A 144179-nucleotide genomic window follows, 5' to 3' on the forward strand; every position below is an offset into this window, starting at 1 on the left:
TCTTGAAGTAGCCATTGTCACCCCAGTCGGCTCCCCATGAGTTCTTGATGAGCCAATACGGCACGCCCTTTTCAACTCCGTAACCAACCGCGAGAACAGCGTGGTTAACATCCTGTTCGTAGAGATTAGTTAGTTTTGCTACTGGCTAATTTTGCCGCGATGCATGAAACACACCTTTGGATCGCTGCCACATGTCGCGCTGGTGTAGACTCCACTGTTGTAATTTCGGAATCCAGTAACCACCTCAAACGCGACACTCACTGGCCGAACTAATGCAACCGCGTGCTTAAGCTCATCTTCAGCACCCTACGGTTTCGCAAAAGTGTTAAAAGGCAGAAAAAGTAAAACACCACAAAGAAATAGTACAAGATCTTACCAGGGTGATATTGACAGAGTCTAGTAATTTGACAGCAACATTTTCAGAGGAAAACTTGCATACTCCGTCCTTTGCAGTGTACGGATATGCAGCCTCGGTCTCAAGACCGCCGTTGTATTTGATGTATTCGAAGGCTTGAGAGGGCAAGCCACCACTGCAGCCAAAGTTGTTGAAGGCTCCAGCACAATCAACGAGCTGTTGCTCGGACAGGGAAATACTCTTTCCTCCATATGCTTGCGCATAAGCCGCCTCCAGCGCTCCCGTTGCACTGTAACATCACATATATATAGTGTAGCCATCAGCCATGTATAGTTTCTTTCAGAAAATACTACCAAAATCCAAAATCATCTTACCTGAATGTCCAGCATGATCCACAACCACCTTGACTTTTCACTGGGCTAACGATTCCACTTTCCCTCCAGTCTTTCTGCAATCCATAGTATAGCAGCCAAGTCAATACTAGCTAAGTTGGTAGGTGAATGAAACGTATGCATCATTAGGGATATAATCAAATCCAAACTCTAAATATTGTACAAACTCCAAACCATGATCTGGACCGTTTGAAAATGTCAACAGAATAACAGCAACAAAAAATATCAACACAGTGTCAACAGTTGATCGAAATTTTATAATGTGTTGACAGTGTGTTGGGGAGTTTGGAGTTTGTACAGTATAACTGCAAATACCGAATCAGGTAGGACAGAATGAGTGAGCTTATGGTTGCCATTTTTTGTAGCAGAGCAATTTTGTGCAGCTCCCAGTGTGTGATTCTTGAACTCGTCCCATGTCAGATCAGAAAACTCTGCTCATGAAAGAGTAATAGGAGAAAGATGGATTTATTCAGAAGAAATGGAGAAACAGTAGGTACTCCTAGTAAAAGTTGGAGTTACCGTTAAGTCCCATGGAGTAGGAGAGTCCCTTTGTGTTATGCGCTCGGATCATCCTCAGATTGTCCGAGAAAACGTGGAACCTCCTCTGTATCTCCTCCGAGCTCTCGTATGTCTTCCCGTACTTATGAGCAAAGCGGGCGAAGGAGACGGCGTGAGGCGAGTTGCCGACTGCTTTAAGAATATTGGACGACTGGAGTTCGTGAAGACCGTCAACGACTTCACTGATCGGATTATCATCGGCGAAGGAAACCGATCCGGATCGTGCGCAGACGATCAGAACACCGACGGTTAGCAGCAGAAGCCGAGTCATCCCGTTTTTCTCCAGCGAGACCAAATCAGTGTGGGTGTACTTTTATAGTAGCGGGTGGGCCCCACGGGTGCCGTATGTATTTGGGGATTCACCGATGCTGATGACCCGATATTAACGGTATTCTCTTTTGCTGAAACTGAAATCATGCCATGCTCCAATTATGAGACTCTATTTATTTTAATAAAATAACTTAAAATCATAATTTATTCAAAACTAATCCAAATTCTCTAAAACTAAACATTTTTCGATGCTGTTTTCTGCATTTAAATGTTCCATAATTCAATCTAATCAAATCACGATTGAGTTAATTAATACAAAATCAGAAGTTTTGCCATATACTCCCTCCGCAGGAGTCACTCTTTGACCGGGCATGGGTTTTAAGAAATGTAAAAAAAAGTTGGTTGAAAAAGTTAGTGGAATGTGAGACCCATTTTTTATATTGGTTTTATAATAAAATGTGAGTGAATTGAGTTAGTGGAATATAAGACCTACTTACTATTTATGGTAAAAATGAAGTGTGACTCCTAATTGGGGACGGACCGAAATGAAAAAGTGTGACTCTTAATGGGGGACGGAGGGAGTATTTGAAATCTAGTTAGGTTTCTGGAAAGTTAGTGCGAAATTATGAAAGGAATATAAAAAAAAAGGATATTCACACACCTAATATCGTAAAACTTTCAAAAAGTTGGATTTTCCCACGAACTTTGAAATTGACAAATAATATCATGAACTATACCCCGAGTTTGTTACTACATTTCTCAACAATGAAAAAATCCTGGCTATATTAATAGACTGGAGAACAAATTTGGAGGGTATGCTTTAAGAAAAACTATTCTCAAATGTTGAAAATCTTGAAACTCTCGAAGTTATCAAGAAATTACGAAAAAAATCCGTATCATGATATTATTTGCTGGAATATTTTCATTGGTGGGAAATAATAAACTCGGGATAAAGTTCGTGATATTATTTGCTGATAGAAATCCATGGGAGAAGGGCCCATGAGACTTATATACTGATTTCAGTTCTTTTTGTACACCGAGGTGGGATAGTTCTAATATTATTTTATAGTTTCAATTGCCAACACCCTCCCCCAAACCCTTAAGGTGAACCTTGGAGGGGTTGGACTTTTTATTCTAATCGGTTGGACGATTGGCCCAATTTTTTTTTCGATCGGTTGGACCACTTGCCCAAATTTTAAGCCCAGATATACTGCTGGGTCAGTTAAATTTGACCCACAGTCGGCGACCCGCTCTGATACCATGATAGAAATCCATGGGTTTCATCCTAAAACCAATTGGTGATAGGAGGAGGGCCCATGAGACTTATATACTGATTTCAGTTCTCTTTGTACATCGATATGAGATAGTTCTAATATTATTTTTTAGTTTCAATTGTCAACATTTGCCAATTTCAAAGTTTGTGTGAAAAACCCAACTTTTTAAAAGTTCCATGACATTAGGTGTCAGTGTAAAAAAAAAAAAAAAGTGATTTTGCATTTTCACATCTGCACGCATCAATGAACTGAATGTATACGAATTACGATTTGCATTAATATTGGAGATTGGATTCAAGTTAAAAAAGTACCTTTTGCTCAACAAACATGCATTACTCATAACTTGCATGGTAGTACTACATACTTGGGTAAAACTGATTTCGTAGACGCAAACATAAAATTATGTTGGAACAGAACTTCTATTACGAGACATACATTTATTAAACTATCTTGCACGAAATAACTGACATATATGCATATCAATGTTTACCCAAACGTACAAACTCCTAATTCTTTTATCTTTTATGCATTCACAAATTTTATTTTAAAAGATTCACAAATCGGAAACTGCACTTAACTAACATAGTGATAGTGTCACCATGAATCCATATCCATTTTTACACTTATTGGAAAAAATATCGGTCTATTCTATGTAGGGGTGATCCAAGAGGTCAACCGTCGTTCATGTTTAGATCGGAACCGTCACATGTTTTTGTTGGATGCCCGGTCTAGGGTTCATAGGTGCTAATATGGGTGTCCACGGTTCCGAAACCGGCGGTTACGGTTCGGAACCGAACCATGAGGGTGTTTCGCGGTTACGGTTCTGGTTCCAAAACTGCCGGTTTCGATTCCAAACCGGCGATTTTCCGACGGTTTTTGCGGTCCCGGCCCGGTTTTCCGACAATTTTTCGCGGTTCCAGTTTGAAACCGTCCGGAACTGGCTGTTCCGGCATGGTTTCGATTTGGAAATTTTCGAACCTGAACCGCACAACGATTCTAAAATCAACAGTTTTAGTTCGGATAAATTCTCATGGTTCTGGTTCGAACCGTAACTGTCGGTTACGGTTTCGCAGTTAACCGTCTGAACCATAAACTTTGGGCATCTCTAAGTGCTAGGCGGCCTGATGGAAGGTTGAATTTTAGAGCCGGTTCTATGCAGAAAACCAACTGCAAATTTTAGTAGTAAATTTTAAGACCCACAATCCACTATCTTTTTTCACCAACTTTCCTATACATTTCTTAAAACTCGTGTCAAACTCAAATGAAACTCATAAAATGGAACGGAGGGAATATAAATGTATAACCTCATTATTAGAACATTCAGATATGTCTTATGTGTTATAAGCATCATGGCTCCAACTCTCCTAAGTCCAACCCAGGTATTCAAATATTTGATAGATTGAACTACATAAATGGTACCTGATCTTTCACTTTCGCATATAAATGGTACCTGATCTTTATTTTGTATCGTTTTTGGTACCTATTAATCACATTCTTGGTACATGATGCAATTTTCACCCCAAAATACCTTCTAAACAAAGGATATTTTGGACATTGATAAAATTAATACCAAAAATGATATTATAATATCTTCTCTAATTCTCCTCATTCTTTATACTATTATTATAAATCTATATTAATATTATTATTTTGATGCTATAAATTAATAATTAATTTATTTTTTCATATCATTTAAATATACTTAATCATAATTATAGTTATAACTATATTTAATTATTATAATAATGTTATTGTTATAATAGTATAAATTAGTATAGTAATTAATAAATAATAATTATTATTTTATATTAAATTAATAACTAATCAATATGGTCTTATTCAAAATTTAAAATTTTGAATTGTATTTATAACGATAACGAGTTGAATATTTTTAGTTAGGTGTATGAAACCCTAAAATGAGTATAAATAATTTAATTAAAAATATTTAATTGATTTAATTATTTTAAATAATTAATTTAATTAGGTGTTTTGTTATTGATTTATATTATAAATGCAATTAGATGTATGTAGAAAACACTAAAAAGAAAGATGAAAAAGAAGAGAAAAGAAAAAGAGAAAACATAAACTAAGGAGAAAAAAGAAAGAAGAAAGGAAGATAAGTACTAAAAAGAAAGAAGAAAATGAAGAAAAAAGAAAGAAGAATAAACTAAAGAAATGAAGAAAAAAAAATCACATATTTGGTTCTATTTAATTTAAATTTACAAAAGTATCCTCCATAACAAAAAAATCACATGTTTGGTACCTAGGGTTATTTTTGTCATGGGATACCAAAAACGATATAAAATAAAGATCAAGTACCGTTTATAGGTGAAAAAGATTAGGTACCATTTATGTAGTTCACTATATTTGATAATATATACCTCACTAAGAATGTCTGATCCAAAGAGAAGGTAAGCGAAATTTAAGCTTGATTCTACTACTTCCGTATTACGTGAGATATATAAGAGATGCTGGCATATATGGTATAGTGCATATTTTGATAACACTAAGACCATGTTTATTAGCAATCACTTAATCCAACCCAATCATCCACTTTTTCAATATTTGATCAATTTCTATCTCATCCACATCATCTTATACATCATCAATATTCACCCAACCCAACCACACCATTTTTTATGATTTATCAATGACCATCCAACCAATTCATTATATATTTAGTTTATATTATTTTTAATAATAATATTATTACATAAAATATTGTGCAGTAAAATTTATAGAAAAACATAATAAATGACAAACTAAACACAATAAAGTTTGGAGAAGGGTTGAAGTTTTGGGAATGATAGAAATTTAGAGAATCGAAGAATATATTATTCTCATCGTCCTCCATAGTTAGCAACAAAGGAAACTAAAATATATGAAATTCTATCAAACAAGAAGGATTATAGAAGAAGAAAAGATGATATTTTTTTGTATGCAAAATTATAGCGAATGTGGTCTCTATTTATAGAGGAAGAAAAATTATGAATTTTGGTATAATTTTTTAATATAATATATTAAAGATATATAAATTCAAAAAAAATATATTTCATCCGTCCCAGATAATTCGTCTCACTTTGACCGGGCACGGGTTTTAAGAAATGGAATGGAAAGTGAGTAGGAATGAGTTAGTTTTATAATAAAATGTGAGTAGGAATGAGTTAGTAGAATATGGGGTCCACTACCAAAAATGGTAAAAAGTGAAATATGACAAATTATGTGGGAAGGACAAAAATGGAAAAATTGGACAAATTATCTGTGACAGAGCGAGTATCAACCAGGCTGTTGGCATTTGGCATGGAAGTGCTGGGGTTTGGTGCCCCTTGCACAGCGGAAGACTTGTACAAAACAAATAAATCAGACATGGATCTATTAGACCGATTATGCGATTAATCAATTCACATGTTAAACAGATAATTGCATGCAAGAACGCAAATAATTCATGCTCAAAGAAAGTAAATCCTAAATCATGAATTCTACGGTTTAGAGTTACCGATTTGATTCTCCAAAGAATCGATGATTGCTTGCGCCTTCTCCACGTGATGATCTTCAATACTAGACCACGGATCTTCTCTCTGGTTCCCGAACTGTATCTCGATATCAGGGTGGGCTGATCTTACCAAAATACTAGGACTCGAATAAAGAAGACAGAAGAAATCCTTTTGGGAAAAGGAGTGGAATTCGAAAATTCCTATAGCTGGGGAAGCTGAAATTTTCGAAAAATACAAATAATGAAATTGTGTTTTTTTCTGTCTCCTTTATTCTCCTATTTATATTAAGTTCCTTTTGGGCCCAGACAGGGATCTATGGAAGGTTTTGGATATGGGCTCGCCCAATTAGCTTTTTACTAATTAAATTGAACCCACAATTTAATACAAGCTTATATTGGAATATTACGAGCAGCCACTACAGAAGTAATATTGAACTCTCCCCATCCAAATCCAAAATTACAAGTAATCCGGGTTTTCATTATTTATATTATTTATTTCCCGCGCTTAAGATATAAATGTCCATTAATTAATTAATGTCTGCTATGGACTTATTAATTAACATCTTATTAATTCCAAGAGTGGACTTAGCAAGAAACACTTATTTATTATTCATAGAGTAATAAAACTCCAACTAGCCAGTTTTCCGAATAATAAAACCTTGTCCAAGCTCCTCTTGAGGACATTATCAAACGAGACTCACCTCGCGCACGATTAAACATAATAGCAATCCTAGCACCACTAGATATTAATCACCACTACCCAATATATTCAGGATTATTGGATTGCCACAAAATCCGCACCATTTGATAAGTCAAAGTAGTGCATAATCAATACCGTATGCTCAATGCTAACGTATGTAGATTAAGAAATAGTTCTTTATCAAGACCTAGTCTTTCAGTAGATAGCATAAAGACACGTCTTGCTGTTAGATTCATTCAGTGCTATACCACACCAACGTCATCTTATTTCAGTAAGGCTTAGAAATAATCGGACTGATATTGCAACCTTTCACGATAGGTAGTCTAAGTCTATCTGGGTTGTGAAATTCTTCTTTTTCTTTTGCAAAGCATTGCATAGAACCGACTGTGTTACCTTAAAGTGGACGACGCCCACAACCAGTCTACTAAGCAAAAGACTTAGACTTTGTTTGCTTCTTATACATTCAAATGTTTATAAAACATCTTCTAAATGCACAAGCAAACACAATGTAATAATATACTGATTCTATTCGTGCGAAACTGCTCGAATAATACTGAATCGGGTTAAAAGTGGATTATAGAGTTTTACGTATACAAGCAAGATTCTATTCGAGCGAAACTTGCTCGAAACATGCTTTTCAGTATACCAAACCTAACAATCTCCCACTTATACTCAAAACATGCTTTCGAGTATACCCACTGCCAAAAACTCTCCCACTTATACACAAAGCAGGTATTGGTACTAGATATATCGAACCACCATTCATTTCACATCATGTTTGAACATGCTGCCACAAAGGCATTTTATGTGAATAATCTGCTTGGTTGTTCTCTGATCATATCTTTTCCACCATAATGTTTTTGCTGCGTACTTGATCTTTAATTAATTTCATCTCTCTATGTGATTGCTTAGCTTTATTAGCTCGTGTGTCCCTTGAGTTAGCCTTCAATAGAGTAATCACAACCAAACGTAATACTCATAGGCATACTCAAACTTACGATTAAAGCTTTTAGGAAGATACTCCTAAGGTGAACACATTTTCAGAGGATGACTTACTCGATCACTGATTAGTTATAAAACTAAGTCAGTGTAACCCCAAGGACATTACATGAATGACTGGTAAATTAGAATATAGCAATTAGTCTTTCTCAAGCACTATGGTATACTCTTTACCTCAGTCAAAGTCCTTTGCCATGGTTAATATGATATATACTCGTCATGCATAAGCACAACTAATATCAAACTTAGTACACATTATAGCATACATGAGACAACTATCTCCGAAACTAGTCTCATAATTCTTGATCTCACTAAGCGTCAAACGACACTTGACTAGAGACAAGACAATTCCATCTTGAAAGGTATAAACCTTTTCATGGAATTTCTAATGCTAAAATGTTCCAAGCAATGTGTAGATATAAGATTCCTAAGAGAATCTCAACATTATTTCTAGCAATCTTAAAAGGACTTAGATGCTAAGAATGTAATTAGTTTCTCTTAAATCTTTTATCTTAAACTGGGCAGACAACCAGTTTCCTACGCCAGATGCCAATCTTAGTTGTTTGCAACTTTTGTAGATTTCATCATCGTAGAGTACCAATAATACCATATGTAATGCACTTTCAACTTCCTTGTGCTTATAGCATTGATAAGGACACAAGTCAAATTCCAAATATTTGACAATTTGACATATACTTTGATTTAGATGCTTGCCTAAGACCATGAAGGTCTATATAAGCTTCCAATCATGCGTTTCTTGCCCTTAATTACATATCCATTAGAATGTTCTAGTAGATGATTTCCTCAAGACTTCTATTTATAGAAGGCTGTCTTGACAATCATAATACATACATTCTAATTTATGTAAGTTCTAATAGACAATATGATCGAATAAATTCTGGCACAACAATAGCGAGAAGATAATTCTCCTTGGGCATAACCCATTGTCATTGTCTTGCCATTTGAGATCCACATTTACACTTGCAAAGGTACTCGCTCCCACTGACTGACATGGCCTGTAGGTAGTATTGCAAGTCTTGTAAAATATGTTGTCTATCTTAGATTGTAATATGGAATCTATCACCTTTTCAAAGATGATTATCCAAATTAACCAATACTACTTTGTAGTTAAAGGGATTATGTTCAAGTTAATCTAAGACTGAGTCTTACGACACTTTTAGACCCATGAACTTGTTGTGTTCCAACGGAACGCTCCCACTACGACATGGTTCTTACAATCTTAGGTACTGAAGTTGATTTTATTAGTGCAAAAGTTTCTAATGGTATGAATTCTTGGTAATGTGGAAAATCTGATATCTCTCTCTTTATTTTGAGAGTTATCACGCTGTTAGGCTTGTAGTTCATCTCTTGATCTTCATACAAGAATTATATCTTTGAAGATTACAGAACTTATAACCTTACATCATTTGAGACAAACCTTAAAAAATGCCTCAGTACTCAACTCCAATTTCTAGGACACTTTTCCAACACGTGTTGGAACAACATTACACCTTGAGATGTGCTGGACTAGAGACACTCTAGTCGACAACTCGTGTTTTGTAGAAGGTACTGATGTTGGTAGTTTCTTTAATGTTCATCCCATCAATGATAAGATTTTAATGAGTACAACTCATCACTTAATCAAACTTGTCTTAGAAAGACTTTGATTCCTTCTTACATAACTATCTCATTCATTAGATGAATGCTTGGATTCGTTAATGGAGATTAGACTCCCACTACTGATCATAACCCTTTGCTCGTCTCCTTATGGCGTAAACCATTGAGACTTGCTAGTCTTTCTATGTTGCACTTCTATAAGTATTCTGAATCTCTTGATAAATCAAATGATTCTAACTCATAGTGCATCAAATAGACTTTCTCAACTCTCAAGCTATTTAACGAAATGTTAAAATCTTGATAGTCTAGATCAGTTCGAACAATTTCTAAGTATTTTCTTGGCCTTAAGGCTAAGAGCCATAAATACTTTATCATTCTATGATTAAGAAGTTGATGTGTTGTTGAATACTCAACATTGTCGCACTTATATTATTTTAATACTATGATGCCTTAAGCATCAACCATAAAACAATAGTTGAACATTAATAGCTCCCACTGCAACAAAAACCTAACTGGATCAAGATCTCTTATTTAGAATTTGCATTGTCATGTAAGTCACTGTCCTTCTATAAAATAGGTCAATCCAACTCACAAAGCATCTTTTCTCGCTTTAAACAAACTTTGACGACAATCCAGGCTCTCCCATTTCCATATCTAGTCTTAGGACTTAAGAAAATGCAGCCTTTATGAATTCGTCATCTATCATGTTACTTTCCTCTAATAGTAATATAACGACTATTATTCTGAAGATTTTCTACTTTTCAGTTAAACCTTCTTGTAGTCATTTCTTATTACTTTAGGCGATGACTTGTGTCAGAAACTATTTGAGTGATCAAAAGATCCTCAAAACATTCTGTCACTCTAGGATATTCCAATCGAATCATGTTGACAGATTCTATTGATATCCATCTATCATCGTCATTAACCAAGACTTGTCGAGCTACTTAAAGGAAAATAGCTTGACCTTATTCCTCAAAGAGCTTGTCAAGTACATGCATAATGCATTCTCGAACATTCTTCGTGGAATTATGTCGAGGAAATGGAGGACATGAATCATTGAGTATAAACTCCAAGCTTTCAGCGATGAGAATCTTATCCATTTTCGTTTCCGGTCTACTTAATTTAGGCATTCGAGTTTACTTTCTTTAAGGATCGCAGACAAATATTAAATGACATAATGAAGATTTGGCAAATAAACTTATTATCACATACTCATGCTTAATACATAATCACAAATAACCACAAAACAATTATGTATCTTGCAACTGTAAAATTAAAATTTTGTACCCTCAAGCAGAGGTCAATACTCATTAAAATTTTAGCAATTTTACTGGTCACAACATCGACGAATAGTCCAGAGACCGCAGCACGGCATGGCCGCCAAATGTTGCCTAAGCTCGACCATCAGATTTAGCATTACAGAATCTTATTTCTACAACACACTCCCATAACAATGCTCATGTGCTGATAACAAAACCAAGCTATCTCATAAATTCTGTTTGAACTTCTGAAACTTGTAATTTCTTAGGATTATTGTGTTAGGTTTGGTATACTGAAAAGCATGTTTCGAGCAGTTTCGCTCAAATAGAATCTTGCTTGTATACGTAAAACTCTATAATCCACTTTTAACCCGATTCAGTATTATTCGAGCAGTTTCGCACGAATAGAATCAGTATATTATTACATTGTGTTTGCTTGTGCATTTAGAAGATGTTTTATAAACATTTGAATGTATAAGAAGCAAACAAAGTCTAAGTCTTTTGCTTAGTAGACCGGTTGTGGGCGTCGTCCACTTTAAGGTAACACGGTCAGATCTATGCAATGCTTTGCAAAAGAAAAAGAAGAATTTCACAACCTAGATAGGCTTTGGCTACCTATCGTGAAAGGTTGCAATGTCAGTCCGCATATTTCTAAGCCTTACTGAAATAATTTGACATTGGTGTGGTATAGCACTGAACGGATCTAACAGCAAGACGTGTCTTTATGCTATCTACTGAAAGACTAGGTCTTGATAAAATATTATTTCTTAATCTACATATGTTAGCATTGAGCATACGGTATTGATTATGCACTACTTTGACTTATCAAATGGTGCGGGTTTTTCGCAACCCAATAATCCTGATATATTGGGTAGTGGTGATTAATATCTAGCGGTGCTAGGATTGCTATTATGTTGAAACGTGCACGAGGTGAGTCTCGTTTGATAATGTCCTCAAGAGGAGCTCGAACAAGGTTTTATTATTCGGAAAACTGGCCAGTTGGAGTTTTATTACTCTATGAATAATAAATAAGTGTTTCTTGCTAAGTCCACTCTTGGAATTAATAAGATGTTAATTAATTAAGTCCATAGCAGACTTCAATTAATTAATGGACATTTATATCTTAAGCGCGGGAAATAAATAATAAAAGTGGAAACCCGGATTACTTGTAATTTCGGATTTGGATGGGGAGAGTTCAATATTACTTCTGTAGTGGCTGCTCGTAATATTCCAATATAAGCTTGTATTAAATTGTGGGTTCAATTTAATTAGTAAAAAGCTAATTGGGCGAGCCCATATCCAAAACCTTCCATAGATCCCTGTCTGGGCCCAAAAGGAACTTAATATAAATAGGAGAATAAAGGAGACAGAATGATCACAATTTCATTATTTGTAATTTTCGAAAATTTCAGCTTCCCAGCTGTAGGAATTTTCGAATTCTACTCCTTTTCCCAAAAGGATTTCTTTTGTCTTCTTTATTCGAGTCCTAGTATTTTGATGAGATCAGCCCACCCTGATATCGAGATACAGTTCGGGAACCAGTCAGAAGATCCGTGGTCTAGTATTGAAGATCATCACGTGGAGAAGGCGCGAGCAATCGACGATTCTTTGGAGAATCAAATCGGTAACTCTAAACCGTAGAATTCATGTTTTAGGGTCTACTTTCTATAAGCATGAATTATTTGCGTTCTAGCATGCAATTATCTGTTTAACATGTGAATTGATTAATCGCATAATCGGTCAAATAGATCCTACGTCTGATTTATTTGTTTTGTACAAGTCTTCCGCTGTGCAAGGGGCACCAAACCCCAGCAATTGGTATTAGAGCCAATTTTTGGCTCTGATTATGTGGATTAATTTCATGTTATGTGAATTGCTCGAATGCATGTTTTTCTTCGTTAGGTTTGTGTTTTTGTTTTTATCAATCATGGAAAACACGAAATACGAAGAAGACAAGGTTGCGCGTATATCTCTCGTGCGTTTATGTGATGGGTTAAATTCAGTCAATGCGTAATCATTACTTCCATGTTCTAATTTACATGGATTCAAACTTGATTCTGTTTACGTGATTTTGCACACACATAATATGTAATCATTATGCGATTTGGTTTACAATTCATAATGATTGTTCAAGAATAGAATCAAATCGATGATTCATTCTGAATCGCGACCCTATTCGGATCGGATATATCCATCCAGCAACATCCTCTAGCGTCGGAGATCACCGAGCACCAGCGCCGGCGGCTGCAGAGACGAGGTCGCACAAGCGACGACGCAGCAGCAGCGCCAGAGGCGTTGCAACAGCGAACAGCAACACCGGAGCAGCTGCGACACGGCGGCAGCGACGTCGGAGATGTCGCAGCAGCAGCAACGGTGGTTTCGCGAGGCAGCAGCAGCCGCTGAGATGAGAAACGAGGAGGCTGCAGCGACGTCGCAACAGCGACGACGCAGTGATAGCAACGTCGACATCGTCCAGCGGGCACCCCGGCGATGCGAGTGGGAGCCTCCCTACGGCGGCAGCCCGGACTCGTGCTTTGTCACCGTGCATGGTTCGGTGAAGATTGTTTCCAAATTTGATTAGGATTTCCAAATCCTTGGATTCAATTTTGGAAATAATTCAAGATTTATTTAGAATCAAGATTTGAATATATCTTTTGTGGATTTTATATATTATATAAGATTTGATTTTGTATTAAATCATGGATTAGTTATAGATTTTATCCTTATTTTATGGATTTGTAGGGATTTAATTCCTAGATGAATCCTAGCTAAATTTGGATAATGACAATCTAGTTTTTATCTATATTCTATGGATTTGTATGGATTTATTCCTAGACAAATCTTAGTTGGATTTAGATAATGATCATATTATTTTATTCTTATCCTATGAATTTATATGAATTTATTCATAGATAAATTCTAGATGGATTTGGATAGTGATAATATAATATTTTATTCTTATCTTATAGATTTGTATGGATTTGTTCCTAGATAAATCTTGGATAGATTTGAACAATGATAATATAATATTATCTAATTCTATGGATTTATATGGATTTACTCCAAGATTAAATCCTAGATGGATTAGGAATAATATTAATATTAATTTATTTTATCCTATGGATTTGAATAGGTTTAATTCTATTAAGACAAATCCTAGATGGATTAAAATAATCGTTAATCCAAGTTATCCTTATCTTTTGGATATATATCCTAGATAGATTAGGATGTTAATGATGTATAAGAAAATCCTTATTTAATTGGATTTAGATAAATTTGTTTGTCTAAGAAATCCTAAGCAATGTTTGATATATTCTAGATGTCTATTCTAAATAGTATTAAGATTTGTATAAATCTTGGTTGATAGGATTTTATTTTTATCTTATGGATTATGATGGGATTGTTTCTATCTAGTAATATCCTAGTGCGATTTAAATAATGATAATCCTAGATCAACGTTATCTTGAAATGTAGGATTTGATTTTATCGAAATAAAATCTAGAATAATCCCAAGTGGATTTAGATAGTTGACTCTATCTTGATAAATCCTAAATGAATTTGGATAATTATTATCCAAGATAAAACTTAATTATTTAATTGATTCTCCCTTGACTAGATTAAATATTTTTTGATAATTATCAAGTGTGTTTAAATGCCATGCATTAAATGGATTTATCTGTTTATTTGGTGTTTATCTATTTTAAGTGGATTATCTGCTTTATCTGCTTATGTGATAATTATGCAAAAACCATATAAAAATATCTAAGTGATGATTACAACAAGTGCGTTGTATACGGTCTCCATCGGTTGGTTTGCAAATTTATGAAGCTAGTTTCTAATATTATCGCCACCCATGCTGTGGGGACAATAATCCTAAGAAATAGCAAGTTCATAAGGGCAGACTTCTCAAATATAAATAGTATGAACTAGAAAGTAGTTTCTAATATTATCGCCACCCATGCCGTGGGGACAATAATCCTAAGAAATTACAAGTTTCAGAAGTTCAAACAGAATTTATGAGATAGCTTGGTTTTGTTATCAGCACATGAGCATTGTTATGGGAGTGTGTTGTAGAAACAAGATTCTGTAATGCTAAATCTGATGGTCGTGCTTAGGCAACATTTGGCGGCCATGCCGTGCTGCGGTCTCTGGACTATTCGTCGGTGTTGTGACCAGTAAAAATGCTAAAATTTTAATGCGTATTGACCTCTGCTTGAGGGTACAAAATTTTAATTTTACAGTTGCAAGATACATAATTGTTTTGTGGTTATTTGCAATTATGTATTGAGCATGAGTATGTGATAATAAGTTTATTTGCCAAATCTTCATTATGTCATTTAATATTTGTCTGCGATCCTTAAATAAAGTAAACTCGAATGCCTAAATTATGTAGACCGGAAACGAAAATGGATAAGATTCTCATCGCTGAAAGCTTGTAGTTTATACTCAATGATTCATGTCCTCCATTTCCTCGACATAATTCCACGAAGAATGTTCGAGAATGCATTATGCATGTACTTGACAAGCTCTTTGAGGAATAAGGTCAAGCTATTTTCCTTTTAAGTAGCTCGACAAGTCTTGGTTAATGACGATGAAAGATGGATATAAATAGAATCTGTAAAGACGATTCGATTGGAATATCCTAGAGTGACAGAATGTTTTGAGGATCTTTTGATCACTCAAATAGTTTCTGACACACAAGTCATCGCCTAAAGTAATAAGAAATGACTACAAGAAGGTTTAACTGAAAAGTAGAAAATCTTCAGAATAATAGTCGTTATATTACTGTTAGAGGAAAGTAACATGATAGATGACGAATTCATAAAGGCTGCATTTTCTTAAGTCCTAGTTCATTTGAACAAAAGACTAGATATGGAAATGGGAGAGCCTGAATAGTCGTCAAAGTTTATTTAAAGCGAGAAAAGATGCTTTGTGAGTTGGATTGACCTATTTTATAGAAGGACAGTGACTTACATGACAATGCAACTTCTAAGTAAGAGATCTTGATCCAGTTAGGTTTTTGTTGCAGTGGGAGCTATTAATGCTCAACTATTGTTTTATGGTTGATGCTTAAGGCATCATAGTATTAAAATAATATAAGTGCGACAAGGTTCAACAACACATCAACTTCTTAATCATTGAATGATAAGGTATTTATGGCTCTTAGTCATAAGGCCAAGAAAATACTTAGCAATTGTTCGAACTGATCTAAACTATCAAGATTTTAACATTTCGTTAAATAGCTTGAGAGTTGAGAAAGTCTATTTGATGCACTATGAGTTAGAATCATTTGATTTTTCAAGAGATTCAGAATACTTATAGAAGTGCAACATAGAAAGACTAGCAAGTCTCAAGGGTTTACACCATAAGGAGACGAGCAAAGGGTTATGATCAGTAGTGGGAGTCTAATCTCCATTAACGAATCCAAGCATTCATCTAATGAATGGGATAGTTATGTAAGAAGGAATCGAAGTCTTTCTAAGACAAGTTTGATTAAGTGATGAGTTGTACTCATTAAAATCTTATCATTGATGGGATAAACATTAAAGAAACTACCAACATCAGTACCTTCTACAAAACACGAGTTGTGGACTAGAGTGTCTCTAGTCTAGCACATCTCAAGGTGTAATGTTGTTCCAACACGTGTTGGAAAAGTGTCCAAGAAATTGGAGTTGTGTACTGAGACATGTTTTAAGGTTTGTCCCAAATGATGTAAGATTATAAGTTCTGTAATCTTCAAAGATATAATTCTTGTATGAAGATCAAGATATGAACTACAAGCCTAACAACGTGATAACTCTCAAAATAAAGAGAGAGATATCAGATATTCCACATTACCAAGAAGTCATACCATTAGAAACTTTTGCACTAATAAAATCAACTTCAGTACCTAAGATTGTAAGAACCATATCGTAGTGGAAGCGTTCCACTGGAACACAACAAGTTCTTGGGTCTAAGAGTGTCGTAAGACTCGGTCTTAGATTAACTTGAACATAATCCCTTTAACTACAATGTAGTATTGGTTAATTTGGATAATCATCTTTGAACAGGTGATAGATTCCATATTACAATCTAAGATAGACAACATGTTTTACAAGACTTGCAATACTACCTACAGGCTGTGTCAGTCAGTGGGAGCAAATATCTTTGCAAGTGTAAATGTGGATCTCAAATGGCTAGACAATGACAATGGGTTATGCCCAAAGAGAATTATCTTCTCACTATCGTTGTGCCAGGATTTAATCGATCATATTGTCTATTAGAACTTACATAAATTAGAATGTATGTATTATGATTGTCAAGACAGCCTTCTATAAATAGAAGTCTTGAGGAAATCATCTACTAGAACATTCTAATGGATATGTAATTAAGGGCAAGAAACGCATGATTGGAAGCTAATATAGACCTTCGTGGTCTTAGGCAAGCATCTAAATCAGAGTATATGTGTTTTATCGAAATTGTCAAATATTTAGAATTTGACTTGTGTCCTTAACAGTGTTGTAAGCACAAGGAAGTTGAAAGTGCATTACATATGGTATTATTGGTACTCTACGATGATGAAATCTACAAAAGTTGCAAACAACTAAGATTGGCATCTGGCGTAGGAAACTGGTTGTCTGCCCAGTTTAAGATAAATGATTTAAGAGAAACTAAATACATTCTTAGCATCTAAGTCCTTTTAAGATTGCTAGAAAGAATGTTGAGATTCTCTTAGGAATCCTATGTCTATACATTGCTTGGAACATTTTAGCATTAGAAATTCCATGAAAAGGTTTATACCTTTCAAGATGGAATTGTGTTGTCTCTAGTCAAGTGTCGTTTGACGCTTAGTGAGATCAAGAATTATGAGACTAGTTTCGGAGATAGTTGTCTCATGAATGCTATAATGTGTACTAAGTTTGATATTAGTTGTGCTTATGCATTGCAAGTATATATCATATTAACCATGGCAAAGGATTTTGATTGAGGTAATGAATATACCCTAGTGCTTGAGAAAGACTAGTAACTATATTCTAGTTTACCAGTCATTCATGTAATGTCCTTGGGGTTACACTGACTTAGTTTTATGACTAATCAGTGATCGAGTAAGTCATCCTCTGAAAATGTGTTTACCTTAGGAGTTTCTTCCTAATAGCTTTAATCGTAAGTTTGAGTATGCCTATGAGTATTACATTTGGAGTATGACTCTAGTAAAGGCTAACTCAAGGGACACACGATCTAATAAAGCTAAGCAATCACGTAGAGAGATGAAATTAATTAAAGATCAAGTACGCAGCAAAGACATTATGGTGGAAAAGATATGATCAGAGAACAACCAAGCAGATTTTTCACATAAAATGCCTTTGTGGCAACATGTTCAAACATGATGTGAAATGAATGGTGGTTCGATATATCTAGTACCAATACCTGCTTTGTGTATAAGTGGGAGAGTTTTTGGCAGTGGGTATACTCGAAAGCATGTTTTGAGTATAAGTGGGAGATTGTTAGGTTTGGTATACTGAAAAGCATGTTTCGAGCAGTTTCGCTCAAATAGAATCTTGCTTGTATACGTAAAACTCTATAATCCACTTTTAACCCGATTCAGTATTATTCGAGCAGTTTCGCACGAATAGAATCAGTATATTATTACATTGTGTTTGCTTGTGCATTTAGAAGATGTTTTATAAACATTTGAATGTATAAGAAGCAAACAAAGTCTAAGTCTTTTGCTTAGTAGACCGGTTGTGGGCGTCGTCCACTTTAAGGTAACACGGTCAGATCTATGCAATGCTTTGCAAAAGAAAAAGAAGAATTTCACAACCTAGATAGGCTTTGGCTACCTATCGTGAAAGGTTGCAATGTCAGTCCGCATATTTCTAAGCCTTACTGAAATAATTTGACATTGGTGTGGTATAGCACTGAACGGATCTAACAGCAAGACGTGTCTTTATGCTATCTACTGAAAGACTAGGTCTTGATAAAATATTATTTCTTAATCTACATATGTTAGCATTGAGCATACGGTATTGATTATGCACTACTTTGACTTATCAAATGGTGCGGGTTTTTCGCAACCCAATAATCCTGATATATTGGGTAGTGGTGATTAATATCTAGCGGTGCTAGGATTGCTATTATGTTGAAACGTGCACGAGGTGAGTCTCGTTTGATAATGTCCTCAAGAGGAGCTCGAACAAGGTTTTATTATTCGGAAAACTGGCCAGTTGGAGTTTTATTACTCTATGAATAATAAATAAGTGTTTCTTGCTAAGTCCACTCTTGGAATTAATAAGATGTTAATTAATTAAGTCCATAGCAGACTTCAATTAATTAATGGACATTTATATCTTAAGCGCGGGAAATAAATAATAAAAGTGGAAACCCGGATTACTTGTAATTTCGGATTTGGATGGGGAGAGTTCAATATTACTTCTGTAGTGGCTGCTCGTAATATTCCAATATAAGCTTGTATTAAATTGTGGGTTCAATTTAATTAGTAAAAAGCTAATTGGGCGAGCCCATATCCAAAACCTTCCATAGATCCCTGTCTGGGCCCAAAAGGAACTTAATATAAATAGGAGAATAAAGGAGACAGAATGATCACAATTTCATTATTTGTAATTTTCGAAAATTTCAGCTTCCCAGCTGTAGGAATTTTCGAATTCTACTCCTTTTCCCAAAAGGATTTCTTTTGTCTTCTTTATTCGAGTCCTAGTATTTTGATGAGATCAGCCCACCCTGATATCGAGATACAGTTCGGGAACCAGTCAGAAGATCCGTGGTCTAGTATTGAAGATCATCACGTGGAGAAGGCGCGAGCAATCGACGATTCTTTGGAGAATCAAATCGGTAACTCTAAACCGTAGAATTCATGTTTTAGGGTCTACTTTCTATAAGCATGAATTATTTGCGTTCTAGCATGCAATTATCTGTTTAACATGTGAATTGATTAATCGCATAATCGGTCAAATAGATCCTACGTCTGATTTATTTGTTTTGTACAAGTCTTCCGCTGTGCAAGGGGCACCAAACCCCAGCATATTGTCCCCACAGCATGGGTGGCGATAATATTAGAATCTACTTTCTAGTTCATACTATTTATATTTGAGAAGTCTGCCCTTATGAACTTGCTATTTCTTAGGATTATTGTCCCCACAGCATGGGTGGCGATAATATTAGAAACTAGCTTCATAAATTTGCAAACCAACCGATGGAGACCGTATACAACGCACTTGTTGTGATCATCACTTAGATATTTTTATATGGTTTTTGCATAATTATCACATAAGCAGATAAAACAGATAATCCACTTAAAATAGATAAACACCAAATAAACAGATAAATCCATTTAACGCATGGCATTTAAACGAACATGATAATTATCGAAAATTATTTAATCTAGTTAAGGGAGAATCAATTAAATAATTAAGTTTTATATTGGATAATAATTATCCAAATTTATTTAGGATTTATCAAGATAGAGTTAACTATCTAAATCCATTTAGGATTATTCTAGATTTTATTTTGATAAAATCAAATCCTACAATTCAAGATAACGTTAATCTAGGATTATCATTATTTAAATCGTACTAGGATATTACTAGATAGAAACACTTCCATCATAATCCCTAAGATAAAAATAAAATCCAATCAATCAAGATTTATACAAATCTTAATTCTATTTAGAATAGACATCCAGAATATATCAAACATTACTTAGGATTTCTTAGATAAATAAATTTATCTATATCCAATTAAGTAAGGATTTCTTATATATCATTAACATCCTAGTCTATCTAGGACATAAATCCAAAAGATAAGGATAACTTGGATTAATACTTATTTTAATCCATCTAAGATTTGTCCCAATAGAATTAAATCTATTCAAATCCATAGGATAAAATAAATTAATATAAATGTTTATCCTAATTCATCTAGGATTTATCTTGGATTAAATCCATATAAATCCATAGAATACGATAATATTATATTATAATAATATTCAAATCTATCCAAGATTTATCTAGGAATAAATCCATATAAATCTATAAGATAAGAGTAAAATATTAGATTATCACTATCCAAATCCATCTAGAATTTATCTATGAATAAATTCATATAAACTCATAGGATAAGAATAAAATAATATTATTATTATCTAAATCCAACTAAGATTTGTCTAGGAATACATCCATACAAATCCATAGAATATAGATAAAAATTAGATTGTCCTTATCCAAATTTAGCTAGGATTCATCTAGGAATTAAATCCCTACAAATCCATAAAATAAGAATAAAATCTATAATTAATCCATGATTTAATATAAAAAAAATCAAATCTTATATAATATATAAAATCCACTAGATATATTCAAATCTTATTTCCAAATTAAACTTGAATTATTTCTAAAATTGAATCCAAAGATATGGAAATCCTAATCAATTTTGGAAAGCGAAGTCACGAGACGAGACAATGCGACGTCGCGCGGGTGGAACCCGCGCGAGCGTCGCGCATACGACGAAAACCCTAATTTCATCCGTTGATGGGGCTGCTCACGGAGGGACATAGCTGCTGCCCGATGTCGATGCTGCTGCGTCGTCTCCGACACTGCTGCTGCATCGTCATCGCTGCAATGTGTCGCCTCCGATACCCCGCTAGGCACCGCAGCTACGGTGTAGTCGCTGCCTCTGCACCGCCGGACTCCCACTGCTTCTGCCGTGTCACCTCCGGCACTGCTGCTGCTGCGTCGTCGCTGCTGCGACGTCACCTTTGCAGCGGCTGCTGCCCGGTGCATGCAGAGCTCCCACTGGTTTAGCGTAGTCCATCTCGAGTCCGGGAAATTGCCCACGAAGGGCTCCCACTCGAAAACCTACCGCTGCTGCTACAAGTTGCAGCCTTCGAATCGAGAGATTGCAGCGTGATTCGAATTCCATTTAATCATTCCAATCCAATTTGAAAAGAAAACAAATCCGATACAGTCCACGTGATTATTATTACTAGAAAGACTTTCTTTTAATTAATTCAAATCAAAAGAACTAGTAATGAAACAAAATTACAAACATATTTATACAAACTCACGTGAATTTGATAAAGTTGCAGCTATGTAATTTTCTGTATGCATTCAAGCAATTAACATAACATGAAATTAATACACATAATCAGAGCCAAAAATTGGCTCTGATACCAATTGCTGGGGTTTGGTGCCCCTTGCACAGCGGAAGACTTGTACAAAACAAATAAATCAGACATGGATCTATTAGACCGATTATGCGATTAATCAATTCACATGTTAAACAGATAATTGCATGCAAGAACGCAAATAATTCATGCTCAAAGAAAGTAAATCCTAAAACATGAATTCTACGGTTTAGAGTTACCGATTTGATTCTCCAAAGAATCGACGATTGCTTGCGCCTTCTCCACGTGATGATCTTCAATACTAGACCACGGATCTTCTCTCTGGTTCCCGAACTGTATCTCGATATCAGGGTGGGCTGATCTTACCAAAATACTAGGACTCGAATAAAGAAGACAGAAGAAATCCTTTTGGGAAAAGGAGTGGAATTCGAAAATTCCTACAGCTGGGGAAGCTGAAATTTTCGAAAAATACAAATAATGAAATTGTGTTTTTTTCTGTCTCCTTTATTCTCCTATTTATATTAAGTTCCTTTTGGGCCCAGACAGGGATCTATGGAAGGTTTTGGATATGGGCTCGCCCAATTAGCTTTTTACTAATTAAATTGAACCCACAATTTAATACAAGCTTATATTGGAATATTACGAGCAGCCACTACAGAAGTAATATTGAACTCTCCCCATCCAAATCCAAAATTACAAGTAATCCGGGTTTTCATTATTTATATTATTTATTTCCCGCGCTTAAGATATAAATGTCCATTAATTAATTAATATCTGCTATGGACTTATTAATTAACATCTTATTAATTCCAAGAGTGGACTTAGCAAGAAACACTTATTTATTATTCATAGAGTAATAAAACTCCAACTGGCCAGTTTTCCGAATAATAAAACCTTGTTCAAGCTCCTCTTGAGGACATTATCAAACGAGACTCACCTCGCGCACGATTCAACATAATAGCAATCCTAGCACCGCTAGATATTAATCACCACTACCCAATATATCAGGATTATTGGATTGCGAAAAACCCGCACCATTTGATAAGTCAAAGTAGTGCATAATCAATACCGTATGCTCAATGCTAACGTATGTAGATTAAGAAATAGTTCTTTATCAAGACCTAGTCTTTCAGTAGATAGCATAAAGACACGTCTTGCTGTTAGATCCATTCAGTGCTATACCACACCAACGTCATCTTATTTCAGTAAGGCTTAGAAATAATCGGACTGACATTGCAACCTTTCACGATAGGTAGTCTAAGTCTATCTGGGTTGTGAAATTCTTCTTTTTCTTTTGCAAAGCATTGCATAGAACCGACTGTGTTACCTTAAAGTGGACGACGCCCACAACCAGTCAACTAAGCAAAAGACTTAGACTTTGTTTGCTTCTTATACATTCAAATGTTTATAAAACATCTTCTAAATGCACAAGCAAACACAATGTAATAATATACTGATTCTATTCGTGCGAAACTGCTCGAATAATACTGAATCGGGTTAAAAGTGGATTATAGAGTTTTACGTATACAAGCAAGATTCTATTCGAGCGAAACTTGCTCGAAACATGCTTTTCAGTATACCCAACCTAACAGGAAGAGGCCTCGGTCCAGGAGAGAGAAGCGCCGCCTGTTTCAATTTTTATTTTAAATTGAGAATGATGTGGTGGTCGACCATGGGGTACCGATTGATACGCTCGGATTTTGTACTATTTTAAGGCCATTATTTTAAGACCATGGGGAACGACACTGTTTTGTACTATTTTAAGGCCATTATTTGGTCCGTTTTTAATGCCAAAGTCACTCTACATGTCCAATAATTGCATATTTTATACATTTTGGTATTTTTGTCGTGTTTTGTGAGAAATGTGCATATTTGAGCCGAAAAAGGGAGTCAAAACGCAAAGTCTGGAAATGTGGAGTTCAGAAGGCGACCGCCGCAAGGTGTACGGCTACCGCCGGCGCCCGGCGGCCAGTGAAGTGTAGCGGCCCGCCTCGGAAATTCGTGCTTGGAAGTCCGGCGACTGCCAGGGGTCATGCAGCGGCCCGCCGCCGAAGGTACCGAGACTCTGGACTCCAAAGCTGCGACCGCCGGAGAAGATGCGGCGGCCCGCCGGGAAAAGTGGCGAATCCGATTTGACCTAGATTTGGGCCCAAGATTTACCATATTTTGAAGATCTTTTCCTTCTACAATGAGGAATGACTTTCCCCTATAAATATGACCTCAAGCTTCATCAAATTAGAGCTTCTTTTTGCAACATAAATTCCCAGAGATAAAAAGCTAGAGTATGTCATTGTGCAAGGAGTTGAAGAAGGATTTCAAGAACATCAAGAACGACAAGGATTCAACCTACGGGTTTTATTTGCTTTAGTTTTATGTTCAAATTGTCTTCACTTCAATCTATGTGTTTAGCTTATTTCATTATGTGCAACTAAACTCATAGGATTCTAGGGATGTGTTAGTAACGACATTGGTTATACAATTCCAGTTTTCTATTTAATATCCGTTTTGTTTTTACTTTGTTTCTTCCATAAGTTAATCCCGATGATGCATGATTGAGTGACACAATCATGTATGATTTAATATAACTTGCTTCATAACTATGAGAGAGTTCTAGCGAGTTAGGTCCACTTAGCAGACGCTACAATTAGCTTCCTTTAGAACGACACTGTTAATTGAGAGTGAGGACTTTTTAAGGGTCTTAGGAGCTTTTTAGAGTTACGTGTTAGCTTTTTGGAGAACGACACAGTTAGCTCCCTCCGTCCCATTAAATATGCAACATTTGCTTTTCGGCACGAGATTTTATGTAGTGTTGTTTTGTGAGTTAATGAAAAGAGAGTAAAGTAAGAGAAAAGAAAAAGTAGAGAGAGTATTGTTTCCATTTTTAGAAACGTGTCATTTTTAATGGGACAGACTGAAAAGGAAAACGTTGCATTTTTAATGGGAAAGAGGGAGTATTTTTTAATACTCATATATGTATTTATGGGGATGTATCATTTTCAACTTGCAAATATTGTTCAAAATCGAAACACTTGTTATCCATTGGATATTGTGATCTAACGGTTAGATTAATGCCACGTGTCATCTAATAATATAGATTATTAGTCTAATAATGCAACTTAGCTAATAATGTACTATGTTAGTAAAATAATGTAGCATTTTAGTCTAATAATGTAGCTTGGCTAATAATATAGCATCTTAGTCTAATAGTGTAGCTTATCACAACCATTCAATCCAAGGATCCAAGGGTTTCATACGTTTGATGCTTAACACTATATATGTATAGACTATATATTTGTATATCTCCATATCTGCTAATACAACCTCTCAACCCTTTTTCCCCATCATTTGGCGACTCTCTCTGTCCCATATCAATAGTGATGCATAGAAGGTTGAATCTACTATATTATATATGTAGACATTTATAATTTTATTAGTAATACTCTTTTAAAATATAAATATATAATAGATAAACTGCTTTAAAATAAAGAATACTTTTCAATTGCTTCGTAATAGTGTTTAATGCAGTTGTTGCAGTACAGTCTTGCATGATAAATAGAACCATTCCCCATAGCGAGGACTGAGGAAGCACTGTCTCTACATATCCGTAATTTCCTTCCTGTGTGCATGCATCAACTTACTTAATTGCATAATTTTTTTTTTATCTAATATGCAATCAGAAGAATGTAAATGTTGTAAAGAATCTCTAAGCAGAATGTATCCTCAAGGCTTATTATTTTTAGATCCTCATATTCATCAAGAGCCTTTTTGATAATTTTTCTAACATTTTGTTTGGTAATATTAATCCTTGCATCTTGCTATTATATTGTGACACCCCGAAATTTCGTTCCTTTCTTTCGAGATAAATCGGAATTAGTAGCTTAATTAATTTCTTTAGCCGCGTGGATTGTAATTTTGGACTATCGTGTGATCTCGACCTTTGAATACTAGGTATTTTATTTTGGGAATGATCGAATTTAAATAGTTGTACTAAGCTCTAAGAAGCTCAAGAATCTAGGATTTACTAGCAACTAAAAAATGGAGATGAGAATTTATACTTTACAAAAGCTATCCTACATAGAGAGCTACAAAGAGGCAAAGAAACAAATGCCATGATCTCCATAAATCCTTGAGGATTCTCTCCACACCCATCTCGGTTCCATACCCACTCCATGCCAAGAGAAATCAACCTACAGCCTCCTAGGGACAGCAAGGAAGTTGTCCTCCATCTGCCACATCAAGATAAAAATGGGTTAGAATGCATTCTTCAAAAAAAAAAATAAAGTTAGAGTGCAATTACTAGAACAAGTTAAAAGGAATGACTAAGCTGCCAGCTTCTACTTCATCAATTTGGAATAGAAACAGAGAGAGAAAGATAAAAGGAGCTTAGCTTGATACACCAAAGTAGAAGGATCAGATTCAGTCTGGATTCCTCCCCAGGGATTACACCAAGTTGGTAAGAAAGGCATAAACACCAAGCTCGAAAGTGAGTTAGGACACAGCCCCAAAATAGAAGCTCCACTCCCCAAAATCTTCCACAAGAAGCCAAGGAATTGGCCTATAAATACAGCCATCGCCCCATCCTCTCCTCACACTCTTTCGGCCCCCAAGTTTCTCAGGCGTGGAGTGCGACGGGCGGAGGGAGAAACGGACGGCAGCAAGAGGGAAAAACGAGGATTCACCAAACTGAGGTAAAAACCTCACAACCCCATACTTTGCATCATAATAGGATATCATGTTGGACAAGAACTTAGGGTCATAGAAGTGGTATCAGTTTTTGCATGGCATGAACTTAGAAGAACCTAGAAATTGTCACCTTTGATCACCCCAAGTAATGAAAGCAATAATCGATCGAGAACTCCGAAAAGTTAAGTAATAATTAAAGGGAAAAAAAGGGGAAAGGGACTTAGCTTTTAGGCCTTCGGTGACGGAGGACTCGACGCATAGAGCTGATGTCGGGCGCTGGCAGCAGCGATGGAGGCCGACGGCGGAGGAGGCGCTGCCGGAGCAGCAGTGTGAGACGGAGACAGCGTTGACGCCGTCAAAGGAAGGTCGAGAGTGGGCCAGAGTCGCTGCTCTTCGGAGAACTCAACGGAAAGAACAAAGCGGCGTGAAAGCCACGTGCACCCCTGCACGGCGGCTCCGCCTTGAGGACCGGCTGACCGATCGACGCAGCGGGACGAGGGCGGCGAGACCGCGAGCACCGAGGCGACGCCTCAGCCCCACGGGTGAATTCGCTCCGCCATGACTCCACCGCCAAAGAGAAGAGGTCAGTGCGGTGACCGAGAGTTGAGATGGAGGAGACGAAGCCGGCGAATCTCCGGCGAGCCAATTGTACGGCGAATCGCCGAGAAAAGAAGAGGGAAGAAGCCGCTGTTGTGTTTTCTAAATTAGGGATTTAAGAATGTGAAATTAGGGAGAAAGTCACGATGGGGGAAAGTGAGGAAGTGGGTCATTGCTTTGGGCCTAAGGCAAAGAAAGTTGATGGACCAGTTTAATTATTGGGCTAAGTCCCATTTGAATTAATTAAGAGTGATTTTTATGATGGGCTACTTTAAGTTGGGCCAGTAAGTAATCCATGATTTGGGCCAAGAATTAATTATGAGAGGCTGGGATTAATTTAAGATTTGATTTGGAGCTTGATGAATTAATTCCCGAATAGTTTATTAAAATTTCGAAGACGGAAAATATTAAAGTTGGAGAAGTGAATGGGCCGACCGGCGTCGCCCCGCGACGCCATGGGCGGTCTTAAGAAAATTAAAAGAAAAGATTAAGAAAGGATTTTTCCAAGAATCCATATTAAATGCTCAAGTATTTGTTTTCAAGAAAATAGAATTTCTCCGGACTTAGCAAAGTGAATAATTAAGTTTTACAGATTAGTGAAGCCGAGGTAGGACTAAGAAAATCATGTAAGACAAGACTAAGGATGTAGGTGCTATACCATAGGGTACATGCATTCCTTCTAAGGAGAAATAGTTCAAGTACTAATTAGCGTGCTACGCTATTTATTTTCAAAGGATAAATTGTTCGAGGGCAAGTGAGGTCAAAGCGAGTAATCGAATTGAAGAATAAGCATACCAGGTGGGCTTTCTTTATCCAGCACACTAGTGTGGATATAAATCAAATACATGCGAAATTATGAAAAATCATCTTTTCTCAAAATGGAGCTATGATTCTTTTCAAATTGTTGTCATGCCATAGATGTTTTGTTTTTTTTTTATGAATGTCATGGAATGGATTGTCATTGGATTGTCATGGAATGGATTGTCATTGGATTGTCATGGAATGATGGGTGACCGTTGGAGCGACACTTGACTGGAATGAATGATGAATGATGAATGATGAATGATGAATGATGAACGATGAACGATGAATGATGAATGATGAACGATGAACGATGAATGATGAACGATGAACGATGAATGATGAATGATGAACGATGAATGATGAGTGAGGATTTATGAAAGAACCTAGTCTACAGTCAAACTTTTAGCTCACAAAAGAACTTAGTAAGCTCAGGCCTTTTAAGAAAATCCCCCGTGCGATACTGTAGATGGATGACAACTATATATAATGTATGTTTTGTTTTCGGCACGTGTCCACTAAGTACTCCTGTACTCAGCCCTGCATGTATTTATAAATGTGCAGGTTGAACGTCAAGAGGATGGAGTGATGATCGGAGTCGATGTTATCAAGTTGATCTCCCAACGATTCGTGTCTTCACACACGAAGTCGTTTAGTAAGGACTTATTCCGCTGCTCTTTTGTGAAGTGAGAATTGTAGAACCTCACCATCAACTCTGATTTAGTTGAGGAGATGTTTATTCTGTTTTCCAGACCATGTAATGAAATACTTGGCCTCTTGATATAAAATGACTTGGCCTTTGTGAAATTCTCAAGTTCTAGCCCTTTTTATTTCCCGCTTCTTTAATCCCTCTTATTAGTCGCGGTTTTCCTCGCTTTCGCTATCCTTAGCAAAGTGCGGTTGTGACATATATAGTTATTATTATAAAACATTTGTCTACTATGTGTTGGTGTACCATTTGTATAGATCATGTACTTCTTTACAGTCATAATTCAGGAGCACATTGGAGACATTAAAATATGTTCCAATCTTGTTTTCACCTGCATTTAGTCATACAAATATTAGAATACAAAATGTAAAGTATCTATAATATATAATATTAAAATATATGTTACTGAACAAATTAAATAATTACCTTTAAACATGTTGACCTTGCGGAATCTCACAATTATGATTGGAATTATTTCATTGTTAATAGTCTCCATTTGATTTAAATAATAGTCTACATGGTCTCCGCACAACATGTCTTACTTTTCCATTATCTGCAACTCTAGGAGTTTAGAGTTTCCTTGTGTCACCACATTTCCAATATCCACCACAACACCAATTATATATGTGACAATAAATAAATTAAATTTCTATAAATTTTTAACAAAAATCATTAAAGAAAAAAGAAATCCTACCAAACAGTGACTCCCTATCAATTCTTTTTTATCTCTGTCACCTCATTGAAAGTTTTGAACTGGAAGACATGTTCTACGAATTTTAAGTCTTCCACTTCAAGAACTTGAGTTTTTGGGTTCATAAATAGACGATTTTTATTTGTAGTGATTATGATTGTTACACGGTTTTATTCACAAAGAAATTATGAATACATAAAACTTTGTTTTCTTTGATTTGGTCCTTGAATTTATGCATTATATAACGTGGAAAACTTGCATAAATCTGAGTCCCCTACAATAAAAATAATTTAAAATTGTATTAAACTTTCTGCATATTGATAATTAAAACTATAAATTTAGATGCATACCTCTTGATCTTCAAGAACACAATTTGGTGAGCTAATATTTAATTTGTTGTTTGATCCAGACACTTCATATGCTCTAACACATCGAGCTTTGATTAACCACTTGGAAGTGTATGCATGGTTGAAGATCTTTTAGCAACCTGAAGAAAGCAGCCATTTATGAAACTTGGAATCTGAAATGGTGAGTGCATTTATCTCTTCCTTGTGTTCTATTTATAGAGGAATTTGAGTGTTTTGGCTCTTGCTTTAAAATTTGAATTTATTTTATAATATTTTTTTTGTGATTAATATTCACATGTACCTGATAGTAAATATATCATTTGGATAATTGAACTAATTTTTTTTAATGTATTCATGTCGAATAGCCATTAGTTTTTTATATGTTTTTGGTTTTGTTGCAACCTGTGACCTTGTTATTATTCATCATGCAAAAGTTAGTTAAGGTGTGGACATGCCAGCTTAAGAGTTAACACACTGCAGTCATGTTTCTTTAGATTTATTTTAAATACTGATATTAGTCAATCAAAACCAGATTTCAATATACTTAATAAGTTATTATCTGTCAATATATTCTTGTGTAATAAGCACTTGTTCTAGAAATGTTCTTGGTTTTGCTGCAACATGTGGCATTGTTATTATTTGTTATGCAGATGTTACTTAAGGTGTGTGTGCATGTCAACTTAAGAGTTAACACTTTGCACTCAAGTTTCTTTAGATTTTCTTAAATACTGATATTAGTTAATCAAAGGTAGATTTCAATAAGCTTATGAAGTTATTACATTAGCACTTTGTTATTAATCATCATCTAATGTATGCTCAAGATGTTAATATTCATGTTTTGATTTTCCAGTGAGCATTCTGATTGTATGGGAATTTGTTTGGTCCATGTTATTCAATAGCCCTTCATATTGTTTTCTTGTAGGGTTTGTAATGACCAGTGAATTTTTCATGAACGGTTAAAGACAAAAAGTGCAGAAGATGTCTTATCTTAGACAGATAAAGGAATGTGAAATATAACCCTTGTAACACCCTTTACTCGGTTAGAACTAACCGAGTAAAGGGTGTTACAAGTTTGGTATCAGAGCCCAGGTTAGGTGATTCTCGGGCTTTAGTTGAGTCTTTAATATGTATAGAAGCATGCCATATAGGTTTGAAATCTCTGTGACTTGACACAGCTGCCATGTTAATCAGGATTGAGATGTCAGGTGAAGAAGCCTCTAGTCCTTTACAGGTTTCTTCTGAGTCAGAGTCTGAGGAGGTTCCTTTAGCCGACGCTGCTGCTCCTATGGCGGGGCAAGATGATATATTACGCACTATGGCGACTGCAATGCAACAGATTGCTAGGAATGTGCCACCAAGTCAATCTTCAATCGTTAAACAAATGCATGAATATCACGCTGAGGACTTCAGAGGTAGACTAGATGATAATCCAACTAAGGCTGAGTACTGGTTGGAACAGTTAGAGCGAATATTTGGCTGCATAACTTGTACACCAGATGAAAAGTTATAGGGTGCAACGACACTTTTGAAAGAAGAGGCTCACAGGTGGTGGGCCAGTGTGGCTCGTGCTACTCTTCCCGAAATGTTAACATGGGATTTCTTTTTGAATAAATTTCGTGAGTGCTATGTTGGGGAACAATACTTAGAAGACCGACGACAAGAATTTCTACAGTTAGTTCAAGGTAGAAGGTCCGTTCAACAGTACGAGATTGAGTTCCGACGTCTTTCACGATATGCACCAGAGATAAATTATTCAGATGCTGATATGTGTCGGAAGTTTAGAAGGGGCCTGAGGAGTATTATCCAAGCTGGACTAGTAGGATTGGAGACATCAGATTTGACAAAGTTATCACATGCTGCCCGGACTCTTGAACAACTTAAAGTTACTGAGAAAGTTGAAGAGGGCTCTTTGAATCAAGAGAAACGACCTGCAGAATCATCTCACTCAGCTTCTCGATTCTCGGGGAAAAGATTCAGAGACTTCAGAGGTAACAGGAGTTCAGCGCCTAGTCGATTCCAAGGCCAAAGACCCAGCCAAATGTCAGAGTTTAGGCCTAGGCAACAGGCAACTTCAATGGCTAGTACTGGAGGATCAGGATCAGACAGAGTACCGATGTGCCAACATTGTGGAAGACCTCACCCCGGTGAATGTCGAAAACTTCTGGGGACGTGTTTCTTATGTGGATCTAAGGATCATTACTATAGAAATTGTCCGAGAGGGCAGAATATTCCAGAAGCTTCTGAGACTAGATCAGCGCCAGGGGTGCAACAAGGCCGGGGAATAGGTAGGGGTTTTGGAGCAGCACGAGGACAGAGGGCAACATCTTAGCCCATTCAGAGACCAGCACCGAGAGCTCCTTCACGTGCCTATGCTATGCGGACTCGCGACGACTCCGACGCTCCTGATGTCATATTGGGTACTTTTACATTATTTGATGTGCCTGTTACTGCTTTCAGGACTCGTTATGGCCATTATGAATTCAAAGTTATGCCTTTTGGGTTGACGAATGCCCCAGCTGCTTTTATGGATTTGATGAATCGGGTTTTTCAACCATACCTTGATCAGTTTGTAATTGTGTTTATTGATGATATACTTGTGTATTCTAAAACCAGGGATGATCATGAAAGGCATTTGAGAACAGTCTTGCAAATATTGAGAGATAAGCAATTGTATGCAAAGCTTAGTAAGTGTGAATTTTGGCTGACAGAAGTTGCTTTTCTGGGTCATACTATATCAGCAGAGGGAATTCGAGTGGACCCGAAGAAGATTGAAGCTGTTGTGGGATGGAAGTCTCCGAAAAATGTTTCAGAGGTTCGTAGTTTTCTTGGGTTAGCAGGCTATTATCGCAGATTTGTGAAGGGTTTTTCTATTATAGCAAAGCCAATAACTACTTTACTTCAGAAGAATGTGCCCTTTAACTGGAGCGATGAATGTCAGGTAAGTTTTGATAAACTAAAGGTAATTTTGACAGAGGCACCTGTACTAATTCAACCTGAATCGGGAAAGGAGTACACTGTATTTAGTGATGCATCGCATAATGGTTTAGGTTATGTATTGATGCAAGAAGGTAAGGTAGTAGCTTATGCTTCCCGGCAATTGAAAACACATGAGAGAAATTATCCCACACATGATCTAGAATTGGCAGCCGTTGTATTTGCCTTGAAGATTTGGAGACACTACTTATACGGTGAAAGATGTTATATCTACACAGATCACAAGAGTCTTAAGTATCTACTTACACAAAAAGAACTCAATTTGAGGCAGAGAAGATGGGTAGAGTTACTTAAAGATTATGATTGTGTGATTGATTATCATCCAGGGAAGGCCAATGTTGTGGCAGATGCACTTAGCAGGAAATCAATTGCAGCTTTGAGAGCGATGAATGCACGGCTAGAGGTATCAGATGATGGAAATCTTGTGGCAGAACTTAGAGTGAGATCGACACTGATTCAGCGGGTTAAAGATTCTCAAAAGAATGATGATAAAGTGAAGATTAAGTTTGATCAGATCTCTCAAGGGAAGACACATGGATTCGATCAAAGTCCCGAGGGATACTTATATTTCAAAAGAAGATTGTATGTGCCAGATGATAAAGAGTTGAAGAACGATATACTCCAGGAAGCGCACAACAGTTTATACTCTATGCATCCCGGAGGAAATAAAATGTATCGTGACTTGAGGGAATTCTATTGGTGGCATGGTATGAAGAGAGATATTACAGAATATGTGGCAAGGTGCTTAACATGTCAACAAGTCAAAGCTGAACATCAAGTTCCGTCAGGTTTATTACAGCCAATCACTGTACCAGAATGGAAGTGGGATCGAATCACGATGGATTTTGTTGTAGGATTGCCCTTATCACCTCGGAAGAAAGATTCAGTTTGGGTGATTGTTGATCGATTGACCAAATCAGCTCATTTTCTTGCGGTAAGAACTGATTATTCATTAGAGAAGTTAGCTGAACTTTATATTAGTGAAATTGTGAGATTACATGGAGTACCTAGCTCGATTATATCTGACAGAGATCCACGATTCACTTCGAGATTCTGGAATAAATTTCAAGAAGCTTTGGGTTCTCGACTACACCTTAGTACAGCTTTTCACCCACAGACAGATGGTCAATCGGAACGAGTAATACAGATTTTAGAAGACATGTTGAGAAGTTGCGTCATCATCTTTGAAGGTAGTTGGGAAAAATACTTGCCGTTGGTGGAATTTGCATATAACTAACAGTTACCATTCTAGTATTCAGATGGCTCCGTACGAAGCATTGTATGGCCGTAAATGTCGGACAACGTTATGTTGGACAGAGCTGAGCGAGAATAAGATAGTGGGTCCTGAAATTATACAAGAGACAGAAGAAAAAGTCAGATTGATACGAAATCGACTGAAAGAAGCATCAGACAGACATAAATCTTATGCGGATTTGAAGAGGAAAGACATTGAATTTTGTGTCGGTGACAAAGTGTTTTTGAAAGTATCTCCGTGGAAGAAAGTACTGCGATTTGGCAAGAAAGGAAAGCTGAGTCCGAGATTTATTGGCCCTTATGAGATTTTAGAACGTGTTGGTCCAGTGGCATACCGACTTGCGTTACCACCTGATCTAGAAAAGATACATAATGTGTTCCATGTTTCAATGTTGAGGAGGTACAGATCAGATCCTTCTCATGTTATCCGGGTTGAATCGATTGAAATACAACCAGACTTGACATACGAGGAAGAACCAGTACAGATTTTAGCGAGAGAAGTCAAAGAGCTCAGAAATAAAAGAATAGCACTTGTTAAAGTACTGTGGCGAAGTCATAAAATAGAAGAAGCTACATGGGAGCCTGAAGATACGATGAGACAGCAGTACCCTTACCTATTTGATTCAGGTATCAATTTCGGGGACGAAATTTCCTAAGTGGGGGAGAGTTGTAATATCCCAGCATTAGAAGAAATAGAAAATTAGAAATTTTATAGTTAATAGTTTTATATGTATGTGTTGGGGTTAGAATAGAAGAGATAAATATAGGATTTTTATAATTTTAGAAAAAAAGATGGAGATAAAGAAAAAGAAGAAATAAAAAGAATGGAAGGATTGATGAGTAATAGGGTTATACGTGCCTTGTTTAGGAAATTAGAAAAAAAAAATATAAGAAAAAGGAAAAGAATTAAGAATTAAGAATTAGAAAATAGATGAAACTCATCCTTCTCAGCTATCTCTCTCAACGTAAACTTCTCCCCTCTCTGTAAAAATTCGACAGCCTCTCTACTTCTCCGATCAGCCACCGTGATAGTTCCAATCACTCCTCCGTGAAGCATGTAGTACCCTCCACCAATCCAAGCTTTCAATTCCTCCTATTTCCTCTTAATTTTGGAGCTCAAGTTGAAAACCACCTCCACTTAGCTTTGCAAATTAGTTAAAATTAGAGGTTAGACTTCTCCATAACCTCCTTAATCTTGTTTCTAAGCATAGTAGTGATGTTAATTTGATGTGATTCTTGTTGAGGGAGTCAAAATTAGGGTTCTTGAATTTGGGGGGTTTTGTTATTTTGATGCTTGATATTGATTTTGTGTTGATGCATTTGAAACTATACTTTTATTTTAGAATCAGGAAATGAACTTTTAGAGTAATGTTTTTGATAGCCAATAAGTACACTGATTAAACAGTAGGTTTCTAGGCTTATTTGACAGATCAAAAGAATTTATTTTCGGCTCATATTTTACCAGAAGTTGCTCTTAGATGTCTTCTACGTTGTCACCAAAATTCAGCCTAAACCGAGTTCATATGGATTTATTATGAATTTTCTAAAAGGACTGCCCTGTTTCTGGCGGGTTCTTAAAAAGTATTCATATATCCTAAACGAAAAGGAATTTCAAGCTAAAAATTAATCCTCATAAACCTGACTGTTATATGTTTCTTTTGCAATTGGTTTCATTGATTTTGGACTTATGAGTCGAGCGGAATGATTTTTCAAAGTTAGTGCTCTCTGCCGTAAACAGTAACTGATAGTAGGGAAAGTGATTTTTGTTAATTTTATTTGAGTAATCTATTGGTGCGAGATGATTATGAATTTGGGATGTACTTAAAATGATGTGAGTTGAATGAAATAGTATAGAAAGTGAAATAGGTAAAGGTGATTATTTGATTTTACTTGTGTTATTTATAAATTGTATATATGATTGTTTGAAAATTAGGTGAACCGAGTGCGAGCTCAAGTGATAGGGGAAAGGGGCCGATGCAGGGTTAAGTAAACAAGTAGAAGAGTTTTGTTGGCGTGTACAGGTAGTGTACGCGTGTTCTAGAGTTTAATCTCTTTAACTTCGAGACATATTGCTACGTTTTCATATGTTTTATCTGCTTGTGCAATAGAGATTATATATGATTGTGTGGACGGTATAACTCAATGACATAAACGAGACATGGAAAGGTAAGATGTGAGAATTATGTTTTGAAATTGTGAATTGGTGTGATATATGATATGCAAAGTGATTTAAATAGCTATACGTGTTGAATAATGTGAAAGCTATCTGGACTAGTTGTTATGCCCCATTGCTTGAGTGAATCACAGGGTATAGTTGGCATGCCATAGGACAGCAGTACTGCACACATGTTTGATGCCTTATGATAGGCTATACGAAAGATATATAGCATCTGATAGTATCTCACCCAGATGCCTTATAATAGGCTATACGAAAGATGTACAACATCTGATAGTATCTCACCCAGATGTGGATATGACAGAGGCCCTCATCGGGTTGCTTATAGTGTCCGTGTACCCGTGTCCATCGCTAAGCATAATTTGGGAGCTGAATGTGATATGAATGTGATATTTGATTGAGAAATGATGTTTTATGCATTGGATATCTAAATAGTTTTCTTAAAGCATATGTTGTGGATTGATGAAAGAATTTGACAGCTGAAATGATGATATGCTATGTTTGTGCCATATGGTTTTGAATTACAGGTGGTAATTGGTTGTTATTGAAAGTATCATGTGACTAATATATGGTGTTTGTGGCATAGTTGATCTAAATAGTTCGGGAGATATTATATAAATTGTTGGTAAACTATAGGGGTTTATGAACATGAAAAATGAATAAGTATTGAGTAGCATTCCAAGTGATAATTTGATTTTTGTGTAAGTGATATCGATTGAAGTCTTTCGAGATTGATTTCTGGAATGCGTTTACACTACGAGCTTGTTGAAGCTCACCCCCCCCCCTTTTCTTCTCCCTCTTGCAGAGTATAGTAGCGAGTGGACTCGCTTGTTGGCAGCTGCACGTGTCGAGTCACTACCCCCTTTTTGCTGGTACAGTTGGAGTTTTCACGTGGCATGCTTAGGCTAACTTTTGATTGTATATAGTTGGTTTGGAGGTGTAAGGTTACGTAGCCTTCTTTTGCTAAAAGGGTTGTAAATAAGTATCAAACCGGCTAATGTTACTTTTGTCATGTAGAGTAGAAAATGATTGTTTTGACATGTTTAGTTACTTATATAATAATGTTGTATGTTGGGTGTGTGTAGGAAAAAAAAAAAAAAAAAAAAGTTTTGCAGGTTAAATAGGCTTCATCGATCGTACCAGAATGTGACACCACTTACTTGGTTAAAACTAACCGAGTAAAGGGTGTTACAACCCTGGTTTGTTTCATGTTATTCTTACCAGGCAAGATAATTAGTGGATATTTATTCGTTAGTGTTAGAGAACTGTTGAATATTCATTTTGTGCCTTGAAATGATCAAATTGAAAGTTCCCATGTGATCTGACACAACCTATCTTGCCATAAAATGAGAAATGTTTGGAATCAGATTTGTTATTACATGTCTCATGAATTAGTATGTTGTATGGTTAGCAAGAATTTTATGAAGATTGGCGGCAAAAAGTGAATAGCCATAACTGTTGCTTTACTTATTTATAGATAAATACTAATATTAGTCAATTAAAGGTAGATTTCAATTAGCTTATGAAGTTATTATATTTGCACTTTGTTATTACTCATTACCCAATGTATCCTTAAGATGTTAATATTCAAGTTTTAATTTGCCATTGGGGACTCTGATTGTGTTGGGATTTGTTTGGTCCTTGTTATTCAGTAATCTTGTAGGGATTGTAATGACCAGTGAATTTTTCATGAACGGTTAGAGGCAAAAAGTACAGAAGATGTCTTATCTTAGACAAATAAAGGAATGTGAAATATAACCTCAGTTTGTTTCATGTTATTCTAACCAAGCAAAATAATCGGTGGATATTTATTTGTTAGTGTTAGAGAACCGTTGAATATTCATTTTTTGCCTTGAAATGATCAAATTGAAAGTTCCCATGTGATCTGACACAGCCTATCTTGCCATAAAATGAGAAATGTTTGGAATCAGATTTGTTATTACATGTCTCATGAATTAGTATGTTGTATGGATAACAAGAATTTATGAAGTTTGACAGAAAAAATTGAATAGCCAAAACTGTGGCTTTATATATTTATCGATTATAGATTTATAAAATAATTTCACACTTATGTTATATATGTATGCATTTAGCAGCTTAGTGATAGCTAGCAACTGAATTGGTACGTACTCTCGTTGACTACAAAAAACTGAGATTTAATCCATCACTAAAACTCAAAAATCTATCGGTGGTCTTGATTACTGACGGATGAACGTTGTTAGTAAAAATTATGTTGGTAAAATATTTACTAACTAATAACGCTTGTCCGTAAATTTTACGGATGGATTACTGACGACAATTCTTACGGTGAAATGTTGTCCGAAAACTTACGACAGTAAAAATAAATAAACCTCTACCAATTATGCATAAATCAATGTCATTCCTAAATGCGTTATATAGTTTGAAATTCAAGTAGAAGCAATGCGTTATATAGTTTGAAATTCAAGTAGAAGCATAGGTTGTCGATGCTCTTAATCTTAATATTCAGGAATCACCTATACTATAATATAGAGCAAACCGCCAATTATGGTCTTAAACATATGATGAAAATACGAATTTGGCCCAAAACATTCTTTTTGAATAACATGTCCATAAAAACATAAAAAAATAAAATGTCGCCAAAGTAGTCCTTTTTTGAGGATTCCGTAAAAAAACTAACGGTCAACGGTAATTGCACAATGACATGATCGTTAGTTTTTTGACAGAACCATTAAAAAAGGACCACTCCGACAAGCTTTTTATTTGTTATGGACCTGTTTTTCAAAGAGTGAATGTTTTGGACCAAATTCGTATTTTGGTCATATGTTTAGGACCAAAAATGATATTTACTCTACAATGTAGTAGTATGTATTTCTTATTTTGTTCGTTCACAATTAGATGTCATATTTCATCATTTTAGAATGTCTATTTAACAACTTATTTCACTTTTGGAAATGAATTCATACTCAACTAACTCATTTCACTCTTATTTTATATAAAATTAAATAAAATAGGATTCATATTCTACTATTTAATTTTCTTTAATCTTTAAAATTAATGTAAAAGTGAGATATTTATTACTTCATCCGTCCCACAAAAATAAGAACACTATCCTTTTTCGTTCGTGTCATAAAAATATCACATTTCCATTTATGGAAAGTTCTTCCAAACTCGTTACCCATATACATCAAGTATAACTTATACCACTAGGGTCCACCAACAAACACTAATAATAATGTACACTTATAATACATAACTCATACATATTGTTTCACCTTTAATTCTTATTAGTACAAAGAGTTTGAAGTTTATATAAATCGTACAAAAAGTTTCATTAGTGTTTCAATTTAGTACATTCCGTTATACATGTTTAAACGGTGTTAACTTTTGGTTATGTGAAGTACAAAATGTTTCATCATTGTTTCACGTTGGTACAAAAAGTTTGATGATTGTTTCATATTGGTACAAAAAATTTCATCATTGCAGCAAAAAAGGCGATTTCGTCGCCTTGGTGGCCCCCACACTCCGGCCCGACATCATGTGAGGGGGTTAAATCAAGGTACTAAGTAGCCCGTTAAGGGGGAGGCCTTAACCCCACTGGCTGCCAGAAGCCCATCTTCCAAGGCCCCACACTTGTGCCTAAAAAATTTCATCATTGCTTTATGGTTTGTGCATCCCATAAGTAAAAAGTTAGCGTCGTTAAACACATATTACGGAATGTACTAAGTTGAAACACGAATGAAACTTTTTGTATAATTTATATAAACTTCAGATTTTTTATGTTAATATGAAATAAAGGTGAAATATTTTGTAAGAGTTATGTATTTAACCATTAGGGACATGATCATTTGCTAACTAATTGTTAATCCCAAATTAAGACTTCATCATAACCGTCCATTCTTCTAACCCATGGGCTTGATTTAGCCTAGATTTGGGATATTTTTTTCCTTTTATTAGTATAAATAATACTCCTTCCGTCTCACGTTACTTGAGTCACTTCTTTTTCGCACTCGTTTTGAAAAAATAATAATAAATAGTTAAAGTGGATAAAGTAAAGTAAGAAAGAGAATAATATAGTTAAGAGAAAAAGAAGCGACTCAAATAACGTGGGACGGAGGGAGTATGAAAAGGGTATTTTAGTCCATCCAAATTGTTTTGCATACCAATACTCTAATTTACGCTCAGATTTCTTTTCCTAAAATCTCTCATCTCTAAAATATATCTTCTCTTCTCTTCTTCATATCATCAAATCAGTTTTCAAATCAAGGAGATTTCTTTCCAAATTCATATTTTCTGAATAACGCGATTATAAATTGGAGGAATTGATTCTCGTTGTTCAATATCTGCCGATCTCATCAAATTCAGTCTTCACGTATCGCAATTTTCTTCTTTTTGAAGCTATTTTGCTTGTCAATTTCCGCCGAGCTCATCAACCTATCACGATTGTCTCCTTTTCGAAGATATTTTACTTGTCTTTGTTCAATAATGGCAGGTATGTGTTAATAATTGTGCTTTTATGTTTTTATTTTGAATCATTCGATATGCATCTTCTCAATTTTTGTATTTGAAGTTTGTGTTTTTATTCGAGCTGTTGTTTCATATATTCGTTAGTATTTTATGTAATTTTTTGATTATGATGTTCATGTTCCGATACATGTTTATGTTATTAGTAGTTTTTTCATTGATTAGTACTCCCTCCGTTCCACAGTAATAGAGACGTTTCGTTTTGAGCTCTTGTTTTGAAAAAATGATACTCCCTCCGTCCCATAAAAGATGGCACACTTTCCTTTTTAGTTTGTCCCACTAAAGATGTCACATTTCCCTTTTTGGAAAAAGTTCTCTCTCACATGAATATAAAAATTATATTTTCTCTCTCCATTTAACACACAAAACAAAACCTCCTAAAATCTCGTGCCATTTTCAAAGTATGCCAACTTCTCTGGGACGGAGGGAGTAATAAATAGTTAAAGTGGAGAAAGAGTAAAGTAAGAGAGAGAATAATGTAGTGAAGAGTCTTATCTACAATATTCTCTCTCTTACTTTACTTTTTCACCACTTTAACTATTTATTATTATTTTTTCAAAATGAGTGCTCAAAACGAAACGCATCTGTTACTGTGGAACGGAGGGAGTAAGTACTAGTTTTAGTGTTTTTTGTCACAGTTTGTTTGAAGATTATTCTATCAATTTTATTCGTATGTTGTTTCCTATGTTTTTTGTTCTTATTCTCTGTTTCTTAGTTTTAATTTGTATGTTTTATGTTGTGTGTTGATATTTTCAAATGTAATTTATTAATGTTCTGTTCTTTATTATTGATTTTTGTAACCTGGTATGGAGACGTACAAGGGACAAAAGATCAAAGATTGGCAAATAGAGGATCGAAGACTCTGAGAATCAATTAGAGGATCGAAGACTCTGAGAATCTTACGTGCCAAATATTGCACAACTCTAGTGACGTCTGACAGAATGCAACAAATTTGCCAAGGTTGATGTGGAAGAACTTATTGCAAATTGGAAAAAACAGTAGGAGTTTTGGAGGATTATAAATAAACTTCTTTTGTGACTATTGCCATTGAATATTTTTGTATGTAGAATTACTATTGGCATTACCTATATCATTTTGGACATGTTATGTGAGTATTCCTTTTGTCAGTATTGAGAAGTATCGTAACTCATCTACAAAATATTAAGAAGTACTCCTTCTGTCCCATAAAAGTTGAGACAAAACTTTTGGGCATGGAGGTTAAGAATTTATATTCAATAAATAGGAGAGATGAAAAAAGTAGGAAAGATAAGAGAGAGTAAAGTAAATGATGGAATAGAAAAAGAGTGATTAGATGTTTTGTCTTTTGTTAATAAAGGAAATGACTCAACTTTGTTGGGACGGACTAAAAAGGGATACGACTCAACTTTTTTGGGACGGAGGGAGACATGATTTGGTATTGTTTCAATGTTGTGTTGATATTATTTTGTTATTCACAGCTATATGAGGATGTGTATAGGCCAATTATGAATTCCAAATAGTAATGTTGAGAAATTATACACGAATTATTGAGAATTTTAAATAGTAATGTTGAGAAATTATACACGAATTTTTGAGAATTCCAAATAGTAATATTGAGAAATTATACATGAATTATTGAGAATTCCAAATAGTAATGCTGGGAAATTATACACAAATTATTAAGAATTCCAAATAGTAATGTTGAGAAATTATATACGAACTATTGAGAATTCCAAATAGTAATATTGAGAATGGTTGTCTTCTTTATGTTCAATGTTTGTCTCCTCCTCGTCTTTTTCTTTCTCCGCCTTTATAGTTTGTTTCTTCATCTTCTGTTTTCCTGCCTTCTCTTTCTGTTTTCCCACATTTTCCTTCCGTTTTTCTGACTTCTTTCCACGTTCTGCTTTTTCCGTTTTTTCTGAAGAATCGCCATCAACTCCCTTTGTTATCTTCCTGTTTCTGTTATGCTGCTTTTGCCTTTTTAACCTTTTTATCAAAAGACCTTAAGTTCTCATAAGTGGCGGCGGATCCAGGATTTTTCATTTGGGGTTACAGTAAATAATTGTACCCCTTTGACGATAAACATAAACCATGATAATTAATTTAGAAACAAACTTATGTCAAGTACTACAATCATTCTAACATGTTGTTGAATTCACAAATATCAACATATAGCATATATTTAGCTAAGACATCATCAACACATATCTAACCCAATACCACTATATAGCTTACCTAATACCAATATATAGCTTACCCAATATTCATTATCCATATTTGTATTAGATATAGTAAACAAAAACTTTCTAATATTAACATAACTTCTAAATAATTCATCAGAAAATGAAGATTTATATTCTCATATGTTGTCAAATCAGAAATCAAACTAACAACAAATAACTATAGAAGCTTATAAACATATTTCACCAAAATCTGAACCCTAATTCTTTGTTGAAATCAGAATCTCAAACTGCAATGCAAAAAAATCAGAAATCGGTAAATCAAATTGAAAATACCTTTCGATTCTGCAGGAGCATTTTCGATTGAAACCATTGCAATTTTTTTGAAGTTGTTCACTGCAAAATAAATGTATTAGTTTCGCTTCTGTTGAAATTTTAGCAAGTTTAAATTTCATATTTACCGTCGTTTTTCTTCAAATTTGTAAATCTGCCCTAGGTCGAGCTTTTCTTCAGAGAAAAAGGGGAGTTTTCGAGCTGTTCTTCTGTGTTTGAGTGAGAGATATGTGTTTTGGAGTAGTGAATCTGGTTTTGAACGGCTACGAGATTGAGAGAGAAAATGGAGTGAGTAGTGTGGTTGTTGAAGGTGGAGTGAGGGGTTTGAGAAATGAAATTGAAACCTGCGCGCTTAATTTTATGTAAATTGTTTATTTTACCCTTTCGTTGAGATTGTTAATTCAGTGTATTGATATTTTTTTTATTCAATCTCAGCCTTTGATCTTCATATCAAAGGTCCACATTCAGTCTCAATTTGGGATTAAGATGATAAATTCAACAGAAGAAGACCTCTTTTCCATATATTGAAGAACCATTATATGTATGGAAATACTTCAATTTATGGAAAGTATGTAATTAGTTGGGTAAGCCTATGTAATTAGTTGGGTAGCGGAGTGATCAATTGTTAACTCATCCCTTAGTTGCTAACTACAACTAATTTAAGACCATAAGATTTTAGAAATCTTGTGGTCTACAATTTGCCATGTGTAATTTCGTTTTTCATTTTTTAATATTAAAAAGATAATAGAAACTATCAAATTTAGGGTTTAGAAATACAATGTCAATATAGTGTATGAAATACATCAACACGAAGACATAATAATGTCAACACAATTTCATATTTACATTTTACAAGCATAATATTGACATATTAGGTAAGGTGTATTGACATAAATCTGTTCGTAAAAAATACGAAAATTCAAAAAAAAAAATCAATTTTTTTTTTCAAATTTTGACGTCGGAACATATGCATGTAGTATATCGTTGGAATCCTTATAAAATTATCTTTAATTTGATATGTGTTATAAGAATTTAAAGTTTTGGGATTTCTTTTAAAAGTTAGTTATAACTAACTTGACATTAATACCCCTATTGATTTTTATTTGAATTAATCCTATAGCTTTATTGACGTTTTTTTTACCATATTGACATTTTGTGGTTGATGATCTAAACCTTTAATTTGAATATCTAAGGCCTATAATTATTATTGAGTTGTAGTTAGCAATTAAGCATTGAGTTAACAATATACTACCTAGTTGGATAGCCTAAATAAATACAAGTAGTTCCGCTGCCATTCACCCAACTACAGATGGCGACACTCGACACCGACGTCAACATGGTTCCGGCTGGAGAGGGCTCATCCGGCGCCGGCCCTTCCAATACCACGCCACAATCCTCCAAGAAATCCAAGAAATTTGAGATCAAAAAATGGAACGCCGTCTCGCTCTGGGCCTGGGGTATTATTCTCTTTCCACGCGGCTACAAATTCGTTCCGTATTTTTTGTATAAACCCTAATTCGTTGTTTTGCAGATATCGTGGTCGATAATTGTGCTATTTGCAGGAACCATATCATGGATCTATGTATGTCTCTTTTCTTCCTATTTATACTCTCTAATTCGTTTGCTCCGTTTTGTTTAATTTTGGTGATTTTTCTTATCAGGCATTGAGTGCCAGGCTAATCAGGCGAGTGCGACGAGCGAGGAATGCACTGTTGCTTGGGGTATGTTGTAATGCTTCCATTATTACAATCTTTATACTTTAGTAGACTATATGAATAGTATGATGGCTTCGCGGATTAAAGTATATAGTTTTGTGAGGCATTAGGAAGAAAGGAATGAATAAATCATATCCCACCTCTTTAGATCATCTACCCACGTGAAAGAAAAGTAAAGATTGAATTTTTTTTCATTAAACTACTCTATCCACCAAAGTATAAGCAATACTCGTATGTTGTTAGAATGGATTGTATATTTTTCTGGGTTTCAAGTCATTATTCTGTTCTGTGACAGTGAATGGAAGAGGCTAGCTATTGGATGCTATATTTATCCTGAGTTGTAGATGAGTCATCGAGAAAGGAGACTATGTGTGAGAGTAAATTAAGAGTTTGGATGATTGTTTGCTGTTAAGAACATAAGATCAAATTTCCATAGTACTACTACATATGCTAGTGTCTGATTTTCCTAGTCTTCATAAACTCTACAGTAGGCTAATCATCACAACGTAGTGAGAATTGCCTGAAGTTATATTTGGCCTTAGAGATTGTTAAATCTAAAAACGAATGAATGCGATACTGCTGCTGTTTAGATATTGCCATGATGCCATCAGATTTTCCTCTTGGTGTATAATCCGAACTAGTTTTCTACTTGCTATAGATAGCTTTACTATCTTACCTTGTTTGTTCTAGCAACAGTTGGATAAGTGACCTTGATAGCGTCATCTGAGGTTTCTGAAAAAGTAATTTAGTATGAGGAAAATTTGTACATGCTCGTTTGTCTGGCTTATTTTGTGTGATGACATCTGCTGTCCCTCATCATTACTTGAAATTTTTAAAAGTCTCAGAGATGTTGTTTGTTTTTGTATTGCCGTAAACAGCTCTTAATATTTCTCAAGTTTATTCTAACTTCTCTTAGTGGCCATTCATGTCATGACTAACGAAGTTGTACTGGTAGAGAGCACAAATTTTTCTGAATGAAATTTGATGTGTTAATTTCTCAAAAGGTTTCCATACTATTATAGTTATTTATAAAAAGAATACTAAACAAAATTTTGTATTGAAAGGTACTAAACTTTCATTCTTTCAAATAAAGTACTTATATCTTTTTTTACCTGTATAAATGTCTTTAATAAATTATTTTACTTTTACATTAATCATCTAATTGGTCTCAATTAAATGAAAATTGTTATATTTATTCACTATATACACTCAAGAAAATAAATTTAGATATTTCTAAAAAATACATAAACTATTTAAAATAAAATATTCTATTTATTTATAAAATTAATTGAAATTTACTATATCTAAAATACACGCAGACCATCATTATCGAAGATGATATGGTTTATAATCACCATAAGCTTAAAACTAACTATGTTTTAAGTTTTAAAATTAATTACAGATGAATTTTGTTGATTTCAGATACAGAAGAATTTTGAAATTGTGAGTTGATGTGTAAAAACAAATGGTAGTTGCACACTTGCACTATTTCCAATGTTATATCTTAATTATCTGTCTAATTTGCCGTTTGCCTTTTATTTTAAATATCTATCTTATTTTAGGAAAATCAAAATCTTCTCTTGGATGTATATGGTGAATGAAATAACTTTTATTGTCTGAGATCAATAATATAATTAAATTGTAGAAGAAAAACAATTTTGAAGACATGTATGAGTGTTAAAAAAGATAAGTATCTTATTCAAAAGAAAATGAAAGTTTAGAATCCATTTTGATACAAAATTTTGTTTAGTACCCTTTTTGGTACAAACACTGTAGTTTGGTAACCTTTTCCGGAATTAACCTGAAATTGCATATATTTTTTATTCTATTTTTAGCCGGAAACTTATAGTCAACTTGAGATGAGAGTTAAGTTTTGGTCTTTAAAATGAGATTAACAGTTCCCTCACTATATTCCAACCTGTGTAACTCTTCATCCTGGATCATATTATTTACTACTATATCTATCTCTCTTTGTATTATTGCTTCTTACAATTATATATATCTTTGATATTTTTCCTCCTATAATTCCCCTAGGGGTTTGCAACCATGCCTTCCACTTCCATTGCATCAGCAGGTGGCTTAAGACTCGCCAAGTTTGCCCTCTTGGTAAGTCGTTTTCCATGTTGGATACTATACTTAATCGTGCCATTGCTGTGCCATGTGTGATGTATTCAACAATAATTTACAGATAACAGTGAGTGGGAGTTTCAGAAGTATGGCCACTAGAATTTGTTACTGGAGCCGACATTGGCTTCTTCCTTCGCGTTTGATCTTCTTCCTGGGTCGATCAGAAGCCTTGAATTATCGTATTTATATTCACGTACAGAATCCTTCTGCATAATTCCTTTTTTTTAGATGGAATATTATTAGGCATCTTTTGCTCCAGCTAATTAGCTTTTTGTTAAGAATTTGCTCTGGCTAGTAATTATCAGCATCATTATACTATGCTAATGATTTGTGGATGTCTCTTTTGTTGCTGATATGGAAAAGCGATTCTCTGCTAATGATTTTTTTTTTTCTTTCCAGTTTCTTGCAATTTTTTACACATTTTGTGTCTTATGATCTCCTAGAAAGTTTGATATATAAGTTGAGAAAATGCCAGTTCTATTATCTCAAGATTTATAAGAATCATGATGCTAATTTTGTTACTAGGAAAAAGTTTGCTACCACTATTCTATATATGTATGTGTCCAGTGATTTGATTTTTCTAAAGTACTAACATTTTAGTTAATTAAAAAAAAGGATGCAAATAAAATGCACAGAAGAATGTATTTTGCTGCGATTGAAAGGAATTGATCGGAAAATTTATTAAATGAGTTGATTCATTTTTGTTTGTAATAGTAAAAACTAATTAAAAGTTTGACGTCGCCTGAGAGATTCGAACTCTCGCGGGGAAACCCCATGTACTTAGCAGGCACACGCCTTAACCACTCGGCCAAAGCGACGTTCCTGTCAACCTTTTAACGATAGGTTTAATTTCATGAGTCTTGAATAATTATTCAGAATAATATGAATTCCAGCTAAAGTAGAATAATATGTATCCATTTTTCATCGTATTCATATAACTAACTACAAACATGAGATAAAATTTTAACTACGTGGAAACTTAGAAAAGCTACAGAAAGAATTTGACAACTACTCCCTCCATCCACGGATAAGAGTCTCGTTTTTCCATTTTGGTCCGTTCACGAACAAGAGTCCCGGTTCATAATTACCATAAAAGGTAAAGAGACCCCACATTCCACCAACTCATTTCACTCACATATCATTTAAAACTAATAAATACAAGTGGGACCTCTATTCCTCTAACTTTCTTCCACCCACTTTTCTTAAGATTTCTTAAAACCCGTACCATTTAGAAATGGGACTCTTAATCGTGGACGAGGGAGTACAAGTTAAATGACTAGGCAATATGAAATGTTGCGTGCAAATATTGTACGAAAGTACTTGGATAGTAGTACAAAACGACAACTACTGCTACTGGTGAGGTGATTACATGATACTCTATCCGTCCTGCTATAAACGATGAGTTTTTTTCTCACAAAACTTAAGAAAATGATACTCCTTCTCTATTGAGTTAAGTGAAGGGAAAAAAATACGAGAGAAGAAAAAATAATAATATAAGAAAGAGAGAATAAAGTAAGAAGATAAATGAATTGTTTTTTTTTTTTCCAAAAAAAGAAATCAATCACTTATAATGGGACAACCCAATATAAATTGTTGATCACTTATAATGGGACGGATGAAGTATAATTCTCCTGTAAAATTAGTACTCCCTTCATCCTTGAAAAAATGTTGCATAAATTTCATTTATTTTGTCCATTCTAAGTAAGTGAACCCTACTATTAATCTAAATCATTACACTCATATTTTATTAGTATAAAACATGTACTCTATTTATTTCGGCAAAATTAAATATTTCTAGAGTATAGGCCAAAATTGGTCCTGAATATATGACAATATTACGATTTTGGTCGTAAACTTTATCTTTTTTGATTTTTTATCGGAATTGTTAACAGATGACCAATTGTGATCCGATTTGAAATGCGTAGGACCAAAAGATTAAAAAGATAAAGTTTAAGACCAAAATCGTAAAATGGTCACATGTGGAGGATCAATTTTGACTTTACTCTATATTTCTATTAACATGGTTAATTAGAAAGATAAAGCGGAAGAGAGATAAAGTTAATGGAGTTGTACTTTATTTAATTTGAGAGGAAAAAAAAAATGGTTGTCATTAGAGATAGTACCGGCCTAACTAAATCATCCTAATTAACTCGATGTATCGATCGGCGGCGAGGCGGCTGTTGCCGGCGGCGATCTGCCAGCGCACTCTTCGATTAAGCTCTCCGACTCCTTTCTCAGCCCCAATCGCACACCGGGCGTCATTTTCAGCAGGCGCCGCCGAGAACGCTCAAAATCACAAGCCTGAATATGCCGCCGCTTATAATTCGTCGACGTCGTCAGATGAAGGGCGGAACCCTAGAGCCACCGCCAGCCCCAAAGCTCACTGGCAGGAAGAGCAAGCGCGAGTTCTTCATGCCTCGCTCGGCCACGTTGTACGCTCTCCCCTCCAAATTTCTAATCTCTCTTCAAATATCGCGTAATTGCATATGTAATTTTGCTTTTGGCTGCGTTTATGAAGTCTTGAGTGTCTAATCGTATCAATGTGTACGTTTTCCTGGACCAGGTGTTAGATTACTATTGCTGCATGTTGATTTAATTTGGTGAAAACTAATTTTCAATTTAATTGTCAACCTATTCCTACATGTTCCACTGCGATTTTGCTTGTACTGCTTTTTCCCCTTCAATTTCTATGATTAATTGCTCCCAAGCGTTACTAGTTAAGTGAGTTTGACGCATATATGCGCTGTGCGCATATTCTAGTGAAGGTAACTTACTCTTGGTTGGATTGCTGTGCAATTTTATGATCAGATTAGATTAGGATGGACTGATGCTGCAATGGTTGCTGGAGCGAAGGAGGTTGGTCTCTCTCCTTCTATTGTAGGATCATTTCCTAGAAAGGAAGCTGCTCTTGTCGAGGTATAACTTTTGATCTTTACGCACGTTTGCTCTGCCTGTATTATAACTGAACTGCAATCTGCATCCAGAATGGTTGATTATAATTTTCCTTCGCTTTTAAAATTCCAGCAAGTACGGTTTGCTGCCTCCAGGAGTCAAATTAACTTAGAGGTGGTTGTGAAAAAAGTGGCATGTTGAACTTGGAGAATTGAATTGTTTCTCCTTTTTTGATGACTTTCTACTGAACCTTACTTCTGGAAAGCAAAGAGTGTGTATGTGCTTTTTCTAGTTTATAACTCTTCAAACTATGCGTTCTAAACAGTCATGTTGTTTGTCAGTAATGGTAAAGTTCTACCAACATTATGTGGAACATATTTTTAGGTGCTACTAAATATAGTCATGGTCAAAGATTCTTATTCTTAACATGTTTTGTTGATAAGATGCCAATTTCAGTTCGAGTTATATAATATTTACATTATACGCCACTTTTAAGCAGCCTCATATAATGCATATTACCACATGTCCTTCTTTGTTTGGTTCAGTTTTTCATGGATGATTCTCTGCAAAAGTTAATTGATATTATCGACACAAAAGAGGATTTGAAGAACTTGATCCCGAGCCACCGTGTATCCAAGCTTGTCAGAATTCGCTTAGAGATGCAGGCACCTTATATCTCAAAGTGGCCTCAAGCACTTAGCATACAGGTATATTATTTTTTGAGTCACTTATTCATTGGTTTTCACTATATACTTTCTCTAAATTTTACCCGATTGCAGGCGCAACCTTCAAATATTTCAACAAGTTTTAAGCAAAGAGCAATGCTTGTTGATGAAATTTGGCATGCTGCTGGTGATGAGGCCGCTGATACTGATTGGTATGTGAAGCGCACAGTCCTTGGTGGAATATATTCGACAACTGAACTATACATGCTGACAGATACTTCCCCAGGTTAGAGTCTATATTGTGTATGTTTCTAGTTCCATCTCAGAATGACCTTGGTAATTATGGGCACATCAGCCTCAAACCCGCAAACTAGAGTCAGGGCACGAGGAATTTATAGTCTTAGCTCTTGATAGAATTCCTGTTTTAGCATTATAAATAAACAGTATCAGTTATAGGCTGCTGCTGCTGCCCCATCAAATACCCCTTGACCTCCTTCTCTCCCAAATAAATATTCTCTTGTAGTTTATGAGTGTTTGTATATACTCCCTCCGTCTCACTCTAAGTGACACAGATCCTTTTTTGGATGTCCTACTCTAATTGACACATTTCTTAAAATGAAAACATCATTATCTCTACTTTATTCTCACTCTTACTTTATTTTCTCTCCACTCAACTCACAAAACAAAACTGCATAAAATCTCATGCCGAATAGGAAATGCTTCACTTAAAGAGGGACGGATGGAGTATATAGGGTATTGTTAAAGTGAATCCAATTTTTATATCAAAACTAAGACCAAATTTGGTCCATTAGATAAAATAAATGGATGGTATAGATCTAGGTTTTTCTGTGTTCACTATATACACACGAATAGGGCATTGGGGGTAAAATGGTCTGACTAGCAATTGTACAACATATATGTAATTATGTATACAATTCAAAAATACATACATTTATTGACATTATATACACTGCACTTAGGACATTATATGCATTCCACTTGGTTTATTACACCATTGCAACATATTTCATTAAAACACAATTGATTGTAAATTCGAAAAAAATACTTAAAACATTACATTTTTTTTTGGCATTATACACATTTCAGTATTTCACTTAGGTCATTCATTATGTACATTGACTTAGGGTATCATAGCAAGGAGTATTGTGTGTTGAATAAGTATTGGTTATTGGCTTTTTGGCCCAAAAAAAGTAAAAGTTATTGGTATTTTTTTTGGTAATATTGTGCCATTTTGTGTAAAATGATGTAAAAAAATATAAGGGGCTGTGTTCTAAAATAGAAACACCACACTCTTGGTGGACAGACTAAATATAGTAATAAGACCACACTTTTTGTGGATGTAGGGAGTACTGTTCACATTAATCTCTAGCGAAGGGCTTATATACTTGCCATGCTTTCTGTTGACAGATTTTCAGGACACATGGGCTTTCTTGGATGAACGAGTTAGAGATGCATTTGATCTGAAAAAGACACTTCAAGAGGTAATCATACTGCCCTTAAAACAGTCATTTGATCATTTGAAGATGTCTTTTGCATATTTCTTTGGGCGCCTTGTATTTTCCCTCGTTTTTGTGCTTTTATGGACATGATCTGAATATATATTTGGGAAATATGGTTGTAGAGAACCTGAATTCATCAATCAAATGCCGGAGTACAAGTCATCTTCTGTCTTTTGTATTGCTTTTCACAACAGTGTTCCTATCTTGCATCCTCCACAGAATTCTGAGAAAAACAGGGCGTTAAATGCCAACCATTGAATATATGTTTCCTAATAATAAACCAATTGACAGTCTCTATCTCTATAGACTAAATGCCCTTATTACCCATTACTCAATACTCAGTATGTTGTACGAGCATTCCTATTTAGTGTAGTATATCCCTCCGTTGCTGCTTCTTTTTTGACAGAGGAAGAGATGTATATGAATGTATAGAAAACTCCTTGGAAGAGGTGTTTCCTAACCTTTTATATATCAACTTTCCATTGCTCTGTGTGTGTGTGTGTGATACACATCGTGGCCTCTTTTCTGTAACAGTGTAAAAACTACTTATTAGAGCTTTAAATCTTCCTAGAAGATTCCCGTGGTTTTGCATGCGTTTGCATATATACCTAAGTAGAAGTGTGAGGAATATTATTTCCCAAGAGCTCAAGCAAGTTAAGAACATGTTATTCTACATGAAATTCATACTTAATTTCCGTTTCTGAACATTTACAAACTTTACCTTAGAAATGCATAATCTTGTTACTGATACTAGATAAAGGAATTGCTATGAACAGCTTACATGCATAAACACCCTTAAACTAAGGCTGGGAGGACAGAAATTGCTCTTTAGGCAAAGAAAATAGTCTAATTTATTTCTTAGTTAATACTCCATTTGATTTAGCTAAGCATGTACATTAAATTATTGATTTGATTCAACTTTCTTCATAAGTAGACCAAATTCTGAAGCGACTTGCCTTTTCGTTTAGGGATATTTGATAGCTCACTCTTCTCGATATCTCTTAGTTTCCAGCAAGAATTATAAATTGAATTAGAGTATTTTCCGGATATACACGGCTGAATAACGTATGTATTGGGTCTAGGCCAAACTCAAACAGAATCTCAATCTCAACTTAGAAGTAGCGTTATGTTTTCCACTTCTGTAAATGTTGGAAGCAGAAACTGTTGACAGAAAATAAAAAAAGATAAGAAAGAAGAAATCTCTTCACCTGTCAATGTAGTGAAATTACAAGAATTATGGGGTCATAATATTAAGTGTATACTTGTATGTACTAAAATTTCAAATTTGGCTGTCTTCTGCTGGAATTAAATAATTTAGTTCGAACCACGAGTGTGTTTGGATATGTTTCTTCAATTGGATGACCCAACCTATACACCCTGTCTATACTAGGCATAAACCTAGTCCCATAGTGTTTTTCCATTTTTCGCTTGAAACCATGTCACAGTATTCAGTATCTTCATTATTTATTTACATACATTGACGATGGAAGTACTGATTCCATGATTTTGGCTTAAGAAATATGACAAATAGAAATGAGCCAGCTCACTGAGTTAGAGCATCCAACGTTCTTCTAGATTAACTCGAATAACTACATGCATTGATTGAGGACAGGTTCCTTGTTAGAATTAAGCTGTTGCTGTCACTTCTAATTATTTTTCTGTGTGACTTGACAGCCTAAGCACCTACTTTGGTTTCTAGCAAATCCTTTGAAAGTTATTATTGGAGCAGATTCAAATAATTGAAAAGTAGAAGCTATGTTTATTGGTTCTGGGATCCATCTATTAATCGTTATAGATAAGATTTTTTTCTATTTGTGTTTGGACTCTTTGCAAGACATTAGACACATAGCTATTAGCTAGACAAGATAAGAATCCGCAATAGAATGCAACAATTATAAAGAAACTAGTTTGGAAACCTGGCTAATTCCAAAGTTTGGCTAGACATTCTTGAAATTAATTTATCTAATTGCCAACTTTCCAATAATCCAGTAGCCCCATGAGTGCTGCTCGCAGTACTTGAATTAAATTTAAATGTGCTCTAGCATGAGAACTTTCCTGTTATAGAAGTCACATTTTGTGAAATGAGTCAGCTAAGAGTAAAACCAAGTTTGTGCTCTAATTTATGGTGTTTCAATATTCCAATAAACTGGTGATTATATTTGGCGCTATATAATCAATATTTTTGTCAATAAAAAATAAAACGGAAGATTTTATAGAAATCATAGGAGCTGTTGTTGGCTTGTTATTTCTCATCTTCTTTGTTTATATTGTGCAAGTACGTGTAGAAAGCAATCCAAATATCATCATCCAAGCTTTCTAACTTTGAATCTGCAGGTAAAATATTTGGCTGAAGCAGTGGGGGCTGGGATGGGAGGTCCTGCGCAAGGTTTTCTGAAGAAAATCCTTCAGGGTTGACTGTTTAGAAGGGTGGTAGGAAAATTTTTACTGCTTTTAATTTTGCTTCCTCTTTTATTTTATATATATACTACCAACTTTTATTCAATTGAAGGAGATATATGGTAGTATGTATCTTCAATAAGAATGCTAGCTTTTTAGGTGCTTAGAAGGTTTGATCTCTGATATATTCATAATCTTCTTATGTGGGATGAGTATTTGTGATTTATCTAGTTTAATTACCAGAGTTAATTATTTCAAGTATTGTGGATTGGCTGTATATAATTTATAAGTGTGTTGTATTGTTGTGGGTTAATCTCTTGAGATGACTGGATTTGCATCTTGATTTGGGTCACATTTATGTAGCTCGTGGATGTGAACATAGCAGAAAGACAATGGGTGAAAGTAAAACTCATATATATGTGGTCTTCGATCTACAAACAATCTGATAAAAACATGGTCTAACTCCACTCCTGTTTGGAATTATTGTGATCGTAGACATCCTTCAATCCCTGGATGAGTTAGCATCCGTAAATCTGTAGCACAATATCTGGAAAAAATATCAAACATACATCACTGAGTAAAATGGGAAAAGTAGAGGGGAAATTGGTTTTAATGTAGTGTACATTCAGATTCAGTTTGATCTCATGACTGCTCTCTGACTCCTCACCCATATCCAAGCATTTCTAGGGTGTTGGCCTTTTGAGGTAGGGTTCTTGTATATCTTCTTGGGCACGTTCCCTCAATCGATGTGTGTTATAATGCTAACATTTCTTAAATTGTCAACTTTCTAACTCATCAACGCAGTGTATTAAAAATGTCAATACGATTACATTCAAATGTCAACATAAATTTGTGTTGACATTTTAATATACTATGTTGATATTTTAAATATCAATGTCAACACAATGTATTAAAATATCAATTAAGTTTATGTTGACATTTCAATGTCATCGTGTTGACATTTTTAATACACTACATTAATAAGTTAATAGAGTTAGCAATTTAAGAAAGTTAATAAAGGATCGCACCTCCCCCTCAATATCTGTAAATGTGAATAGGGTCTTCTTTTATTTTTTTTCCCCACACTATTGCCGTGTAGTTGCAATACCTTAGTCGCAAGTGAGAGGCTTGGGAGATGGACTTCTGGCCGTCCTTCCTCTTAGTGGGCCCCACTGTGTACTCTAATTGAATACCCATCACAATACGATCGAGCCGAGATGTGAGAGGCACTTGGGGTTAGGGTTTCAACTTTTTTACAAGAGTGACTAGGATATTCTTCACATTCATGCATCAAATAATTTTATTTTAAATTCCTAAGTGCTTAATTACCTTCTGCATTGTTGAGTGATTCTCCATTTCAAGATCTTGAAGAGGATCTTTAGGCGGCAGAGGAGCGCCTTGGTCTCGGGAGAGATGTGAATAGTTGGAAAACAACTTATTAATCTTATTCATCATCGCTACTTTCTCAACTACATGTTCCATTTTGTTGGGGCATGGACAGTTGGGTGGTGCACAACATGTGATGTTGTGTTAAAACGATGGTGTTAATTCCAAAATTGAATTAGTTTTTTATTTCTTACTTTTATTGAAACTTGCGTGTGAGGAAAATTTTACTAAAAAGTGACTAAATTCCCAAAGTAAAGCAATAGAATAACAAACATCTACTTTTTCATTTGTCACTGTTCCAACACTTTAGTTCTTAAAATATACTCCTCCTTGTCCGTTGTCACTATTCACGGTCTCATTTTAACTTGGCATGAATTTTAAAAATTATTTAATTTTATAAAGTAAAGTGAAGAAATGAGTTAATAATTTATGAATTCAATTTTTATATATTAATTTTATAATAAAATGTGGGTATGATGGTTTAATTGAATGGAGCAGATCCACTTACCTAAAATTGAAAAAGTAAATGAGACTTTAGGGTGCGGATATCCTGAAATGACAAAATGTAACACTTTCTCGAGAGAATACTAAACTTTGTCTTAATTTTTTCAACTTTTCCAACTTTCTTGGATTTTTTTTCTTTTTAATATTTCTTCAGTTTTTCCCATGTATCATTTTTTTATGCACACATATTTTCCATACTTTTTATTATTTTTGACTTTATCCTCCAACTCTTTTTCATAAAATTTCTATTTATCTCACGAGTGTAAACAAACTATTCCCATCATTTAGTTTCCAATAAAAAAACTTAAAAACTCACTAGCTAATGACATTTATTTTAGCAAGCTCATATTTTCAAATACAAAGGTAGATATAAAAGGATGGGCTAACTTCATCTTATCTCTAATTAATCTGTGTAGATTAATGCAGACTTGGAGCAAGTTCTAGAAACAAATATACTTCGTTTATTCCATCTCAAGTGATTCGTATTCTATTTTGGATTGTCCCAACTAATATGATGCATTTCCTTTTATCGAAAAATTCAGGAATTTTATTCATTAATTTAGGTTGTCTAATTAAATACTCCCTCTGTCCGCGAAATATTGTCCAGTTTTGCCATTTTAGTCCGTCCGTGAAATGTTGTCCACTTTTTTTTTTTCTTTTTCATTTCTAGTAAATGGACCCCACTTTCAACTTACTCATTACACTCACACCCTATTATAAAAACCATATATAACATTTCACTAACTTTTTCCACACATTTTTCTTCTCATTTCTTAAAAACCGTGTCAAGTCAAACTTGGATAACATTTTGTGGACGTGGACGGAGAGTGTATCTAATTACACCCTTATTACCATTAAAATTAATTAATTTTATATAACTCATGGAATGAATCGGACCCTAAACCTAGATTTTCCTTCCCACCCAACCCTTCATTCCCAGAGAGTTCTCAATGGACCGCTGGCTGGTCTAGTAGCCCTGTGCAATCTCAATCGGAACAAAACAAAATTAAATTGAAGCTATAAAAGGAAAACAAAGATAATATTGTTGGGTGTCCCGTCAACAAGCACTCGTTTTATGTCTTTAGCTTAACTTTCTTGAAGTGATCGAAGTATTAGAAAGAAAAAGTAATTGAAATATAGTTAGTGGAGAATGAGTCTTACCTCATTAGAAATGAAAACTTTCCAAACATAGAAAGTTTCTATTTTTAAGGGATGAACCTTAAATTTCATTGTTGATATGTATAATCATGTTCATAGTATTCTGAACGGTGGTGATCAATTGCTAACTAATTAACAATCTCAAATTAAGACCAAATCTTAACCATTAGATTAGGAGATCTAGTGTTTGAAATAATGAGAAGTGGATTATATTTTAAATTAAAGTTTTAATCTTTTGATATATTGTTTACGAAAAAATAATAAAAATTGAGTGAGTTACGTAAATTTAAAATTTTAAGATGATTTTAAGGAGAGAGAAAGTGATTAATTTTAACTACCATATATAAGAATTGACATTAATACCCTTTAAGTTTATTTTATAATTTGTTTATATTTAAAATATAATCTACTTGACATTATTTCAACCACTAGATACAATAATATGATATTATTGTATATTTCATATGTTAGGCCTTAGGAATGGTATAAGTTTTTCGGGGATTGTCATGTGGTGTTTAATTGTTTTATGCCTGCCTAGTTTAGTTCTTCATTCTATTCTCACACTTTGAATTTGTAGGAACATCACTTCCCTAAGAAAAGAAGAAAAGGCTAGCAACTATGGAATCCCCCTAACAATGGATGAGGACAAAGCAACATGGAAGTGGCTACCTAGACATCAAACCATGCCATCCATGGCTATTTTGTGATCACTGAGGATTTTTAGGCACTTTGTAGCGTAGATGGAGATGAAGGCCTTTTGAACATGTTTAGGGTGAAGTGGCAATCTTACTCCAAATATACATTGGAGTTCCTTAACACCTTAAAGTTCATCAAGGATAGGCACACCCCCTCTTCGAGAGTATCCACTTCTGGCTCGACAATGGTAATCATACACTAACCATGGATTAACTTTGTGAATTACTTAACTGTTTTGAGTCAGATTATGAAGTGGAGATATGGAGATTGCTCGCTATCAAAAGTGAGACCTACCCATTTGAACCAGGAACGGGGAAATTCACATTCATCCACAATCCCGTCCTTCGATCATGGTAACCATACGCTTACCATTGTAATCATACAAAATCTCGTCCCTACCATGGATTATTTTTTTACTTTACCGATTATGGATTACAATCGGTGTTGTTTCAAAAAAAATTATTTTTAAAGGACAAAAGTAGTAATTCACAAACAATTCAAAATAATATTGCTAATATATATTAGTGAAACTCATGTTTAACTAACTTTTTTACATTAATTTTTCTTAACATTTATTAGAATCTGCCAAGAACTGAGACTACTAATGGCGAATGGAGAAAGTATAGCAGGCAGTGGATTAGGTCATTCCCTTTAGCGGGTTACTGTGTACCCTAATTTAACACCCGTCACAATACTGTCGGACTGGGATGTGTGGGGCCTTTAGGACTGGGGTTTCAAACTTTTTTGTATGATGAGAAAGTATAGCTCAAATAAAACTGGTTGAGCTCCAGTTAAGAATATTATCGAATGAATTTATGTACTTTTAGCTATAAAAAAATGATAGTAGTAGTAGAAAAATGCGGAAAATTGTCTTGAAATAGGGGAAAGCCGGCATGCCTTGAATTCTCCAATATTTGAGCGTTGGTCCGTATGTATTGGATATGCAAAGGCGGGTATGACCAATGGTTTGGCTTGGCAACGGATTTCTTGTACAAGACAGGTTGTACAGTGCGGACGAAAATGACCCCAAACTTCCAAGTGTAACAAACAAGTTAAGCAGATGCATGAGATCGCGGCGTGGGGTCCACGCCTCCAACGGCCTTTGGTAGAGGAGTATAATAAAAACGAGAAGACCTAGATAGCCGGCTACAGTCTTCCAAGGAAAGGATAATTCAGCTCAACGGTCGAATCGCAACTTTCAATCGTCGGAATTTCCCCCAGAGAAAACTCCCGCTTTTATGGCGGCGGATTTCGAGGCCGCGGTGGAGGATGGGCTGCGCCTCTCCAAGAGGATCTACTTCGGCAAGGACAGGGCGGTCGCGCCGCCCAAGCCCCACACGGCCATGGAGAGAGCTGCCGGCTGCTCCTACCTCCCTAATTCCCCAATGCTCTACGCCGTCATCTGCGACCCTGCCGTCGTCGACAACCCCGACATGCCCAGCTACCAGCCGCACGTCCACGGCCGGTGCGATCCCCCCGCCCTCATACCGCTCCAGCTCAACGGGGTTTTGCTCGAGGCCGATTGCTACCTGAACACGGCCTTCGTCACGCTCTCCGCCACCTGGCGCGTCCACTGCGTCATGGGCAGCCGCAGCTGCGATTGCCGCATCGCGGTTCCAATGGGCGAACAGGTCATTCATTACAACTCTCCATTTTTCAATTTCAATTTTCAATTTCACATTGCCTGTAAATGTTTTCATGTTTTTGCCTATGATTTGACATCACCATTCATGATTTTATGCTTAACTTGTGGAAATGGAATTGAATTGTATTTATGCATCTTCATTCTTACGTCTGGATGAGTTTCATCTTTTGTTGGTTCTTAAGAGGGATATTATTTTTGGCTAACAGGGTTCAATTCTAGGTGTGGAAGTTGAGGTACCAAGGAAATCGTATGGCACCGAATTTATTTCCATGGACAGCGATAAAGCTTCGGAAAATGTTGTAAAAACTGAAGGCGGAGGCTTCTTGAAAGCCCATATATTCACTCTCACAGTCCCCCAGGCAAGTGTTCACTTCCTTTCTTTGATTCTTATGCCATTTCTGTGTGAATATATGTTATTTATCTGAGATTTATGTCATTTATCTATTCAGGTTGATGGTGGAACCAATATATCAGTTAAAATGAGATGGTCTCAGAAATTATTGTATCATGATGGACAATTCACCTTGAGGATTCCTTTTAGTTTCCCTGAGTATGTAACTCCTGCTGCAAAGAAGATATCGAAACGGGAGAAGATAGAATTGAATGTTAATGCTGGTCCTGAAACAGAGATCGTGTGCAAAACAACTAGTCATCCTTTAAAGGTACCATGGCTTTTCAGGTTCTCTTGGTAATCGTGGAAAAATCGTTCATTAAGATTTGATTTTACCAAGCTTTTACTTTTATCGTTTCGATTTGTAACATTTTAGGAGCGGCGAAGACAGGAAGGAAAGTTTAGTTTCCTCTATGACTCCGAAGTTCTTTCATGGTCAAGCAATGATTTTATATTTTCATACACAGTAAGAATTCTAGCTCATGATTTTTCTATAAGCTATAAACTCTACTATTCGGTGTATTATATTGTCCTTGAAGGAAAATATGAAAGAAAAAGCTCAAATTCTTGTCACAAACTGTTTTTGTAAGATAAGACACTTTGATATGCGCCCGAATAGATTCATTTAATGTTCTAACTAATGTTTTTCAGGTATCTAAAAGTCATACTTTTGGTTCTGTACTCTTGAATCCACCATTGGTTGGTGATGTGGATCGTAGAGATATGTTCTATTGCTACCTTTACCCAGGAAAGAAGGAGAGTGGAAAGGTGATTTATTATCCAGTCCTGATATCCTACAAAAAATACCTTTTTATTGATATTGCTGGTATAAATTTTATTGAGAATGAAAGCATTTTAGATTTTTTAGACTGAATGCTTTTTATTTTTCAGATTCTCATATTTTATCCACATTCTCTTGTTTATTGCTACTGTATAACATTCAAAGTTCGTCTTCTGCTTTGGGATTAACACTAGCCAACATCCAGTTTTCAGCTATTTTTTTTTAATTTGCTATAATGCTAGCGTAACTTGTAATCACCTTTTTTAATGCTATTGCATAAACATTCAGAGTTCATCTTCTGCTTTGCGACTAACTCTAGACAACCTCCATTTGAGTTTTATAGGTTTTCAGGAAGGAAGTAGTGTTTATTGTTGACATCAGTTGGAGCATGAGAGGTCAACCCCTCGAAGATACAAAAAGTGCCCTATTTTCTGGACTTGCGAGACTTGGTCCCAAAGATTTGTTTAATGTGATAGCATTCAATGATGAAACTTGCATGTTCTCCTCGACTTTGGAGCCAGCAACTGTGGAAAATATTGAAAATGCCAATAAATGGGTTAATTCGAATTTTGTGGCAAGTGGTGGCACAAACATTCTGCTTCCGCTAAATCAGGTATTTTTTTAATCTTCTAAGACCTTGATGTGAAATGTGAATATTTGTATGATATCTATGTGCCTTGCTAATCAGATATGGAGCCACTACTAGGGGTTGGGCTATGGGGTCAAATTTTACAATAATGGAAGTTAATCTTCAGTAAGAATAAGTGCTAAATTGTGGTATAATTTATATGTGGATAATGAATAGCAAAGCATTGCTGTTTTACAGAACTTGATGCTGTTAAATTGAAGTATTCTTCATTACTAAACATCTTTATGTTACTTTACCTTCTTTCATTCTATAATGCTCTTTATGTTGTTATGTGACACCTCTAATGTGGTAACTCCTTTTACTTTCAGGCCATCAAGATATTATTAGATAATTCCGACTCAATTCCTGTAATTTTTCTTATTACTGATGGGGCTGTTGAAGATGAGATAAATATTTGCGGCACTGTGAGAAATCAGCTAACAAACTACAAAAATATTTCTCCAAGAATATACACGCTGGGCATAGGTATGCATTTTATGTACTAACATTTCAAATTAGATATATCTTGGATATCTTATGGGACTGGTGATCGAGGAAAATCAACCTAAATTATTAAAAGTAAAACTTATTAAAATTTTGTATTGATACAAGGGGTCGATCTGTAGGGAGGTAGAATGTGAGTTCATGGTTGGACAATCTAAATTTCTGTTCGGACCAATTTATTGATGTATGTGGTCTTCGAAAGGAAGCAGTATGTTACTTTCCAGTTGCTTGCTGCTAAGAATTTACAGATCTTTTACATGCCAGTAGTTCCACACATTAGTTTTACATAAGAGCTTTCCACACCTTGACTTGTTTCGTTAGCTATATGACCAGCTTCTCTGGAGGACATTAGATGCTGTAGTTGCATCATTATTTTTTTCCCACAATGCAAGAAACCTGTCAGTTTGCCTATGATTGAAAAGGTGTTAGTTCATTAAAATTAATAAATTTCAATAAGTGAAATTTAACACGACAATTGAAAGTACTTTGGCGAAACCTTAGCTCTTGGGAATGTATAAACTACTCCCTCTATCCCTTAAAATTATGAATTATTTCCTTTTTAGTCCGTCCATTAAAATTATGAACTTTCTAACACTTTTTCCTCTTTATTGAGGTGGGACCAATTCTCCACTAAAAACCATTTTTTTTCCTTCACCAAATTTGCATTAAAACCGGTGCCCCTTCAAAAGTTCATTATTTCTTCTGTACTTGTCCTTAATATGATTTCGTTCTAGCCTTTTTAGCATTCAGATACTAAATCGAATAGTTTTAGAAATTGTTTGCTTCTAGTGGTGTCATATAACCTTTCATTTTTGCTCAAACTTCTTTAGCTGATACCTAGACAACTGTTTTGGAATTTTAGGGAAATTTTGCAATCATTATTTTCTTCGGCAGCTTGCAATGACTAGTCATGGGCATCATGATGCTGCTAGTGATGTGGGTAAGTTTTTCTACCTTTATTCATTTCCCTCGTATAATAATCAGGTATAAGGAAATATTATGCTTGAAACACCCAAGTCGTCTTTTCTCTTCAAGTAGTTATTTTAGTTGATTTTCCATTTATTATGAAAATTTTCTTGTAATGTTGTTTAGTTAAAGTTTCACTAAGCCTCTGTCATTCTTAGTTGATAATGCATGAGCGTGTCCTTTTGATATTTTAACCTTTTGATAATGCATGAGCATCCTTTTTCAACCGATCTTACTTCTTTTATTGTTTCTATTAACTTGCAACACATGTAATTACTTTCCATATTACTTCTATGATTTGGCAGAATCTATTGAGTCTCGACTGGAAGGTCTTTTTGCTAGAGCATCATCCATTTTTCTGGCAGATATTACTTTCCAGAATTTAGATGGACTTGATGATCTTGAGGTATCGTTTTGACCTCCAGATGCATTATTATATATTTTGTACAACATTATAATTTTGACTACTACGTCCTATTTGTATTGCTTATGCAGTTTCAAGTAAAGACATTTTTAACAAAGCACTACTTTTATGTTAGGTGTTTCCTTGCCAAATTCCGGACCTTTCCTCTGAAAGCCCCTTTGTTGTGTCAGGCAGATACCGGGGAACATTCCCTAAGACCCTTAAACTCAATGGTCGCCTTGGAGATATGTCCGGTTTTACTCTAGACCTGAATGTGGAAGAGGCAAAGGAGATACCGATATCAAAGGTGATAATTACTACTGCATTTATGATTTACGATGCGTATAATTTTCTAAAATGTGCATCAGTTCCATATTATAAAGCATTTTAATCTAAGATTCTGTATCCTTGTTAATCCCAATTTATTTGTGCTAGTTTAATGATTACTATTTCCCTACAAACTTAAATGTCTTGAAGGCTGATCAACTTTAACGTGTAGATTGGACAAGCATATGTTCTCAACTGTATATATACCATTCTATATTTACTGGTTTTTTGTTAGAGATTGTTAGCATATAAGGTCGCATCTCTGTTTCTGTAATGATGTGGTTTCTTGCCCTTTTCAGTCATCATAATAATGACCCATCTCTTAAACAAGACTCCCTCCGTCCCACTTTAGCAGTCCCGGTTTTCCATTTAGTTTGTCCCACATTAGGAGTGGCAGTTAGAATCTTCCATAAATAGTACTAACTTTCACTAAAAATGGGACCCGCATTCCACTATTTTTTTCAACCAACTTTCCTTTACATTTCTTAAAACCCGCGCACAACTTAACTGGGACTGCTAGCGTGGGATGAAGGGAGTAATGTTATTTCTTCCAGTGCATTCTAGAGATAATTAAATGTGATTCTATATACCTTCAGACTAATACTTAGAACGGAATTAGTTTCCACTCATGACATTGACAACATCTTATCAATTGGTTAATTTTCTTATATAGTGTTTTGAGCTCTTAGTTTCTTCCATTGACAGATCCAAATTTTCTAATTACATATTTACCTGCAATTTTCTGGCAGATGGTAGCCAAGCATCAGATCGAAATACTCACAGCTCAGGCATGGTTTTCAAAAAATCAGGAGCTTGAGAAGAAGGTTGTCTAAATTAATCTTCCATTCACCCCAGTTCACTAAATATTGATGGCTGTTTTTCATCTTTGACAGATAGCACAAATGAGTGAGCTGAATACCGTCGTCTCTGAGTACACGAACATGGTTTTGGTTGAGACACAAAGAGGGAAAGCAAATGCAGATACCAAAAAGGTAAATATATTCAGTCTTCAATTCGAAAGTAAGTAGTCCATGTTAAAAAAAAAACTTTCAGTGAATCTTGTTCACCTTTGCCCTTTGTCGAATTCATCGTAAATTATCTAGTCATACGCATTTCTAAGATAATTACTTTCTCGCAATACAAATATGGGTTGCAGTCATCCAGAAAAGGGGACGCACATCACAAGGAAGAGCCAAAGCCAAAAGTGATCTCCACAATGCACAACATCGGGCTTGGGTATGGCAGCCTGAGCGCGACAGGGGAGAACATCCCGTCAGGGTATGGGGACCCTGATGAGCTCGAAGCTGCAGAAGTATTTGCAAAGTCAGGTTGTGGGTGTTGCGGTAGGTGCTGGAGGCACTGCTGCTGCATGTGCTGCATCCAAGTATGCTCGCGGATGAATGATCAGTGCGGCATCGTCTTCACTCAGCTCATCAGTGCCTTGGCATGTTTAGGCTGCTACAGCTGCTGCAGTGCGTGCTGCGGTGGAGAAGAATGATGAGAGTTCGGAAACAAAAGTACATAACCCACAAACTTGTATATCTCTTCTCTATAGATGTTTCAGCTGCTGTTACAAAACATTATATTATAATTTTATAAGTTAAATATTGGGTGATGAGTATTCCGGGCTCTACGTATGATTTACACTTGATGTAACTGTTACCAAAAAAAAGCAAAGTGAAGCCATTCTTTATTCAAATTTAAATGGAGGCAACTTTTTTAGCTCAAATATTAAAAAAAAAACATAAAGTTTGGTTAAATTTTGGTCAACTTAAAAAATATCAAACTGAAGTGGCAAAGCTATTGGTTCACAGTTTAACTGGCCTGACTGAAATGAGTTAGTAGACGTTGTTCGGTGTGAGTTAGTAGAATGTGTGGTCCTTTCTTAATTTTATTAACATAATTTTGCTTATATAGGAGCAAACATATTTATAACAAAGTATTGGTACAATAGCACAAAAGTACTGTTTCAGTTCACGGTTCAACTAGTGTGACCGCAAAGTGAACCAACAAAGCTATTAGTTTATAGTTCAACTGGTTTGATCGGAACGAGTTAGTAGAGTGTGTGATCCTTTCTCACTTCTATTAACATAATTTTGCTCATATACGAGATATTGATACAATAGCCCAAAAGTACTGTTTCATTTCATGATTACGTTTGAAAGTTGAACTATTTTTTTAAACATCCATTGACATTACTAACATTCTATCGACATTGTAAAATAATTGCGATATAATAATTCCAAACAACATTCTATGTTGAATTTATTTATTGATATCTGAACAACATAAATGACCATATAAATATAATACATCCTCAATATATTATATATATAATCTCAAACAACATCCCATTTTTTTTATTTATGAACAATGTAAAAATAAGAGTGTAAACGTAGCAAATTTTCAATAGAGAATCGAACTAGTCATCGAGGGATAATTTTCCTACAAAGTCATTATAAAGACTGCCAAAGTACAAATGCCCCTCAAACTCCACCGCAGAAGTTACAAACCTCATCACCTTTCCTGTTGGATCATCCAAACCTCTCACCATCTTCCCATCACTTCCTACATTCACCACCATTGCTTGCTCAACTACATTCGTCACGTATTTGCTATAAAATTCCGGAAATGCCCCTGTTAAATATTTCAATCCGGGCAAGTTGTACACCATTTTTGGCCACATAGGATCACTCTACAATACAAAAATAGGATATTTGGAAAAGTTAATGTAATACGAAGATGGATCTTGTTAGGTCGACAACTATCTTAAATTGATAACTGACAATTATATCAATAACCTACATTTGTATGTCAACTAAATGTAGTTGACATAATCTTCTGTTGACATGTATACATTTGTATGTCAACTAAATGTAGTTGACATAACTAAATGTAGTTGACATAACTAAATGTAGTTGATATATAAATATCTTCGTGTTGACATCTATAATGTAGGTTGTTGACATAATTATTCAGTTATCAATATAAGATAGTTATCAACTGATTATATCTCATACTAATATACTACTCCCTCCTTGTTCCTTGTTAATTGAAGTATTTCTTTTACGCAGGGAGTTTAAGAATAGTGTGTTAAATGGATGGTGAAAAAAGTAAGAGAGAGTAAAGTAAGAGAGATGAAGAGAGAATAAAGTAAAAGAGGAAAGTACTTTTTGACAAAAAATAGAAATGACTCAATTAATTTGGAATTTCACAAAATAGAAAAATGACTATATTAATATGGAACGGAGAGAGTAGTAAATAATAAGGTCAAAAGAAGAAAAACTAAGTTATAAGTAGTTAGATATAAACCTCTAGCAAAGCGATCCAAAACGATCCATCTGGAGCAAGATTTATGTTATCTGGCCTTCCTGGAAGTTTATCAATGAAAATCTCTGTTTGCCCCTTTTTGTCTCCTTCAAGCCAATGTTTCAGACATCTATATCTGCTCGAATTACATGGAAATCACATCATTGAAACATTTTGTAAAACATTTGTAAGACCAAATGCCATATTCTGAGGTGGTGAACTTGCACCCCTCTAAATAATATTCCCTCTGTTTCTATAGTAGTAGAGGCATTTTGTCATTTTGTACATTCCAGAATAGTGGACTCATTTTCCTTTCTTGTAAAAGTCAACATATTCCTTCTCACTTATTTTACTTTTTCTTACTTTATTCTCTCTTCGTCTTTCTACTTTTTTCATTTCCTACTTTATTCTTCCTTTACTTAACTCACTTATCACAGTTTTTCTTAAATCGCATGCCGAAAAGAAACACCTCCACTACAGTTTACTTACTTCCATGTTTCGCACACGACCAAGTAATCTTGGTCTGTAGATAGCGCGACGCCATTAGCAAACGCAAGGCCGTCAAGAACAAGCGACGTCGTGTTTGTTGAAGAGTTGTATTTGAGTACACGGCCATGAGGCTCCGTCTCCAATAGATCGAGTTGCCAACTGCTAAAGTCAAATTTTGTGCTCGCGTCGCTGAAGTAGAACGTATCGTCCAACGATCCGATCACATCATCTACAAATCTTGTGGAAAGCCAAGGATTTCATTAGTTTGTTTTTTTCCAGACTTCTAAAACGCGAATTTTCTTCGAGTTTTGAATCATATAGTATATCTAATATTGCTTACCAATTACCACGATATATAGTCTCACCTTATTTTGGCACCATCAATGTGGGATGTAAGAAGCTCAACACCTTCTTCACCAACCTTAAGCAATCCCTATATATCATCAATTAACCAAAACATTTATTACTATGTCGACGTACCAGTCACAAATTTTACACCTTATTCCCAAAAACATGCATCAAAGTCAGCTGGATATTGGGCCCAACCCAAATATCTATAACCTCTTATTTCGGATATGAGCAACATCCCAAAGAAATTAAACTATCATTTGTCCCAAATTTGTAGCTTATTACTATATAAATTGTTTTGATAAAACTCACCTCAACATATCACATATGAAAGGTCACAATATCATTTAAGTAAAAATAAAAAGAATAATATAGGAGTAGTATTTTTTTTATCCCCAACTTTCATTCTTTTTCAAGAATATAAATATTAAAACACTTAAAAAATATACTGAAACTTAGTAGTATTATTTTTTATAGGTGTTTAACTTTGGGTACATAAAATAGTATTAATTTTTTCTTATTTTGTATTCGCTGGATCTACGGAAAATAGTCTGATTTTGACATTTTGGGCTATTTACAAAAAAAAATGGTCTCATTTTTAAAAATAAAAAATTTCTTTCAATTTTGCTCTTCTCCATTATATTTTACCTATTTTTTCTCCCTAATTCTTTTATTTTATCTAATTTTTTGCTTTTATGTTACATTACTAATTTCTCTAACTATTTTTTGTGGACTAATTCTTTTATTTTATCTAATTTTTTGCTTTTCTCTTACATTACCAATTTCTCTAACTATTTTTTGTGGACCAGAAAAACGATTAGATTACCTGAAAAGCATCGCAAACTATAAGATGGCCAGTTTGTGTAGTAGTAATCCCTAACAAACCAGTGCTATCGATATGCCACCAATTCTCCCACGTTCCGTTTCTGTGCATCTTCATCACGCTCCCATCCCTCGTCACCGTATACAAAACTCCGTTTTCGTCGACGGCCACGTCTTCCGGCTGCTTCACAACCCCTTCTCCTAGCTTCTCAACACCCTGTTTAGCAGTTTTAACGTGTAATTAATCAAGCCAAACAATTTTGCTATACATTATAAAAATCATTATTAGTATTTAGGAACCTGTAATTTGGCGTTTGATGGAGCTGGTAAACGAGATGAAGAAGGCTGGTTTTCAAGAAAACCAGGATAAGATGAGGATGAAGAAAATATTAGTACTAATTGGATAGCAATTGCCACCGCACAAACTACAAGAATTCTTGATAATGCCATATCTAACAATCTATTCATTTTACTTGTATTTATACGACTTTCTTCACTGTTGCTTTCGAGTAACTCATTAATTTCCCAGTAGCTACCTCAATTTACTACACTTTATTGGTTCAGTCCCTTTCTAGGTGAAATTAGATAAAGTTTGAATAAGATAATGTTTGTTGGTTTCTAGGCCAAAAAGGAAAGAGTAATAAATGTTAAATATTAAAATTTATATTACTCTATACTCCATCCGTCCACCATTAGGAGTCTCATTCATGGGCAGCACGGGTTTTAAGAAATGTTAAGAAAAGTGGATGGAAAAAAATTAATGGAATAGAGGTCCCACTTGTATATATTAGTTTTAAATGAAATGTGAGTGGAATGAGTTAGTGGAAGGTGAGACCCTATTACCATTTATGGTAAAAGTGAACCGGGACTCTTATTCACGGACGGACTAAAATGGAAAAACGGGACTCTTATTCGTGGACGGAGGGAGTATTATTTAGGTAGATTGCAGATTAGTATCTTATTATATTCATCGCATTCCTTGCCACCGTTGGATCGTTGACATTAGAATTTCTCTTTGTTTTTGTTTGAGATAATGGTTTTAGTTTTTGTTTTAGAGCATCTCCAACCATGCATTTATACTAAATTTAAACCCATTTTATTATAAATGTCACTTCAAATATGATTTTACTCTAACCATTTACACTAAACTCAAACTTAAAAGAATATTCTTTACATTATGCCTTTATTACTCATAAAATTTGAAAAACTTTTAGGTTTTGGTGCAATGTAAATCCAAAGATAGGTATTTTTCTCAAAAAAAAAATGAAATTGGTTTTTGAGTACTATTGAAGCTAATTACCTATCGCATTTAGGTTTTAGTATATCCTTGGAGATGGTCTTAGGAGTTGTTATGGAGATAAGTTTTGCATGGAGAAACTTATTCCTGGATAGATTTAAATCTTACAAAAGGCTCTTCATCTCTACTAATAAAGATGGAATATACAACTAAGAAATGAAAACACATGCTAGAAAATTAATGACTAGTGTCATAATTAGCCAACCTACTAATGACACTCTAAAATTGCACATTAACTATAACAAGGATGGACCTAGCATAGGTCAAGCCGCCGTTTCAGCAGGGCTTGGCCAGCACCAAACCAGTATTCCACCATGGTTGTCCATGAAGTGTGTGTGTGTGTCTGTGAGATAATTGAAATGGAAATACACAATGAAGAAGAAGAGAAATGGAGAGGTTTTAGTGGGAGATGTGAAAACCTACTTAAAAAAAAAATACTAGTAAAGCTATAGCCTAGAAGATGTCAAATCGTATATAGACAGCTAGCTACAACATTATCAATCCTACAAATTTTCCTACTATTTTATTCTATTCACCGGTCACCATTTTCTATTATACTCTCCATTTTATTTAACAATCCAAATTTTATTAAATATAACTACATAAATGTTGCTTTCCCCTTTAATTAAACAATCAATTATTTAGGTAAAGTAAATTAAGGCTGAATATTTATTTATTTATTCAATTTAGGATTGAATTTTTATAATCACGATACTGATTTGTGATTTTTTAATTAATTCTACTTTTGGGAATAGAAAGAAATGTAGTGATTTATAATTTGTACTGGAGTAGTATTTCATTTTCAAAATTGAGATTTATTGAAATTTTTGTTTATTACTATCTAGCATCTCATAAAAATTGTAAGCACATTATCTATAAAAATGAATTATTATTATTATTTTAAATTTCAGCATCGGCTTCTTAATGTTTCTGGTTCCGTCCCTGAACTACAACCACATATTACACCGGCACTGTGCAGAACAAGGGTGGAGTCAGGTCAAGAGGGATCGGCCCGACCCTACCACCGTTCTGAAATGCTGCCGGAAATTCCCTTTCATGGCATTTGACCCCACAATGCCCGCGCTTCCGCCCCCACCCCACACAGAGAGAGGAAGTGGATGCTAAACAATATGATGAGAAGGCATGAGTTGAGTGTGTGAGAATTGGCTAAGCGGTAAAGAGGTTAATGTCTGAGGCTAAAGGTCGTGGAGTCACCTTTAAATTTAAATTCATTTACCTATAAAAAAGAGAGAGAAGGTGTGCTTTGAAAGAGGAGAAATATGATATTGTACTGTCACATTAAACGTTCCATTTTAGTCGGTGTAAATTTTAAAAAATTGTTAGACTTTGTTAAGAAAAGTAGGAAGAAAAAGTTAATGGAATGCATGTCTTACTTTTATATTTCCTCTCGTCCCATAAAAAAAGGACTTTGGAGATGGCACGGATTTTAATGCCCATAGTCGTTCTTACCACTGAACTTCTCCGTTTCATATCTGGATGTCATGTTAATTTGTGAGTTTAATTTGGCTTCAACAATCGAGATAAATGTAGCAAGAAACTGTATTGAAAGGATGCTCGAATATTTGAGTAAAGAAGCTACATCTATTTATATAGACCAAGAAGATCTATATTAATATTAATATGAATCATCACAGAGCCGATTTCTAACTGATCTTGAAAGAGCTGGCCTACGCTTGAATTCCAATGGTAACTTTTGTTATACCAATTCATCTGCTGATTTAAAAGGATACGAACCAACAGACATGTAGTAGTACTATTTCTCTTTTATGTAACAAACTTACAATTAACTTTGAAACATGCCAATTGATCCTAACAATTGGAGATGAGATTCTTTTTCAATATTGCCTAGATGATTCCACTTGTACATTTAATCATCCGAATCCAAAATCACAATCTTCCCTTTTCATGAGTGTGTGGTGAAAGCCTGTCAAAAACACATAAAAAAAATCACTGAAAAGTTCATGTAGTAAGATATACTCCCTCTATCCCTATAAATATGAAACATTTAATTTTAAACATGAGATTTTATGCCGTGTTATTTTGTGAGTTAATGAATAGAGAGTAAAGTCAAACAAAGAAACTAAAAAGTAAAGTTGGTGTTGTTTCTATTGTAGGAAACGTTTCATTTTTTATGAGACAGATGGAGAAGATGTTACCGAGAAAATGTTGCAGTGGCCGGGATCGGCGAGGTGGGCCATCAAATTGTCAATGGGGCCTTGACCGGTGTAAATCGCTTGGAAGCAGAAGCCAACAAAAGCAAGCATAGCAAGCCTCCCATTCTTGATCTCCTTAGTCCTGAGCACCATCACCGGCTCGGGCGAGCCCCGGCCCCACATCAAGGGGTCAAACCACAGCCCGCCTGGGTATCCGACGTCAGGCTTGGGCTTAGTCTTGTGGAGGAAGGTGGGCTCAATATCGACGCAGCCCGGGTTGAGCATGTCGGCCCAGCGGCGGCCCTCGGCCCAGCCCATGAGCGCCAGCTGCATCACCAGCAACGTGGTCGGGTCGGCGAAGTATTCCCTCTCGCCGGCGTCGTACCACGAGAAGTTTTCGATGAATCCCAGCCCTTCCAGCCACTCCGGGATCAGGATCCCGGCCACGGCCAGCATCGCCCACCGCGCGTGCATCAGCTCCGCCTGCGCGAACCACTTCAGCAGCTCCGGGTCGGATCCTAACCCGAGCGGGTCGAACCCGAAATCTCCAGGAAGACTGTAAAAGTGAAAAATTCGATCAGATTTAACCATAACAACTAGCAAAACACAAAACACTGATCAGTCCGTTGGATCTTGTGATCTAACAGTTAGATTAATGTCACACGTGTACATAAATATACACCTTCCGTCGAGCCATTCGGGGGGAGAACTGCCGGGGAACCAGATTGGCCTGTCGGGGGGAAGCGGCTGGCAGACGCTGGACGGGCCTTTAGTCGCATTGAGCCGGGTAGGCGGCAATGTAGCTGTCTTTCCGGGGAGAGATGGGGAGGTTTTCGGTCTGTCATATCATAAGATTATTTCATGTTAGGGTGAAGTTCAATAATAAGAAGAATGTAATGTAACGGTGACCTGGTGGAGAAGCCGGAAAATACAGCGGCGGAGGTGGCAAGAGCCATGGTTGGTGATGATGAAGATGGGTTAGGCTTGTTATCCACACAAAGGTGTGGCCGATAGGCGATAGGATGCCATCATATTCGTAATATATTTCTACGTTTGGATTAGTTGGGCCTAACTGGGCTGGGCTTGGTTGTCCATTGGACGATGGATGACTTAGTTTGATACTCCATTTCAATAAAATAATCCAATTAGATACCAGAGTAGGGATGCATAACTAAAACAGATTATCCACCTGTGTTAGAGCAACTCCAAGGGAAGAGGTAAATGAAAAGGTAAATAATGATAACCGCCAAATTTACCTTTTTTTTTTATAGAAAAACACTCTCCAAGGGAGGAGGTAAAATACCTTTTCCCATATTGAGGAGGTATCTTTACCTCTCCATAGAAGAGAAGGTAAAATAGAAAAAATTGATTTTGAGATTGGCGGGAGAGAGAAGCGGCAAAATCTCAACAATATACCTATTTACCTTTTCAATATACCTTTTATTCTTGGAGTTGATTGCTTTTTGAGAAGGTATATTACACTTTTTGAGAAGGTATAAACATGATATACCCTTTTCATTTACCTTCTCCCCTTGGAGTTGCTCTTACTGAGCTGGCTTAATGAGTGCCATATAACTTATACTATCATTTTTCTTTTTAGTTTGTCTCATGTCACATTATCTTTTTTTAAAAGAAATTTCTCTCACATTAATATAAATATTATATTTTCTTTTTCCACTTAACATACAAAATAAAATCTTATAAAATTTCGTGCCGTCCCACGAGTGTGACATCTTTTGTGAGACGGATGGAGTACTATATAAAACTAGGGTAATGATAAAATGTCAATTTATATACTCCCTCCGTTTCTTCATAGTTGAGTCATTTTTTCATTTTGGGATGTTCCTTCATAGTTGAGTCATTTCCATATATGATAACTTTTTTATCTTTCTTACTTTACTCTCTCTTACATTATTCTCTCTACTTTATTCACCTTATGCTTTATTGACTAAAGTCCATTTTTTACGACATGTGTAGTCAGACATCATTCCACTCCTAGACATCTTCTGCACTCCATTCGATAACTCACATATTTTAACTTTTCTTGTGTTCGCCTTTTTGTTGTTTATCTCCCTTCGTTCTTCAAATGTTTTTTGCCTTGCTCCTTTTGGACGACCTGGAAGTTTGATGATTTCAGGTGGGACGACATCAGGCTTTGTCGTCTTAGGCCATAAGTCAGGACCTACAAAGGCATAAAACACAACATATTTACTTGATTAAAGAGTGGTTTTTGGTCGAGGACAACTGAGATTTTGTACCTTCAACCAGATAAATAATAGGTTGGTAAACCTTTCGAAAGCTTTCTTTTGAGTAACAAGTATCCACAAATTGATCCACCGTCTCACATGCCGTCTCTATGGCTGCAATTGCGTGATTACACGGGATCCCTGTGAGCATCCATCTCCTGCAACTACATGTTCTATCCCTCAAGTCAACCACAAATTGTTCATTCCACTTCGTATTCACTTGGTAAATCCAATCTCCAGCCTCCCGCACCATGCATTCGCCGGTCTTCTCTTTTAGTTTCTCAATTTTCTTCCTTATCTTCGGACCAAAACAGTCTTGTATCCTTGAAGCAAACTTCCTTCTTGTTGTGAATCTATCCATCATGTACATTCTTATGCACTCCAACATCCCATACAATGGCTTCTCTCGAGCAAATAGCAACACCCTATTTAAGCATTCAGAAATATTGTTCACGAGGATGTCACATTTCGCGTGATACTCAAAGAAAGCTCGACTCCAATTCTTCTTGTTGGTGTGTTCAATCAACCACTTGTATGCTCCCTCATTCATGTTCTTAATTTGTTCCATTTTTTTCTCGAAGCCGTGAATGTTACTTGATCTTGCTGCCTCCCAAACCTTATCTTTTAATTCGCTGCCAGGAAATTGTTTTTTAAGGTTGTTGTGCATATGCCACACACACATTCGGTGTTCCGCATGCTCACAACAATTCTTAATTGCATTGATAAGTCCCTATGAAAAGAAAATTAGGATATTTATCAATATGATCTTAAATATACCAACTATACAACATAATATAAATAACAGTCATACCTTTTGTCTATCTGAGATAAAAGTCCACTTGCTGGAATCAATTATCTCCAAATCCTTTACCAAAAGCCTCACAAACCAACTCCATGTATATGTATTCTCAATCTGTACAACGGCAAATGCAATGGGAAATATTTGGTCATTTGGGTCCAAACCAGTGGCTGTCAAGAGAATACCCTTTGCTTGTCCCTTGAGATGACACCCATCAAGTCCAACAATGCGTCTACAATGAAGTTTGAATGATGTCTTACATGCTTCATATGCTATATAGATAGCCTTGAATTTTTGATTTCCGTCATCCAGTGGTTGGGTAGCTAACACCACAGTACTGCCCGGGTTTGACCTTAACAATTCTGCTTTGTAGTCATGCAATCTTTTGTATTGATGTATCAAATCAGCTTCAATCAAAGAACGTGCATGTTTGATAGCACGTTTCGCCTTTCCTGAAGTGATTGTGATTCTCATGTCTTGATGCACCTTCTCAATGAATTGCCCAATGCTCATCCCAGGAAAAATGCGAATGTCTTCTTTATATTTTTTGCTAAGATATTTGGAATTAGCACATCCATGGTTTGAAGAAGATCCACCACAAATGTGTTTATCCCTAAGACGTGCAACTTGCCAGTAACCATATGTATTCCTATTTCTGATTGAAACATACCATGGACATGCAACCCTATTCTTACCATGGAGCACAGATTTGCAAATTGCGATGCAACGTGCATTATCATTTTTCTTAAAACGTAATTTTTTACCCATCTTCACTCCTTGATGGCGAATCAGTTCGGTGAAATCTTGCTTTGAAGTAAATCGCAAACCAATTTCCCACTTGACATCATTGAGATCAATCGCGGGATTGTATCTTCGAGTTTTCACTCTATCGTCACCTTCTAAATCTTCCCCAGAACTTGGTGAATCGCTAGGAAGGTTCTCACTTGAACTTGAATCGCCTTTAATTTCATCACATTTCCTTGTTTCCATCTCACTTACAAGCTTCTTCCAAGATTCCACCTGACTCTTCATTATTTCATCTTCATCATCATCAGTTAGATCATAATCACTATCTACAAATGGACGTTTTTCACTAGTATTCTTCTTTGTAGTAGCAACTGACTTCTTCTCTTTCACTTGTTTTTCATGTTCTTCGTCACCACTAGCCATATCATCTTCACCATCATTCACTTCCAATTCAATTTCCTCTTCACCATCAGTCACTTCGACTTCCACTTCAGTTTCTATATCAACAGCAGCAACTTCCTCTTGTGTTAGCTGGCTCACTAGCACGGCACCTTCTGCAACTTCATCACCATCATGTGCTGGTTCAAGTTCATTCACAACATATAAATCAACCACTCCTTCTTTCAGTCCTATTTCTGACATCTCCATAGAAGATTGGTTGTCGAAAAGGCGCACCAACCCTTCATTCATATTCATCTGCGATTTTACAAAATAATACTCCAACCAAGTAGTATCAAGTCCTTTTTTTTCAAGCACGTCATCAACTTCTAGTTTGGACCATTTATCCGGATCACAATTGCTTATACATTCAACTAAACCGTTGTAATGCACCCGAGTTGTGAATTTGCCATCTACATAATACAATGAATTAGTTCCACACAGTATTAAACATATACTCCATCTGTCCCATTAGAAATGCAACGTTTTCCTTTTTGGATTGTCCCACTAAAAATGAAACGTTTCCTAAAATGGAAACATTACTATCTCTACTTTTCCCCCTCTCTCTTACTTTACTCTCTCTTCATTAACTCACAAAACAACACTTGCATAAAATCCTGTGCCGGAAACCAAATGTTTCATATTTATTGGGACGGAGGGAGTACAAAGTAGTCCTAAACATGTAAGTACAATGTACAACTTAGTCCCTTTTGACCTGTCACATAAAAATCCAATAAAATCAACCAACATTCCATGGACTATACACTACTTTCTACTCATTCAAACAAAAAAATTTACAACATCATGTGCACCACTCTTATTTTTCCTAAAAAAATCATATTGGTAAATTCCAAAGAAATAAATAAAGAATTGAAATTAAGTAGAGGTTTTGTTTCAGAAAAGCTACACAAATTTACTTGATAATACTATATTTACAGTAGTATAATAAATCAAATTCTAATATTGAACCCTAACCAATTGAACTGACCTGTGTTCAACGGCTGTAGAAGATTTGGCGAGGGAGGCCAATATCTCGGCGGAGGAGGATTTCGCAGAGCAGAAGGATATCTCGACGGAGGAGGCTTTCGCGGCGGAGAACAATTTCGCGGTGGAGGAGAAGGAATTCGCGGCGGAGGAGAAGGATTTCGCAGAGCAGAAGGATATCTCGAAGTAGGAGGCTTTCGCGGCGGAGAACGATTTTGCGGTGGAGGAGAAGGATTTCGCGGCGGAGGATGAGGTTCAACGCCACCGCTACAGTTAAACCAGCCCTCCATGTTCGACGCCCTGGAGAAGACGATGTGGGGAAGACGATGGTAGAGATTTTTTTAATAGGGTGAAATTTTACTAAGTTAAAATTGGGGAATTTGGGGAAAGTGGGTGTGAATGGATCCGTATACTCTATTTCTTGAAAAACAAATTATCTTTTAATTTATATAATAATTAAGCTAATTAAGTTAATTAGATTATAATTAAATTATTAAGTTGGTCAACCGCTTTGACCGTTAACTTTAACTGAAAAGGATTTTTTTGGACCAAAACAATATGTTTGGGACCAAAAGATCACAAACTTAATGTAAAGGACCAAAAAGAATTTTAGAGCAAATGTAGGGGACCAAAAGTGGACTTTAGTCTACTTTATTTCTCTCTACCTTTTCCTCTCTCTTACTTTTTTATCTATTTATTTAACACACCCAACATTTTTTTCTAAAACTCCGTGCCGAAAAGTTTCATCTCAACTATGAAGAAATGGAGGAAGTATTGTAAAAACTCCAAACTCATCAATACAGTGTCGACACATTGTAAAATTTTTAAGATTTTGATATCAATACATTGTTAACACAACGTCAATCGTTGACAATGTGTTGACATTTTTGGTTGTCGTTATTTTGTCAACTGATGACATTTTTTAACGGTCCAAATCATAATTTAAGTTGGTACAGTATTTAGAGTTTGCATTTGATTACATCCCTGTAAAAGTATGACTCATCTTTCACTATCTTTTTTATTCACTTTCCATTATATATTTTTGAAATTTGTGCTAAGTCAAAGTGAGTTTACTATTTGTGGATGGAGGGAGTACTACATAATTTTGTACTCATTTGATTGCTATAAAGGTTGTCAGCCACTCATCACGCGGGGCTAAACTAGTTTTTAAAACAATAAAAACTTCAAAAAATTAAAATAAATTATCTTATAATATAAAATTTTAAGAAGATCCATTTTACTTAGTGAAAACTATCCATATCCAAATAATAATAGTAGTAGTCCACTAAATAGTAACTCATTTATTTCTATAATAAAATTTCTTAGTCATAAAATGATATAGATTATAAAAATATATTAATATTGGTCGAAATTAAAAAATTCAAGTCGCTGAATCTGCCACAGACTCTAGCTGAGAATGATCTCAATAGTGTAAAAGCAAAAGGGCGAACGCCAAGTTGTAAAGCAACACGGCACATACACCGCTTTTTGAGGGAACGCAAATAACACGTGTGTCAATTCACGCCTCCCTTAACATTATTTTATGCACAAACGCCACATATTCCTCGTGCTCTTTTCCCCTTGCATAATTTAATTATATGGAGCAGTACTATAAATCACCTCACTTTGACCCCATTTCAATCTCACCACATCTCAACATTCTTTCCCCCATTCCAATCTCATCACATCTCAACATTCTTTCCCTCATTTCAGTCTCACAGAAATGGCTTCCGTCGATTCCGGCGGCAGGTCGAATTTCTCGCAGACCTGCAGCCTTTTGAGGCAGTATTTGAAGGAGAAGAATGGCAGCCTTGCCGAGCTCACGCTTGGCTTAACCCCTACCCCTTCCCCCGAAATAAAAGGTACATTCAATTTCTTTCCTTTTCTGCTTAATTAGTTGCTAGATTGATTAGATTTCTCGTTTACTGATCAGAGATGATAAATTTGATCTACAGAGACAATGAATTTTCTATCGGCGATTGAGAATAAAGCGGCGGAGGTGGAGACTGCAGCGATGACGATATTCTACGGCGGCAAGGTCATGGTCTACAATGAGTTTCCAGCGGAGAGAGCTCAGGAGATCTTAGCCCTAGCTAGCACCGCCTCCGCTCAGCCGTCTCTTGATTTACCGATTGCTAGAAAAAACTCATTGGCCAGCTTCTTGGAGAAGAGGCGAGACAGGATCACCGCAAAGGCGCCTTACCCACCAAGGAAGGCAACGCCCTGGCTCGGATTGGCGCCGCGCAACTAGCACTCTAGGACTACAATTTTCATGTTTTTGATGTAGCATATATACATTTTCACGAATTTTGGTTCATCTTTCTTTTTTGAGGCACATCTACCATGTAATTATGGATCAATTTTTTCAATTTACCAATCTGTTTGTGTTTTATTACATGTTCATCATCATTTTTTTATACTATATCTTTATTTTATTTATTGCACTTCGGAGTTATTTAGAACTGTATACTAGGTAAACTTTCTTAATATCATTATAATATAATTATCCACCCACTACATTTATTAGACTGATTGCAATTTATAAACCGACTACTGTTATTTTTTCCTTGTTAAATCCCTCTATGACCTATCTAATTAATTGAATGGAGTGGTTAGCACGCTTTATTTTGGGTGCATAAAAAGGTGCCCGAAGTTACAAGCCTTCTATGTATAGAGATAAAAATAATGAAAGGGTAAATGTAAATATCTCTGATACTACTTCCATTCTTTCCCGGACATAGTGTTTCATTTTTATTTAACACCAATTTTAAAAAGTATAAAGGGAAGTGAGTAATTCCCTGACATAGTGTTTCATTTTTATTTAACACCAATTTTAAAAAGTATAAAGGGAAGTGAGTTAAAAAAGTTGATAGTATATGAGTCTTATTTTTATTAGACTAGTAGTGCATTATTAGAGGGTTAAGCATTTTGACCTTACACGAATTTGAAAAAACATAAAGGAAAGTGAGTTAAAAAAGTTAGTCTAGGTCCTACTTTTATTAGACCAAAAAAGCTAGTACTACATTCTTAAGTCGAGCTACGTTGTTAGATTTTATATTAAACTAATTAGAATAAAAAACTAAATTATTAGCTGAGCTACATTATTAGATGACAAGTGTTTTATGTTTTGATATATTTAGGGTATTAGATGACAAGTGTTTTGTGTTTTGATATATTTAGGGTATGAATCTGAATACATTCCTATATAAGCCCATTTTCTTAAAAAAGTGAATGTCCCACTAGGTGAGATTAGCTTAGGTCTAAATTTATTTTCATATATTAAATAAATATTGATTGAACGTATTATGTTATAATATCATCTTAATATAACTTGAATATCCCATTAAGTGAGCGTAGCTTAGATATAAATTTATTTTCATATATCAAATAAATATTAGTTGAACGTGTCATAATACCATCTTGGTACTAGTGTTTTATTTTTGAAAATTACTCACTTAGCTTAAATTGTCACAATTAAGTTTTAGTTATTAAGATTGAATAATATACTATTCAATAAGACTATGCAGTCTATGCTAAATGGGATAAAAAAAAGGAAAATAATATACTCCCTTGATACATTAATACAAGGCCAATTTGACTAAACACTAATTTTAAAAAATGCAGTAAAATTGAATGAAAAATGTTAGTGAAAAATGAGTCATATTTTTATATATTAATTTTATAATAAAATTTAAGTAAAATAAATATATTGAAATGTTAGCTTCATTATAAAAAAAATAGTGAAAAACAAATAGTAACACATTTATTAATGAATGATAATAATGGAAAAAAATTGGGACACTTGTGATTGGTAAGCAAAGGCAGTTGCAGGGAGATGCATAAGGAAGAGCAGCAGGGAATCGGAGCCGTAGCAGCAGTGAAAAGAGTAGTTGCACGCACATCAGCATCTCACTCTTCCTGGGGCTCTCTACGAGGGTTCTTTTTTTTTTCTACACTTTTTTCTTCCATTTTTTAATTCTTTTTTATTTTCTTCCTCCGTTTCTGGTTACCCCGATTTTCTATTCCCTTTTACTTTCCTTTGTTTTTTTACTTCCGTCTATATAATTTTCTGCTGTTTGTACGGCGAAAAACTAGAAGGGATGCAGCAGCAAAGGTTGAAGCAGCAGCAGCAGCTAGCGCTAATGCAGCAGTCCCTTTACCATCCGGGTCTCCTCGCTCCTCCTCAGGTTTCTTTTTCTTTTCACCTTTTTTTTCCTCCATGCCTCTTAATTTTGAACACTTTTTGCTGATTCTCTGTTTCCGGTTTAGAAAAGAGTTTCTTTTCTTGCTTTGATTTATGTTTTTTTAATAATCAAGTTCAGGAATTTTTATTGTTTTTTTCTCTTAATCTATTGTGGGAGCTTTGTATAATGCTTTGATGAAATGTTTTGGGGCTGTAGTTTGACTGAACCTGTAGGGTAGCTGCTAATCAGAAAATGCAATGGATAGTAAATTTATCTTATTCGGCTGATATTGCATTCTAAATTTTGATATCTGATCAAGTAGTTTCTATTTTCTACTTTCTAATTTATGTATTTCTTTATTCTCGTTTGTTAGTTGGGGTGTCGGTGATGATATAGGTGTTCTTGCGACTGCTATGAGCTGAGTGCTTCATGATTCTCATATTTGATCACTGTGGGAGTTGGATAACTTATTGTATCCTGGTTATGCTATGTGTGCTATGTGTATTTTTCTTTGTTTTGGTTAAAATCTGAGGAAAGTGTTGTCTTTTGGCACGATACTAGTACTAAAAAGATTTAGAATTCGAAATTGGTTTTTAACAAATCATGATGAAAGATTTTCAGTGTATGGGTTGGGGTGGAATGCAAAAAAAATCCGATGACAAATCAAGTTTGTAAGTGTATAGAAGGAGGAAGTATACTCAAGTCTTTACTATGATTATAAATCACAACTTAAATAAAATGTACACGAACTTCTGCATACATAAAAAATTCATATAAAAAAATTCTCTCTCTCTCTCTCTCTCTCGTCTGTGGCGGGGGTACCACTTAAGCCTGGACCTGCATTTCTTTATGTTTGGCAAATACAGAACGCTTTGCATGTTGGGTGTAGTGGAACCATTGCATTGTTGTCTTGCTTCTGGTCCCCATGGGAGCATGGATGCAATAGTTTGTTATTGGATTGGGCAAATAATCTAATGAGGAAAGGGGCTAAGCCTCTACTAAACAGAACCTTTGGATTCAATTAACGCCCTAACAAAGGCATTCACTTATGTTTAATTTGATTTATCACTAAAGTTTCAATTAATATGCAGATAGAACCTATCCTGAGTGGGAATTTGCCTCCTGGATTCGACTCAAGCACATGCCGCAGTGTGTGAGTCTTTATGACAATTTACTTATTGCTATTAACTCAATTCGTGATTAAAATTTCCATTTAATGTTCTGGACATTGTAATTTATAGAGTGGCTTAATTTTGTGATTATTGGAGAGAAATAAAAGATCATATGTGGTACTGTGTTTGAGGCGCTTCATTTATTATTTAATTCAAGTTATAACTTTACTAGCAGCACTATCACATTCTATCATTCTATGCCATCAGTACAAAAAAGCACCATAATTTACTGAAACTAGTTTATAAAATTAAAAACGTTAAGTCTCATATATTTTGTTGACTGACAGTGACCAATGGTCCATATCTTAACTGTATTCCCATATCAACCTGATCGGATTGATTGGAGACGTCTCCAGCTTCTTATTAGAAAACCATAAATGTATGTATATTTATGAATTTTATATGTTGTGTGTCTATGCACATATACATTATGCATCTAAAAATTGCCTTACAAAATAGAGACTCAAGAGACATCTAGTTACATTTCTTATATCTTCTTTTTTGTGCATATCAATATTTCTTTTTATCATTTTTTAATGCATTAACAGCTAACAACATATTTGTATATTATGAAAATAAAAACTGTGTTAACTGGACAAACTCACAGCTCACACGAGCTTAGATAGAAGGACCTTATAATATAACTTGGTCTCGACTGATTACTGAAGAAGCACTATCTTTTCTGGAAGTGCATTGTATATTCTCTTCAACTGAAAAAGTGAAGCTAAGAAGTTATGTACCGTAAAACATGATACTAGACTGTAGTTATTACTCAGTGTCACTTAGCAGACTAGGTGCTCAATCACATATGAAAGCTCAAGTCCTTCTCTAGAGTGGTTATCTGCATTTACTTTCATGGGTAATATCAGATTATCATATCTAATGTCTATATATATATGACCTGATGTGCTGTAGGTATGTTGGAAATATCCACCCTCAAGTTACTGAACCTCTTCTTCAGGAGGTTTTCTCAGGCACAGGTCCTCTTGAAGGTTGCAAGCTCATTCGGAAAGAAAAGGTGGGCTTCAGTTATTACTTGCTAACATCTCTTTGGCTTTTCTCGTAGCATTAATTCCTTCCTAAAATCTTTAAATTATATAACTAATTTGTATGTTGTTGATATGCTTGCTTGGTAGTTTTGTTAGATATGGATTTTTAAGTAACCCTGTATTGCTAGAGAGAATACTTTTTAGCTAATATACTTAAGAAGTATATTGGAATGTCAACAAAATTATGTGTTGGCATTTTAATATCATCGTGTTGACATTTTTAATACACTGCGTTGATGAGTTAGCAAAGTTAGCAATTGATCACACCCCATTAGGAAGTAGTATTAAATGTTAACCTTCAGTTTTTATCTTTTTATATTTTCTTATGAACGTTTGCTCATCCTAGCTAAATTACCATTTTTTAATAATAATATTGTTACTAATTCACATCAATGATTAAGCCCATTTAGGCTTACTGTAATTAGATATGAATACTAATTTATGCTTTATCTATGACATACTTGCATTGTAAACCTTCCCTAGGTGCTTATGTCAGGCTAAATTGATGAACTCTTGGCTAATGCTAAAATGTACCTTTGAAATTTGAATTTGAAATTAATATGATAGATTATTTTATCTCTAGGAAAATCTATATTTTCCTGCTGCATGCTGAAGTTTTTCATCTTCCTTCCTTTTTGTTTATGCACTGTGATGCAGTCATCCTATGGTTTTGTGGATTACTTTGATCGTCGATCAGCTACACTGGCCATAGTGAGTCTTAATGGCAGGCATTTGTAAGTAGAACTCTGATTAATTGTTTATATTTGATTAGTTTCTGGTTTGTCTAATATGTTTTACACAGGTTTGGTCAGCCAATTAAAGTCAACTGGGCATATGCTAGTGCTCAGCGCGAGGACACATCAAGTATGTACAAGTTCTTCTCTATTGTTCACTTCTGGTCCCTCTCATTTTCACAGTTTGTGGATTTAGCTAAAGATGTTTTATGCTGTTTATAAACTTGCTTTGTAGATCATTTCAACATATTTGTTGGCGATCTTAGCCCAGAGGTTACTGATGCTACCTTACATGCATGCTTCTCTGTATATCCTACTTGCTCGTAAGTCCAATTCTACTGGCTTCTTAGTCGGAGCTATTTCCGTTGCTTTTTGTCTGGTTATAAAACTTACAACGTGAAGAAACTGAATGTCACTGACCTTTATGTTGATGCAGAGATGCTAGGGTAATGTGGGACCAGAAGAGTGGCCGCTCAAGGGGTTTTGGATTTGTTTCTTTTCGCAGTCAGCAGGTCCACAAATGTTTTCATCTCTCCCTCCTTTTTCTCCATTTAATACGTTAATATGTTAGTTGATCTTGCACCTTTGTGTGGTTTCCAGGATGCTCAAAGTTCAATAAATGACTTGAATGGTTAGAATTTCGTTCTCATGCCATTTTATTCCGTGTGCAATTTTTGCATCTCTTCTTTGTTGTGTGTATGTCCGTGAACCAGTAATAAGGCTGACCTCTATTCCTACTATATTGCCAATGTCAACTTTTGTTCTCTTTTTTCAGCATTTTGTATAAAACAAATTACAGTTTGCACTCTATAAATAAATCACGAAATATTAATATCATACATTTATATTTTATACATTATGCGAGGTGTTTACTTTGTGTGATAGGTCATAGGATAGATAGATATAATCTAAGCTAATTTTTAGCATACTTTGCTGGATTGATTAATTTTGAGCTTGTTTGACTATCTTATTGTTCACATAGGCAATCCTATATTTTATCAATCTATCATATCACCCAAAGTAAAAGCTTCATATATATGTAAAGGTTTTGAACACTTTTAAATGCCTAGGTTTAGTTGCTTGGGCGGTTATGCAGTGAACTTTATAACCTGTTTTATTTTCATTAGTAGAGTTAAAATACTGTTTCACTACATCACTTTCTGTTTTTTTTTGGTTCTCAAGAAATGAAATAGAAGCTTATATGTGTTATCATAATTTTTACAATTTGTGCATGTAACATAGAAGTCTTGCCGTTGTTTTTTTTTTGTGTTGCTCAAGATTGCAACACATACTGTGGACAAGTTCACATCTTTAAGAACTGCAACTTAGTGCTGATTTAAATGTGGAACTGTTATTGATGTGTCTTGTCATATTAAATTTCCAGGGAAGTGGCTTGGAAGCAGACAAATTCGCTGCAATTGGGCGGCAAAAGGTGCTGGTCAAGGCGATGAGCAGCAGAATCCTGATTCAAAAAATGTTGTGGAACTAACCAATGGAGCATCTGGTTAGCTCCTTAAACATATGGACCATTAACTGCTGCTGCACAGATGCAAGTTTTAAGCATCATAAATATGAAACTGATGTTAATGTAGAGTCTGGTATCCCATTTCTCATTGTCAAACCTTGAATTTTAGAAGTGCTAAGAACATTGAATGGATGACCCATGCTAGGAAGACAATAATTTCTTCTACACTAATTGCATTTTCAGATTTGAGACATGTTTTTGCTTTATATTTGTCTTTTTTAAGTTGCTCATAAGTCATAACTTTGGCAGATGACGGCCTAGAAAAACAGAATGAAGATGCTCCAGAGAATAATCCACAGTATACAACTGTTTATGTTGGAAATCTTGCTCCTGAAGTAAGTTAAATGTTCAGCAAATTTGCTATCCATCTTGTCCCATGATGCCCCTATGTGGGCAAACTCACCTACGGATAAACCATAAACTTGAAATATTGAGCTCATTCTTGCCAGTGTTGTTTTCGTAGTTTGGATCATCTATAGTTTAGATTTTCATTATACACTACTTCTAGCCTTCAAAATTGTGACTGAGTCGACCAAAACCAATTCATAAAGGATTTTATGATTTTGTTGACGTATCATTCATTGTTATCTTTCAATTGCATTCTCACCTTGCATAGTTGCTCGTCTGTTCAGTGATGTTGCTGAATGCTGATACCTGACATATGCAGGTCACATCAGTGGATCTCCACCGTCATTTCCATGCACTTGGAGTTGGAGTGATTGAAGATGTCCGCATTCAGAGAGACAAAGGTTTTGGGTTCATAAGGTACAGCAGCCACGCTGAAGCTGCTCATGCCATCCAGGTGGGAAATGCTCGCATTCTTTTCGGCAAGCCAGTTAAGGTATACACCCTTCTATTTCAGTTTGTTTACTCGTAAGATTGTTTTTAGAAAAGATGATTATTGTGATGCATGATATCTACTTGCAACCTAAGGTTGACAAATGCTCATGTCCACTATTCTCTCCCTTAGATTTCTTTTTGGTTGTTTATTTTTGCAACTTAGTCTTTGTGCTTGCATATTTCGATATGGGTGGAATTTGTTTTACCCACTTTCGATAAGACATACTCCCTCCATTTGTTAAAAATAAGAACTTCTGAAACGATACGGATTTTAATACAAAATTGGTAAAGTAAGAAAGAGATTGAAAGAAAAAGTGTCTGCTCATAGAGAGAGAAGTTTCCTAATGAAAATTTTCTATTTTTAGGGAACAGAGTAAAATGGAAAGAGTTTCTATTTTAGAAAACAGAGGGAGTATGTAGGAACTACCCGCTTTGATAAAAACATGTAGTAGACTAGTACTCTCTCCGTCCTAAGGTAGATGTCACTTTTTTTTTTAGTTTGTCTCACAAAATATGCCACATTTCCTTTTTTAGAAAAAAATTCTCTCACATTAATATATAAAATATATTTTCTCTCTCCATTGAACACACAAAAATGGGTTCCACATTTATATATTAGTTTTATAATAGAAAGTGAGTGTAATGAGTTGGTGGAAAGTGTGCTCCATTATTTACTAAAAATGGGGAAAAACAAAGTGGACAACGTTTTGCAGACAGACCGAAATGGCAAAAGTGGACAACATTTGAGGGAGGGAGGGAGTAATAAAATAGCCCTTGGAGTGACAAATTTTGCATGGATATAAGTGACACTCAGACACTGATTAACAAAGCAAATGGATTTGTGGGTCTGAGGACAATTGATGTTTTCAGTCTGTCAAAACAGTATTAACATCGAACGTGGAAATCATTTTTGTACTTTCACTTCTAGACATCTCACCAACATTTTTTTCACTTCTCCATGCTTGCTGTGTGTGTGTGTGTGTTAAGGACTATCATGCCACTGCATATCTACTTGTGTTGTTTTGTAATGGATACATGGTTATTATCTTTAGTGCTCGTGGGGTAGCAAGCCCACCCCTCCTGGGACGAGCTCAAACCCTCTGCCTCCACCAGCAGTAGCGCACATGCCTGGTTTCACAGCTGCTGACCTGGTGGCCTACGAACGACAGATTGCACTGAATAAACTAGGAGCTGCTCAAGCCCTGATGAATTCGCAGGCCCACCGTCTTGGTGCCGCTGCCCAGCATATGTACGATGGTGGGTATTCGAACGTGGCTACAAACCAGCAACCTCTCTATTATCAGCAATAAACAGGCGCAGCTTCAAGTTTTTATATGTTTTTACCCTTTTTCTCCTTTGCCTCGGTCTCGGTCTCTGTCTGTGTAATTAGGTTAATTAACGCTCTGTTTCAAACCAAATAGAGATTCTTGTATACATATTTTTCCCCATCACACTTGTAGCCCATTATTATGTTTTCATGTTTTTCTTTTCCCAACTATAGAAAATATTTGAATTTTTAGTCTTTTATTTGGTCTTTTGATACTTCAATTATGTAACCAATGAAGACGAGAAATTCGCTTCCTACGCTATTTTTTTGTGTTTGTTCGGTTCAGATAATATGGTAGTTAAACTTTATACTAATAGTAACATTTAAAAAAAAAAAAAAAATTATGCCTCCATATTTTGTGTGAATTAGATTGCTGAATGCGCCATGATAACTTTGGGCATCTCTCATCGGAAAAATTTTAATTTTTGTTATCTGTCGCATGGAAGACTGCACTAGAACTCACCATTGAAAATGAAGGGCACAGATCCTCTGCGGTGTTAAAAACCACAGCACAAGCTGTTGTGGTCAAAACGCAGCTATTTTCACATTAAACGCATGAAACTGACAAAATCCCATTCATTTCCTTTTTTCTCTTTTCTATTTGAGTTTTTAGTTTTGGATACTTCATTTTATTTAAACATTGAAGAACACTATCAAACCAATTAAGTCAATAAATTAATGCGTATAATTGATCTTCACTATTTATTTTGGACTTTTAAATTCACAGCTAAAAAAGCTTATACGGCTGTAACTTGTAGTTTGTTTCTTTTTTCTGTAATGGTAATTAAATTAAAATATTAAATAGCAAATGAAAAAAGGAATCGAAGGAATTGTGTCAAAGTCTTGCGTTTAGTGGGTATTTAGCTGCGTTTTAACCACAGCAGCTTGTGCTGTGGTTTTTAACACTGCAGAGGATCTGCGCCCGAAAATGAATGTGTTTAATTTCAATGATTACAGAAGAGTCTTAAGAGTTGATTATTCCTAGCTACTGAAACCGAAAGTGTAATAATATTATTATCAATACGTGTTATTTGACACTCTCCCATAAAAATATTAATACTAGATTATCCAAAGGGTACCAGAAAAACAGTGTCTTAACTCTTAACAGTAAACTTATGAAAAATTTTAAACGAGAAAAAGGCTTCAAGTCATAATCGTTGGTATAAACTAATTTAATTATCTAATAAAATGTGATTAATAATCTATTCTATACGTTTGGTAGGCATTAAGAAATATCCGTTTTATTTTGTCTGTTGTTTGGTAGAGTTTTTAAAATAATAGTTTAAATAGATAATGATTAATTTTCATAATAATTAGGGTTAATTAGAGAAAAAGATAGCCTCCGTCTCTGTTACGCCGCTTCTTCTCCATTGCTCCACTCTCTCAAACTCTACATTACTCATTCCATCGCTCCACTTCTCACCCATTTAGTCCCACTCTCTCCACTCCATCTCCAAATTTTGTATAAATAGAACTCCCTCATTTGCTTAATTAACAGTCCAAAAATTTGCAGCAGGAGGTATACAAAATTTGTAGCGTTTGTAATTTCGTTCTTTCTTTCCCATGCAAAACTTGTATTAATCGATTCTTCTTGTTGTTGGTTAGGCATGGCTGAGCATCAAGGTTCAAAAATGGTTGCCGACGGTATGTGTGACACTATAATAAATTTATTATTCAATCGTAAAGTGGTTGTTCTTGATTTACTCACACAGTGCATTGTTTCACGAGATTGAGTATAATATTTGAAATTGGGTATTGTACCAAGTAAACGTAAGAGTTAGTGAGAGATACACAAGTTCATTCTAAGATGGAATGTTGTGCTGTGTTATTCAATTTGATTGAAGTAGGTAGATCAGCAAAGAGTTAAGTGTTTGTTGTATTGTAATCTTCATTTCATTGAGAATAAATGTTTCCAATCTTCGTGGATGTAGGTTCCGCAGGTGAGTGATATGAGGCAAAAGACAAGACGTTGCTAGACTTATCGTGAAGAAAAAGTCCTACTAGCTTCTTTGAAGGACATAATAGGACAAGGATGGAAGACGGAAAATGGTTTCAGAAACGGATACCTCTTCAAACTTGAAGAGGCTATGAAACGGGAGTTCACTAACACTTATTTAAGGGGTACCCCACACATTTCATCAAAAATTACTACGTGGAAGAGGTGTTATTCCTCGCTGCAAGATATTCTTAGTCGTAGCGGGATTGGATTCAATCTCAATGGCGATCATAGGATGAGTGTGAGGACGAACATTGGGAGCAAATCAGGTAAGCCCATAAAGAAATCCAGTCGATCTCTATCTTTGACGAGGATGTCACAAATATCAAGTTTGACGTGAATAGTTAGACCAGGAATTTGACCCAAACGATCGTATAACTCATTTCTTGCCTTGCTTAAATCAACTTCATAACCAATTCTGTTGGACAAGACCTCCATTTGGAAGTTGTTTTCCTTGTGCATATTGGTAAAGAAATCAAGGAAACCATCCATCACATCATCTGCTTTTCGCTTCTTACTAGACTGTCTTGGAGGTGGGTCATCTCTCTTGCCTTGGGTGTCCTCCGTTGCATAGTTGGGAATAGTATCTTTAGCATTCTCGTTTGCCAAAATGTCTTCTAGGATGACGTGGTAATCAGTACCATCAACTCCCATGTTGCCTATGTTATCATGTCCATCTAGTTCATTAATAGCTTCAAGAATATCTACCGCTTTCTTGCCATTCACTCGATGACCAAATATTTCTTTCTAATCCTCCCAATACGGCCACGACTTGTTATGCATAGATCTAGCATTTCCGTCGACCTAAGTCATAAAAGAATAAATCTAGTTAATTTATCTGTTTTTAACTACTTATGGACTACGACTACTTCATATTTAAGCAAGTTCTTAATGCTGATATGAATGTATTAATATGTGGAATATTTTACTACCAATGTTCGGCCTCTTCGTCTATTTTCACTGTTTCACTAAATTATTCAGTTCAAATGCAATAATATTATAAATAAATCTAAAAAACTCACACCAGTACACATATTACGATCAATTTAGTGGAACAAGGTAAAAATTGAAATTGAATAAATAAACACCTTGGTTATTATCAATACCTTGATGATTTGCTCCCATCGTTCGTCCTCACACTCGATCCTATGATCGCCATTGAGATTGAATCCAATCCCGCTACGACTAAGAATATCTCGCAACGAGGAGTAACACCTCTTCCATATAGTATTTTTTTATGAAATGTGTGGGGTACCCCTTATATCAGTGTTAGGGAACTCCTGTTTCATAGTCTCTTCAAGTTTGAAGAGGTATCCGTTTCTGAAACCATTTTTCTTTTTCCATCCATGCCCTATTATATCCTTCAAAGAAGCTAGTAGGACTTTTTCTTCACGATAAGTCCAGCAACATCTTGTCTTTCGCCTCATATCACTCACCTGCGGAACCTACATCCACGAAGATTGGAAACATTTATTCTCAATGAAATGAAGATTACAATACAACAAACACTTAACTCTTTCGCTGATCTACCTACTTCAATCAAATTGAATAACACAGCACAACATTCCATCCTAGAATGAACTTGTGTATCTCTCACTAACTCTTACGTTTACTTGGTACAATACCCAATTTCAAATATTATACTCAATCTCGTGAAACAATGCACTGTGTGAGTAAATCAAGAACAACCACTTTACGATTGAATAATAAATTTGTTATGGAGTGTCACACATACCGTCGGCAACTATTTTTGAACCTTGATGCTCAACCATGCCTAACCAACAACAAAAAGAACCGATTAATACAAGTTTCGCATGGGAAAGAAGGAACGAAATTACAAACGCTACAAATTTTGTATACCTCCTGCTGCAGTTTTTTGGACTGTTAATTAAGCAAATGAGGAGTTCTATTTATACAAAACTTGGAGATGGAGTGGAGAGAGTGGATTAAAATGGGTGAGAAGTGAAGTGATGAAATGAGTAATGGAGAGTTTGAGAGAGTGGAGTAATGGAGAAGAAACTGCGTAACAGAAATGGAGGCTATCTTTTTCTCTAATTAACCCTAATTATTATGAAAATTAATCATTATCTATTTTAATCTATTATTTTAAAAACTCTATCAAACAACATACAAAATAAAACGGATATTTCGTAATGCATACCTAACGTGTAGAATAGATTATTAATCACATTTTATTAGATAATTTATATTAATGATAATTTAATTTAGGATAATTATATAAACGTACCAAACTAAGCCTAATATGAGAGTTTATTATATCGGGCAGTCCTTAATCATAGGCTTTAGATATAAATAATCTATGCTGCCAGATGATCAATAATGTAGGTTAAATATCTAATCTACCGTTATAAATTACAAGGAAATGGAGTATATATTAAATATTTGTCATTTATTGTTTAAAGGGGAAAAAGTAGTCAAATACGACCCAACCAAGTAGAAAAAGCAAAAAGTTTGTGTATTCCATGTAGAAAAAGGTGGCCGACATCCACAATAAGAGCATCCACAATGGCTTTAGGCTAGCCATAGGCAAGCCACAAACTCCTCCGGCCACATCATCAGCACTAAAATTCCTCCTGCCACATCATCAGGACAAGCAATTGGATAAGCAATAGGCTAGCCGGGTCTGCCAGCCGCATCGTGCCTAAAGCGAAAACACAAATATCGACGCTCCAAGGCGTCAACGATACGCATAAACACCTCCCTGCGCATCCTAAAATGCAGCCTGAACAGGTTGTCCCCAAACCGCGGCTGCTCTGCGAAGTAGTCGTCATATAGCCGCTGATGTGCAGCTACGTGATTCCGATCAATCACTACTCGACGGTGACAACGGGTCGAGGTACTGGCGGCGGCGGCTGCAAGGCCCTTTCTAACAGCCGTTCTGCCTCGCGGATCGTATAGGCCTCTAACTCTTCCAACACTTGCCATTCGAACTCCTCCTAGGCATCTCCACCACTACCATCCGTGTTACTCATTTCGTTTATTGCTCTTGTACAGAAATTCAGAGAGAGAGAATACTCGTTAAAACAAGCGGTGCAAATGAAAATGACGTTCAAATCGCGTATATATAGTGTTTCGGAAATTAAATAAATAGAAAAAAAAGCCGCTGGCCGGTCGCCAGCCTACAATGGCGGCAAGCCAATCGCCGAGCGCATCGGCCAGCGCTCGCCTATTTTTTTGCCGATTTGGCGCTCGCCGCCTACAATGGTTCGACGAGCGGACCAGCCAGCGTCGGGAATCAGCTAACTGGCCCGCTCGCCGCCATTGTGGATGCTCTAAGACACCAAAAATTAGTCCTAAAATTTGCTCCAATTCATTTTTCTATTGTCATATCAGTATTTTTAATTTAAGCCTCAACATCTACAGTAAGGCAGCCCAAGATCATCCATAACTCTTTTCACGATCATCACTAAAGTTCATGACATTATAAGCTAATATTTTAGTTCATAAAAAAAATTGGAAAATGGAAAAAAATTTGTGACCTTTTGGACAATTTTCCCTTTAAAAAAAGGAAAACTACTTCATATTACTTCAAAACAGAAATTTACATTAATTTAAATCTAAAAATTATACCCTCCATTCTTACAAAATAGATTAGCTTTACCATTTTGGGTCGTCCTCCAAAATTAGACCAAGTCTAAATATGGAAAGCTTTTAACCAATCGCACACCACTAATAATGTGAACCTCATAATCCACTAACACTACTTCCACTTCTTTTCCCTCTCTTTTTCTTACTTTTTTCATCTCTCTTAATTTACCAATTGGACAATAAAATCTGTGTCATTTACATTTTGTTTTTTTTTTAGTACGGAGGAAGTATATTTTAACTTCCATTTTTTTCTCGAATTCTTCGTTCATCTTGGTCAGTAGGCGGAGGAGCTCAACCATGGAAACTGGGAAGTGTCCTTAGCAACCGGTGTCGTCGAATCTTTCCTCGACATAATCCAAGTTTCCGGATTGTATGGATCCCATCCCATTGTATGTGCATATTGCACGAACCCTACTTGAGCTCTTAGATTCATTTTCGAAAAGTTTGATGATGGATCAATAAAAAGAAGTGCGAATACAGATAGTTTATATGTGAAATATGAAAAGGAAATGTGGGTAATTATAAAGAAATATTTATTAAAAAATTGTGTAAAAATAAATACTTAGAAATTAGCAAAATTAAAAAGTTGAATTAGCGATTTCCGGCCGATTCAGCGGCAGAAATCCCTGCAATAGCGCTGCATACAGCGGCCGAAATTTCCGACCTTATTGCTAATGGCCTTACTAGTGTCTTATACCATATGAAATAAAGAGACATAACACCCTCCGTCCCATAAGAATATGCACTTTTGGTTAGACACAAGTTTTAATATACAATTGATAAAATAAGAGAGAAGTAGAAAGAAAAAGTAAGTATTGTCAGTAGAGAATGTGTCTCACCTCATTAGAGAGAAAAATGTTTCTAAATTTAGAAAGTGCATGTTTTTAAATTTAGAAAGTGCATATTCTTGTGGGACGAATGGAGTAATATAATTTGACTTCTACCAAATTATTCCTCGGTCCCTTAATTTGTACTCCCTTCGTTCCATGTTCATTGAGTCATTTTACTATTTTGGGAAGTTCCAAGTTAATTGAGTCATTTCTATTTTTAGCATAAGAATGCATTGTTCCCATACGTGTAGTCTTGTTTTAAAATTGTTGGAGGATTTGTCCGAGGCCTATTTTAATAAGAAACTTATGATGCTTATTATGCATTTGCACAAGTTACATATGCATGATTTTGTGCTTATTATACATGTTGAGCAAAAAGATTTATGGATACATTATGTGTATACTTTTGACCACTTCTTGAAATTGTTGGTGCAAGTGAGTGAAATCCATTGTGATGAATTTTTTTTTGTTGAATGATAATCCTTCTTGCAAACTTGGTGTGGGTTGTAGTTTATATTTTGGCACGAGTAATGCATTAAGTGGTTTTGTTTGGGACTACATTATGTGGGAGTGTTCTCCCCAATTTAATTTGTATGCTTTGGATTTGTTTGAGCATTGACTTGAAGGATATCTTGATGAGTTTGAAGTGTTTTGTTACGAAGATCCTTTTTTATACCCATCTAGCACTATTGAGAATATGAAATATTTCGTGAAGAAGTTAATAAATATGATCATAAGTAGTGTGGACAAAGTTCAGAGAAAGATGACAAAGAATTTGATGCATATGTGTCTTGGCATAATCTTTGCTTTCATTGCATGACAATCAAGCTGTTCAATGGGGTTGTCATGTTTTATAGTCTTTTTGTCAAAAACTATTACGTTTAATTGAGTGTGTGTGAGAAACAAGAACAAAATATTGAGAGAGATGATTCGCAAGAATGGAGAAATCCTTTATTGAATTGAATTCGCCAGATAGATTGAAAAGAGGGGAAAAAGTGAGCTAAGATATTACTCATCGGCTTTTACAAAACAGCTATTTATACTCTATCCCAAAACAACAATCCAACGGCTGAGATTATAAGATCTCAACTAGACTATATCCTACGGCTACTGAAACTCAAGATCAAGTAGCCTTTGATCTTTGCTTCTTCATTCATGTTGTGATTTATGCTGCAGCTGATCCATCAAATATTACAAAAACATTGCATCATATGGTTTTGTTTGGGGCTTCAATGTTAAAGGATGCTTAGTTTTTTGTTTCCCCATAAGTTATGTATTGGTTTTGAGCTTGTTAGAGTATGTCCACCGTCTTGGTGTGGTATCATCTTTGAGAGCAGTTAGTTATCTTAATCTTTATCATTGTACTTTGATATTTGATTTGCTCTCGTTCTATTCTCTAGGTTTGCGAAATCCGGATTTGGGGGCAAATTTTTCCAAAGAGGGGAGGGTGATATGACCACGTTTGCTAGACGTCGAGACTCGAGAGTGTCCCTTTCGGCGTGAGGCATGGATTGATTGGGGTCCAAGGACGAGAGAGGGACATGCCAAAGACCCAATAAAGCTCGAGGGCTGACCAAGGAAGCGAGGAAGAGAGAAGGCTCGGATTTGAGGACATATCCTTTCCAAGAAGGGGGTGATGATACAACCATGGAAGTCGTGCATCAAGGATTTCATATATAGCTGGATTCAACAAGTGATCAACCTATTGTGATGACGTCCAAATGCTTTGAAAAGGGCACCAATGTCTTCGTCTTTGGAAGAGCTTTGTGTGAGCACCCACCTTACATGCCTCAATCAGAGTCTGAAGGAGGGATTTTTGGCCGTTTTACGAAAGCCGTGCAGTGCAGAATGTTCCATCCGGACGGGTGAGTTTTGGTCACCAAAAGCCACCCGGACGGGTGACAGAATGAAGGCATGGCGGAGTCAGCGAGTTCCACCCGGACGGGTAACAAAACTAAGGCATCAACGATCCAGAGGGATTCCACCCGGATGGGTGACTCGAGGCCGCCGAGTCCACCCGGTTGGGTGGCTCACGCAGAGGCTAGATTTTTGTGGGCCTTTTCTTGGAATTTGGGCCTAAGCTATAAATAGCACATTTTCTCATTTTTCAACTTATTGAATTTTGCCATTAGAATCTTGTGAGACTTGCTTTCTCTCTTGAAGAGAGTTTTTATCCAATTTCTAGTTTTCTAGGTTGCTTGATCATCAATTGATCCAATCAAGTACGATCAAGTATATGTATGCATCAAGGGTTTGTAAATTCCTTTGAATAGCGGAGCCATTAGTTGAATCTAGTATATTGAGGTTTGTTTAGAGTATTTTCTCCATCCATGGATTTAGCTAATATCAAATTCACACTTCTTCATTTCTCATCTCCCATCAAATCATTTTGGATCTAGTTTTTTAACGCTAGATCCACCCTATCCTTTTGTTGCTTTTGTGTTTTGTTTTCATTTGTAAGATCAGACATCATCTAAGGGTATAAATTTGGGTTAATGGATCTCAATCTACATGGATCCATATCACTACTATTTAATTGTTTCTCCATTCAAATGAAAAAATACCACTTTCATGGATCTCATGCTGAAAAAAATAATTCACGTATTAAGGGATGAAAGGAGTAATACTACTCTCTCCATCCACCATTTAAAAAGTCATTTTGACTCGGCATGAATTTTAAGATTTTGTTTGACTTTGTGAAGAAAAATAAAGGGAGAAATTAAGCGGAATGTGAGACTAATTTTGTAATATTAGTTTTACAATGAATTGTGAGTGTAAAAGATTAATAGAATGTTGGATTTATATTTCTCAAGTAGAAAAAATAAATAGTTCTTTAAGTCGTGGCCCTAAATAATAAAATATTTTTTTAAATGGTATTACTATCTTTATCCATGAAAATAATTTTGAAAGTGAAGGATACAAATTTTAATAATAGAAAAATATGATTCAAACATTGCAAGTGAAAAGATATGGCAATTGTTTTGATAGAAAATTATCGATAGAGATCAATCATGATAGGCTAACTAAAATATTGTAAATAAAAATATATACTCTCTCCATTCTGTAAATATGAAAAATTTGGTTTCTGGCACGCGATTTTATCGATAGAGATCAATCATGATAGGCTAACTTAAAATCCTAAAAATTAAAAATTACGTACTTAAAATCCTAAAACTTAAAAGTTACATGACTAAATCCTAAAAATTAAAAAATACATCCATAGAAACTTAAAGAAGGCTAGTCTGATGGCGGTATCCCCAATTGTCGTCGGAGGGCTGCTATCATTGCATGATGTGCATCTAATTGTTGGGGAGTCATACGAGACGCATCGACGTTAGTGGCGTTATCAAAATGGCCCACAACGTGTTGGTGGGGGTGGAGGCGGCAAATGGGAACGAGAGCGGGAGAAGGAGTCGGCGGTTCGGCTGGGGTCGCGGCGCGAGGACGGCTGGCTGTCGCCATTTTCCATCCCGACGGTTGGCGTTAGGAACTGTTCGGTCCTGTGTCGGAGCTATCCAAGTGAGCTCCGGCTAGCTGGCTTGCCACCTCGTCGGATAGCGACCTCGATCTTTTTTGTTGGAGGAGCCGGAGGATGATCGGATGCCTTCCTTATGCTTTGGATGATGACACACCTTCCGCCAAGTGTTGAAATGCTTGAACAGTTTGTAATACACTGATTGGTAGGCCGACATGGCGGCTGTGATGATGTCGACTTCGTTAGTGCTGCTTCCTGCCGACCGCTGTTCCTCGAGGTGATGCCCCTAGAACTTTGCTATCTACTGAAAGACTAGGTCTTGATAAAATATTTTTTCTTAATCTACATATGTTAGTATTGAGCATACGGTATTGATTATGCACTACTTTGACTTATCAAATGGTGCGAGTTTTTCGCAACCCAATAATCCTGATATATTGGGTAGTGGTGATTAATATCTAGCGGTGCTAGGATTGCTATCATGTTGAATCGTGCGCGAGATGAATCTCGTTTGATAATGTCCTCAAGAGGAGCTCGAACAAGGTTTTATTATTCAGAAAACTGGCCAGTTGGAGTTTTATCGCTCTATGAATAATAAATAAATATTTCTTGCTAAGTCCACTCTTGGAATTAATAAGATATTAATTAATTAAGTCCATAGTAGACATTAATTAATTAATGGACATTTATATCTTAAGCGCGGGAAATAAATAATAAACAAAGTGGAAACCCGGATTACTTGTAATTTCGGATTTGGATGGGGAGAGTTCAATATTACTTCTGTAGTTGCTGCTCGTAATATTCCAATATAAGCTTGTATTAAATTGTGGGTTCAATTTAATTAGTAAAAAGCTAATTGGAGGTGCCCATATCCAAAACCTTCCATAGATCCCTGTCTGGGCCCAAAAGGAACTTAATATAAGTAGGAGAATAAAGGAGACAGAAATCATAATTTTTAATAGCAAAAATTTCGTCTCCCTCTACCTAGAGTCGAATTTCTCTCCTAATTGGAGAAGGATTTCTTCTGTCTTCTTTATTCGAGTCTTAGTATTTTGATAAGATCAGCCCACCCTGATATCGAGATACAGTTCGGGAACCAGAGAGAAGATCCGTGGTCTAGTATCGAAGATCATCACGTGGAGAAGGCGCGAGCAATCGACGATTCTTTGGAGAATCAAATCGGTAACTCTAAACCGTAGAAATCATGTTTAGGATTTATTTTCTATGAGCATGAATTATTTGCGTTCTAGCATGCAATTATTTGTTTAACATGTGAATTGATTAATCGCATAATCGGTCAAATAGATCCTATGTCTGATTGATTTGTTTTGTACAAGTCTTCCGTTGTGCAAGGGGCACCAAACCCCAACAATTGGTATCAGAGCCAATTTTTGGCTCTGATCATGCGGATTAATTTTATGTTATGTGAATTGCTTGAATGCTAGTTTTGTGTCGTTTTTTCTTGATGACTAAGAAAACAAATCAACGTGAGCAATTCTTTGTAATTAGATTCACCATAATTCTTGAATATTGGTGGAGAGTTAATTGCTTCTACGTGATGGTATTCCTTGTCTTTGGAGATTTCATCAAATCAATACATGCGCCGCCAATTTCTTTTGACTTCTCTTGTCGGTGGAATTTATCACGTAAATTGTAGTTACATGGTATCATTAATGATCATTTCGTTTTGCCTTTCGTGAACTTATATTCTGAGTCGGCAATCGAGAATTGTGTCGCTGCGATGATACAGCAGCAGCAGTCCGGTGGCCAAGGACGGCGGTCTGCCATGAGCAGCGCCGGTGGCTACGGAGAGAAGCGGCGACGGAAACGCAGCTGCGCCGTCAGCTCGAGTGGGAGCCCGTCGGCAGATTCCCAGACTCGTGACGCGACGGCAGCGCTGCAGCGGTTTTCAGTGGGAGTCCGACAGAGGCATGATCGGTGCAGGAACAGTCGGCGATCGTCCAACACGTCGCTGGGCAGCGGGCTGTTGTGACAGCAGCTGCGGTGAACATGCAGCGCCTGCGGAGCAGTGGGAGCTCCGCGCGCAGCGAGTTGCAGCGCTGTGTAGGCGACGACGCAGCAACAGCAGCGACGGTAAGGGAAGCCCGGCAGTGTGAGTGGGAGCCTCCGAAGGCGGCTGCCCGGACTCGTGCGGTGTTGCCGAGCATGGTTCGGCAAAGATTGTTTCCAAATTTGATTAGGGTTTCTAAATCCTTGCATTCAATTTTGGAAAGAAATCAAGATTATTTTGAGAATTATGATTTGAATATATCCGGTGGATTTTACATATTATATAAGATTTAATTTTGTATTAAATCATGGATTAATTACAGATTTTATCTTTATTTTATGGATTTGTAGGGATTTAATTCCTAGATGAATCCTTATTAAATTTAGATAATGACAATCTAATTTTTATCTATATCCTATGGATTAATGTGGATTTATCCATAGACAAATCCTAGTTGGGTTTAGATAATGATAATATTATTTTATTCTTATCCTATGAGTTTATATGAATTTATTCATGGATAAATCTAGATGGATTTGGATAGTGATAATATAATATTTTATTCTTATCTTATAGATTTATATGGATTTGTTACTAGATAAATCTTGGATAGATTTGAATAATTATAATATAATAGTATTATCTTATTCTATGGATTTACATGGATTTATTCCAAGATAAATCCTAGATGAATAAGGATAAACATTTATATTAATTTATTTCATCCTATGGATTTGAATAGATTTAATTCTATTAAGACAAATCCTAGATGGATTAAAAATAAATATTAATCCAAGTTATCCTTATCTTTTGGATTTATATCCTAGATAGATTAGGATATTGATAATATATAAGAAAATCCTTATTTAATTGGATTTAGATAAATTTATTTATCTAAGAAATCCTAAGTAATGTTTGATATATCCATGATGTCTATTCTAAATAGAATTGAGATTGATATAAATCTTGGTTGATAGGATTTTATTTTTATCTAATGGATTATGATAGAATTGTTTCTATCTAGTAATAGCCTAGTACGATTTAAATAATGATAATCTTAGATCAACGTTATCTTGAATTGTAGGATATGATTTTATCGAAATAAAATCTAGAATTATCCTAAATGGATTTAGGTAGTTAACTCTATCTTGATAAATCCTAAATAAATTTGGATAAAGATTATCCAAGATAAAGCTGAATTATTTAATTGATTCTCCCATGACTAGATTAAATAATTTTCGATAATTATCCTATGTGTTTAAATGCCATGGATTAAATGGATTTATCTGTTTATTTGGTGTTTATCTATTTTAAGTGGATTATCTACTTTATTTGCTTATGTGATAATTATGCAAATACCATACAAAATATCTAAGTGATGATTACAACAAGTGCGTTGTATACGGTCTCCATCGGTTGGACTGCCGAATTTTGTGAAGCTGATTTTCTAATATTATTGCCACCTGCAGAGTAGGGACAATAATCCTACGAAAACAGCAAGTTCATAAGGCAGACTTCTCAAATAATAAATAGAATGAACTAGAAAGTGGTTCCCAATATTATTGCCACCTGCAGAGTGGGGACAATAATCCTAAGGAACTGCGAGTTTCGGGGTTCAATCAGAATTTATGAGATAGCTTGATTTTATTGTCAGCACATGAACATTGTTATGGAGTGTGTTGTAGAAATAAAATTCTGTAATGCTAAATCTGATGGTCGTGCTTAGGCAGCATTAGGCGTATCAACCTCCAAAGGAGGAAGCAATTGATGCGTCGGTGTTGTGACCAGTAAAATTGTCAAAATTTTAATACGTATTAACCTACAGAGGAGGATACAATTTATTAATTTTGCTGTTGTAAGATACATAATTGTTTTGTGTTTATTTGTGATTATGTATTGAGCATGAGTATGTGACAATAAGTTTCTTTGCCAAATCTTCATTATGTCATTTAATATTTGTCTGCGATCCTTAAAGAAAGAAAACTCGAATGCCTAAATTATGTAGACTGGAAACGAAAATGGATAAAATTCTCATCGCTGAAAGCTTGGAGTTTATACTCAATGATTCATGTCCTCCATTTCCTCGACATAATTCCACGGAGAATGTTCAAGAATGCATTATGCATGTACTTGACAAGCTCTTTGAGGAATAAGGTCAAGCTATTTTCCTTTAAGTAGCTCGACAAGTCTTGGTTAATGACGATGAAAGATGGATATCAATAGAATCTGCCAAGATGATTCGATTGGAATATCCTAGAGGGACAGAATGTTTTGAGGATCTTTTGATCACTCAAATAGTTTCTGACACAAGTCATCGCCTAAAGTAACAAGAAATGACTATAAGAAGGTTTAACTGAAAAGTAGAAAATCTTCAGAATAATAGTCGTTGTGTTACTATTAGAGGAAAGTAACATGATAGATGACGAATTCATAAAGGCTGCATTTTCTTAAGTCCTAGTTCATTTGAACAAAAGACTAGATATGGAAATGGGAGAGTCTGGATTGTCATCGAAGTTTGTTTAAAGCGAGAAAAGCTGCTTTCTGAGTTGGATTGACCTATTTTACAGAAGGACAATGACTTACATGACAATGCAACTTCTAAGTAAGAGATCTTGATCCAGTTAGGTTTTTGTTGCAGTGGGAGCTATTAATGCTCAACTATTGTTTTATGGTTGATGCTTAAGGCATCATAGTATTAAAATAATATAAGTGCGACAAGATTGAGTATTCAACAACACATCAACTTCTTAATCACTGAATGATAAAGTATTTATGGCTCTTAGTCTTAAGGCCAAGAAAATACTTAGCAATTGTTCGAACTGATCTAGACTATCAAGATTTTAACATTTCGTTAAATAGCTTGAAAGTTGAGAAAGTCTATTTGATGCACTATGAGTTAGAATCATTTGATTTTTTCAAGAGATTCAGAATACTTATAGAAGTACAACATAGAAAGACTAGCAAGTCTCAAGGGTTTACACCATAAGGAGACGAGCAAAGGGTTATGATCAATAGTGGGAGTCTAATCTCCATTAACGAATCCAAGCATTCATCTAATGAATGAGATAGTTATGTAAGAAGGAATCGAAGTCTTTCTAAGACAAGTTTGATTAAGTGATGAGTTGTACTCATTAAAATCTTATCATTGATGGATAAACATTAAAGAAACTACCAACATCAGTACCTTCTACAAAACACGAGTTGTGGACTAGAGTGTCTCTAGTCTAGCACATCTCAAGGTGTAATGTTGTTCCAACACGTGTTGGAAAAGTGTCCAAGAAATTGGAGTTGTGTACTGAGGCATGTTTTAAGGTTTGTCCCAAATGATGTAAGGTTATAAGTTCTGTAATCTTCAAAGATATAATTCTTGTATGAAGATCAAGAGATGAACTACAAGCCTAACAGCGTGATAACTCTCAAAATAAAGAGAGAGATATCGGATTTTCCACATTACCAAGAAGTCATACCATTGTAAACTTTTGCACTAATAAAATCAACTTCAGTACCTAAGATTGTAAGAACCATATCGTAGTGGGAGCGTTCCACTGGAACACAACAAGTTCTTGGGTCTAAGAGTGTCGTAAGACTCGATCTTAGATTAACTTGAACATAATCCCTTTAACTACAATGTAGTATCGGTTAATTTGGATAATCATTTTTGAACATGTGATAGATTCCATATTACAATATAAGATAGACAACATGTTTTACAAGACTTGCAATACTACCTACAGGCTGTGTCAGTCAGTGGGAGCAAATATCTTTGCAAGTGTAAATGTGGATCTCAAATGGCTAGCCAATGACAATGGGTTATGCCCAAAGAGAATTATCTTCTCGCTATCGTTGTGCCAGGATTTATTCGATCATATTGTCTATTAGAACTTACATAAATTAGAATGTATGTATTATGATTGTCAAGACAGCCTTCTATAAATATAAGTCTTGAGAAAATCATCTACTAGAACATTCTATACGACACGAAGTTTTCGTGTCAGTATCGTGTCAACACGATAAAGACACGAACCCAATAAGCTTTGACACATACCCATTAATTTCGTGCAGGTTCGTGTCGTGCCAAAAATTGTCAGCCCTAGTGCTATCTATATTTAAAAACAACAAAACTATGTGACCAAATTTTGTACAACCAAAATCTAGTTTATTTGAAAAAAAATAGATTTATTTATGCATTTAACTAAAATATATGGATGCATATATAGTTCATGGAAAGTGCATAATATTGTGGTCATATATTTATGATTTGTGTATAATTTTTTTAAATTTTTTAGAACCATAAATGTAATTAGTGCATACTTTAATTCAAATTTTAAAAACAATAGGAAGGAAATTCAAATCTATACAATATATAAAAGGGGAGTTTTGGGAGGTTTTGAATAATATTTTATGCTGAGTGATGTAAATGCAATTAATATAAAATTCAGAAATTAATTCTAATAAATATATAATCCTACTTAGTGGAGATTAGTTTTCCATGTTTCATATATACGTGAGTGAGTGAGTGGGAGGTTAGGAAAGATAATTTGATTCAATTTCTCTTCTAAACGTTTTCTTCTTCCTCCACTCGGTGTTTTCCTCAAGTTTGGCTATGAGGTACTTCTATTTCTCTTTCTAATTAATATTGTTTTCTTTAATTTGATTGTATACAATTACTACTATATTTATATTTGATTTTGGTGAAATTAACAGGTTGAGTTTTGGATTTGCTTCTTATTGAAGCTTTTTTGGTTACATTCATGAATCATTTATGCTTATATATATTCTCACCCAGTAGACATATTCATCTCCCTCTTCCATTCCCAGGTAAATAAATACTTTTATTCTCTATTTGTCACTTTGATTGATGCTACTTTGTAGTCACTATAGCTTTATCTTCTTGATTTGGATGGCTAGGGAAGCCTCCACAAAATTACGTGGTGTGAATTGTTCGATTGTGTACTTTCTAACAATTATTTTCTTGATAGTAATTTGCAAAGTAAACGAGTCTTAATAAAGTACTCCTCCGTATCTTTTATTTTCATACAAAGAGATTTGCATTACTAAGAGAATCTTATCATGTCCCGTAGTCGGGAGTTTCTGTTATTTAGGAGATAATTCTTTAATTTATACGTTAATTTATTTCTCATAAGTTGATAATTTGACTTCGAGTAGATTTCAATTTCCTTCATAGACTAATTTGTTTATGTTTATTAGTATTTCCTTTTAGTATTAGGAATTCGTACGCCTATATAAACACCTCTTCCTCTTGCAATTCTTAGAGTGTTGATACGCCATGGAGAGTCTATAGGCGTGGAAATAGAGAGGTGGTTTGGTCTGCCAAGTCGACGGAGTAAAGAAGGGGAGCGTTTGCACGAATATCTCAATTATAGTTATCAGCATAATTAGGTTGTTGCATTTATTATTTGCATATTAGTTGGTTGCAAGGATTTCTCATTTTAGTTTAAATCTATATAATGAGTAATTATCAATTGTATTTAATTTTTTATTGTGATAGACTTTATCTTCCTACTCCATGATTTATTGTTTAAACATTATATTATGTGATATATAATGAGTAATTATCCATTGTATTTAATTCTTTATAGTGATAGATTTTTATCTTCCTACTCCATGATTTATTGTTTAAACATTATATTATGTGATATGTTCAAATTTATTATGCTTCAATGTTGATTTGTATAGATTTTTGATTCTCATATTAACTAAAATTGTTACTCATATTGTTCATTGTTAAAATTAATTATAATTTATTACTTAATTTAGAATTTAAAATTAATATTTTAAAAATATATTAATCTGTGCATAGCACAGACGTGGTACTAGTATAAAAATAAAAAATGAAGTTAAAGGCTAATAAGTTTTTTAATTTGTCCCCTTACTACATTTATTATTTTAATACATAATTAATACATTAAATTATTAATATAACCTTATTTTGATTATAAAATGTTTGATTATTTATCATCACTCATTTAAAAAAGATGCATTGAAAATTTTGTGTGTTGCAACTATTTTTAATGATATGCATTTACAGTGATTACTTACAATTTTAATTTTCCCATACAAGAATTTCCCATAATAATTTATTTAGAAGTACACAAAGCCAAATTAAAAGATTTGAATTTCATTTACGTTTGTACACAGTTAGCATTAAATATGATTTGGGTATAATTTTTTTTGTTTTTTTAGAACCATAAATATAATTAGTGCATACTTTATTCAAATTTTAAAAACAATAGGAAGGAAATTCAAATATAAAAAAAAATGAGGTTAAAGGCTAATAAGTTTTTTAATTTGTCCCCTTACTACATTTATTATTTTAATACATAATTAATACATTAAATTATTAATATAACCTGTTTATTATCACTCATTTAAAAAAGATGCATTAAAAATTTTGTGTGTTGCAACTATTTTTAATGATATGCATTTACAGTGATTACTTACAATTTTAATTTTCCCATACAAGAATTTCCCATAATAATTTATTTAGAAGTACACAAAGCCAAATTAAAAGATTTGAATTTCATTTACATTTGTACACAGTTAGCATTAAATATGATTTGTGTATAATATTTTTTATTTTTTTAGAACCATAAAGGTAATTAGTGCATACTTTAATTCAAATTTTAAAAACAATAGGAAGGAAATTCAAATATAAAAATAAAAGATGAGGTTAAAGGCTAATAAGTTTCCTTACTAAATTTATTATTTTAATACATAATTAATACATTAAATTATTAATATAACTTTATTTTGATTGTAAAATGTTTGGTTGATTATATTCACTCATTTAAAAAGGATGCATTAAAATTTGTGTGTTGCAACTATTTTTAATGATATGCATTTACAGTGATTACTTACAATTTTAATTTTCCCATACAAGAATTTCCCATAATAATTTATTTAGAAGTACACAAAGCCAAATTAAAAGATTTGAATTTCATTTACGTTTGTACACAGTTACCATTAAAAATAGAATTTATCAAAAAGAATATTCTTACATTTACGCCTAGAAGCTTTAATAAATTATAAAACATATATAAATCAGAAATTGTTGCATATATCTTTCTACATTAATATTGACAATTATATTTAAAAAAATTACTGTGTGAAAAAATTTCAAAAAAAAAGATAAAATAAAATAAAATAAAAAGTTGGAATAAGAAGAAAGAACCGCCATACTTTGACTAAGAAATTTGAATTGGAAATTTGTTAATTTTGGGAATATGAGATAAAAACGGCACCGTTTTGCACAGCACCCTCTACTGTGCTAAGTGCTTAGCACAACAGAGGATCCATCCCCGCCAATTTGATAGATGGTGCTCTATTAGAGCATCTCCAATAGCGGCTAGCCGATTCGCGTCGCTAGTCGGTCGGCTAGCCGAACTATTGGAACTGGCTAGTGGCATTTCGGTTAGCCGATCGGCGAGCTCTAGCCGATTTGCGGGCGCTAGCCGACCGCTGGCTGTCATTGTAGGCTCAATTTCAGCTAGCCGGTTGTATTTTTTTTAATGTATTTTTTTATGCATTTTTTATTGCATTTTTAATGTATTTTTTTATGAATTTTTTTTAATTATGTAACTTTTTTTTGGATGGACCTTTTTTAATTTATATAAAATTATTGCATTTTTTAATGTATTTTTTTAATAAATTAGTGAGGAGTAGAGTGGGGCGGTGGCTCGTGTGTGGAAGCCCGGATTTTTTTTTATTATGTAATTTTTTTTTATTTTTAGTTAATGTACTTTTTTTTATTTAAATAAAATTAACAAATTTTACCCGTATATGTGTCGTAAATTTAATTCCGTATTTTGTGTTTAATTCCGTAAATGTAGTTATTTTTGAATTATTTTTATTCGGCTAGCCTATCTGAGTAAAATGATGATGTGACAGATGGAATTTTAGTGTGATCATGTGGCAGGGAGAGAGAGTGACTAGCCTGTGGCTGGCTTAAAGCCATTGGAGATGGTCTTAGTTTGAAGCTCTGAGGCTGCTGGTGACATATAGATATTGTTTCTTTGGCATTTTATAATTACATCACTGTATTATCTTATTAATATAATTTTTTGAATTTGAGTGAGTTAATTTGGAAAGTTGTAAATGCGCGAACGAAAGATGTCAAAAAGGATGCTCCGTTTAATTGATGTGCTGTGTTACATTTCCGCAGTGTTTATATACTTCTACTGTTCTACAGTTGTATTAGTACTCACAACAAAAAGTGTTATTGATAGAATCACTATAAATCTATGAAGCCAGAATCCCGGCGGTAAACATGTGCGCGTAATCGCACGGCGACCCTGCAATTTCCGCCGGCTTCGACGCTTCCGCACTGCATTTATCCATTACCATCTGCGTATACCGGCAATCTGCGCTACAGAATGCTTTCTCTCCTCTGCAATTTACACTTAATCAGTACACCTAATTCACAACACTCGAAAATCTGTCGAATTGATCCGAAATGTTTCCGTTACCTGTACATGTAGATGTCTTTGCCGTCGAGCTTCTTCTGGCACAAATCGCACCTGCTCAAAAATTCCGCCGTCGGAACTGCGCCTCCAGCCTCCACGCCTCTAGCCGGAGATATGTGGAACACGCTTTTGCTGTTGCGATTGCGATTGCGATTGCTCGGGCTATGACACGTCACTATCGTGTACTCCTCCATCTCCATCTCCATCTCCACCTCCTCTCTCCTACTCCTGCAACAATTTTTGGGGTAATTCACCGGAATCGGACTCGATCGCGTCGAATTCCGGCCGATAATACTGTCCCTGCCATCGCCGCTAGATTTCTCGAGAGCTGCTACTATGCCTAACCCTACGGTGCCGAGATCTAGGCTTTTCAGCCCCCGCGGCGACTGAATCTGACTCCTGGGGCTTCCGCTGCCGGAACACAAAGATCCGGTGAGAATCTCGATCACCGGCTTCGAGGTTTTCCCTAACATCACTAGAATTAGTACTGATTTTTCTGATTAATTTGATGGAGTGAAAGTTATGGAGCCCTTGTTTTTGAGTGTTTGATTGATTGAGGAGTTGTTATGGTTTCATTTGATTTGGAGTTATATACTACTCCTAGTTGCATGATTGTTTTAATTTTTATTTTTATTTTTATTTTTATTTTTGAGAACATCGTCACTGAACCTCAATTATTGAACCGCTTTATTCTATTGTTATTATATTTAATAGATCCATTCAGTCCGTCCCAAGTTTGAGTAATTTCTCAAAACATTCATCAACTCTTATATTTATTTTATTCCATCACTATCTTTATATTTTCTTATTTTATTCTTACTCATATTTTTCAATACAATTTCTTAATATTTGTCCCTAAAAATTTTAAGTTAACTTAATTGGGATAGAAATACAGTACTTCTTTTGTTCCACGAAATTATTTTATCATTTAGATACATTTCATAATAGATAAATAATTTCATTTTCCTTTAGTAAAAATAACATATTTTTTTTCACTAACTTTATTTTTTCTTATTATTTTTATTTTTTATTTACTTTTTCATAAATTAAGTGCTAAAAAAAACACTCATTCACAAGGAGCGGAGGAGTATACTCCCTTCGCCCGGATAATTAGGATCACTTTAACTGGACACGTTTTAAGAATTGTAATGAAAAGTGGGTTGAAAAAGTTAGTAGAATGTGAGTCCTATCTTTATATATTAGTTTTATAATAAAATGTGAGTAGGAATGAGTTAGTGGAATATATACCACTACCAAAAATAGTAAAAGTGAAATTAGACAAATTATGTGGGACGAACCGAAATGAAAAATTGAAAAGAATTATCGGACGGAGAGTGTATTTTTTTTACATAATGTCACTTGTCAGTGGACAATATTTTAAGAGACGTCTCTGTCCCAATCGACGTGACTGGCCCACGTCGCAGTCTTCTGACACAGCTTAAGATTCCGGCAATGTGACATCGCCAGCGGCGGACACGCGGCATTCCGTGAGAGGCGTTGCTATTATTACATAGTGGGGCCGGATCTCCATATTTATTTATTTTTCCCGTTGGGCTTTTTGATAAAGCCCATTTGTGGTGGGGCCTGGGTTGCATCTGTGGGGCCGGGGTGATGCATTTTGTATGGTGCCGCTGAAATCATACTCACAGTCTTGAGCTGTTTCGTATGGAATGACGATTCCACCCTCCGGTTTTGATCTTTACCAAACAAATCCAACTACTCTTTAAAGATATTATTCTTTTGCCTAAAAAAAAAAATTGGTGTTGGGGGAGATCTTTATTTTTTTATTGTATCGAAAAAATTATTGCGAGAATCGCAATTATTTCTCCACAGAGAAAATGTTTCTTTTCTATTGTGTTTACTTTTTTTATAATACAATTGGAAAATAATTGTTTAATTTCTTGGTTCAGCTTTTAGCATATTAACTTTGCTATTCTTTTATAGAGATTTGATTCATATATTGATCTTCTTAAAGCTGTTCTCAGGTGTCTAAAATTCATTCGTTAATTCTTTTATGTTTGGGAAATAATTACTGTTACATTCCAATTTCACACCTTCAGCAAAATGAGTTGAAACTTAACACTATATACAGTAATGTCTTTACATTTGATTTGTTGCAAATTCAGTCTCTTTTATTTATTTTTACATGGTGACAATCATACAATCATCTAACATCATATTCTCCATGTTCACATTTTTCAAATTTTTATTTTATGACATTCACAATTTAAAATTTTATTTACTTTATTTTCATTTTAGATAGTAACTCCACACTCTAATAAATTATTACACTCATATTACACTATAAAATCAATACTTTATATAAAAATGATATTCATAATATATCAACTTTTTCTATCATTTTTTTATTCAAAAGTGAGTTAAAGTGGAACAGGGAGGGGGGTAATTCAAAAGTGATTAAAGGAATTTTAAAATCTAAGTTATCTCGAATGTTCGCCCTTTATCATAATTTCAATGTCGATCATATGAAGTTGAAATTCAACACACATTGAGAACCTTGAACTTCATAGCACCAAGTCCTACCTCAATTTTTCTATAGTCTAGTGTTCGATAATGATATTGAAAGTAAAGGATGATAACTCAAAAAATACTAATAATTCAAAAGCTCTCAATCATTTTTCATTTCTGAAATTGGATTAACAACGGACATATCAATCTATGTGTTTATAGATTCACCACACATTAAAATATTTATAATGTGTTTGAAATTCTTTAAAGATATAGTTTTGCAGTAAAATAAAAACTACTCGTAGGATTTAAACAACTTAATCCATATGTATGAAATTAGATATATGCTTAAGTTGCATTCAGTTTATGTCAATAAAGAACATTCGATATGGTCGCGCATTAAATAACAACTTATATAAGCTTAGGATTATAGTGGGTTAGGCAAAAAACTGTGATAGACTGATAGTAAAAAAATTCACTTAAAAATCTGAACTTAGAGCAATATACGTAAACTTGTAATAGTAGTTTTTTTTTAGCGTTTGCTTTTATCGTACAATATAGTCTAGTATTCACAGCAATTAAAGAGCCAGAGAATTGCGGAGTAAAAACCACGTTGCAAAGAAGTGAACTCTCTGGAAGTTTTTTCTATTTGTCCTGATAAATGGGCAACGAGGTTAATATTCTCATTTTTTTTAATCCAATAGATTCCAAACAAGTGTATTTGTAATTTTCTATTTGTGGTAATGTAATGATTGTGTGAGTGCCTGAGTGGAATTACTTGATTTGAGTCGATTGAATGCCACGAGAATATAGTAGAGGCTATAGCCCGTTGTTCTCTCCTTTACCAGCAATTGGAATCAACGGTCCTCCGCTGCTTGTCGCGATATTGGACCCCACCACACTCCAGCTTCAGACTCCCACGCGTTGCGCCACTTTTGCTTTTTTATTTTATTTTATTTACTCCTTGTCAATATTCTAAAAAAATAATAATCCCCTAGAATTCCACAATAGCTGGTTCAGTCACGCCATACCACGAAAACTTGTTCATTTCAATAATAGTTACTCCATCCGTATGCTATTAGAAGTCTCATTCATAGATATCACGGGTTTTAAGAAATGTTAAGAAAGTGGGTGAAAAAAAGTTAGTGAAATAGGGGTCACACTTGTATATATTAGTTTTAAATGAAATATGAGTGGAATGAGTTAGTGGAAGATGGAACCCTGTTACCATTTATGGTAAAAGTGAACCGGGACTTTTATTCGCGGATGGACTAAAATGGAATAACGTGACTCTTATTCGCGGACGGAGGGAGTATGCCACAACCACAAATTACATTATTTTATTAATTATTGGCAAATTTTAATTGTACTGGAACAAAACTAATTGGACAAAAATAAATAGAATGAAATGAAATGAAAAAAATAAATTGGGAATAGATATTTTATAGATAAAAAATTTTTAAAAAAAGAAAAATTCCAAAGAATTAGTGTCCGCTCCCGCTGCAGACATTCCGGCGTGCAATAGGCGTCACGGCTCCACTGCCACCACCCCATCCACATTGACACCGCCTTCCCAGCGCTCTCTCCCCCACCGCGGCTAACCACTGTAGACACTCTTAGTCACAACTAAGTTTTGGCAAAAATTTTAGATACGAAAATTGAGAAATTTTGTTGAAAGTAGAAGAGAGGAATAAAGTAAAAAATATAAAGAGAGAATAAAGCATATGATGAAATAAATTAATAATGAGTGAGTATTTTATTTTTTGTCAAAGAAGAAAATGATTCAATTTAGTTGGGACATTCCATAAAATAATACTCCACAACTCAACTTAGTTGGGACGAATGGAGTGTAATAAGTGAACCGATTAAACTATTAATTCATCATTCAATCGATCAAATCAGTGGCGGACACAGGATTTTAAAGGTGGAGTCCAAAAATAATTTTAAAGATTAAAATTAAAAAATATATAAAACTAAATAATACTTCCTTTGTCCCACTTTAGGAGGCTCGGTTATCCACTTTTAGGTGTCGCACGTTAAGAGTCACGGTTGGAAATATTTCACAAATGGTAATAGGCCCCACATTCCACTACCTTTTTTTCCACTCACATTTTATTACTCCCTTCGTCCCGGCTAAGATGACACATTGCTTAGCCGGCACGGAATTTTGGGAGTTATTGGTTAAAGTGTTTAATTAGAGAGAGAGAAGGTGGGTGTATGTATTAAAGTAGAGAGATGAAGAAAGATGAATATTTTAATAGGAGCGAGAAAAAGTAGTTGAGTGTATTAATTGGAGAGAGAAAGTTACCAAAAAAGGAAATGTGTTATCTTAGTTGGGACAAACTAAAAAGGAAAACGTGCATCTTCAGCGGGACGGAGGGAGTATAAAATAGAGTATATAAAAGTAGGATGAAAGGAGTAACTTTTTTATATTAAAGTCAAATACAATCATATCATAACATTTCCCTTTTATTCTTCGTCTTTTGGAATCGCTGTATAATAGTATTAATAGTAAAATTGAAAAAACAAATAAACACGTCCTTTTTCAATGATAAAAACTAAGCAATCAGAAATGAATTTTTGAACACTATCATTATTCAAGAGAAGAAATTTCTCTCACTTTTTCTTGCCGGTAAGTCACGATTTCGCTCACTTTTAACTCTATATACATCAATTTTTTTATAATAGAAGCGAACAATATCAAAATGAAGTATATTGTAATTGAAGAATACCTATTTCAAGTAAAAAGGAGAATTAGAGAAAGAGAAAGAAATAGGAAGAAACAGTGGTAAAGAAATTGGAAAATAGTATATTATGAACACCAAACCTAAGAGAACAGGATCAGGGCATTACTAAGGAAGCAGACAAGTGTCACAAGCAGATCAAAGCAACCAAGTACTTCACCCTCCGGCCAGATTTCTGAGGCCGCTCAAGTCGTCAGTGAAGGACTCCGTTGGGATAGTGAAACTCGGACAACAACTTTTAATCCACGATCTGATCTAAGACACCATATAAGAGCATCCGCAGCGCGGCTCGCCACCGGCTCGGTCTCGTCTCGGCATGACGGGTCGGCGGCGAGACCGCGTTGCAAAGCGCATCTCGTCCCGACGAGACGGGACGTCCCGTCGCGCGTGGCGCGTGGAAGGGGCCGGCCTCGAGCAATCTCGCCACGCGTAAGCGCCACGTGGCGCGCGCTGGCGCTAGGCGTGACGCCCACTCACCGGCCCGCGAGTGGGCGTCGTAATTATGACATCATAAGTTTTTTTTTTTAATTCAAAATTTCGAATTTTTTTTTTCAAATGGTCATTTGACCGTTCAAACGGTCAAATTTTCAAATTTTTTATTTATTTTTCTTTTATTATTCTATAAATACTCCCTTCATCTTCCATTCTTCATTCTACACACAAATGTCCGGCGATGGAAACTCCGGTGGCGGCGGCCGGTTCGACTTGAACTCGTTTGGCGATTGGGCGAACATGTACAATATTTTGGGTACTCCCGGTTCGTCGACTCCGCCGGCGTACCAAACACCACATTTTGATGTGGATGCATACTATCGTCCCTCCCCCTCCAGAGGTATGGGCAATCGCTGGGATTATCCCAAATTCCGGAGAATTTTCCGGATGAACGCACTTTGGAATACCGGCCGATAGGTGGAGGCTCTGCGAGGATCGGCGTCAATGCCGAGGAGGAAGAGGGCGACCACGAGGTTGTGGGGGACGGCAGCCGTCATCCATACAACCAAAAAGGAGACGTTGGCTCTGTACGACGCTTGGATCACCGTCTCGTACGATCCTGTCGTCGGGAATCAACAAACCAACTTGTGTTTCTGGAAAAAAGTCACCGAAGTTTACAACGCACAAAGGCCGAAGAAGACCTTTGCCCGCAACGTGAAGATGTTCCGCGGTCATTGGGACCGATGCGACGAAGATGTCAAAATTTTTTGCGCGATATACAGGGCAGAAGAGGCGAATTACCAAAGCGGAGCAAGTGGAGCCGACATTCTGAGAGCGGCGTTGCGGGTCTTTAAAGACGACGTCGGTAAAGATTTCAAGCATGTCGATGTTTGGTCGCAAGTCCACCACCTTGAAAGGTGGGCTGGCGGTGTCCAGTCGGGCGCGGGCTAGAAACGCACGAAGCACACGGCGCGTGGCCAATACTTGTCTAGTGATGGCGGCGAAGGCAACACCTCACGTGAGGGCACGCCAACCGATGATACAGGGGGGTCTTCTTCCGGTTCACGACGTCGGCCGCAAGGGACCAAGGCGGCGAAGGGGGAAAGGGAGGGGGAGGGGCCGCGACGAATCAAGCCAGGCGGGATCGGGCTCCGGCACGGGCTCGAACACCCTAATGTCCATGTACCTGCTCGCCACGATGGCTGACACTTCAAAAACGAGTCCTCCCCAATTTGAAGCCCATATGGACGGAATTGAGCATATGAAAGCTCAACTTTGTATTCGGTCTCGATCTAACTTGGGTGCACCGTCGACTTCGGGGGATGATTCACCGTCGGAGTAGTTTTTATAATTTAATTTAGAGTATTTTAATTATGTATATTTAATTTTTTTAGGATTTTAATTATGTATTTTTTATTTTTTAAGCCTTTAAATTGTAATTTTTATTTTATTTAATGAAGTATGTTTTTATTAATTGAATTTGTTTGAATTGAAAATAAAAAATGAAATTGAATGAATAGTTAAGGGATGAGATGGTTAAGAGATGGAGGAATGCATGTGCTGTCTCTCTTAGTTAAGAGATGGGCCAAAAAGTACAGTAGGGCCCATGAATAGTTAAGGGATGAGACGGTTAAGGGATGAATAAGAGATAGAGATGCGGATGGCCTAAGTCTCTTTTTCGATCTCCCAGTTTGGTTCCAATCATTGGAAAATGATTTTGTTCAGAATATTCCAAATTGATCAAGCAATGATGTAGAACATAAAGCGCCGAAACTTTTTTTTTTTTATCAATCTCGAGTAGAGGAGTATTTATCCAAGCAATGAAGCACAACATGTGTCAAAGCAATTTTAGATACAATTATCTTTATTGACTCTCCTATTTAAAATATTTTCTACACACACTAAATATTGGCAAATAATTCTAATTAGATGAATGAATATAATCACTTAGAATTTTGAATCCTATGGTATAACACATAACATATTTCACGTAACCCAAAACTTAAATATGAAATGAATACTGTTTAAATAAGAAATTTTATGTAAGCACAAATAACAAATTTTTAAAAAAGGTTATTGGTTCATAATATTACATACTTTGGCCTAATTTGGTATTCCATCCGTCCGCCATTAAATGTCTTATTTTTTCTTTTTATTAGTTCCATTGACAATTAATATCCCATTTCACTTGTATTTAGTAAGTAGGACCCTATATTCCACTAAATCATTCCACTCACATTTTATTATAAAATTTCTATATATATAAAAGTAAGCTTTATATTCCACTAACTTTTTTTATCCACTTTACTTTATAAAGTCAAATAATTTCTTAAAACTTATGTTAAACAAATATGAAACATGTAATCATGAACAAAGAGAGTATTTCCTATGAACTTGAAATTTGATCACAAAATTCATGAACTCATCCTTCTGCAGTGAATTTCCTATGAATAGCAAAAAAAAAAAGAAGGTTTTCATGAGGAATCCACTACAAAACTAAATTCATGATTTTTGTACTAATTATTTGTACAAACCCTAAATAGTCGAGAATTATTACTTGATATAAAGCCAAAGTACAATTTAATTTGTTTGTGCAAAAGTGAGTTTGTGCAAGGAAAAATTCAAAGAAAATAATTAAAGACTTCCGTTATACTTTAATAAAGACTGAAAATCGCTAAATAATTTTAAAGTCACCCAAGAAAAATAATAGAAAATCCTTTTTAAATAAAACACTAGTGACTTTGTGCCACATAATAAGAGAGTCCAAAGTTTAATTAAACATTTTAGGCCTGATTTGATCCAATTAATTAAATTATGAATTGGGCCTAGATAAATGAAATTAAAATACAAAGTCTTGGGCTCCAAGACTCTACATCTAATTACATGTTGTGTACAAGCCCAAGTAAAAATAATATCTTGAGCCTAATCTTCTTCAAATTTGACTCTAGGGACTCTCCTTTTTGGCAGACTGCCGTTAACTCCACTCCTCCCATTATCTGAAATAAATTTAATTCTTACTTCCATAGTTTCTTATTACTTGTTACTAGTTTCTTTTTTATCTGCCCGTCAATACCAGAACGTTTAATCACGTGTGAAATACCAGAATTTATTAGGAAATCAAATAATAAGTTGCTGACAGCAATGTGATAGAATTCATATGTCAGCGAATTTAGGGATTGGCAAAAATGTCATTCAAGCTATTTAGGCATTTTCGTCCAAAAAATGACTAAAAAAACTTCATTCGTAATTATATTTAACATTAGAGTCTTTCGGTACTACTTTTTTTTTTGTTAGACTCTGTAATGTCATAATCCAAAAAGTTAGGGACTTTTGAGGCGTATCAGTGTATCACTCTTAAAAGAAAAACATCCTTAGCATGGTGAATTTCGACTTCTTATTCCCAAGTCAATGGTCCATTTTGATAATAAATGTCATGAAATATCTACTTAGGATTGAGTTAATTTGTTATTAAACATGCTAATATGAGTCCCATTATTCACAAATCCAGTCTTAAAGACCGAACTAGAGATCAAATTAGGGCCCTTAGATCTAGATTTTAATGGATGAGATTAAACCATGCCTCATGAATTTCGCTACTTCATTATGTAAGCAATATACTTCAAATGAGGGGTATTTCGGTCAAATTACATCTAGGGTAAAAATTTCAACGTTGCTTCTCCTCATTCACGCTGTGCATCTTCTTTCTCATCTCTCTCACTCTCTTCTTCTCCAAATCGAAGAATACTTCTCCAAATCGAAGAATTCTTCTACAAATCGACGCATTTTCTTCTATAAAGCGACACTAATCTTCTTCTCCAAATCGACGTTCATTTCTACCACAAATCGACGCTCATTTCTACTGCAAATCAATGCTCAAACGTTGTTTCTCTGCCGAAATCGATGACTCCACAACTTCCTCTTCTACAATTGACGACATCTCAAACCTATTCAAGTCGAAATGTGATCTGTGGTTTGCACTCGAAATGTTGATACTCGCAAATCGTTTACCGAAGGTGAAACTGCCTATTTGCTTGGAGTATCTGTGGGGTTTCAATTGTGATTCGAGCATGAAGAGACATAGTAGAAGAGGAAAGCAGTCTAAGGTAAAAGATGGTTGCTTGGAGTTGTGCCTTCGATGTGTTCGTAGAAATGTTTCAAAGAATGTAGAGGTTTGATTAATTCATATACAGTGAAAACGTAGGGAAACTTGGATTTTCGTATGTATATGGCATTTGCTTGATCAAATACCGGAATGAAGTAAAACCGTAGTCCAATGAAGTAATAATGTTTTAAAATGAAGTAAAATCCTACTAGAATGAAGTAAATATCTATTCATTTTTAATTTATTATATACCAGATTGATTTGTGTTTGTTATAATTTTTGACTAACAACAGTTAGTTTTTATGTTTTACACCAGTGTTTTGTTTTATTTTCCAAATAAAGTATATGTCCAAGCCTGATCGTAGATTTGCCAATGAAGAAATAAAGGATTTGTCCAAGCTTGGTCGTAGATTTGCCAAATGCTATGTGGTTGGTCGGCATTCAAGGAATTGTGACAAAACAGATGAGAAGAAAAAATAACTATAAGTAATGAGCTGTTTTATTGATATTCTCTTGTTAGGATTTTGATTTTCTAAAAATGTTGTGGTACATTTATTTGTTTGTAATTTATTACTTCATTCAAATAGGTTTGATACTTCATTCCAGTAGTTAACCACTTCATTTTGATACTTTGTTACTTCATTCCATTTTGAATTTGAATCTGTTTAACTTTTTGCAAACTTTAAAGTGAATAGACTGTATGAAGTTTTTTTATTCATATGTTAATACTGAACCTATTCATTTAAAGAAAACTATATGTGTCTGCATTATTAAGGTATTTCCACATCCACGGTATTTATTATAATGTATTCGTATACAATGTTGTTGTTTAAATTTTTAAAGGTAAAATAAAATCTCATTTAAAAAGACACATAATAACTCTACTAACGAAGTACTTTTATGCATTTTGTTTCATTATTTGTTAACCTTCCAATCTCTTACCAAACAAAATATATAGTATATGATTAAGATTATCATGATAAGTGTTTTGTTGGACAATCATTTATCAATAGTTCTTATCTTGTTTTATGTTGACTCAAAGTAACGTACAGAAGAAATGAATTAAATCATTTACGAGATGAAGTTTATAAACCAATGATATAAAGGATTCAAGTGTAGATGAGGACAAGTGATCACTACTTCATTTATACGTGCATTTACTTCATCCAACAAATATATCACTTCATCACAATAGCTTTTTACTTCATCGAACTTCAGGTGGGTTATTACTTCAGTTCACAACCTTATTAAATGAGATTATAACTTCATCAATTAGGTTATTTAGTCAATACAGGTACGAGTCCAACTGCACACTTATACATAAACACAATTCAGTTCATATTACTTCATTACATGTGATTATAACTTTATCGAGTATGTTATTTAGTTTATTACAATTATAATTCTTTGCAAACTATGCATAAAACACAGTTCGGTTCATATTACTTTATTACTTAAGGTTATAACTTCATCATATGCATTATTTAGTTCATTACAGTTACAATTATTCGCAAACTATGCATACAATACAGTTCAGTTCATATTACTTCATTATTTAAGCTTATAACTTCATCATGTGTGTTATTTAGTTCATTACAATACTAATTCTTCACAAACTATACATACAACACAGTTCTCCATCCTTTCTTCCCCACTCTGAAAAATTCCTTCAATCTACCGCTATGATTTCCAACAAAAATCCCTCAAAATCGATCCAGATGACGATAAATTGTTCTCTAGCCCGAATCAAGCAATATATGCATTTCTTTTTCGAGCAATTCTCCCGAGTAGTATTTTATTTTCCAATGTGTAAATTTTCCAGTAATCTGCATAACAACTAAAATATACAAAACAAGAAAGAACTAACACACACGAAGATTAACACATGAAGTAACTCAAATAATGTGGATTTGACAACCAAATATGAATTAACACGCAAAGAATAAAGTAGATGTACGTATGAATAAAGTAGTGATCACTCTTCCTCGTCTGCTCCATAATATAGTTTATTACTTCAATAGATTTATTACTTCATTCCAATAGTTAATTACTTCATTCCAGTAGATTACTACTTCATTCCACTTTGAATTTGTTTAACCTTTTTACAAAATTTAACCTTTATTATAGAACTCAGTAGCATCATCAAGTTTAGGAAAAATCTGTCCTATATAGGGCTTCAGTTGGGATGGACAGTCAGGTAAGTATGACACTGATATAAAACATGCAAACTACTGTTAGTGAAAAATTAAAACAAACAATTTATGCCTACAAATTTAGTTCATTATAACAATAATTTAGTTCATTCAGCTGTGTTATTATTTCATTATAACAACAATTTAGTTCAATAAGAGTCGAATTGATGGCATACTTTAATATGCAAACAACACATCAGTTAATGATGTTACTTCATTATAATGTTTTATTACTTCATTTTTACTGTGATTTACTTCATTATTATGTATTATTACTTCATTTTTAGTAATAAAACCTACTGTATAAATAGATCATTTATATTACTTCATTATCATAACTTATTACTTCATTATATGAATTCAATACTTCATACTAACTAGATTATAGTTAATAGGAAAACAGATCATTTATATTACTTTATTATCATAATTTATTACTTCATCTTATCAATTTACTATTATTAAAAAGAATATGTAGTTCATTTTAATGTGCAAACAAGTCAGCAGCTGAGTTAAATCTTAAAACCCTAAAACCATGTAACACAGTAAATAGATAGTTCATATTTAGTATCTATTACTTCATTACAAATGCTTTATTACCTCATTTTACGAAATTACTACTTCATCAAACAGAAAAGTATGCACTGCTATTACCGCCCACATTAATTCGACTAGAGCATGTCAGCATACTTTACTAGTCTTAGAAATCATACTTTAATTTGGGGCTGATAGTTCTTTTTTCATTGTTCATATTTAATTTGGGGGTGAAGTAAACATTATAATTCATATTTATAGAATTTGGAGTCTTATTGGATGAAGTAAAAACCTAGTATAATGAAGTAGTAACTTTTTGGAATGAAGTAATAAACCTACTGGAATAAATTGTACTATTATTTTACATTAATAAAGTAAAACACCTTGTTCAATGAATTTGAAAGAAACATGTGTTGAATCATGTGAAAACCTATTGGAATGAACTAAAATCCTATATGAATTAAGTAATGACTCATTTGAATAAAGTAATAAACCTACTGGAATAAAGTAAAAATATGTTCATTTCCAATTAATTACGTAATGGATGAAATGAAGTAATACACTTACTTGAATGAAGTATAAACGTACTAGAATGAAGTAAAAATATATTCATTTTCAATTTATTACGACCTGGATTGGAGTAATAAACCTATTGAAATGAAGTAAAAACCTACTAAAATGAAGAAATACCTACTAGAAATAAGTTATGCACTGGTATTTTTCAATTTATTAGAACAATATGTTATACGTCAATATTAACAGTCATTTGGTTCTTTTTATTTCTAATATTATTCATTCATTATATATTACTTCATTTAACCAAGCTATTATTTATATCAGATAGTTCCATCAAGCTATTACTTATTTCAGATAGTTCCATCACTTCATCTATTAGTTTGTAATTTATTACTTCATTTTTTTGTTTTCTGACAATATAATGATACATTTATTTGTTTGTAATTTATTACTTCATTCCAGTAGGTTAATACTTCATTTCAGTGGTTAATTACTTCATTACATGTGATTATAACTTCATCAAGTACGTTATTTAGTTCATTACAAATATAATTTTTCGCAAACTATGCATACAACATGGTTCAATTCATATTACTTCATTACTTGATGTTATTACTCCATCAAGTGCGTTATTTAGTTCATTAAAATTATAATTCTTCAGAAACTATGCATATAATACAATATATCCATATCACTTCATTATTTAGTTCATTACAATATTAATTCGTCATACAATGCAGTTCTCCAACTGTTCTTCTCCACTCCCAAAAATTCCTTCAATCTACAATGACGCTTTCCACCAGAAATCCTTCAAAATCAAACCGGATGACGATAAATTGTTCTCGAGGCTTCTCTAGCCCGAATCAAGCAATATATGCATTTCTGTTTTGAAGAAATACTCCCAAGTAGTATTTTTATTTTGCACTGTATGCTTGCCAATAATTTGCATCACAACTAAACAATATGAAACAAGAAACAAGAAGAAACACACACAAAGATTAACACAACCAATGATATAACTCAAATGTCGTGGATTTGGCAGAATTATTTTCTCACTTTTATTCAATTCAGTCAAAAATATCAAGCCTCCTCGTGATGGAGATTTTCCAATGCTAAATTGGATAAACTAATTAAGGCTGAAAGCTGCTAAAGTGAAATATGCATAGCTCAAAACAACAGCCAATTTGGCTAGAATTCAAAAACTATAAAACAAATTAGGATTCAAACAAAAGCCCCAACGTTTCAGAGAGTGAGAGAGATAGAGTGATCAAAATTCCGATGGAAGTAATATTCAAACAAATTTCATAATATGCAAACAATCGAGAACCATAGATGTAAAACTACATCATAGTTGTTGTTTACCCTAAATCTGTGACTTAGGTGAATAACCTAGTCAAATGAAGTAATAACCTAATAAAATGAAGTAATGACCTAATTAAATGAAGTAATATAAAAATCTAAATAATGACGATTTTCACACTTCTTCCCCATTCTGGAATGCCTTCAATCAGCCTTCTCCACGCTACTCTTGCAGCTTCTTCTTCTTGGCCATCAATGACAACTCGTCCGGCATCCTCTCCAGCCCATTTCCTATGGCCCCATGACCTTATCAATTATCTCCTTTTGCATCTCCTTATTCACAATCATCCATGTGTTGAACCGATAATGTCGACGTCGTCGGAGTTGTTCTCTGTCAATTCCTCGACGATGTAATCTCGATTTCGTAATTGATCGATTTTCCGGCGGAGTGTTTGGAGGCGAGCAACTTGAGGGATCCGTAGGGAAGTCTCTGTCTGAAATAACGAGAGGAACTCCTAATTGACCGCACCAGTGACTCCAAAGATGGTGACGGAGGGGCTGTCCTTGCAGAGAGACATGCTGAAGGCTAAAGGGAATTGGGGTCGGGAATGATGAGAGAGAATTGCAAAGAGAGAAGTGGGTTGGATTTGGAAGGAAGGAAGAACTGCATATTCCGGAAATACCCTTTTACCATTTTAATTAAATAAAAAAATGAGACAATGTATAATTATTAATAACCATTAGATGTGATTAATGAGTGGATGAGATTTGGTCTCTTGTTCGGTCTTTAAGAAGGGTTCGATCACAACTCCACCCCAATATTATTGAAATATTTAATAGTGAGAAGTTAAGTACACATATGAAAATTTTAAAATCAATGTAATTTTGGAGTATTGTTTTTAGAATTTAGCCCCACTATATGTATGTGCATGCATTTGGGGAAAATTCAATTAATATTGAAATAGTAACAATTAGAGCATCCGCAATGGTCGGCTAGCCGATTCGTCGCGCTGGCCGATCGGCTAGCCGAACCATTGGAGTCGGCCAGCGCGAAATCGGCGAGCCAATCGGCGTGGGCTGGTCGATCGCTCGGCGCTGGCCGATGCGCTAGCCGATGCGCTGGCCGCCATTGTGGCGGGCCGATCGGCCAGCGATCGGCCAGCGATCGGCCAGCGCCGAATTTTGTTTTTTTTTTTTAATTCTTTTTTTTAATTTTTTTTAATTCTTTTTAAAAAAAAAAATTTTTAATTTTTTTTTTTTAATTTTTGAAAAACTATATAAACGCGATTTTCTCTATCTCTAAATTTCTGTACAAGAGTAACATCTAGCGATGGACAACAACAACTAGCCCAATACAAAATTAAGACCCCCGTTCGGCTAGCGGCAAACTATAACAGATTCAAGGCGGCTCGTGTGTGGAAGCCCGGATTTTTTTTTTATTATGTTATTTTTATGATTTTTAGTTAATGTACTTTTTTTTATTTAAATAAAATTAATGAATTTTCCCGTATATGTCTCGTAAATTTAATTCCGTATTTTAATCATAATTTTAATTCCGTAAATGTAGTATATTTTGAATTATTTTTATTGCGGCTGGCCTATGGCTAGCCTATGGCTGGCCTAAATCTGATGTGGCAGGTAGATTTTTTAGTGTTGCTGACGTGGCAGTGGAGAGAATGGCTGGCCTATTGCTGGCCTAAGTACCATTGCGTATGCTCTTATCTGGTGGGAGATGATCTGCAAAATTTTGTTTGGATGCACACGTAAACTGAAATCTGATGTGTGGACAGAAGACTCCGATATTTCTCCATTAAATATAAGTGGAAAACTTGGCGTCTGCAAATCTTCCGAAAAAAAACAAAAAAGCGTCAGTAGTTGGATCACATCAGCTCTCCTTCGCTGCCTCAGATTCAAGCCCTCTCTCGTTATTTTCACCACACTCGCCTCTGCTCATCATCACCATCACAGACCTTCCTTCTTCTGTATAAAATTATCAATTGAACTCATCAGCATACCATACACACACACACACACACATAAACACACATTTCTCCAATCCATCTCAGGGAGGATGGCGGCGTCATCGGCGGTGTGCTCCTGGCTGATGGCCGCATGCATGTCAGTCGCTTGTGGAAATGACTCCTCCGCTTCCATGCTCTCGACGACGTCGTCTCATCCCTCGCGCCTCAGCAAGTCGCCGTCGCGTCGCCGGAGAAGGCCTGCCGCCCCGCAGCTCTCCGCCATTCGTAATCTCATGACCTCCTGCTTGCCCTTCGAGCCCTGCGATCGCTTCTGCCAATCTGAATTTTTCCTTGCTTTCGGATCCAAGCCGGGGCATCGCAGACGCCGGAAATCCCTCCGACCAGCAGCTCGTTCTGGTGATTTTACTTTTTACGTTTCAATTGAATGTTTCTCTCACAGTTGAATTTCGGTGTGCTGTACTTCAATTCTGTTTATTTTATAGTATTAGAACGATTCAGATTGGGAGATTTATTGATTGGACCTGAATAATTGGGGACAGGACTTATATACGACTGTTACTCTTTTATTGTTCTTGCTTTCTTAATGAAGCAATTATTCAAAAACCTAGGACATTGTAATTTCCATCCAATAAAACGGAAGAATCATAAATTTGGTTATTATTGTTTTTTTTTTGTTTGGTTTGGCCTGGGGGAGACATAAATAGCTATTGGTGTACAGAAGAGTTAATTGTTTATGGAAGGATGGCTGATCTTTGGTTCTGGTAGATTTGACATTTGCACCTAAAATCTAAATGGTTTTTTTTTTTTACTACTTTCTTTCTCACCCCCATCCAATGCTTTTTCAGGAAATAGGAGTATGACCTAATTATATTTTTTCAGTTATGATTTCTGAGAATCCCTGCCATCTTTTTTTTGACATGCATCATAGTAGTAACACATTAGATTGCTTCTGCTTGACCGTAAGTTTAACCATCCAATACATTTTAGGAGAAGCAATGTCCATAGCCGTACATCCTATCATGGAAGTTGAGCATAAGACGAAACCTCCAACCAAGCAAAGAAGAGTGGTTGTGACAGGTATGGGTGTGGAGACGCCACTTGGTGATGATCCAGACATTTTCTACAATAACCTGCTTGAAGGAGCCAGTGGCATTAGTGTGATTGAGGCTTTTGATTGTTCCCAGTTTCCAACAGTATGTTTTGCTTGTTCTTTTTTTCATTTTTTAAAGGTTAGTGGTTTCAATTTCAACTTAAACTGATTTTTATTCGAAATTAATTTTAGAGAATTGCTGGAGAGATCAAATCTTTCTCAACTGATGGCTTGGTTGCTCCCAAACTTTCCAAGCGAATGGATAGGTTTATGCTTTACATGCTGACAGCTGGCAAGAAGGCTTTGGCTGATGGAGGAATTAATGAAGATGTCATGGAAACGTTAAACAAAGCCAGATGCGGCGTGCTGATTGGTTCGGCTATGGGTGGCATGAAGGTATGGCAAAATTAGTTGTAGAGGGTTGAGGGAAAATAGATTGCTACGCTTGCCAGGCATTGAGCTGGTTAATGCTCCTGGGTTATGAATTTGGTGTCAGTCCTCAGAAATGTGACCATATGTTGTTTCTGCTACTTATCATGTTCTCTTCAGTGACTAAGCATTGATGCAAAGACATCATTAGCACTTTCTCTAATATTATACTCCCTCCGTCCCGCCATAAGCGAGCCACTTCTTTTGGCACAAGATTTAAAGGAATTGATATTTAAAGAGTTAAAAGTGAAAGTATGAGAGAGGTAAAAGTGGAGGAGTGAAAAGAAAAGTAAGTGAGAAATAAAAGTTAGAGAAAATATTTTCTGCTTAAATAGAAATGGCTCACTGAAGGTGGGACATCCCAAAAAGGAAAGTGACTCGCTTATGGTGGGACGGAGGGAGTACCATTTTTGAGCATCTAGTTCTTTGCATGAAAGTGAGCATCTTAATTGTAGAAGTTCACTAGTGAATTAGCATTTTCTGATTGTCATAGTCGACACATTCTGCTTTGTCATCATATAATGTAGAGATAAATTTAACTCTTCCATTTTTTTGACCAGGTCTTTCATGATGCCATTGAAGCTTTACGAGTCTCATATAGAAAGATGAATCCATTTTGTGTACCATTTGCTACTACGAACATGGGTTCTGCTATGCTTGCCATGGATCTGGTTATATAACTTCCTTATTTTTTTACCATAGCAGCGTCATTAATCAGGACCTATTGAAGTCATCGTAAGCTCAATTAGTATATTACAGGGATGGATGGGTCCGAACTACTCAATATCTACTGCTTGTGCAACAAGCAACTTTTGCATATTGAATGCGGCAAACCATATCATCAGGGGTGAAGCTGTAAGTGCTGCCTTCTTATTCCAAACTTAAGAATAGTGTTTCAAATTTTAATTCCATTTTTGTTCCATAATCTTAGAAGAATCAATTGTCAAATATCAAAAATATATGCACCTACATCTTGTTCATTGTTTTACATGCTAATTCTTGCTGAGAATTTGCAGGATATGATGCTCTGTGGGGGATCAGATGCAGCAATCATCCCAATTGGTACTAGTCGTTTCTTACTTAAGGTTTCAAATGTCCTCCCGTTAGTTTCTGATCATAGACTCTGGTGCAGGATTGGGGGGATTTGTCGCTTGCAGAGCACTGTCAAAAAGGAACACTGATCCCACCAAAGCCTCACGTCCTTGGGATAATGTAATGCTCTTGATTATTTCTAACCTTAATTGGATAAATTTCATTGGAGACTAAAATGCCCTTGTGCTGCATACTCCTGTCACTATCATTATTTGTTAGGAGTGGAATCCTGCTTAAAATTATTTGAATTTTCAATAGCCAGTCTTTTGAATGAACTGTCTAAGATGTCAACTGAAAAATCTATGCTTAATATGAAAATGTTGATGACAACACAATTGTGATATTATCCACTTATTATATTATTATAGTGGCAAAGGATGATGTTATGCCCAAAGTCTTAGTCTATTGAATATATTGAATAACAAAATATTGGCATTTTTGTCACATACTATGTGATTGTGCTCTGTTCATTATTTATGATCTGGGTTTTGGTTACATGTTTCCGGAGGTTTAGATTTTATATTGATATGATTGGAAAAAACTACAGATAACAAAATACCATCAAATGGGGGCTGTGCTGCTATTATGGAAAGAACTTCATAATATAACGTCACTTATGACACAGACTGGCACTTCCCATATGAATTAATTCAGTTCTTTGACAGGGTCGTGATGGATTTGTTATGGGAGAAGGGGCTGGAGTATTGCTTCTGGAAGAACTTGAGCATGCTAAGGTGTCAAGAAATTCAACTTAGTACTAACTTTTTTATTTATATGCTAATGTGTTCCCTGGTTTGTCATTTAATCATGATCTTTCAAATTATGTATGAATGAACAGCAAAGAGGGGCAACTATATATGCTGAGTTTCTTGGTGGAAGTTTCACTTGTGATGCTTATCACATGACAGAACCTCATCCAGAAGGTGCATCCCACTTTCTTTGCTGTGATATCGAGACTAATGTGTGTCAGGCTTAGAGTTAGGGCTGATTTCTCATTTCTTTGTTAGATAGGTATGGATCTGCTTTTATGCAAGAAGGGCCTTACCCTAATCCACCTTACTGATTTTCGTAACCCAGTCATCCTTTAAGACTTTTAGCTCCATTCTAGTATGAGTTATGAAGCTTACCAAAATTTAATTTGCGAGAAAGCAGGATTTAACTTGCAGACTTTCTATACTGTACTCAAAGCGTCCGAACTTGTATGCTCCAACAAAGAAAGAAAGTGCTACAGTTTAAGAAATAAAATGATCTATAATTTAACCTTTAAGTATATGCCATATCAAAATCTAAGCACTCAGTTTAGTTCAAAATTTGTCACTTTTAGAACGATAAGAGTGAATGATGAGTTAACTATGACCTGTTTTATGGCCAAGAAGTGTTATGTTCATTAAAATTGCTTTATGGTAGCTGTATAAACATTCAATGTGCTTTCATTAACTTTCATTTCAACTAACGAGCAGTAACCCCTGGGTTGCTTTCTTGTAAAATTTATTTTAAATTTCCTTATATTGTTTCAGCGTGATCTCTTTTTTTTGCTTGTATTTGATTGATGTTTGCTGTAATTATAACTATTGCACAGGCGATGTTCTCCATTAATTCAAATAGTTGAGTTTTCCTTTTTTACTTTTTTTTTAATCAACTCTAATTATGTAATCAAAACCTGAGTAGGTATGTTGATTCTGGCACCTTTGATCATAATGAAAAACAGGAACTGGTATAATTCTCTGCATAGAGAAGGCTCTGGCTCAGTCAGGAGTTCCTAAGGAATATGTCAATTATATAAATGCACATGCAACGTCTACTCCAGCTGGTGATCTCAAGGAATATCAAGCTCTTCTACATTGCTTTGGGCAGAACCCCGAGGTTTACTCTACACACGTTTGCTCTCATTACATACTAATGTTTCAATTACTGAAGGTTTCCTGTGTAGTTTGTGCCTAATTCAGATATTTTGCAGTTGAAGGTGAACTCTACAAAATCTATGATAGGGCATTTACTTGGTGCAGCTGGTGCGGTGGAGGCTGTTGCAACTGTGCAGGTGTGTTGTGGATATCATAAGTTTGCACATTCAGAAAACAATTGTCATAATGGGCCACTTAGGGGTGTCTGCGTGTGTGTTGGTAGGGTGATATGTGGAGGGAAAGTGAGGTATTTAATTGTCTTGTGCAAATATTGTAGGGTCACTAACTTCTGTTAGGGCAAATTGGCGGAATAAACATCTAGTTTGGTCATTTTCTTCTCAATCCCGCAACTTTAAAAATAGCCAATTATATCATAATTTTTACATTTTTCTCAATTTCCCATGATCTTAGATTTGGGGAAAATTAAGTTTGATGTGGCAGATGGAAAATACACCTAATCCAGGCCACGTCTTTAATTTTATAAATTAAAACGACGTCATTTAATACACCTTGCCAGCCACATCTTTAATTTTATGCATGTACTAGCCATGTCGATTAATTAAGACATGTAGAACTCCAGAATTTTCACCATGGAATAGTTGACACAAATGTCAAAGTTATGATATAATGGCTATTTTGAATGTTTCGGGATGTACCAGTAAATGACCAAACATAATGTTTTTTCTAGCAATTTGCCCCTTCTTTTATGAAAGAAAAGTCAGGTATTTTAAAATTAGCTGAAGTTTTAGACTTTCATACTTGGCCGGTCAGTTTCTTTTCCTTCCAGGTAAGAGACCTTGGTTCTTATTGTTGATGATCTGTAATTATGTTATTCATTTGTGCTATATTCTTATGGTTTATTGAATCATAAAAAATAAATAATTATATTTCCTTTCCTTGACTCCCCGTTAATGATAGTTTCATTTCTAGAAAGTTCATGCATTGTGGTGCTTTATTTTGGGGTTGTGCGTCTTACTATTATTAGATATTTTGATTTGAATAAATATATCTATACTTAGTCCTTGCCTGAGCCCTGAAGTACATATTGTCTTCTTGTAGGCAATAAGAACTGGCTGGGTACATCCAAATATCAATCTTGAAAACCCAGATGACAGTGTGGTACGTTGTTTTGCTCTTAATCCTCAAAGTTCATGCACAAATAGAGGAATTTTCTCTTCATGTTCTGTTTTAACTATTTTCTCAGTAAAATAAAAACAATCCATGTGTTTATATTCAATTGTGGCTGAAAACTTTGGTTGCTAGATATGATTCTTAGATGAGGAGTATGTGGACAAATGTACTGTTGGCACTAAATGCACAAGATATAAGCTGATATATGCATGAATTAAACTCCCGAGTCCATTCCATCTACATTTTTTTTCAGCATCTTAATGTAGTTGTGGTTTTAGTTTAATACCAGTATTTAGATTCAAGTGCTTTATTGGCCATTGAATCTGCTTTACTTTAATGGATGACCCAACGGTGTTTCTAGTTAAGACAGTTCATGCCCCATTTTGTGTTTCTTAAAGCTAGATGCCTATATTGATGACCCGTTCTTGATCCAGGACACAAATGTACTTGTTGGACCAACGAAAGAAAGACTCGATGTAAAGGTTGCTTTGTCTAATTCTTTTGGGTTTGGTGGCCATAATTCATCAATTTTGTTCGCTCCATTCAAGTAAATTGTTTGGCGCGCTTAATTCTAAACGGAACCATGATGGCGATGGAGGTATGGAATTTGATATACTCCTACTTGTTTTCACCTCAATTCTTGAAAACCTTTTTCTGTTAAGAAGCATGCTTTGGGCAATAACTAGACACCCAAAAAGTTTAAACTACAACATCCTCCCCTTTTTCTACCAAAACCGAAATATTCTATCGCAACTCCGTGTGAAGTGCTTAATGTTTATGAATCCCTAAACACCTCTGATTGATATTTTTTTTTTGTTTTTATGAAGGTTATTGCTACGATTATTGGAAGTATGATCAGTTAGTTAGCCTCCAAACAGTAGGTGTTTTACACTTTTGCATTGACCAGATACAGAAAACAATCTCTTCTGTAACTACTAACGCTTGATTTTGATCAAAATGTAGCTACTAAAACAGAAATTCCAATCTTGTAAGTTTAAATTTTGATTTGAATTTGATGTCATCATTGATCTGATTGCAAAGGATTCTGCAGCTGCAGTTAACCGAAATTTTGTGGTGAGTCGATATTGTTAATGGTATAAAAATTCAGTGTGTTGGAGCTAAAACGATAGGTACTAGGGGAGCAATGTAGTGGGAATAATTATGAATAGTGATCGAAATATTATCGCTGAAAGCAGAATGTCTATTTAATAGCGACGTTATTTGTTTTATCTGTATCTTCGGACTTCGGTCCTTTTTTTTGTCACATTAATTATGGTGGGTGCTACAACAGAAATCAGTGCCTGTACTTGCACACGAGTAACTATGAGAATTTAGCCTAGTACTCCATTTATAATCTCATTTTAACTTAACACAAGTTTTAAGAAATTGTTTGACTTTAGAAAAAAACAGTGAATCAAATATAAACCCGACTTTTATATATTTATTTTATAATAGAATGTGAGTGTAATGAGATAGATAAATGGTAGGTCCACCCACCTAAAATAGAAAAAAGCAAATAAGGCTTTAAATCACGTACATTTTAAAATGACAAAATAAGACTTTAAATAATACTCTCTTCGTCTCGCTTTAGGAGTCCCGATTGATCAATTTCGGACGTCCCGCTTTAGGAGTCCCGTTTTAAGTAAAAAAGTGTTAAAAGTGGGTCCCAATATCCACTACTACAACATTTATTTATTACACACTCGATTAAAAGTGGGTCCCAACATCCACTACAAATTTCATTTCTTACACACTCAAACATTTTTTTAAAACATGTGTCCGTCTCAACCGGAACTCCTTAAGCCGGATGGAGGGAGTATATGAAAATACTTACATTTATTCCACTACCAGCCGTCTCTACATATGAGGACCACAATCGCTACTATTTTGTAGTAGTACTACAACAAGAGAGACCAGATCTCACTGTCTCTTACACTAATAGATATATGCAGATAGACCAGAGAGAGACTACTGGACTACTCGTGGAGGAGGTTAATGAGATAAAGCGCGTTACTGGTAACCCTTCCCACATTAGTAACCTTCTTTCGCACATCGGATCTCACCTTCCCGCCAATCTCCTCCAATCCATCAAGGCACGTGTCCTCATACGTGATAGCCGCGCTCATCCACGTCCTCGCATTGCTCATCTCCCACCAGAAGTCTCCACCGCGGCGGAGCTCCTGCAGCGCCGACATCGTCTTGCTCAGCTCGTCCACCGCGTCCGCCATCTCCTCCACGCAGTCGTTCAACGCTCCCCGCTCCCGCTGCCCGCTGCCCTTCGCCTTCGTCAGAAACTCCGTAGTCTTCCGCACGTGCGCCATGCTCACATTCACCGCTGCACGTGCGAGATCCCATGGAGTGCCTGCGGTGCTGCGGTACGGCCGCAGCGTCCGCAGGCACACGGCCGGGTAGGTCGCGTGGACGCACGACTGCCGTACCAGATCATGCTTGGGAGAGGCGTCGCCGTCGTCTATTGCAAGCAGGAGGAAGAGTAGAAGGGAGAAAAGGAGAGGCGTTTGCATCTTATAAATGTATGGTAGCTTTGGTGGAGAGAAGAGATAAGGGTGGTATGGGCAGTAGGGATGTTTTTATTCAAGGTTGGTCGATATTTTGCGCTTGCTAGCTAGGCGACACTAACTTGTAAATGGACATTAATTTTGTCGTCGATTTCGATTTATTTATGATAAATGTGACATTCTAACTTTTTCTATCTTTTTAGTTGAGCTCAAAACAACGTTGATTTTCAAGCTGACGTTTAACTTTTGTTTCTTTTCGAGTCTTCGATCAAGAAGAATTTGAGCTAATTTAGTTGAGAAACCAAATTAATTGTTTTCGTGGCCAAGTCCAATCAACAGCGCAACATCCTTCTTACTCTCTAGCGTGACTTTTGAAAGCACACAATTGCGAATTCTTTATCAAACTCATAAGTTGAGAAGAAGAACAACAACGAAGAGCAAGAGGAAAAGAGAAAGAACATAGGCAAACTCTTTCACTCCACACAGAATTGCAAACAGCAAATATATATAATCGAGAGAGGAGGAGGAGAGGAGAGGCGGTGGATCGTGGAGAATATAGGGAGAGAAGTGGCGCAGCTTTCACATTTGACTTTGGCAGAGATGACGATAGTAGGGAGTATTTAATTTTGCTCTAGGCTTCTTCATTTTATTTAGTTTTGGGCCATAGTATTTTGTGTTGGGCTGCCCATTTAAAGAGGAGATGAGTTGGGACCAAGGATTTTAAAGTTGGGCTAGAATATGGTTGCCTTGAAGTGGTTTGTGAGTGTTGGGCCACCTTGTTCAATTAATTGGAGGGAGTATTTTGTTGCTTGGTAAAGAGGCTGAAAATTTAACACTAGAGATTCTTACTATATTATGGTTGTGGTTATTACTTACTACGTGTATGTGCAATTTGCATCTTACTAATCAAAGGCTCTATTTATAGGAGATAAAACTTTGGTTAGCAACTTTTTATTTTATTATTGGCACTTTAGGTTTACAAATCCTCAAAAATATGGCCGTTGAGAAAAGGAGGATGTCTAATCATGACTTTTATTATTATTATTATTATTATTATTATTATTATTATTATTATTATTATTATTATTATTTAATTGTGTATTTTATTTGCTCCCTGTTGTCCTGACTAAAAAATGATGCATTTTCTAGTTAACATGAGATATTTAGAATTATTAGTTAATCGTGGATAATTGCAGAGACAAAGAGTGATTGTAAATATTAAATGAAGAGATAAAGAGAATTACATTTAATGGTAGAGAGAAAAAATGGTTGGATGTACTAATTGGAGAGAGAAAGTTACGAAAAATATAAATATATTATCTTAACTGAGACAAACTACAAATGATCCGCGACTACTTGCTTGTCTTCTAGTAATAGATTAGCATTCAATTATTTTATAAAAATCGTTGTTGAACTCAATAGGTAAGGCTAAGGGCTAAACATGTTGAACTCAATTGTTTTCTCTATTCTCTTTTCTTGTAATTTGTGTACAACGACTTCTTATATTGATATTCTCTAACAGTAGATTTATATCTTTTATTCAATATTGTTTGACGGTAACACGATCCCATATGTCACACAATCACTATTTAAGGAGTGTTTGTAGTTCGAGCTATAAAGTATTGAGTATATAATATTTGATTATGTAATCGGATCGTTACTCCACCAATATTATATTCCCTCTCCCTAGATTTCCATGTAGTCACCAAGCATTGTATAATTTGATTTGGTCATTGTTAACTATGTCTCTTGATAGCTAAAACTGTGGTTGCTGAATTTACAAGTTTTCAATTCATGTAGACATAGAGTGAAAAAACCTTTAAGTACATGTTTCGTACCTAATAAGCATGACTTGTAATGCACATTAATTATTGGAACCGCATCTAGATCATTCATAATTAACTATCATAATGCTGTTATAATCTAAAAAATTAAAGTAAAAAAAATTCAATTTTTGCCAATCACATATTGCCTAAATTTGAAATGCTTTATGTTTTTCATCATCTAGAGAAAAAGGCTTTTAATCCAAATTTATGTTGATTGGATAGATCGGTTTTGTTGTATAACCCCATGGATTGATTTTATGATGGTTTTAGGGAGTACTATTTAAATGATTAGTCCATTCAACTTTTGTAAATTAATTTAGTGACAATTCAACTTTTATTTTAAGTAAATTTAATAGTACATCTGTTCTTCATGTAATACAACATAACATCATCATATTTCATTGAAAAAAATTGGTCACATACCAACAAATTCCACGATGGAAGTATGTCTTTAAATATGTATGGGAATATTAATATTAATTTTAATATTAAGGTTAATATGTGTTGATATTAACCTGATTATCAAAAATATTAAAAATTCAAACAAAATTATCACATTTCATCACATGTACATATGCAATTAGGATTTTATTAGAATTTCTATAAAATTATCTTTAATTTGGTACTTTCTCTGTTCCTTTATAGCTGAGTGGTATTCCCTTTTTGAATTGTTATTGTAGCTGAGTCATTTCATTTTTTAACAAATAAATAACAATATTTTTTATTCTTACTTTACTCTCTCTTACTTTATTCTCTCTTCATCACTTTACATTTTTCCTTTCCTATTTTATTTTCTCTTACTTAACTCACTTAATACATTTTTTTTAAATTTCCGTGTCGAAAAAAATGTCTTTTTTACAAAAGGGTGGATGCAGTATATTTTTTTTTTGTGAAAATAGTTTAAATCAAGATAGTTATATGAGTTCAAAGTTTTGATATACTTTTTAAAAATTAGTAAATAAATTCAGTTTCCATTAATTCCTCAATTTACATTGTTACAACATCTAATTGACATTGTGTATATCATGATTGTCACTGTTACATCAACTAATTGATATCGCATGAAAATTGATCTTGACCGTTTGTTTTCAGATCAAACTAGATTTGATAGTAGTTATCATTTAAGGTATACTTAGACCACCCTATGAATTACAGTTATTTTATATAGAGAAACATGTATTAAGGTTTGTTTATATAGAGAAATATGAATTCTGGATGGCCTAATGTGCTAAACTTGTCACCAAATAATGCTATCAAAATTGATTGTTGAAAAACTAATTTTATGCTACTTGGAAAGCTTTTGGAAGTTTTGAAATTTGAATCAAATGGGACTTAGATCCGACCCAATCTCCCAAACTCCCAATTCACTTGTGTTTTCACCTATCCATTTAAAGCATTAAGTTAACGGTAACTGCAAAAAACTAATTAAGTACTCCTTATTTAACTATGTTGATGTTTGTCACCCAAGTTTTAAGCTTAGTATGATTCATTTAATATAGTTTTAGTACATTGCATTATAGACATTGCATTAAAAAAGTTCAGGCATCTGGTTTCAACTGCATCTGCATTTATATTCAAACGTTTAAATAAACCTTACTATATTAGTTCATCTAAAAAGGATTAATTAATTCCTTTCCAGGTTTCAACAATCATTTTAAACTCTCAATATATCATTATTATGTATTGCTATGAGGCCATCTTTGGTGCATATGACCGCATGTCGTTGGACAATAAATATTAAACTCTAATTATGGATTTCGTTGGAATTAGGCTTTAATAATCGTTAAGCTAATATTCGATTGAATTTTATTTGGTTCTTTTTTATATCCATATATATTCTGTTAATGGGTGAAACCATATTTCTTGAAATTTTCACTATGCGGGTATAGCAAACAAAAATGTGACCTAGATCAATATTATTTTAAGCACAAACATATATCATTCGATTTATATACATACACAGACAAGTGTGGGAGAAGTTCCATTATTGCCAGAGAATATACAATTTGGCAAGTTGGTATGCAGAATATTTCATGCCATGCCATAACTAGAGTTGCAACTTGCAAAATATCATTGTATGCGTTAGCCGTGCAAAAACAAAGTAGTACTCCTCCATCCGTTCCACAGTAGTGGAGTTATTTTGTCATTTTGATACGTTTCATAGTAGTATAGTGAACTTTATTCTTTTTTCATCTCTCTGCCTTTTTTCTTTCCTACTATATTCTTTCTTTACTTAACTCACTTAACACAATTTTTCTTAATCTCGGTGCCGGAAAGAAATGAATTTTATTCCCATTTTAGGAAATAGGGTAGAAATCGTAATTCTTGCACTAAAATGAAAATGGGTAGAAAATATATTTACAATTTTCAATCTTAACTTAACTAGCACATACGAAATCAGCAGAATTTCCCTCCAATTCCAACCGCTAGCTACCAGGCGACGACGCCACCATCCACCACCTGGTGTTGTTTCCCCCTCCGCCCTTCCCATAACCGCACCACGTTGCCGTTGAGCACCGTCCTATCCTGCCACCTGTAAAACCCCATATCCCCCTTTCTCAACGCCATCACCGCATCCCACTCCCAACCCTCTATTTCAAACCCTACACTCTCCCGCCTCTTCTCCATCTCGATCTCGATCTCGCTGTCTCCTAAATCCTCCTCATCCTCGTCCTCGTCCTTGTAATACACACTGAACTTCATTTTCGTGCTCCCTTGCCTCTCCAACACCACGCGCGGCGCCGCTCTTGCTGGAACAGCCGGATCACTCGTCTCCGCCGCAGCATCGACGAGGCAATCGGTCGTCGGCGAAATCCTCATCCGCCAGAAGCTGACGGCGGCGGTTACAGCGGCGATCCATGCCCATATATTGTTGACGGCGGTGAGGATTCCGTAGCTCAAATAATTGAACGCCAGAGCTTCCACCGGAGAATCCAATGCTGCCTTCATTTTTTTGATCTTCTTCTTGGCTCTCAAGGTTGTTTTTGTATTGTAGGAGTATCTATTTCTGATTTTGTGTGGAAGTGGGACTGCTATATATTCATAACGATGAGAGCAATCTAATGGCATCAAAGAGTAGATGCCGAGAATCGACCAAGGGAGATGCTTATTTGATCCGGTATTTTTATCAACGGGTACACGTGCGGCGATATCATTGGCTGTGCTTCGACTACTGCCCTCATTCATCTCACCACCACTATTATTTATTTCGGCTCTCACTTCACCACTCATCACTGTCGTGATTAGAGAGTTACAAATATAATTTTGAATTCTTTTTTCCATTATAATCACTTATTGTATTTCGCATTAATTATGAGATAATTATTGACAAATATGCCGTTATTGTATTCAAAATGAGATTTTTCTCAAGTGTGTGTGTAATGACAATTTTTTGTCGAATTTTGATTGAATATTTAAAGTTATAACTTAATATAAAATGTGGATACAAATATGAAAAAAATGATACTAATTAATTTAGAATTTTTTTTTACATTATTCCCACCCTCCCTTTGTAATAGAGGCGTTTCTTTTCGACACAAGATTTAAGAAAAAAAATGTGTTAATTGAATTAAGTAAATGTATAATAAAATGAGAATTTGATTAGGCTCGTTTCACGCATGTTTTTTTATCATAAAACTACATCAAATTCTGTAAACTAACAGCCAATTTTGAGCTAGGTGTGTGTGAAAACCGCCATATTTAGAAGAAGGAGCAAATCAGTTGGGTGGACAAACGGATCAAGGAAAGAAGTAAAAAATGTGGCATTGAGTTGATCAAGTCAGGAATCAGATGGAGCCAGCAGGAGTTCCGCATGGGAGATAGAGCTAAAGACCCCACCACCAAATGTGAAGGGCAGGAACGACATTTCAGAGAGGATGGTACCTTAGGGATCAAAGCCCTACGCCTCTCTATATAAAGGAAGCCCAACACAAGAAGAGGGAGTCCCAGCCGTAGGTAGAAGGGGGGTCTCAAACACGCTTAGTTAGAATATCTTTAGGAATTCAGCTCTCTTCCAGGGCTGATATCAGAGCTCTTTTACTTCATTTTCTTGATTCCGTCGCGCCCACACACACTTGGTCCTGTTCTAGTTTAGTTAGTTGGTGTTTGGTGGCAGTTTTATGCCTTTCTTGCTATTTTGCTTCAAGAAGAAGCGATGAAACAATTTACTGCTTTCCTTGTTAGTTTTGCCAGTTACTTTTGATGTTATCGACTTTTGATGTTTTTGATTTAGTAGATTTGAAGTTATGTTTCGTTTCCAGCTAATGTATTCTGTTTTCATGCACGTTACTCCTGATCTGTTTTGATTTCTATTTTATGTTGCATATCTTAGCTCAAAATGTTTTGTTTCGCGTTGATTTGGTCAGATATGAGTCGATAATTTACGTTACTGTTTAGACCGGGTAGCTAATGTTATTTCTGCATGAGTATGGGTTAGTTTCTAGTTTACGTAGTCTTAGTTTAGATCTTAGGAATAGATTTAATTTTATGAGTTGTTATGATGTTTCTTTTTCCATAGCTTTTCAGATTTGTTCTTTACTCTGTTTTCCATGATGATTTGGTGAAGAAGATGAAGTTGTAAAAAAGCTTTTACTTTATCGTACACTTAGCAGGGGACTGACGGTCCTCGTTTATTCTGTTTGTCCATTTATGAAAAGTTCAGTTAAGTAGTTTAGTTAAGCTTTCACGAGTTGATCAGTTCAGTTAGTTTATACTACCTCCGTCCACCAAAATTTGTCCCATTTTTCCATTTCCGTCCGTCCTCCAAAATTTGTCCTATTTCACTTTTACCATTTTGGTAGTGGACCCCATATTCCACTAACTCATTCCTACTAACATTTTATTATAAAACTAATATATAAAAGTAGGACCCACAATCTACTAACTTTTTCAACTAACTTTTCATTACATTTCTTAAAATCCGTGCCGGGTCAAAGTAGGATAAATTTTGGTAGACGGAGGTAGTATTTTTTTCTCAAGTCAGTAGTTAACTAAACCCACACCTAGGAGGCGCGGCCGTAGCCAATTCCCATTTCGTGTCTCGCAAACAAATGTTAAACACATCATCTCTGTGAGATCGATCCTTACTTCTCTATACTACTTAATAGTATTAGTGAGTTAAGGTTTTGAAAACACACTTTCGAGTTCTTCCATTCATCTCACTCAAGTAGGATTGAGTCAAGTTGATCAGTTTGAATTTCCACTGGATCCATTCACCTGTATTTATAGGTAGAAAGCGTACAATTGGCCAGCCGGATCAGTTTGGCAATCCAACCTGAGCAAGCCACAACGATACAAACAGAGAATGAGAAAGAAGAGCAGAAAGATGCAGTTTCAGAAATGGATAAAGGTAGAAATATAAAGAGAATAAAGTAAGAGAGAAAGATTGTTGCTTTTCCTTAAAAAGAGAAATGATTTATCTATAGTATGACAACCTAGAAAAGAATACGATTTAGCTACGTATAGACGGAGGGAGTTTTATCTTCATTAGAGATAACTCTATCACTTAACTTAAAATGTACTAGTAAGACTTATTACGTGAGAGATTTTAAAACCTTTTATTCAATGTTTACTTACAGTGATGGAAGCAAAATTTTGATACTGGAGTCCTAGTTGAATGGTAGAAAGAGTTGGTAATTTCAGGAAAAATGAAAGAGCCGGTTTTAAATAATTTTTCTAGAATTCTTTATTCAGAAAATTCCACTATGAAATTCAATAAAGATAACAAAAGATAATCATACATTTGTTAAAAAAATCACTATTAGAATTAAATTTAGCAATATTATACTCCCTCCGTCCTACAAAAGATGTCACATTTGTGGAACGACACAGGATTTTAGGAGGTTTTGTTTGTGTGTTAAATAGAGAGAGAAAATATAATTTTTATATTCATGTGAGAGAGAACTTTTTCCAAAAATGAAAATGAGACATTTTTTGTGGGACAAACTAAAAAGAAAAGTGTGATATCTATTATGGGACGAAGAGAATATTATATATTTATAAATTTAATATTTTAAATATCATAAACACTAATTCGATCAATTAATTTTAAATAACAAAAAATTACAAATTTGTATAATGTGAGTATGTGAATAATGAAAAAACTGGAATGTACATAAAATAATACTCCTCCGTTCCTTGTTAATAGATGCACTTCTTTTCGGCACAGAGATGCGGAATAATGTGTTAAGTGGATAGTAAATAAAATAAGATAAATGAATCAATAATCAAGTAAGCGATATGGTTACTTTTTACGAAAAATAGAAATGACTCTATTAACATGGAACGGAGGGAATACTCTCTTCGTCCCAACAAAGTTGAGTCATATTTTTTTTTTCAGGATGTCCCAACTAAGTTAACTCATTTTCTTTTTAGGAAAAAAACAGAACATCTGATCACTTTTACTATAGAGTGAACTACATAAATAGTACATAACTTTTACTTTCTCACAAAAATGATACATGATCTTTGTTTTATATCGTTTTTGGTACCTAAAAATCACATTTTGAGTATCTGATGCTAATTTTCACCCTAAAATATCCCCTAAAAAGTGAACCTAAAATGAATTTCGCATATTTGCCATGGATGGCATTTTTGGGCATACACAAAAAGAGAACCTTAAATGATATCTTCTCTATCTTTCTCTTTTATACTATTATTATTATGATGCTATAAATTAATATCTCCTTTGTCCCAAGTTACTTGAGGCATATTCCTTTTTAGGTTGTCCCAAGTTATCCGAGTCATTTATCTTTTTGGCTAAAAATAAAACATCTAATCACACCTAATTTATTACTCCCTTCCTCCCAGTTTAAGAGTCACATTTTGCCATAAAAGTCCGTCCCAGTTTAAGAGTCACATTTAAAATCTTCCATATTTGGACATAAAATTTTACCCCATTATTCATCAAAATTACACCCAAATGCCATTATCTACATAAGAATAAACCAAAAATTAAAAAAATAAAAAACCAAAAAGTCAAACCATCTCACTTTCCACTAACTCACTTCATTTATTACACACTCCACCATCTCACTTCATTTATTACACACTCCATCAATTTCTTAAATCTCGTGCCATAACTAATTCTAACTCCTAAACTGGAACGGATGGAGTATTTCTTTTACTTTACTTTCTCTCCTCTCTATCACTTTATTCTCTTTTCTACTTTATTTTACTTTATTTAACTCATTAAACACAACTTTTTTAAATCCCGCACCGAAAAGAAACACCTCAAGTAACAGAGACGAAGAGAGTATTTATTTATTATAATTTGAATTATGGCTCATACTTAATTATAGTTATAGTTTTAATTATATTTAATTATTGTTATAATATTAATAACTTTGTATGTAATGAATAACTATAATATAATTATTTAAAATATGAATCATATAATATTAAATTATAATAATAATTAGTATTATTTTATCTTATTAATTACTGATCAATATAGTTTTGATAAATTTAAAATATGAATTATATTTATAACAATAAAAAATGATGAATATTTTTAATTAGGTGTTTTGGTTCTAAAATGATATAAAACATATAAATAAAAATATTTAATTATTTGATTAGTTTAAACAATTGATCTAATTAGGTATTTTGTCCTTAATTTATATTATGAATGTTAATTAGGTGTATGAATAAAGTACTAAAATAAGAAGAAAAAGCAGAAAAAGAAATAAGAGGAAATAGAAACTAAGAAGAAAAAGGAAAGAAGAAAGGAAAAAGAAAAAGAAATCACATGTTTGATGTCTAGGGTTATTTTTGTCACAGAGGTACCAAAAACAATATAAAACAAAGATCAGATACAATTTTTATGCAAAAGCGAAATATCATGTACTATTTACATTAGTTCACTCTTTACTATATTTTATTTTCTACTTTACCTTTTTTAACTCTCCTACTTTATTTGTTCTTTTATTTTATATTAGTAACTCACTCATGTAGCGCACGTCAATGTTTTATATTATTAATTGTGGACTACTATTTGTTACTCCCTCCGTCCGCGAATAGGAGTCCCGGTTGGCCATTTTCAACCGTCCGCCATTAGGAGTCCCGGTTAGACATTTTATCTTGGGAGTATAAAAATGACCTCATTGTTCTCTTAATTTAGAAGCTGCAATTAATTTTAATCCACTTTGATTGCAATTTCTCTCTCTCTCTTAATGTTAGATTTCATTATTCCAAAGAATAAAGCAAATAATAATATAAATGGGTCCCACATTCTACTATCACACACTTTAATTATTACAATCAAACTTTTCTTAAAACCCGCACCCAACTCAATCGGGACTCCTATTCGCGGACGGAGGGAGTAACATTCATGAGACTTAAGTATGGTTATGATATTTTGAGTGTTACAACGTCAATGTTTTATGTTATTAATAATGGTGATGAGAATATAACACCCCATCCATTTGCGAATAGGAGACATATTTCTTTCCGGTATGAGTTTTAAGAAATGTAAAGAAAAGAATTTATAGGCGAAAAATCTCTAGACAGCTACCTTTGGCCGTTTTCAAAATGCTCGACGGAGAGATAATCTTATTACGAGAATTCCCAATTTTTACCCATAAAATATGGTTTCTAAAACCACCTCTACTAGTCAATTATCACGAGTAGCGAAAAAGTTATGGGCTCCCGAAGATTTGAAAAAAATCCCTAGGCATTCTAGAATGTACTAAATGGCAAAATGAGTACTACAATCGAACAGATTACGGAGAGAGTAATTATTACTTCCTCCATCCCCTAAAGTTTGTTCCAATATGACTCGGCGCGGATTTTAAGAAATTATTTGATTTTTTATTAATTGAAGGTGTGTAGTGGAATACAGGTCCCATATTGAGGAGATTGAGGGTGCATTTAATGTCTATTTTTGGTAAGATTCTAAGTGGGACGGATGAAAATGTGAAAATGGAACAAACTTTGGGGGATAGAGGGAGTAATTGTTTGTTAACGTTGATGTGACCTTAAGGACCTGTTCAGGTAATTGGATATGACAAGATTTGGACTGAAATCTATGCATTCATGTGCGTTCAGGTA

At 35.1% G+C, this 144179-nt stretch overlaps 11 protein-coding genes, 1 long non-coding RNA gene, 1 other non-coding gene and 1 pseudogene across 15 annotated transcripts in view; 7 read left to right on the top strand and 7 right to left on the bottom strand.

The window, feature by feature from the left end:
• Positions 1-1594, bottom strand: part of LOC148926607 (vanillin synthase, chloroplastic-like) — a 1988-nt gene extending 394 nt beyond the window's left edge. Inside the window, exons 1-6 of the mRNA XM_089058360.1 lie at positions 1267-1594; positions 1063-1178; positions 730-803; positions 377-644; positions 175-306; positions 1-112 (exon numbers count right to left, since the gene is read on the bottom strand). The exon at positions 1-112 is cut by the window's left edge and continues 24 nt beyond it. Of these exons, the coding sequence (XP_088914486.1) occupies positions 1-112; positions 175-306; positions 377-644; positions 730-803; positions 1063-1178; positions 1267-1576 (1012 nt within the window). The 5' untranslated portion in view covers positions 1577-1594. The remainder of the gene's footprint in view (positions 113-174; positions 307-376; positions 645-729; positions 804-1062; positions 1179-1266) is intronic.
• A 26479-nt stretch (positions 1595-28073) lies between these two features.
• LOC125198044 (uncharacterized) lies at positions 28074-28924 on the top strand. Its single transcript, XR_007172340.2, has 2 exons — positions 28074-28114; positions 28682-28924. It is a non-coding gene; the product is annotated as an uncharacterized LOC125198044 (long non-coding RNA).
• A 15636-nt stretch (positions 28925-44560) lies between these two features.
• Positions 44561-47502, top strand: LOC125186881 (RING-box protein 1a). The gene is made up of 5 exons (XM_048083363.2): positions 44561-44740; positions 44815-44865; positions 44945-45004; positions 47033-47104; positions 47187-47502. Exons 1-5 carry the CDS (start codon positions 44593-44595, stop codon positions 47222-47224), a joined length of 369 nt encoding a protein of 122 aa, XP_047939320.1. The 5' UTR covers positions 44561-44592; the 3' UTR covers positions 47225-47502.
• Positions 47503-47861: 359 nt separating this feature from the next.
• On the bottom strand, positions 47862-47943 carry TRNAS-GCU (transfer RNA serine (anticodon GCU)). The gene has a single exon. It is a non-coding gene; the product is annotated as a tRNA-Ser (tRNA).
• A 1270-nt stretch (positions 47944-49213) lies between these two features.
• Positions 49214-54857, top strand: LOC125187085 (ubiquinone biosynthesis COQ9-like protein). Of its 2 annotated transcripts, none has more exons than XM_048083597.2 (6): positions 49214-49554; positions 49934-50041; positions 50563-50724; positions 50797-50968; positions 52111-52184; positions 54537-54857. In XM_048083597.2, exons 1-6 carry the CDS (start codon positions 49279-49281, stop codon positions 54615-54617), a joined length of 873 nt encoding a protein of 290 aa, XP_047939554.1. In that variant the 5' UTR covers positions 49214-49278; the 3' UTR covers positions 54618-54857. The 2 variants fall into 2 exon arrangements, with proteins under 2 accessions (XP_047939554.1, XP_047939553.1); XM_048083596.2 differs by having other exon boundaries at positions 49215-49557.
• Positions 54858-59224: 4367 nt separating this feature from the next.
• On the top strand, positions 59225-65609 carry LOC125186037 (inter-alpha-trypsin inhibitor heavy chain-like protein). The gene is made up of 13 exons (XM_048082338.2): positions 59225-59974; positions 60195-60347; positions 60438-60650; positions 60756-60845; positions 61031-61147; positions 61504-61773; positions 62118-62274; positions 63155-63232; positions 63564-63664; positions 63798-63968; positions 64738-64812; positions 64882-64980; positions 65145-65609. Exons 1-13 carry the CDS (start codon positions 59582-59584, stop codon positions 65484-65486), a joined length of 2259 nt encoding a protein of 752 aa, XP_047938295.1. The 5' UTR covers positions 59225-59581; the 3' UTR covers positions 65487-65609.
• Positions 65610-66322: 713 nt separating this feature from the next.
• LOC125186797 (protein STRICTOSIDINE SYNTHASE-LIKE 4-like) lies at positions 66323-69421 on the bottom strand. Its single transcript, XM_048083238.1, has 6 exons — positions 69257-69421; positions 68961-69173; positions 68152-68219; positions 67787-68023; positions 67301-67433; positions 66323-66683 (listed from the first exon to the last, which is right to left on the bottom strand). Exons 1-6 carry the CDS (start codon positions 69404-69406, stop codon positions 66411-66413), a joined length of 1074 nt encoding a protein of 357 aa, XP_047939195.1. The 5' UTR covers positions 69407-69421; the 3' UTR covers positions 66323-66410.
• Positions 69422-71947: 2526 nt separating this feature from the next.
• LHCA6 (PSI type II chlorophyll a/b-binding protein (Lhca2*1)) lies at positions 71948-73467 on the bottom strand. The gene is made up of 4 exons (XM_048084085.2): positions 73337-73467; positions 73110-73265; positions 72431-72983; positions 71948-72198 (listed from the first exon to the last, which is right to left on the bottom strand). Exons 1-4 carry the CDS (start codon positions 73381-73383, stop codon positions 72178-72180), a joined length of 777 nt encoding a protein of 258 aa, XP_047940042.1. The 5' UTR covers positions 73384-73467; the 3' UTR covers positions 71948-72177.
• Positions 73468-79275: 5808 nt separating this feature from the next.
• On the top strand, positions 79276-80033 carry LOC125187437 (protein TIFY 11c-like). The gene is made up of 2 exons (XM_048084031.2): positions 79276-79503; positions 79597-80033. Exons 1-2 carry the CDS (start codon positions 79365-79367, stop codon positions 79890-79892), a joined length of 435 nt encoding a protein of 144 aa, XP_047939988.1. The 5' UTR covers positions 79276-79364; the 3' UTR covers positions 79893-80033.
• Positions 80034-81594: 1561 nt separating this feature from the next.
• On the top strand, positions 81595-88672 carry LOC125191054 (oligouridylate-binding protein 1-like). Its single transcript, XM_048088516.2, has 12 exons — positions 81595-81828; positions 82917-82978; positions 83913-84015; positions 84704-84780; positions 84849-84910; positions 85016-85103; positions 85217-85292; positions 85381-85411; positions 86165-86284; positions 86555-86640; positions 86973-87146; positions 88198-88672. The coding sequence occupies exons 1-12, from the start codon at positions 81742-81744 to the stop codon at positions 88453-88455; spliced, it is 1224 nt and encodes a 407-aa protein (XP_047944473.1). The 5' UTR covers positions 81595-81741; the 3' UTR covers positions 88456-88672.
• Positions 88673-108524: 19852 nt separating this feature from the next.
• LOC125190319 (uncharacterized) lies at positions 108525-109447 on the bottom strand. The gene is made up of 2 exons (XM_048087590.2): positions 108880-109447; positions 108525-108800 (listed from the first exon to the last, which is right to left on the bottom strand). Exons 1-2 carry the CDS (start codon positions 109347-109349, stop codon positions 108653-108655), a joined length of 618 nt encoding a protein of 205 aa, XP_047943547.1. The 5' UTR covers positions 109350-109447; the 3' UTR covers positions 108525-108652.
• Positions 109448-124995: 15548 nt separating this feature from the next.
• Positions 124996-131800, top strand: LOC125188702 (3-oxoacyl-[acyl-carrier-protein] synthase II, chloroplastic-like). 2 transcript variants are annotated; one of them, XM_048085708.2, is made up of 14 exons: positions 124997-125542; positions 126134-126339; positions 126429-126632; positions 127226-127336; positions 127425-127520; positions 127682-127727; positions 127798-127877; positions 128423-128491; positions 128596-128680; positions 129466-129620; positions 129715-129795; positions 130718-130777; positions 131224-131387; positions 131617-131800. In XM_048085708.2, exons 1-13 carry the CDS (start codon positions 125236-125238, stop codon positions 131338-131340), a joined length of 1617 nt encoding a protein of 538 aa, XP_047941665.1. In that variant the 5' UTR covers positions 124997-125235; the 3' UTR covers positions 131341-131387; positions 131617-131800. The 2 variants fall into 2 exon arrangements, 1 of the variants encoding a protein (XP_047941665.1); XR_007170767.2 differs by lacking the exons at positions 130718-130777; positions 131224-131387; positions 131617-131800 and having other exon boundaries at positions 124996-125542; positions 129426-129620.
• A 696-nt stretch (positions 131801-132496) lies between these two features.
• Positions 132497-133361, bottom strand: LOC125190890 (pectinesterase inhibitor 3 pseudogene; annotated as a pseudogene).
• A 4037-nt stretch (positions 133362-137398) lies between these two features.
• On the bottom strand, positions 137399-138212 carry LOC148926608 (uncharacterized). The gene has a single exon (XM_089057852.1). It carries the CDS (start codon positions 138198-138200, stop codon positions 137562-137564), a length of 639 nt encoding a protein of 212 aa, XP_088913978.1. The 5' UTR covers positions 138201-138212; the 3' UTR covers positions 137399-137561.
• Positions 138213-144179: the final 5967 nt, after the last annotated feature.

This window comes from Salvia hispanica, chromosome 5 (genome assembly GCF_029641045.1).
Source record: "Salvia hispanica isolate PSC_SH4W2 chromosome 5, Shi_PSC_v1, whole genome shotgun sequence".
Lineage (NCBI taxonomy): Eukaryota > Viridiplantae > Streptophyta > Magnoliopsida > Lamiales > Lamiaceae > Salvia > Salvia hispanica.

Bases quoted from the DNA above. Each gene is read 5' to 3' on its own strand.
- LOC125186881 (XM_048083363.2), top strand. From the start codon at position 44,593: ATGGCGACACTCGACACCGACGTCAACATGGTTCCGGCTGGAGAGGGC. The intron at 44,741-44,814 runs GTATTATTCTCT...GTTGTTTTGCAG, and splicing joins CGTCTCGCTCTGGGCCTGGG to ATATCGTGGTCGATAATTGT. The intron at 47,105-47,186 runs GTAAGTCGTTTT...AATAATTTACAG, and splicing joins TCGCCAAGTTTGCCCTCTTG to ATAACAGTGAGTGGGAGTTT.
- LOC125187085 (XM_048083596.2), top strand. From the start codon at position 49,279: ATGTATCGATCGGCGGCGAGGCGGCTGTTGCCGGCGGCGATCTGCCAG. The intron at 50,042-50,562 runs GTATAACTTTTG...TGTTTGGTTCAG, and splicing joins AGGAAGCTGCTCTTGTCGAG to TTTTTCATGGATGATTCTCT. The intron at 52,185-54,536 runs GTAATCATACTG...TTGAATCTGCAG, and splicing joins TGAAAAAGACACTTCAAGAG to GTAAAATATTTGGCTGAAGC.
- LOC125186037 (XM_048082338.2), top strand. From the start codon at position 59,582: ATGGCGGCGGATTTCGAGGCCGCGGTGGAGGATGGGCTGCGCCTCTCC. The intron at 63,233-63,563 runs GTAAGTTTTTCT...ATGATTTGGCAG, and splicing joins TGATGCTGCTAGTGATGTGG to AATCTATTGAGTCTCGACTG. The intron at 63,665-63,797 runs GTATCGTTTTGA...CTTTTATGTTAG, and splicing joins ATGGACTTGATGATCTTGAG to GTGTTTCCTTGCCAAATTCC.
- LOC125186797 (XM_048083238.1), bottom strand. From the start codon at position 69,406: ATGGCATTATCAAGAATTCTTGTAGTTTGTGCGGTGGCAATTGCTATC. The intron at 69,174-69,256 runs GTTCCTAAATAC...ACTGCTAAACAG, and splicing joins CATCAAACGCCAAATTACAG to GGTGTTGAGAAGCTAGGAGA. The intron at 66,684-67,300 runs GTTTATATCTAA...TTTGTATTGTAG, and splicing joins TTTGGATCGCTTTGCTAGAG to AGTGATCCTATGTGGCCAAA.
- LHCA6 (XM_048084085.2), bottom strand. From the start codon at position 73,383: ATGGCTCTTGCCACCTCCGCCGCTGTATTTTCCGGCTTCTCCACCAG. The intron at 73,266-73,336 runs GTCACCGTTACA...ATGATATGACAG, and splicing joins TTTTCCGGCTTCTCCACCAG to ACCGAAAACCTCCCCATCTC. The intron at 72,984-73,109 runs GTGTATATTTAT...TCACTTTTACAG, and splicing joins CCCGAATGGCTCGACGGAAG to TCTTCCTGGAGATTTCGGGT.
- LOC125187437 (XM_048084031.2), top strand. From the start codon at position 79,365: ATGGCTTCCGTCGATTCCGGCGGCAGGTCGAATTTCTCGCAGACCTGC. The intron at 79,504-79,596 runs GTACATTCAATT...TTTGATCTACAG, and splicing joins CCCTTCCCCCGAAATAAAAG to AGACAATGAATTTTCTATCG.
- LOC125191054 (XM_048088516.2), top strand. From the start codon at position 81,742: ATGCAGCAGCAAAGGTTGAAGCAGCAGCAGCAGCTAGCGCTAATGCAG. The intron at 84,781-84,848 runs GTAAGTAGAACT...TGTTTTACACAG, and splicing joins AGTCTTAATGGCAGGCATTT to GTTTGGTCAGCCAATTAAAG. The intron at 85,293-85,380 runs GTCCACAAATGT...TGTGGTTTCCAG, and splicing joins TTTCTTTTCGCAGTCAGCAG to GATGCTCAAAGTTCAATAAA.
- LOC125190319 (XM_048087590.2), bottom strand. From the start codon at position 109,349: ATGTTAGGGAAAACCTCGAAGCCGGTGATCGAGATTCTCACCGGATCT. The intron at 108,801-108,879 runs GTAACGGAAACA...TGTAAATTGCAG, and splicing joins AAAGACATCTACATGTACAG to AGGAGAGAAAGCATTCTGTA.
- LOC125188702 (XM_048085708.2), top strand. From the start codon at position 125,236: ATGGCGGCGTCATCGGCGGTGTGCTCCTGGCTGATGGCCGCATGCATG. The intron at 126,340-126,428 runs GTATGTTTTGCT...AATTAATTTTAG, and splicing joins ATTGTTCCCAGTTTCCAACA to AGAATTGCTGGAGAGATCAA. The intron at 126,633-127,225 runs GTATGGCAAAAT...TTTTTTGACCAG, and splicing joins CGGCTATGGGTGGCATGAAG to GTCTTTCATGATGCCATTGA.
- LOC148926608 (XM_089057852.1), bottom strand. From the start codon at position 138,200: ATGCCATTAGATTGCTCTCATCGTTATGAATATATAGCAGTCCCACTT.